Below are 144,179 nucleotides of genomic sequence, written 5' to 3' on the forward strand. Positions count from 1 at the left end.
AGGAGCTACATCTTGCTGTAGAGACATATTCGGAAGCAAGAAATGAAGCGTGATTAGTAGCATATGTCGATTTGTCTATTTAAAAAATATATTTTCAGATAAGATAAAATATACCATGTTGGACCGAAACAATACGAATAATATTACAAGTTGTCCGATTTTCACATGTAAGTCGTTGTGTGAGGTATATAATGCAACGGTAACTGCTCTTGAAGATTGAAATGATGGAAAGGTGAGTTGAATATGTGGAGATGCTATAAAAATATATTTTCATTTTCACATGAAGTGAAAATCTAGAGTGATGAATAAAGAGGTTACGAAAATGGTGCTAAAGATGTGTGATTCCTATATAAAAGGAGCCACATGCTGCTGCAAAGACTAATCCCGAAGTATGAAATGAAGGAAAGGTTGTTGTAATATGACTTATATCCTGTTTGAAAAATGTTTCAGTTTACACGGTAGGGAAATATACAGTAATGAATGAAAAGATTAAGAAAATGTGCTAAAATTATATCATTTGTACAAATAAGTTTTTGGAGGAGCTACATACTGCTGCAGAGACAACTTTGACAGCAACAAATGAAGCAGGACTGATAGCATATGTCGATTTCACCATTTAAACAACTTTTCAGTTTCACATAAGAGAAAAATATACCATGATGGTACGAAATTGTACAAAACATATTACAAGTTGTCCGATTTCCACATTTAAGTCGTTGTGTGAGGTATATAATGCATCGATAACTACTCTTGAAGATTGAAATGAAGGAAAGGCGGGTGCAATATGTCGAGGTGCTATGTAAATATGTTTTCATTTTCACATGAAGTGAAAATCTAGAGTGTTGAATCGAGAGGGTACGAAAATGGTGCTACAGATGTATGATTCCTATATAAGAGGAGCTACATACTGCTGCAGAGACTAATCCCGAAGCATGAAATAAAGGAAAGGTTGTTGTAATATGACTTCTATCCTGTTTTAAAAATGTTTCAGTTTATAGGATATGGAAATTTACAGTAATGAATAAAAAGGTTATCTAAACCTGCTAAAATTGTATCATTTGTACAAATAAAGTTTTGGAGGAGCTACATACTGCTGCAGAGACAACTTTGACATCAACAAATGAAGCAGGACTGATAGCATATGTAAATTTTGCTATTTAAGCAACTTTTCAGTTTCACACAAGAGAAAATATACCATGATGGATTGAAATGGTACAAAACATATTACGAATTGTCTGATTTCTACATGTAACTTGTTGTTTGAGGTACATCATGCAACAAAAACTATCATGTAATATAGAATTGGTCGAAAGGCTACTGTTATCTGTCGACGATGCCATATAATATAATTTTCAGGTTTAGACGAACGGAAATCTAAATTGACTGATTAAGATGATGCGAAAATGATTCTAATGATGTATAATTCCTACATAAGGCTGAGCCACATACTGCTGCACAAAGTAGTGGCAAACTATGAAATGAAGAAAATGATGTTGTAATATGGCGACTACCCTATTTGAAAAATATTCCACTTCCCCGGGAAGAGAAAATCTGTATGTAATGAAGAAAACGGTTACGAGAAAAGTGTTAAATGATATCATTTCATATATAAGTTGTTGGAGGAGCTACATCTTGCTGTAGAGACATATTTGGAAGCAGGAAATGAAGCGTGATTATTAGCATATGTCGATTTGTCTATTAAAAAATATATTTTCAGATAAGATAAAATATACCATGTTGGACCGAAACAATACGAATAATATTACAAGTTGTCCGATTTTCACATGTAAGTCGTTGTGTGAGGTATATAATGCAACGATAACTACTCTTGAAGATTGAAATGATGGAAAGGTGAGTTAAATATGTGGAGATGCTATACAAATATGTTTTCATTTTCACATGAAGTGAAAATCTAGAGTGATGAATAAAGAGGTTACGAAAATGGTGCTAAAGATGTATGATTCCTATATAAAAGGAGCCACATACTGCTGCAAAGACTAATCCCGAAGTATGAAATGAAGGAAAGGTTGTTGTAATATGACTTCTATCCTGTTTGAAAAATGTTTCAGTTTACATGGTAGGGAAATATACAGTAATGAATGAAAAGATTAAGAAAATGTGCTAAAATTATATTATTTGTACAAATAAGTTTTTGGAGGAGCTACATACTGCTGCAGAGACAACTTTGACAGCAACAAATGAAGCAGGACTGATAGCATATGTCGATTTCACCATTTAAACAACTTTTCAGTTTCACATAAGAGAAAAATATACCATGATGGTACGAAATTGTACAAAACATATTACAAGTTGTCCGATTTCCACATTTAAGTCGTTGTGTGAGGTATATAATGCATCGATAACTACTCTTGAAGATTGAAATGAAGGAAAGGCGGGTGGAATATGTCGAGATGCTATGTAAATATGTTTTCATTTTCACATGAAGTGAAAATCTAGAGTGTTGAATCGAGAGGGTACGAAAATGGTGCTACAGATGTATGATTCCTATATAAGAGGAGCTACATACTGCTGCAGAGACTAATCCCGAAGCATGAAATAAAGGAAAGGTTGTTGTAATATGACTTCTATCCTGTTTTAAAAATGTTTCAGTTTATAGGATATGGAAATTTACAGTAATGAATAAAAAGATTATCTAAACGTGCTAAAATTGATCATTTGTACAAATAAAGTTTTGGAGGAGCTACATACTGCTGCAGAGACAACTTTGACATCAACAAATGAAGCAGGACTGATAGCATATGTAAATTTTGCTATTTAAGCAACTTTTCAGTTTCACACAAGAGAAAATATACCATGATGTATTGAAATGGTACAAAACATATTACGAATTGTCTGATTTCTACATGTAAGTTGTTGTTTGAGGTACATCATGCAACAAAAACTATCATGTAGTATAGAATTGGTCGAAAGGCTACTGTTATCTGTCGACGATGCCGTATAATATAATTTTCAGTTTTAGACGAACGGAAATCTAAATTAACTGATTAAGATGATGCGAAAATGATTCTAATGATGTATAATTCCTACATAAGGCTGAGCCACATACTGCTGCACAAAGTAGTGGCAAACTATGAAATGAAGAAAATGATGTTGTAATATGGCGACTACCCTATTTGAAAAATATTCCACTTCCCCGGGAAGAGAAAATCTATATGTAATGAAGAAAACGGTTACCAGAAAAGTGTTAAATGATATCATTTCATATATAAGTTGTTGGAGGAGCTACATCTTGCTGTAGAGACATATTCGGAAGCAAGAAATGAAGCGTGATTAGTAGCATATGTCGATTTGTCTATTTAAAAAATATATTTTCAGATAAGATAAAATATACCATGTTGGACCGAAACAATACGAATAATATTACAAGTTGTCCGATTTTCACATGTAAGTCGTTGTGTGAGGTATATAATGCAACGGTAACTGCTCTTGAAGATTGAAATGATGGAAAGGTGAGTTAAATATGTGGAGATGCTATACAAATATGTTTTCATTTTCACATGAAGTGAAAATCTAGAGTGATGAATAAAGAGGTTACGAAAATGGTGCTAAAGATGTATGATTCCTATATAATAGGAGCCACATACTGCTGCAAAGACTAATCCCGAAGTATGAAATGAAGGAAAGGTTGTTGTAATATGACTTATATCCTGTTTGAAAAATATTTCAGTTTACAAGGTAGGGAAATATACAGTAATGAATGAAAAGATTAAGCAAATGTGCTAAAATTATATCATTTGTACAAATAAGTTTTTGGAGGAGCTACATACTGCTGCAGAGACAACTTTGACAGCAACAAATGAAGCAGGACTGATAGCATATGTCGATTTCACCATTTAAACAACTTTTCAGTTTCACATAAGAGAAAAATATACCATGATGGTACGAAATTGTACAAAACATATTACAAGTTGTCCGATTTTCACATTTAAGTCGTTGTGTGAGGTATATAATGCATCGATAACTACTCTTGAAGATTGAAATGAATGAAAGGCGGGTGGAATATGTCGAGATGCTATGTAAATATGTTTTCATTTTCACATGAAGTGAAAATCTAGAGTGTTGAATCGAGAGGCTACGAAAATGGTGCTACAGATGTATGATTCCTATATAAGAGGAGCTACATACTGCTGCAGAGACTAACCCCGAACATGAAATAAAGGAAATGTTGTTGTAATATGACTTCTATCCTATTTTAAAAATGTTTCAGTTTATAGGATATGGAAATTTACAGTGATGAATAAAAAGGTTATCTAAACCTGCTAAAATTGTATCATTTGTACAAATAAAGTTTTGGAGGAGCTACATACTGCTTCAGAGACAACTTTGACATCAACAAATGAAGCACGACTGATAGCATATGTAAATTTTGCTATTTAAGCAACTTTTCAGTTTCACACAAGAGAAAATATACCATGATGGATTGAAATGGTACAAAACATATTACGAATTGTCTGATTTCTACATGTAACTTGTTGTTTGAGGTACATCATGCAACAAAAACTATCATGTAATATAGAATTGGTCGAAAGGCTACTGTTATCTGTCGACGATGCCATATAATATAATTTTCAGGTTTAGACGAACGGAAATCTAAATTGACTGATTAAGATGATGCGAAAATGATTCTAATGATGTATAATTCCTACATAAGGCTGAGCCACATACTGCTGCACAAAGTAGTGGCAAACTATGAAATGAAGAAAATGATGTTGTAATATGGCGACTACCCTATTTGAAAAATATTCCACTTCCCCGGGAAGAGAAAATCTGTATGTAATGAAGAAAACGGTTACGAGAAAAGTGTTAAATGATATCATTTCATATATAAGTTGTTGGAGGAGCTACATCTTGCTGTAGAGACATATTTGGAAGCAAGAAATGAAGCGTGATTATTAGCATATGTCGATTTGTCTATTAAAAAATATATTTTCAGATAAGATAAAATATACCATGTTGGACCGAAACAATACGAATAATATTACAAGTTGTCCGATTTTCACATGTAAGTCGTTGTGTGAGGTATATAATGCAACGGTATTTGCTCTTGAAGATTGAAATGATGGAAAGGTGAGTTGAATATGTGGAGATGCTATACAAATATATTTTCATTTTCACATGAAGTGAAAATCTAGAGTGATGAATAAAGAGGTTACGAAAATGGTGCTAAAGATGTATGATTCCTATATAAAAGGAGCCACATACTGCTGCAAAGACTAATCCCGAAGTATGAAATGAAGAAAAGGTTGTTGTAATATGAGTTATATCCTGTTTGAAAAATGTTTCAGTTTACACGGTAGGGAAATATACAGTAATGAATGAAAAGATTAAGAAAATGTGCTAAAATTATATCATTTGTACAAATAAGTTTTTGGAGGAGCTACATACTGCTGCGGAGACAACTTTGACAGCAACAAATGAAGCAGGACTGATAGCATATGTCGATTTCACCATTTAAACAACTTTTCAGTTTCACATAAGAGAAAAATATACCATGATGGTACGAAATTGTACAAAACATATTACAAGTTGTCCGATTTTCACATTTAAGTCGTTGTGTGAGGTATATAATGCATCGATAACTACTCTTGAAGATTGAAATGAATGAAAGGCGGGTGGAATATGTCGAGATGCTATGTAAATATGTTTTCATTTTCACATGAAGTGAAAATCTAGAGTGTTGAATCGAGAGGGTACGAAAATGGTGCTACAGATGTATGATTCCTATATAAGAGGAGCTATATACTGCTGCAGAGACTAATCCCGAAGCATGAAATAAAGGAAAGGTTGTTGTAATATGACTTCTATCCTGTTTTAAAAATGTTTCAGTTTATAGGATATGGAAATTTACAGTAATGAATAAAAAGATTATCTAAACGTGCTAAAATTGATCATTTGTACAAATAAAGTTTTGGAGGAGCTACATACTGCTGCAGAGACAACTTTGACATCAACAAATGAAGCAGGACTGATAGCATATGTAAATTTTGCTATTTAAGCAACTTTTCAGTTTCACACAAGAGAAAATATACCATGATGTATTGAAATGGTACAAAACATATTACGAATTGTCTGATTTCTACATGTAAGCTGTTGTTTGAGGTACATCATGCAACAAAAACTATCATGTAGTATAGAATTGGTCGAAAGGCTACTGTTATCTGTCGACGATGCCGTATAATATAATTTTCAGTTTTAGACGAACGGAAATCTAAATTGACTGATTAAGATGATGCGAAAATGATTCTAATGATGTATAATTCCTACATAAGGCTGAGCCACATACTGCTGCACAAAGTAGTGGCAAACTATGAAATGAAGAAAATGATGTTGTAATATGGCGACTACCCTATTTGAAAAATATTCCACTTCCCCGGGAAGAGAAAATCTATATGTAATGAAGAAAACGGTTACCAGAAAAGTGTTAAATGATATCATTTCATATATAAGTTGTTGGAGGAGCTACATCTTGCTGTAGAGACATATTCGGAAGCAAGAAATGAAGCGTGATTAGTAGCATATGTCGATTTGTCTATTTAAAAAATATATTTTCAGATAAGATAAAATATACCATGTTGGACCGAAACAATACGAATAATATTACAAGTTGTCCGATTTTCACATGTAAGTCGTTGTGTGAGGTATATAATGCAACGGTAACTGCTCTTGAAGATTGAAATGATGGAAAGGTGAGTTGAATATGTGGAGATGCTATACAAATATATTTTCATTTTCACATGAAGTGAAAATCTAGAGTGATGAATAAAGAGGTTACGAAAATGGTGCTAAAGATGTATGATTCCTATATAAAAGTAGCCACATACTGCTGCAAAGACTAGTCCCGAAGTATGAAATGAAGGAAAGGTTGTTGTAATATGACTTATATCCTGTTTGAAAAATGTTTCAGTTTACACGGTAGGGAAATATACAGTAATGAATGAAAAGATTAAGAAAATGTGCTAAAATTATATCATTTGTATAAATAAGTTTTTGGAGGAGCTACATACGGCTGCAGAGACAACTTTGACAGCAACAAATGAAGCAGGACTGATAGCATATGTCGATTTCACCATTTAAACAACTTTTCAGTTTCACATAAGAGAAAAATATACCATGATGGTACGAAATTGTACAAAACATATTACAAGCTGTCCGATTTTCACATTTAAGTCGTTGTGTGAGGTATATAATGCATCGATAACTACTCTTGAAGATTGAAATGAAGGAAAGGCGGGTAGAATATGTCGAGATGCTATGTAAATATGTTTTCATTTTCACATGAAGTGAAAATCTAGAGTGTTGGATCGAGAGGGTACGAAAATGGTGCTACAGATGTATGATTCCTATATAAGAGGAGCTACATACTGCTGCAGAGACTAATCCCGAAGCATGAAATAAAGGAAAGGTTGTTGTAATATGACTTCTATCCTGTTTTAAAAATGTTTCAGTTTATAGGATATGGAAATTTACAGTAATGAATAAAAAGGTTATCTAAACGTGCTAAAATTGATCATTTGTACAAATAAATTTTTGGAGGAGCTACATACTGCTGCAGAGACAACTTTGACATCAACAAATGAAGCAGGACTGATAGCATATGTAAATTTTGCTATTTAAGCAACTTTTCAGTTTCACACAAGAGAAAATATACCATGATGTATTGAAATGGTACAAAACATATTACGAATTGTCTGATTTCTACATGTAAGTTGTTGTTTGAGGTACATCATGCAACAAAAACTATCATGTAGTATAGAATTGGTCGAAAGGCTACTGTTATCTGTCGACGATGCCGTATAATATAATTTTCAGTTTTAGACGAACGGAAATCTAAATTGACTGATTAAGATGATGCGAAAATGATTCTAATGATGTATAATTCCTACATAAGGCTGAGCCACATACTGCTGCACAAAGTAGTGGCAAACTATGAAATGAAGAAAATGATGTTGTAATATGGCGACTACCCTATTTGAAAAATATTCCACTTCCCCGGGAAGAGAAAATCTATATGTAATGAAGAAAACGGTTACCAGAAAAGTGTTAAATGATATCATTTCATATATAAGTTGTTGGAGGAGCTACATCTTGCTGTAGAGACATATTCGGAAGCAAGAAATGAAGCGTGATTAGTAGCATATGTCGATTTGTCTATTTAAAAAATATATTTTCAGATAAGATAAAATATACCATGTTGGACCGAAACAATACGAATAATATTACAAGTTGTCCGATTTTCACATGTAAGTCGTTGTGTGAGGTATATAATGCAACGGTAACTGCTCTTGAAGATTGAAATGATGGAAAGGTGAGTTGAATATGTGGAGATGCTATACAAATATATTTTCATTTTCACATGAAGTGAAAATCTAGAGTGATGAATAAAGAGGTTACGAAAATGGTGCTAAAGATGTATGATTCCTATATAAAAGGAGCCACATACTGCTGCAAAGACTAGTCCCGAAGTATGAAATGAAGGAAAGGTTGTTGTAATATGACTTATATCCTGTTTGAAAAATGTTTCAGTTTACACGGTAGGGAAATATACAGTAATGAATGAAAAGATTAAGAAAATGTGCTAAAATTATATCATTTGTATAAATAAGTTTTTGGAGGAGCTACATACGGCTGCAGAGACAACTTTGACAGCAACAAATGAAGCAGGACTGATAGCATATGTCGATTTCACCATTTAAACAACTTTTCAGTTTCACATAAGAGAAAAATATACCATGATGGTACGAAATTGTACAAAACATATTACAAGCTGTCCGATTTTCACATTTAAGTCGTTGTGTGAGGTATATAATGCATCGATAACTACTCTTGAAGATTGAAATGAAGGAAAGGCGGGTAGAATATGTCGAGATGCTATGTAAATATGTTTTCATTTTCACATGAAGTGAAAATCTAGAGTGTTGGATCGAGAGGGTACGAAAATGGTGCTACAGATGTATGATTCCTATATAAGAGGAGCTACATACTGCTGCAGAGACTAATCCCGAAGCATGAAATAAAGGAAAGGTTGTTGTAATATGACTTCTATCCTGTTTTAAAAATGTTTCAGTTTATAGGATATGGAAATTTACAGTAATGAATAAAAAGGTTATCTAAACGTGCTAAAATTGATCATTTGTACAAATAAATTTTTGGAGGAGCTACATACTGCTGCAGAGACAACTTTGACATCAACAAATGAAGCAGGACTGATAGCATATGTAAATTTTGCTATTTAAGCAACTTTTCAGTTTCACACAAGAGAAAATATACCATGATGTATTGAAATGGTACAAAACATATTACGAATTGTCTGATTTCTACATGTAAGTTGTTGTTTGAGGTACATCATGCAACAAAAACTATCATGTAGTATAGAATTGGTCGAAAGGCTACTGTTATCTGTCGACGATGCCGTATAATATAATTTTCAGTTTTAGACGAACGGAAATCTAAATTGACTGATTAAGATGATGCGAAAATGATTCTAATGATGTATAATTCCTACATAAGGCTGAGCCACATACTGCTGCACAAAGTAGTGGCAAACTATGAAATGAAGAAAATGATGTTGTAATATGGCGACTACCCTATTTGAAAAATATTCCACTTCCCCGGGAAGAGAAAATCTATATGTAATGAAGAAAACGGTTACCAGAAAAGTGTTAAATGATATCATTTCATATATAAGTTGTTGGAGGAGCTACATCTTGCTGTAGAGACATATTCGGAAGCAAGAAATGAAGCGTGATTAGTAGCATATGTCGATTTGTCTATTTAAAAAATATATTTTCAGATAAGATAAAATATACCATGTTGGACCGAAACAATACGAATAATATTACAAGTTGTCCGATTTTCACATGTAAGTCGTTGTGTGAGGTATATAATGCAACGGTAACTGCTCTTGAAGATTGAAATGATGGAAAGGTGAGTTGAATATGTGGAGATGCTATAAAAATATATTTTCATTTTCACATGAAGTGAAAATCTAGAGTGATGAATAAAGAGGTTACGAAAATGGTGCTAAAGATGTGTGATTCCTATATAAAAGGAGCCACATGCTGCTGCAAAGACTAATCCCGAAGTATGAAATGAAGGAAAGGTTGTTGTAATATGACTTATATCCTGTTTGAAAAATGTTTCAGTTTACACGGTAGGGAAATATACAGTAATGAATGAAAAGATTAAGAAAATGTGCTAAAATTATATCATTTGTACAAATAAGTTTTTGGAGGAGCTACATACTGCTGCCGAGACAACTTTGACAGCAACAAATGAAGCAGGACTGATAGCATATGTCGATTTCACCATTTAAACAACTTTTCAGTTTCACATAAGAGAAAAATATACCATGATGGTACGAAATTGTACAAAACATATTACAAGTTGTCCGATTTCCACATTTAAGTCGTTGTGTGAGGTATATAATGCATCGATAACTACTCTTGAAGATTGAAATGAATGAAAGGCGCGTGGAATATGTCGAGATGCTATGTAAATATGTTTTCATTTTCACATGAAGTGAAAATCTAGAGTGTTGAATCGAGAGGGTACGAAAATGGTGCTACAGATGTATGATTCCTATATAAGAGGAGCTACATACTGCTGCAGAGACTAACCCCGAAGCATGAAATAAAGGAAAGGTTGTTGTAATATGACTTCTATCCTATTTTAAAAATGTTTCAGTTTATAGGATATGGAAATTTACAGTGATGAATAAAAAGGTTATCTAAACCTGCTAAAATTGTATCATTTGTACAAATAAAGTTTTGGAGGAGCTACATACTGCTGCAGAGACAACTTTGACATCAACAAATGAAGCAGGACTGATAGCATATGTAAATTTTGCTATTTAAGCAACTTTTCAGTTTCACACAAGAGAAAATATACCATGATGGATTGAAATGGTACAAAACATATTAAGAATTGTCTGATTTCTACATGTAACTTGTTGTTTGAGGTACATCATGCAACAAAAACTATCATGTAATATAGAATTGGTCGAAAGGCTACTGTTATCTATCGACGATGCCATATAATATAATTTTCAGTTTTAGACAAACGGAAATCTAAATTGACTGATTAAGATGATGCGAAAATGATTGTAATGATGTATAATTCCTACATAAGGCTGAGCCACATACTGCTGGACAAAGTAGTGGCAAACTATGAAATGAAGAAAATGATGTTGTAATATGGCGACTACCCTATTTGAAAAATATTCCAGTTCCCCGGGAAGAGAAAATCTATATGTAATGAAGAAAACGGTTACGAGAAAAGTCTTAAATGATATCATTTCATATATAAGTTGTTGGAGGAGCTACATCTTGCTGTAGAGACATATTCGGAAGCAAGAAATGAAGCGTGATTAGTAGCATATGTCGATTTGTCTATTTAAAAAATATATTTTCAGATAAGATAAAATATACCATGTTGGACCGAAACAATACGAATAATATTACAAGTTGTCCGATTTTCACATGTAAGTCGTTGTGTGAGGTATATAATGCAACGGTAACTGCTCTTGAAGATTGAAATGATGGAAAGGTGAGTTGAATATGTGGAGATGCTATACAAATATATTTTCATTTTCACATGAAGTGAAAATCTAGAGTGATGAATAAAGAGGTTACGAAAATGGTGCTAAAGATGTATGATTCGTATATAAAAGGAGCCACATACTGCTGCAAAGACTAATCCCGAAGTATGAAATGAAGGAAAGGTTGTTGTAATATGAGTTATATCCTGTTTGAAAAATGTTTCAGTTTACACGGTAGGGAAATATACAGTAATGAATGAAAAGATTAAGAAAATGTGCTAAAATTATATCATTTGTACAAATAAGTTTTTGGAGGAGCTACATACTGCTGCGGAGACAACTTTGACAGCAACAAATGAAGCAGTACTGATAGCATATGTCGATTTCACCATTTAAACAACTTTCCAGTTTCACATAAGAGAAAAATATACCATGATGGTACGAAATTGTACAAAACATATTACAAGTTGTCCGATTTTCACATTTAAGTCGTTGTGTGAGGTATATAATGCATCGATAACTACTCTTGAAGATTGAAATGAATGAAAGGCGGGTGGAATATGTCGAGATGCTATGTAAATATGTTTTCATTTTCACATGAAGTGAAAATCTAGAGTGTTGAATCGAGAGGCTACGAAAATGGTGCTACAGATGTATGATTCCTATATAAGAGGAGCTACATACTGCTGCAGAGACTAACCCCGAACATGAAATAAAGGAAATGTTGTTGTAATATGACTTCTATCCTATTTTAAAAATGTTTCAGTTTATAGGATATGGAAATTTACAGTGATGAATAAAAAGGTTATCTAAACCTGCTAAAATTGTATCATTTGTACAAATAAATTTTTGGAGGAGCTACATACTGCTGCAGAGACAACTTTGACATCAACAAATGAAGCAGGACTGATAGCATATGTAAATTTTGCTATTTAAGCAACTTTTCAGTTTCACACAAGAGAAAATATATCATGATGGATTGAAATGGTACAAAACATATTACGAATTGTCTGATTTCTACATGTAACTTGTTGTTTGAGGTACATCATGCAACAAAAACTATCATGTAGTATAGAATTGGTCGAAAGGCTACTGTTATCTGTCGACGATGCCATATAATATAATTTTCAGTTTTAGACGAACGGAAATCTAAATTGACTGATTAAGATGATGCGAAAATGATTGTAATGATGTATAATTCCTACATAAGGCTGAGCCACATACTGCTGCACAAAGTAGTGGCAAACTATGAAATGAAGAAAATGATGTTGTAATATGGCGACTACCCTATTTGAAAAATATTCCACTTCCCCGGGAAGAGAAAATCTATATGTAATGAAGAAAACGGTTACGAGAAAAGTGTTAAATGATATCATTTCATATATAAGTTGTTGGAGGAGCTACATCTTGCTGTAGAGACATATTCGGAAGCAAGAAATGAAGCGTGATTAGTAGCATATGTCGATTTGTCTATTTAAAAAATATATTTTCAGATAAGATAAAATATACCATGTTGGACCGAAACAATACGAATAATATTACAAGTTGTCCGATTTTCACATGTAAGTCGTTGTGTGAGGTATATAATGCAACGGTAACTGCTCTTCAAGATTGAAATGATGGAAAGGTGAGTTGAATATGTGGAGATGCTATACAAATATATTTTCATTTTCACATGAAGTGAAAATCTAGAGTGATGAATAAAGAGGTTACGAAAATGGTGCTAAAGATGTGTGATTCCTATATAAAAGGAGCCACATGCTGCTGCAAAGACTAATCCCGAAGTATGAAATGAAGGAAAGGTTGTTGTAATATGACTTATATCCTGTTTGAAAAATGTTTCAGTTTACACGGTAGGGAAATATACAGTAATGAATGAAAAGATTAAGAAAATGTGCTAAAATTATATCATTTGTACAAATAAGTTTTTGGAGGAGCTACATACTGCTGCCGAGACAACTTTGACAGCAACAAATGAAGCAGGACTGATAGCATATGTCGATTTCACCATTTAAACAACTTTTCAGTTTCACATAAGAGAAAAATATACCATGATGGTACGAAATTGTACAAAACATATTACAAGTTGTCCGATTTCCACATTTAAGTCGTTGTGTGAGGTATATAATGCATCGATAACTACTCTTGAAGATTGAAATGAATGAAAGGCGCGTGGAATATGTCGAGATGCTATGTAAATATGTTTTCATTTTCACATGAAGTGAAAATCTAGAGTGTTGAATCGAGAGGGTACGAAAATGGTGCTACAGATGTATGATTCCTATATAAGAGGAGCTACATACTGCTGCAGAGACTAACCCCGAAGCATGAAATAAAGGAAAGGTTGTTGTAATATGACTTCTATCCTATTTTAAAAATGTTTCAGTTTATAGGATATGGAAATTTACAGTGATGAATAAAAAGGTTATCTAAACCTGCTAAAATTGTATCATTTGTACAAATAAAGTTTTGGAGGAGCTACATACTGCTGCAGAGACAACTTTGACATCAACAAATGAAGCAGGACTGATAGCATATGTAAATTTTGCTATTTAAGCAACTTTTCAGTTTCACACAAGAGAAAATATACCATGATGGATTGAAATGGTACAAAACATATTAAGAATTGTCTGATTTCTACATGTAACTTGTTGTTTGAGGTACATCATGCAACAAAAACTATCATGTAATATAGAATTGGTCGAAAGGCTACTGTTATCTATCGACGATGCCATATAATATAATTTTCAGTTTTAGACAAACGGAAATCTAAATTGACTGATTAAGATGATGCGAAAATGATTGTAATGATGTATAATTCCTACATAAGGCTGAGCCACATACTGCTGGACAAAGTAGTGGCAAACTATGAAATGAAGAAAATGATGTTGTAATATGGCGACTACCCTATTTGAAAAATATTCCAGTTCCCCGGGAAGAGAAAATCTATATGTAATGAAGAAAACGGTTACGAGAAAAGTCTTAAATGATATCATTTCATATATAAGTTGTTGGAGGAGCTACATCTTGCTGTAGAGACATATTCGGAAGCAAGAAATGAAGCGTGATTAGTAGCATATGTCGATTTGTCTATTTAAAAAATATATTTTCAGATAAGATAAAATATACCATGTTGGACCGAAACAATACGAATAATATTACAAGTTGTCCGATTTTCACATGTAAGTCGTTGTGTGAGGTATATAATGCAACGGTAACTGCTCTTGAAGATTGAAATGATGGAAAGGTGAGTTGAATATGTGGAGATGCTATACAAATATATTTTCATTTTCACATGAAGTGAAAATCTAGAGTGATGAATAAAGAGGTTACGAAAATGGTGCTAAAGATGTATGATTCGTATATAAAAGGAGCCACATACTGCTGCAAAGACTAATCCCGAAGTATGAAATGAAGGAAAGGTTGTTGTAATATGAGTTATATCCTGTTTGAAAAATGTTTCAGTTTACACGGTAGGGAAATATACAGTAATGAATGAAAAGATTAAGAAAATGTGCTAAAATTATATCATTTGTACAAATAAGTTTTTGGAGGAGCTACATACTGCTGCGGAGACAACTTTGACAGCAACAAATGAAGCAGTACTGATAGCATATGTCGATTTCACCATTTAAACAACTTTCCAGTTTCACATAAGAGAAAAATATACCATGATGGTACGAAATTGTACAAAACATATTACAAGTTGTCCGATTTTCACATTTAAGTCGTTGTGTGAGGTATATAATGCATCGATAACTACTCTTGAAGATTGAAATGAATGAAAGGCGGGTGGAATATGTCGAGATGCTATGTAAATATGTTTTCATTTTCACATGAAGTGAAAATCTAGAGTGTTGAATCGAGAGGCTACGAAAATGGTGCTACAGATGTATGATTCCTATATAAGAGGAGCTACATACTGCTGCAGAGACTAACCCCGAACATGAAATAAAGGAAATGTTGTTGTAATATGACTTCTATCCTATTTTAAAAATGTTTCAGTTTATAGGATATGGAAATTTACAGTGATGAATAAAAAGGTTATCTAAACCTGCTAAAATTGTATCATTTGTACAAATAAATTTTTGGAGGAGCTACATACTGCTGCAGAGACAACTTTGACATCAACAAATGAAGCAGGACTGATAGCATATGTAAATTTTGCTATTTAAGCAACTTTTCAGTTTCACACAAGAGAAAATATATCATGATGGATTGAAATGGTACAAAACATATTACGAATTGTCTGATTTCTACATGTAACTTGTTGTTTGAGGTACATCATGCAACAAAAACTATCATGTAGTATAGAATTGGTCGAAAGGCTACTGTTATCTGTCGACGATGCCATATAATATAATTTTCAGTTTTAGACGAACGGAAATCTAAATTGACTGATTAAGATGATGCGAAAATGATTGTAATGATGTATAATTCCTACATAAGGCTGAGCCACATACTGCTGCACAAAGTAGTGGCAAACTATGAAATGAAGAAAATGATGTTGTAATATGGCGACTACCCTATTTGAAAAATATTCCACTTCCCCGGGAAGAGAAAATCTATATGTAATGAAGAAAACGGTTACGAGAAAAGTGTTAAATGATATCATTTCATATATAAGTTGTTGGAGGAGCTACATCTTGCTGTAGAGACATATTCGGAAGCAAGAAATGAAGCGTGATTAGTAGCATATGTCGATTTGTCTATTTAAAAAATATATTTTCAGATAAGATAAAATATACCATGTTGGACCGAAACAATACGAATAATATTACAAGTTGTCCGATTTTCACATGTAAGTCGTTGTGTGAGGTATATAATGCAACGGTAACTGCTCTTCAAGATTGAAATGATGGAAAGGTGAGTTGAATATGTGGAGATGCTATACAAATATATTTTCATTTTCACATGAAGTGAAAATCTAGAGTGATGAATAAAGAGGTTACGAAAATGGTGCTAAAGATGTATGATTCCTATATAAAAGGAGCCACATACTGCTGCAAAGACTAATCCCGAAGTATGAAATGAAGGAAAGGTTGTTGTAATATGACTTATATCCTGTTTGAAAAATGTTTCGGTTTACACGGTAGGGAAATATACAGTAATGAATGAAAAGATTAAGAAAATGTGCTAAAATTATATCATTTGTATAAATAAGTTTTTGGAGGAGCTACATACTGCTGCAGAGACAACTTTGACAGCAACAAATGAAGCAGGACTGATAGCATATGTCGATTTCACCATTTAAACAACTTTTCAGTTTCACATAAGAGAAAAATATACCATGATGGTACGAAATTGTACAAAACATATTACAAGTTGTCCGATTTCCACATTTAAGTCGTTGTGTGAGGTATATAATGCATCGATAACTACTCTTGAAGATTGAAATGAAGGAAAGGCGGGTGGAATATGTCGAGATGCTATGTAAATATGTTTTCATTTTCACATGAAGTGAAAATCTAGAGTGTTGGATCGAGAGGGTACGAAAATGGTGCTACAGATGTATGATTCCTATATAAGAGGAGCTACATACTGCTGCAGAGACTAATCCCGAAGCATGAAATAAAGGAAAGGTTGTTGTAATATGACTTCTATCCTGTTTTAAAAATGTTTCAGTTTATAGGATATGGAAATTTACAGTAATGAATAAAAAGGTTATCTAAACGTGCTAAAATTGATCATTTGTACAAATAAATTTTTGGAGGAGCTACATACTGCTGCAGAGACAACTTTGACATCAACAAATGAAGCAGGACTGATAGCATATGTAAATTTTGCTATTTAAGCAACTTTTCAGTTTCACACAAGAGAAAATATACCATGATGTATTGAAATGGTACAAAACATATTACGAATTGTCTGATTTCTACATGTAAGTTGTTGTTTGAGGTACATCATGCAACAAAAACTATCATGTAGTATAGAATTGGTCGAAAGGCTACTGTTATCTGTCGACGATGCCGTATAATATAATTTTCAGTTTTAGACGAACGGAAATCTAAATTGACTGATTAAGATGATGCGAAAATGATTGTAATGATGTATAATTCCTACATAAGGCTGAGCCACATACTCCTGCACAAAGTAGTGGCAACTATGAAATGAAGAAAATGATGTTGTAATATGGCGACTACCCTATTTGAAAAATATTCCACTTCCCTGGGAAGAGAAAATCTATATGTAATGAAGAAAACGGTTACGAGAAAAGTGTTAAATGATATCATTTCATATATAAGTTGTTGGAGGAGCTACATCTTGCTGTAGAGACATATTCGGAAGCAAGAAATGAAGCGTGATTAGTAGCATAAGTCGATTTGTTTATTTAAAAAATATATTTTTAGATAAGATAAAATATACCATGGTGGACCGAAACAATACGAATAATATTACCAGTTGTCCGATTTTCACATGTAAGTCGTTGTGTGAGGTATATAATGCAATGATAACTGCTTTTGAAGATTGAAATGATGGAAAGGTGAGTTGAATATGTGGAGATGCTATAGAAATATATTTTCATTTTCACATGAAGTGAAAATCTAGAGTGATGAATAAAGAGGTTACGAAAATGGTGCTAAAGATGTATGATTCCTATATAAAAGGAGCCACATACTGCTGCAAAGACTAATCCCGAAGTATGAAATGAAGGAAAGGTTGTTGTAATATGACTTATATCCTGTTTGAAAAATGTTTCAGTTTACACGGTAGGGAAATATACAGTAATGAATGAAAAGATTAAGAAAATGTGCTAAAATTATATCATTTGTACAAATAAGTTTTTGGAGGAGCTACATACTGCTGCAGAGACAACTTTGACAACAACAAATGAAGCAGGACTGATAGCATATGTCGATTTCACCATTTAAACAACTTTTCAGTTTCACATAAGAGAAAAATATACCATGATGGTACGAAATTGTACAAAACATATTACAAGTTGTCCGATTTCCACATTTAAGTCGTTGTGTGAGGTATATAATGCATCGATAACTACTCTTGAAGATTGAAATGAATGAAAGGCGAGTGGAATATGTCGAGATGCTATGTAAATATGTTTTCATTTTCACATGAAGTGAAAATCTAGAGTGTTGAATCGAGAGGCTACGAAAATGGTGCTACAGATGTATGATTCCTATATAAGAGGAGCTACATACTGCTGCAGAGACTAACCCCGAAGCATGAAATAAAGGAAAGGTTGTTGTAATATGACTTCTATCCTATTTTAAAAATGTTTCAGTTTATAGGATATGGAAATTTACAGTGATGAATAAAAAGGTTATCTAAACCTGCTAAAATTGTATCATTTGTACAAATAAAGTTTTGGAGGAGCTACATACTGCTGCAGAGACAACTTTGACATCAACAAATGAAGCAGGACTGATAGCATATGTAAATTTTGCTATTTAAGCAACTTTTCAGTTTCGCACAAGAGAAAATATACCATGATGGATTGAAATGGTACAAAACATATTAAGAATTGTCTGATTTCTACATGTAACTTGTTGTTTGAGGTACATCATGCAACAAAAACTATCATGTAATATAGAATTGGTCGAAAGGCTACTGTTATCTATCGACGATGCCATATAATATAATTTTCAGTTTTAGACGAACGGAAATCTAAATTGACTGATTAAGATGATGCAAAAATGATTGTAATGATGTATAATTCCTACATAAGGCTGAGCCACATACTGCTGCACAAAGTAGTGGCAAACTATGAAATGAAGAAAATGATGTTGTAATATGGCGACTACCTTATTTGAAAAATATTCCACTTCCCCGGGAAGAGAAAATCTATATGTAATGAAGAAAACGATTACGAGAAAAGTGTTAAATGATATCATTTCATATATAAGTTGTTGGAGGAGCTACATCTTGCTGTAGAGACATATTCGGAAGCAAGAAATGAAGCGTGATTAGTAGCATATGTCGATTTGTCTATTTAAAAAATATATTTTCAGATAAGATAAAATATACCATGTTGGACCGAAACAATACGAATAATATTACAAGTTGTCCGATTTTCACATGTAAGTCGTTGTGTGAGGTATATAATGCAACGGTAACTGCTCTTCAAGATTGAAATGATGGAAAGGTGAGTTGAATATGTGGAGATGCTATACAAATATATTTTCATTTTCACATGAAGTGAAAATCTAGAGTGATGAATAAAGAGGTTACGAAAATGGTGCTAAAGATGTATGATTCCTATATAAAAGGAGCCACATACTGCTGCAAAGACTAATCCCGAAGTATGAAATGAAGGAAAGGTTGTTGTAATATGACTTATATCCTGTTTGAAAAATGTTTCAGTTTACACGGTAGGGAAATATACAGTAATGAATGAAAAGATTAAGAAAATGTGCTAAAATTATATCATTTGTATAAATAAGTTTTTGGAGGAGCTACATACTGCTGCAGAGACAACTTTGACAGCAACAAATGAAGCAGGACTGATAGCATATGTCGATTTCACCATTTAAACAACTTTTCAGTTTCACATAAGAGAAAAATATACCATGATGGTACGAAATTGTACAAAACATATTACAAGTTGTCCGATTTCCACATTTAAGTCGTTGTGTGAGGTATATAATGCATCGATAACTACTCTTGAAGATTGAAATGAAGGAAAGGCGGGTGGAATATGTCGAGATGCTATGTAAATATGTTTTCATTTTCACATGAAGTGAAAATCTAGAGTGTTGGATCGAGAGGGTACGAAAATGGTGCTACAGATGTATGATTCCTATATAAGAGGAGCTACATACTGCTGTAGAGACTAATCCCGAAGCATGAAATAAAGGAAAGGTTGTTGTAATATGACTTCTATCCTGTTTTAAAAATGTTTCAGTTTATAGGATATGGAAATTTACAGTAATGAATAAAAAGGTTATCTAAACGTGCTAAAATTGATCATTTGTACAAATAAATTTTTGGAGGAGCTACATACTGCTGCAGAGACAACTTTGACATCAACAAATGAAGCAGGACTGATAGCATATGTAAATTTTGCTATTTAAGCAACTTTTCAGTTTCACACAAGAGAAAATATACCATGATGGATTGAAATGGTACAAAACATATTACGAATTGTCTGATTTCTACATATAACTTGTTGTTTGAGGTACATCATGCAACAAAAACTATCATGTAATATAGAATTGGTCGAAAGGCTACTGTTATCTGTCGACGATGCCATATAATATAATTTTCAGGTTTAGACGAACGGAAATCTAAATTGACTGATTAAGATGATGCGAAAATGATTCTAATGATGTATAATTCCTACATAAGGCTGAGCCACATACTGCTGCACAAAGTAGTGGCAAACTATGAAATGAAGAAAATGATGTTGTAATATGGCGACTACCCTATTTGAAAAATATTCCACTTCCCCGGGAAGATAAAATCTGTATGTAATGAAGAAAACGGTTACGAGAAAAGTGTTAAATGATATCATTTCATATATAAGTTGTTGGAGGAGCTACATCTTGCTGTAGAGACATATTTGGAAGCAGGAAATGAAGCGTGATTATTAGCATATGTCGATTTGTCTATTAAAAAATATATTTTCAGATAAGATAAAATATACCATGTTGGACCGAAACAATACGAATAATATTACAAGTTGTCCGATTTTCACATGTAAGTCGTTGTGTGAGGTATATAATGCAACGATAACTACTCTTGAAGATTGAAATGATGGAAAGGTGAGTTAAATATGTGGAGATGCTATACAAATATGTTTTCATTTTCACATGAAGTGAAAATCTAGAGTGATGAATAAAGAGGTTACGAAAATGGTGCTAAAGATGTATGATTCCTATATAAAAGTAGCCACATACTGCTGCAAAGACTAATCCCGAAGTATGAAATGAAGGAAAGGTTGTTGTAATATGACTTCTATCCTGTTTGAAAAATGTTTCAGTTTACATGGTAGGGAAATATACAGTAATGAATGAAAAGATTAATAAAATGTGCTAAAATTATATTATTTGTACAAATAAGTTTTTGGAGGAGCTACATACTGCTGCAGAGACAACTTTGACAGCAACAAATGAAGCAGGACTGATAGCATATGTCGATTTCACCATTTAAACAACTTTTCAGTTTCACATAAGAGAGAAATATACCATGATGGTACGAAATTGTACAAAACATATTACAAGTTGTCCGATTTCCACATTTAAGTCGTTGTGTGAGGTATATAATGCATCGATAACTACTCTTGAAGATTGAAATGAAGGAAAGGCGGGTGGAATATGTCGAGATGCTATGTAAATATGTTTTCATTTTCACATGAAGTGAAAATCTAGAGTGTTGAATCGAGAGGGTACGAAAATGGTGCTACAGATGTATGATTCCTATATAAGAGGAGCTACATACTGCTGCAGAGACTAATCCCGAAGCATGAAATAAAGGAAAGGTTGTTGTAATATGACTTCTATCCTGTTTTAAAAATGTTTCAGTTTATAGGATATGGAAATTTACAGTAATGAATAAAAAGATTATCTAAACGTGCTAAAATTGATCATTTGTACAAATAAAGTTTTGGAGGAGCTACATACTGCTGCAGAGACAACTTTGACATCAACAAATGAAGCAGGACTGATAGCATATGTAAATTTTGCTATTTAAGCAACTTTTCAGTTTCACACAAGAGAAAATATACCATGATGTATTGAAATGGTACAAAACATATTACGAATTGTCTGATTTCTACATGTAAGTTGTTGTTTGAGGTACATCATGCAACAAAAACTATCATGTAGTATAGAATTGGTCGAAAGGCTACTGTTATCTGTCGACGATGCCGTATAATATAATTTTCAGTTTTAGACGAACGGAAATCTAAATTGACTGATTAAGATGATGCGAAAATGATTCTAATGATGTATAATTCCTACATAAGGCTGAGCCACATACTGCTGCACAAAGTAGTGGCAAACTATGAAATGAAGAAAATGATGTTGTAATATGGCGACTACCCTATTTGAAAAAATATTCCACTTCCCCGGGAAGAGAAAATCTATATGTAATGAAGAAAACGGTTACCAGAAAAGTGTTAAATGATATCATTTCATATATAAGTTGTTGGAGGAGCTACATCTTGCTGTAGAGACATATTCGGAAGCAAGAAATGAAGCGTGATTAGTAGCATATGTCGATTTGTCTATTTAAAAAATATATTTTCAGATAAGATAAAATATACCATGTTGGACCGAAACAATACGAATAATATTACAAGTTGTCCGATTTTCACATGTAAGTCGTTGTGTGAGGTATATAATGCAACGGTAACTACTCTTGAAGATTGAAATGATGGAAAGGTGAGTTAAATATGTGGAGATGCTATACAAATATGTTTTCATTTTCACATGAAGTGAAAATCTAGAGTGATGAATAAAGAGGTTACGAAAATGGTGCTAAAGATGTATGATTCCTATATAATAGGAGCCACATACTGCTGCAAAGACTAATCCCGAAGTATGAAATGAAGGAAAGGTTGTTGTAATATGACTTATATCCTGTTTGAAAAATATTTCAGTTACAAGGTAGGGAAATATACAGTAATGAATGAAAAGATTAAGCAAATGTGCTAAAATTATATCATTTGTACAAATAAGTTTTTGGAGGAGCTACATACTGCTGCAGAGACAACTTTGACAGCAACAAATGAAGCAGGACTGATAGCATATGTCGATTTCACCATTTAAACAACTTTTCAGTTTCACATAAGAGAAAAATATACCATGATGGTACGAAATTGTACAAAACATATTACAAGTTGTCCGATTTTCACATTTAAGTCGTTGTGTGAGGTATATAATGCATCGATAACTACTCTTGAAGATTGAAATGAATGAAAGGCGGGTGGAATATGTCGAGATGCTATGTAAATATGTTTTCATTTTCACATGAAGTGAAAATCTAGAGTGTTGAATCGAGAGGCTACGAAAATGGTGCTACAGATGTATGATTCCTATATAAGAGGAGCTACATACTGCTGCAGAGACTAACCCCGAACATGAAATAAAGGAAATGTTGTTGTAATATGACTTCTATCCTATTTTAAAAATGTTTCAGTTTATAGGATATGGAAATTTACAGTGATGAATAAAAAGGTTATCTAAACGTGCTAAAATTGATCATTTGTACAAATAAATTTTTGGAGGAGCTACATACTGCTGCAGAGACAACTTTGACATCAACAAATGAAGCACGACTGATAGCATATGTTAATTTTGCTATTTAAGCAACTTTTCAGTTTCACACAAGAGAAAATATACCATGATGTATTGAAATGGTACAAAACATATTACGAATTGTCTGATTTCTACATGTAAGTTGTTGTTTGAGGTACATCATGCAACAAAAACTATCATGTAGTATAGAATTGGTCGAAAGGCTACTGTTATCTGTCGACGATGCCGTATAATATAATTTTCAGTTTTAGACGAACGGAAATCTAAATTGACTGATTAAGATGATGCGAAAATGATTCTAATGATGTATAATTCCTACATAAGGCTGAGCCACATACTGCTGCACAAAGTAGTGGCAAACTATGAAATGAAGAAAATGATGTTGTAATATGGCGACTACCCTATTTGAAAAATATTCCACTTCCCCGGGAAGAGAAAATCTATATGTAATGAAGAAAACGGTTACCAGAAAAGTGTTAAATGATATCATTTCATATATAAGTTGTTGGAGGAGCTACATCTTGCTGTAGAGACATATTCGGAAGCAAGAAATGAAGCGTGATTAGTAGCATATGTCGATTTGTCTATTTAAAAAATATATTTTCAGATAAGATAAAATATACCATGTTGGACCGAAACAATACGAATAATATTACAAGTTGTCCGATTTTCACATGTAAGTCGTTGTGTGAGGTATATAATGCAACGGTAACTGCTCTTGAAGATTGAAATGATGGAAAGGTGAGTTGAATATGTGGAGATCCTATAAAAATATGTTTTCATTTTCACATGAAGTGAAAATCTAGAGTGATGAATAAAGAGGTTACGAAAATGGTGCTAAAGATGTATGATTCCTATATAAAAGGAGCCACATACTGCTGCAAAGACTAATCCCGAAGTATGAAATGAAGGAAAGGTTGTTGTAATATGACTTATATCCTGTTTGAAAAATGTTTCAGTTTACACGGTAGGGAAATATACAGTAATGAATGAAAAGATTAAGAAAATGTGCTAAAATTATATCATTTGTACAAATAAGTTTTTGGAGGAGCTACATACTGCTGCCGAGACAACTTTGACAGCAACAAATGAAGCAGGACTGATAGCATATGTCGATTTCACCATTTAAACAACTTTTCAGTTTCACATAAGAGAAAAATATACCATGATGGTACGAAATTGTACAAAACATATTACAAGTTGTCCGATTTCCACATTTAAGTCGTTGTGTGAGGTATATAATGCATCGATAACTACTCTTGAAGATTGAAATGAATGAAAGGCGCGTGGAATATGTCGAGATGCTATGTAAATATGTTTTCATTTTCACATGAAGTGAAAATCTAGAGTGTTGAATCGAGAGGGTACGAAAATGGTGCTACAGATGTATGATTCCTATATAAGAGGAGCTACATACTGCTGCAGAGACTAACCCCGAAGCATGAAATAAAGGAAAGGTTGTTGTAATATGACTTCTATCCTATTTTAAAAATGTTTCAGTTTATAGGATATGGAAATTTACAGTGATGAATAAAAAGGTTATCTAAACCTGCTAAAATTGTATCATTTGTACAAATAAAGTTTTGGAGGAGCTACATACTGCTGCAGAGACAACTTTGACATCAACAAATGAAGCAGGACTGATAGCATATGTAAATTTTGCTATTTAAGCAACTTTTCAGTTTCACACAAGAGAAAATATACCATGATGGATTGAAATGGTACAAAACATATTAAGAATTGTCTGATTTCTACATGTAACTTGTTGTTTGAGGTACATCATGCAACAAAAACTATCATGTAATATAGAATTGGTCGAAAGGCTACTGTTATCTATCGACGATGCCATATAATATAATTTTCAGTTTTAGACAAACGGAAATCTAAATTGACTGATTAAGATGATGCGAAAATGATTGTAATGATGTATAATTCCTACATAAGGCTGAGCCACATACTGCTGCACAAAGTAGTGGCAAACTATGAAATGAAGAAAATGATGTTGTAATATGGCGACTACCCTATTTGAAAAATATTCCACTTCCCCGGGAAGAGAAAATCTATATGTAATGAAGAAAACGGTTACGAGAAAAGTGTTAAATGATATCATTTCATATATAAGTTGTTGGAGGAGCTACATCTTGCTGTAGAGACATATTCGGAAGCAAGAAATGAAGCGTGATTAGTAGCATATGTCGATTTGTCTATTTAAAAAATATATTTTCAGATAAGATAAAATATACCATGTTGGACCGAAACAATACGAATAATATTACAAGTTGTCCGATTTTCACATGTAAGTCGTTGTGTGAGGTATATAATGCAACGGTAACTGCTCTTGAAGATTGAAATGATGGAAAGGTGAGTTGAATATGTGGAGATGCTATAAAATATATTTTCATTTTCACATGAAGTGAAAATCTAGAGTGATGAATAAAGAGGTTACGAAAATGGTGCTAAAGATGTATGATTCCTATATAAAAGGAGCCACATACTGCTGCAAAGACTAATCCCGAAGTATGAAATGAAGGAAAGGTTGTTGTAATATGACTTATATCCTGTTTGAAAAATGTTTCAGTTTACACGGTAGGGAAATATACAGTAATGAATGAAAAGATTAAGAAAATGTGCTAAAATTATATCATTTGTATAAATAAGTTTTTGGAGGAGCTACATACTGCTGCAGAGACAACTTTGACAGCAACAAATGAAGCAGGACTGATAGCATATGTCGATTTCACCATTTAAACAACTTTTCAGTTTCACATAAGAGAAAAATATACCATGATGGTACGAAATTGTACAAAACATATTACAAGTTGTCCGATTTCCACATTTAAGTCATTGTGTGAGGTATATAATGCATCGATAACTACTCTTGAAGATTGAAATGAAGGAAAGGCGGGTGGAATATGTCGAGATGCTATGTAAATATGTTTTCATTTTCACATGAAGTGAAAATCTAGAGTGTTGGATCGAGAGGGTACGAAAATGGTGCTACAGATGTATGATTCCTATATAAGAGGACCTACATACTGTTGCAGAGACTAATCCCGAAGCATGAAATAAAGGAAAGGTTGTTGTAATATGACTTCTATCCTGTTTTAAAAATGTTTCAGTTTATAGGATATGGAAATTTACAGTAATGAATAAAAAGGTTATCTAAACGTGCTAAAATTGATCATTTGTACAAATAAATTTTTGGAGGAGCTACATACTGCTGCAGAGACAACTTTGACATCAACAAATGAAGCAGGACTGACAGCATATGTAAATTTTGCTATTTAAGCAACTTTTCAGTTTCACACAAGAGAAAATATACCATGATGTATTGAAATGGTACAAAACATATTACGAATTGTCTGATTTCTACATGTAAGTTGTTGTTTGAGGTACATCATGCAACAAAAACTATCATGTAGTATAGAATTGGTCGAAAGGCTACTGTTATCTGTCGACGATGCCATATAATATAATTTTCAGTTTTAGACGAACGGAAATCTAAATTGACTGATTAAGATGATGCGAAAATGATTCTAATGATGTATAATTCCTACATAAGGCTGAGCCACATACTGCTGGACAAAGTAGTGGCAAACTATGAAATGAAGAAAATGATGTTGTAATATGGCGACTACCCTATTTGAAAAATATTCCACTTCCCCGGGAAGAGAAAATCTATATGTAATGAAGAAAACGGTTACCAGAAAAGTCTTAAATGATATCATTTCATATATAAGTTGTTGGAGGAGCTACATCTTGCTGTAGAGACATATTCGGAAGCAAGAAATGAAGCGTGATTAGTAGCATATGTCGATTTGTCTATTTAAAAAATATATTTTCAGATAAGATAAAATATACCATGTTGGACCGAAACAATACGAATAATATTACAAGTTGTCCGATTTTCACATGTAAGTCGTTGTGTGAGGTATATAATGCAACGGTAACTGCTCTTGAAGATTGAAATGATGGAAAGGTGAGTTGAATATGTGGAGATGCTATACAAATATATTTTCATTTTCACATGAAGTGAAAATCTAGAGTGATGAATAAAGAGGTTACGAAAATGGTGCTAAAGATGTATGATTCGTATATAAAAGGAGCCACATACTGCTGCAAAGACTAATCCCGAAGTATGAAATGAAGGAAAGGTTGTTGTAATATGAGTTATATCCTGTTTGAAAAATGTTTCAGTTTACACGGTAGGGAAATATACAGTAATGAATGAAAAGATTAAGAAAATGTGCTAAAATTATATCATTTGTACAAATAAGTTTTTGGAGGAGCTACATACTGCTGCGGAGACAACTTTGACAGCAACAAATGAAGCAGTACTGATAGCATATGTCGATTTCACCATTTAAACAACTTTCCAGTTTCACATAAGAGAAAAATATACCATGATGGTACGAAATTGTACAAAACATATTACAAGTTGTCCGATTTTCACATTTAAGTCGTTGTGTGAGGTATATAATGCATCGATAACTACTCTTGAAGATTGAAATGAATGAAAGGCGGGTGGAATATGTCGAGATGCTATGTAAATATGTTTTCATTTTCACATGAAGTGAAAATCTAGAGTGTTGAATCGAGAGGCTACGAAAATGGTGCTACAGATGTATGATTCCTATATAAGAGGAGCTACATACTGCTGCAGAGACTAACCCCGAACATGAAATAAAGGAAATGTTGTTGTAATATGACTTCTATCCTATTTTAAAAATGTTTCAGTTTATAGGATATGGAAATTTACAGTGATGAATAAAAAGGTTATCTAAACATGCTAAAATTGTATCATTTGTACAAATAAATTTTTGGAGGAGCTACATACTGCTGCAGAGACAACTTTGACATCAACAAATGAAGCAGGACTGATAGCATATGTAAATTTTGCTATTTAAGCAACTTTTCAGTTTCACACAAGAGAAAATATATCATGATGGATTGAAATGGTACAAAACATATTACGAATTGTCTGATTTCTACATGTAAGTTGTTGTTTGAGGTACATCATGCAACAAAAACTATCATGTAGTATAGAATTGGTCGAAAGGCTACTGTTATCTGTCGACGATGCCATATAATATAATTTTCAGTTTTAGACGAACGGAAATCTAAATTGACTGATTAAGATGATGCGAAAATGATTGTAATGATGTATAATTCCTACATAAGGCTGAGCCACATACTGCTGCACAAAGTAGTGGCAAACTATGAAATGAAGAAAATGATGTTGTAATATGGCGACTACCCTATTTGAAAAATATTCCACTTCCCCGGGAAGAGAAAATCTATATGTAATGAAGAAAACGGTTACGAGAAAAGTGTTAAATGATATCATTTCATATATAAGTTGTTGGAGGAGCTACATCTTGCTGTAGAGACATATTCGGAAGCAAGAAATGAAGCGTGATTAGTAGCATATGTCGATTTGTCTATTTAAAAAATATATTTTCAGATAAGATAAAATATACCATGTTGGACCGAAACAATACGAATAATATTACAAGTTGTCCGATTTTCACATGTAAGTCGTTGTGTGAGGTATATAATGCAACGGTAACTGCTCTTCAAGATTGAAATGATGGAAAGGTGAGTTGAATATGTGGAGATGCTATACAAATATATTTTCATTTTCACATGAAGTGAAAATCTAGAGTGATGAATAAAGAGGTTACGAAAATGGTGCTAAAGATGTATGATTCCTATATAAAAGGAGCCACATACTGCTGCAAAGACTAATCCCGAAGTATGAAATGAAGGAAAGGTTGTTGTAATATGACTTATATCCTGTTTGAAAAATGTTTCAGTTTACACGGTAGGGAAATATACAGTAATGAATGAAAAGATTAAGAAAATGTGCTAAAATTATATCATTTGTATAAATAAGTTTTTGGAGGAGCTACATACTGCTGCAGAGACAACTTTGACAGCAACAAATGAAGCAGGACTGATAGCATATGTCGATTTCACCATTTAAACAACTTTTCAGTTTCACATAAGAGAAAAATATACCATGATGGTACGAAATTGTACAAAACATATTACAAGTTGTCCGATTTCCACATTTAAGTCGTTGTGTGAGGTATATAATGCATCGATAACTACTCTTGAAGATTGAAATGAAGGAAAGGCGGGTGGAATATGTCGAGATGCTATGTAAATATGTTTTCATTTTCACATGAAGTGAAAATCTAGAGTGTTGGATCGAGAGGGTACGAAAATGGTGCTACAGATGTATGATTCCTATATAAGAGGAGCTACATACTGCTGCAGAGACTAATCCCGAAGCATGAAATAAAGGAAAGGTTGTTGTAATATGACTTCTATCCTGTTTTAAAAATGTTTCAGTTTATAGGATATGGAAATTTACAGTAATGAATAAAAAGGTTATCTAAACGTGCTAAAATTGATCATTTGTACAAATAAATTTTTGGAGGAGCTACATACTGCTGCAGAGACAACTTTGACATCAACAAATGAAGCAGGACTGATAGCATATGTAAATTTTGCTATTTAAGCAACTTTTCAGTTTCACACAAGAGAAAATATACCATGATGTATTGAAATGGTACAAAACATATTACGAATTATCTAATTTCTACATGTAAGTTGTTGTTTGAGGTACATCATGCAACAAAAACTATCATGTAGTATAGAATTGGTCGAAAGGCTACTGTTATCTGTCGACGATGCCGTATAATATAATTTTCAGTTTTAGACGAACGGAAATCTAAATTGACTGATTAAGATGATGCGAAAATGATTGTAATGATGTATAATTCCTACATAAGGCTGAGCCACATACTCCTGCACAAAGTAGTGGCAACTATGAAATGAAGAAAATGATGTTGTAATATGGCGACTACCCTATTTGAAAAATATTCCACTTCCCTGGGAAGAGAAAATCTATATGTAATGAAGAAAACGGTTACGAGAAAAGTGTTAAATGATATCATTTCATATATAAGTTGTTGGAGGAGCTACATCTTGCTGTAGAGACATATTCGGAAGCAAGAAATGAAGCGTGATTAGTAGCATAAGTCGATTTGTTTATTTAAAAAATATATTTTTAAATAAGATAAAATATACCATGGTGGACCGAAACAATACGAATAATATTACCAGTTGTCCGATTTTCACATGTAAGTCGTTGTGTGAGGTATATAATGCAATGATAACTGCTTTTGAAGATTGAAATGATGGAAAGGTGAGTTGAATATGTGGAGATGCTATAGAAATATATTTTCATTTTCACATGAAGTGAAAATCTAGAGTGATGAATAAAGAGGTTACGAAAATGGTGCTAAAGATGTATGATTCCTATATAAAAGGAGCCACATACTGCTGCAAAGACTAATCCCGAAGTATGAAATGAAGGAAAGGTTGTTGTAATATGACTTATATCCTGTTTGAAAAATGTTTCAGTTTACACGGTAGGGAAATATACAGTAATGAATGAAAAGATTAAGAAAATGTGCTAAAATTATATCATTTGTACAAATAAGTTTTTGGAGGAGCTACATACTGCTGCAGAGACAACTTTGACAACAACAAATGAAGCAGGACTGATAGCATATGTCGATTTCACCATTTAAACAACTTTTCAGTTTCACATAAGAGAAAAATATACCATGATGGTACGAAATTGTACAAAACATATTACAAGTTGTCCGATTTCCACATTTAAGTCGTTGTGTGAGGTATATAATGCATCGATAACTACTCTTGAAGATTGAAATGAATGAAAGGCGAGTGGAATATGTCGAGATGCTATGTAAATATGTTTTCATTTTCACATGAAGTGAAAATCTAGAGTGTTGAATCGAGAGGCTACGAAAATGGTGCTACAGATGTATGATTCCTATATAAGAGGAGCTACATACTGCTGCAGAGACTAACCCCGAAGCATGAAATAAAGGAAAGGTTGTTGTAATATGACTTCTATCCTATTTTAAAAATGTTTCAGTTTATAGGATATGGAAATTTACAGTGATGAATAAAAAGGTTATCTAAACCTGCTAAAATTGTATCATTTGTACAAATAAAGTTTTGGAGGAGCTACATACTGCTGCAGAGACAACTTTGACATCAACAAATGAAGCAGGACTGATAGCATATGTAAATTTTGCTATTTAAGCAACTTTTCAGTTTCGCACAAGAGAAAATATACCATGATGGATTGAAATGGTACAAAACATATTAAGAATTGTCTGATTTCTACATGTAACTTGTTGTTTGAGGTACATCATGCAACAAAAACTATCATGTAGTATAGAATTGGTCGAAAGGCTACTGTTATCTATCGACGATGCCATATAATATAATTTTCAGTTTTAGACAAACGGAAATCTAAATTGACTGATTAAGATGATGCGAAAATGATTGTAATGATGTATAATTCCTACATAAGGCTGAGCCACATACTGCTGCACAAAGTAGTGGCAAACTATGAAATGAAGAAAATGATGTTGTAATATGGCGACTACCCTATTTGAAAAATATTCCACTTCCCCGGGAAGAGAAAATCTGTATGTAATGAAGAAAACAGTTACGAGAAAAGTGTTAAATGATATCATTTCATATATAAGTTGTTGGAGGAGCTACATCTTGCTGTAGAGACATATTCGGAAGCAAGAGATGAAGCGTGATTATTAGCATATGTCGATTTGTCTATTAAAAAAATATATTTTCAGATAAGATAAAATATACCATGTTGGACCGAAACAATACGAATAATATTACAAGTTGTCCGATTTTCACATGTAAGTCGTTGTGTGAGGTATATAATGCAACGGTAACTGCTCTTGAAGATTGAAATGATGGAAAGGTGAGTTGAATATGTGGAGATGCTATAAAAATATGTTTTCATTTTCACATGAAGTGAAAATCTAGAGTGATGAATAAAGAGGTTACGAAAATGGTGCTAAAGATGTATGATTCCTATATAAAAGGAGCCACATACTGCTGCAAAGACTAATCCCGAAGTATGAAATGAAGGAAAGGTTGTTGTAATATGAGTTATATCCTGTTTGAAAAATGTTTCAGTTTACACGGTAGGGAAATATACAGTAATGAATGAAAAGATTAAGAAAATGTGTTAAAATTATATCATTTGTACAAATAAGTTTTTGTAGGAGCTACATACTGCTGCAGAGATAACTTTGACAGCAACAAATGAAGCAGGACTGATAGCATATGTCCATTTCACCATTTAAACAACTTTTCAGTTTCACGTAAGAGAAAAATATACCATGGTGGTACGAAATTGTACAAAACATATTACAAGTTGTCCGATTTCCACATTTAAGTCATTGTGTGAGGTATATAATGCATCGATAACTACTCTTGAAGATTGAAATGAAGGAAAGGCGGGTGCAATATGTCGAGGTGCTATGTAAATATGTTTTCATTTTCACATGAAGTGAAAATCTAGAGTGTTGAATCGAGAGGGTACGAAAATGGTGCTACAGATGTATGATTCCTATATAAGAGGAGCTACATACTGCTGCAGAGACTAATCCCGAAGGATGAAATAAAGGAAAGGTTGTTGTAATATGACTTCTATCCTGTTTTAAAAATGTTTCAGTTTATAGGATATGGAAATTTACAGTAATGAATAAAAAGGTTATCTAAACGTGCTAAAATTGATCATTTGTACAAATAAATTTTTGGAGGAGCTACATACTGCTGCAGAGACAACTTTGACATCAACAAATGAAGCAGGACTGATAGCATATGTAAATTTTGCTATTTAAGCAACTTTTCAGTTTCACACAAGAGAAAATATACCATGATGGATTGAAATGGTACAAAACATATTACGAATTGTCTGATTTCTACATGTAAGTTGTTGTTTGAGGTACATCATGCAACAAAAACTATCATGTAGTATAGAATTGGTCGAAAGGCTACTGTTATCTGTCGACGATGCCATATAATATAATTTTCAGTTTTAGACGAACGGAAATCTAAATTGACTGATTAAGATGATGCGAAAATGATTCTAATGATGTATAATTCCTACAGAAGGCTGAGCCACATACTGCTGCACAAAGTAGTGGCAAACTATGAAATGAAGAAAATGATGTTGTAATATGGCAACTACCCTATTTGAAAAATATTCCACTTCCCCGGAAAGAGAAAATCTATATGTAATGAAGAAAACGGTTACGAGAAAAGTGTTAAATGATATCATTTCATATATAAGTTGTTGGAGGAGCTACATCTTGCTGTAGAGACATATTCGGAAGCAAGAAATGAAGCGTGATTAGTAGCATATGTCGATTTGTCTATTTAAAAAATATATTTTCAGATAAGATAAAATATACCATGTAGTACCGAAACAATACGAATAATATTACAAGTTGTCCGATTTTCACATGTAAGTCGTTGTGTGAGGTATATAATGCAACGGTAACTGCTCTTGAAGATTGAAATGATGAAAAGGTGAGTTGAATATGTGGAGATGCTATAAAAATATGTTTTTATTTTTACATGAAGTGAAAATCTAGAGTGATGAATAAAGAGGTTACGAAAATGGTGCTAAAGATGTATGATTCCTATATAAAAGGAGCCACATACTGCTGCAAAGACTAATCCCGAAGTATGAAATGAAGGAAAGGTTGTTGTAATATGAGTTATATCCTGTTTGAAAAATGTTTCAGTTTACACGGTAGGGAAATATACAGTAATGAATGAAAAGATTAAGAAAATGTGCTAAAATTATATCATTTGTACAAATAAGTTTTTGGAGGAGCTACATACTGCTGCGGAGACAACTTTGACAGCAACAAATGAAGCAGTACTGATAGCATATGTCGATTTCACCATTTAAACAACTTTTCAGTTTCACATAAGAGAAAAATATACCATGATGGTACGAAATTGTACAAAACATATTACAAGTTGTCCGATTTCCACATTTAAGTCGTTGTGTGAGGTATATAATGCATCGATAACTACTCTTGAAGATTGAAATGAAGGAAAGGCGGGTGCAATATGTCGAGATGCTATGTAAATATGTTTTCATTTTCACATGAAGTGAAAATCTAGAGTGTTGAATCGAGAGGGTACGAAAATGGTGCTACAGATGTATGATTCCTATATAAGAGGAGCTACATATTGCTGCAGAGACTAATCCCGAAGGATGAAATAAAGGAAAGGTTGTTGTAATATGACTTCTATCCTGTTTTTAAAATGTTTCAGTTTATAGGATATGGAAATTTACAGTAATGAATAAAAAGGTTATCTAAACGTGCTAAAATTGATCATTTGTACAAATAAATTTTTGGAGGAGCTACATACTGCTGCAGAGACAACTTTGACATCAACAAATGAAGCAGGACTGATAGCATATGTAAATTTTGCTATTTAAGCAACTTTTCAGTTTCACACAAGAGAAAATATACCATGATTGATTGAAATGGTACAAAACATATTACGAATTGTCTGATTTCTACATGTAAGTTGTTGTTTGAGGTACATCATGCAACAAAAACTATCATGTAGTATAGAATTGGTCGAAAGGCTACTGTTATCTGTCGACGATGCCATATAATATAATTTTCAGTTTTAGACGAACGGAAATCTAAATTGACTGATTAAGATGATGCGAAAATGATTCTAATGATGTATAATTCCTACAGAAGGCTGAGCCACATACTGCTGCACAAAGTAGTGGCAAACTATGAAATGAAGAAAATGATGTTGTAATATGGCGACTACCCTATTTGAAAAATATTCCACTTCCCCGGGAAGAGAAAATCTATATGTAATGAAGAAAACGGTTACCAGAAAAGTGTTAAATGATATCATTTCATATATAAGTTGTTGGAGGAGCTACATCTTGCTGTAGAGACATATTCGGAAGCAAGAAATGAAGCGTGATTAGTAGCATATGTCGATTTGTCTATTTAAAAAATATATTTTCACATAAGATAAAATATACCATGTTGTACCGAAACAATACGAATAATATTACAAGTTGTCCGATTTTCACATGTATGTCGTTGTGTGAGGTATATAATGCAACGGTAACTGCTCTTGAAGATTGAAATGATGGAAAGGTGAGTTGAATATGTGGAGATGCTATAAAAATATGTTTTCATTTTCACATGAAGTGAAAATCTAGAGTGATGAATAAAGAGGTTACGAAAATGGTGCTAAAGATGTATGATTCCTATATAAAAGGAGCCACATACTGCTGCAAAGACTAATCCCGAAGTATGAAATGAAGGAAAGGTTGTTGTAATATGAGTTATATCCTGTTTGAAAAATGTTTCAGTTTACACGGTAGGGAAATATACAGTAATGAATGAAAAGATTAAGAAAATGTGCTAAAATTATATCATTTGTACAAATAAGTTTTTGGAGGAGCTACATACTGCTGCGGAGACAACTTTGACAGCAACAAATGAAGCAGTACTGATAGCATATGTCGATTTCACCATTTAAACAACTTTTCAGTTTCACATAAGAGAAAAATATAACATGATGGTACGGAATTGTACAAAACGTATTACAAGTTGTCCGATTTCCACATTTAAGTCGTTGTGTGAGGTATATAATGCATCGATAACTACTCTTGAAGATTGAAATGAATGAAAGGCGAGTGGAATATGTCGGGATGCTATGTAAATATGTTTTCATTTTCACATGAAGTGAAAATCTAGAGTGTTGAATCGAGAGGCTACGAAAATGGTGCTACAGATGTATGATTCCTATATAAGAGGAGCTACATACTGCTGCAGAGACTAACCCCGAAGCATGAAATAAAGGAAAGGTTGTTGTAATATGACTTTTATCTTATTTTAAAAATGTTTCAGTTTATAGGATATGGAAATTTACAGTAATGAATAAAAAGGTTATCTAAACCTGCTAAAATTGTATCATTTGTACAAATAAATTTTTGGAGGAGCTACATACTGCTGCAGAGACAACTTTGACATCAACAAATGAAGCAGGACTGATAGCATATGTAAATTTTGCTATTTAAGCAACTTTTCAGTTTCACACAAGAGAAAATATACCATGATGGATTGAAATGGTACAAAACATATTACGAATTGTCTGATTTCTACATGTAACTTGTTGTTTGAGGTACATCATGCAACAAAAACTATCATGTAATATAGAATTGGTCGAAAGGCTACTGTTATCTGTCGACGATGCCATATAATATAATTTTCAGTTTTAGACGAACGGAAATCTAAATTGACTGATTAAGATGATGCGAAAATGATTGTAATGATGTATAATTCCTACATAAGGCTGAGCCACATACTGCTGCACAAAGTAGTGGCAAACTATGAAATGAAGAAAATGATGTTGTAATATGTCGACTACCCTATTTGAAAAATATTCCACTTTCCCGGGAAGAGAAAATCTATATGTAATGAAGAAAACGGTAGTGGCAAACTATGAAATGAAGAAAATGATGTTGTAATATGTCGACTACCCTATTTGAAAAATATTCCACTTCCCCGGGAAGAGAAAACTTATATGTAATGAAGAAATTCATGGACATTGTTTTGGAATTTGAAAAAAAAATATATAAAATTCCGGCGCTTTTTTGAATCCTATTTTTAATTCGAAATAAAAATCCGTCAGCATTTTAATTCAAAATTCCTATTTTTTAGTATGCAAAAGTTTTTGTAATTCTAAATTATTTAAATTATAAATAAAAAAAATGGAACGGAAAAATTTAAATAAAAAAAGAAACAATCAAAACAGGCTTTAGCTATTTTTAAAATATTAGGACATTTTTTAAATGCATTAACATATTTTGAATTAGAAATTAAGAATTTTGTTAAATGCCTTTAATAATTTTTAATACATGGAATTGTATTTGAGATCATGGACTTTTCTTATTGTACAAATATTTTTCTAAAATTGCAAACATTTTATTGTATATGCGAGCAGTTTTTGAAGTCACAAACATTTTAATTTTTGAAATGTGTTGATTTATAATTTTTAGTTTATTAAAATTTTAAAGATTATTTGAAGTTCTAAGTTATTTAAAATAAAAAAATAAAACGGAACTGAAAAGAAATAAATAAATGGAACTAAAAGCAGGCGCCTGTGCATGGGCCGGCCCATACGGTGTGTTGGATATTCTCCCAGCATGGAGAGCGTAATATAGGTTGTTTTTACATGGGCCGGCCCAGTCAAAGGTTTTTTGCTTTATGAAACGTTTTCTATTACTTACCGATGGCATGGTGGCTAATTTATGCAAACTTTAGGGGTAATTTTCAAGACGGACGACCAAAAACCGTATTTGCTTTATTATTAGGGAGGGAGGTAAAGATAAAGAAAGATAAAGATAAAGATAACCTCTTTTTTTTCAAGGAAACGGATCATGATAACCTTTTATGCAAACATGATGGGCCCAAAATGGTATTTGCCGCCTATAGAAGTATGTAGCACGGAAACAACAAAGTGACCTACATGGACCCAAACCTGTAAGGGGTTTTCAGTTTTTGTTTGTCTTTTCTTGTGTATCATGTTAGTATTTTCATTGTTCCCTTCTTACTTTTTTTTGGGTTTTCCCTTTTCTTTTTCTCCCGCACCCCCGCCCCCTCTTTTCTCCCTTTCTCCATTTTCTGCCTCTACATATTTTTTGTGTAAAATATATATACGTATTTATTGAGAAATGCATGACTCTTTTCTTAAATATGTGATCATGATTACATGAACATTTTTTTGAGGGACATGAACACTCGTTGAAATTGAAAGAACATCCTGTTCGAACAAGTCAACATTCTAAAAGTAGATGTTTTAAAAAGGGATGAACACTTTTGCAAATTATAACAATATTTTTTAGTATACGTGAACATTGTGTCAATTGCATTAAGTTTTATATAAAATAAGAACATTTTTAAAGTAATTATTTTTATGATTTTTTTAACAAGTGAATACTTTACTCCTTTTCATTATAGATTGGATTATAATTTATATTTTAAGCACAATTCCAAGAAAGAAAAAAAGCATACCTATGTGAATGGGCGTAGTGGCCGCAATCCATTTAAGTCCCATGTGTCCGAATGTTTTCTTCCCATGTGGTAAACTCTTTTTTTAAGGGGGGAGGGTGGGGGGTGTAAACCCTTTTCAAGTCTCACTGTGTCGAATTGTTTATCAAACATGCATTGGCGTGTCGTCCTGGGCCATAAAAGAAGCTAGAGTGGCACCACCAAGGTGGAGGTAGAGTGCCCCATGGCGGCTGATAGGAGGTGAGGCGGTGGTGGACGATTGGTGGTGGTGGGGGGGATGATGCAACAAAAGGACTGAACCTGAGTCGGTGATGACCCAACAACGTAAATAAAGGCGATGACGCAAAATTGGCGGTGAATGCGGGTGCGGAATGGCTCATTAGAATATGAGAAGGCGAGGTAAGAGGGAAGGCCGGGGTGGGGGCAAACGAACGAAGGCAATGGCAAAGGGCCATTCGAGACCGAGAGGAGAAGGTGACATCAAACATCAGTCATGGGTGGAGAGAGACGACGGTCCGGCCGATGCTGGTTCGATGGATCATTTGAGGTGGATGGCGGCGGTGATCAGGGCAAACATAGATGTTGGGGTGGGAAGAAGATGTTTGTTTCCTCAAACTATTCGACACAACGAGTTAAAAAAACATTTAAAAAAAAAGAGAAGTGAGCAATGTTGGACCTCGATCGGCCCGGGAAAGGTGATGGGCTCTGGCCTTGTTGTTAGAAGTAGGCTTCACGCAGGGCCCACTATGGGCCGTGCACACGGATGCTATCCATTCCCAGCCGCCTCCACGCTTCTCCGCCCACCGCCGCCGACGATGACGCCGGCCGCCGCCCACCACTTCTGCCGCCCCGTCCGCTCCCAACGGCAGCAAGCATGCGCCGGTCACCCAAACCCAGCAGCAGAAGCAACCGCAGCCGGCAGGGAGCAGTCACCGCAGCAGCAGTCCCCCCAATCCCAACGGCAGCAAGCAGCAGCTAGCCGAGCTTCGATTCCTCTCATATTCCAATAATATCAAGAGGTACATCACTCCTCTCCCTCCCACAGTTTCTGATTTACTAGTCTGTTATCATACTCAAATGATCGAAGCTCGAATTGAAAATGCTCAAATGGAATTCCGATTCAATGGTGGCATTTTACCTGATGTGCAAGTGAAAATGTGTGAATGTGGATCACATTCACTTTGTGCTGGGAAGGAAAAGTTCCGTCACTAACTGTCGGATGTGGACGGACTGCAATGCAGCGATAATTAAGGTAATCAGCAGAGTATCGAATTTTACACGAGCTATTCGCAACTTATGTAGAGATAAATATGGGAGTAGCTGTTAAAATACAAGTCCAACTACAAATCCTGTATTACAGTGGTAGTGACCGCTGACCAGTGATTATTCATACACCTCCAGATGCAGTGTTGGCAGAGTATATATACCAGTCCCTGAATGCTGACAGAGTATGGTAGTTCCTCCTCTGATTTATTACAGCACAGGTTCATTCTCATATGAGACGAAAGGCTTTGGTGGCATCTGCAGACTCTGCAGCCTCCCTGTTAGCATGTTAACCACCTTCGTCATCGACGGCCGGTTTCTCGGGTTCCACTGAATACACCACAGTGCCACCATCGCCAGCTGCCTCACCTTCTCTTTCTCTTCTTGAGTCGCTTCCAGAGTAAGCGCCAACTCCTCCCCATTGATCACTTTCTCGTAGATCCACTCCGGGAGGTAAACATCGTTCTGGCTCTCAACACTTGGGTCTGAGTTCCTCCTTCCGCTCACCATCTCTAACACCAGCATGCCGAAACTGAACACGTCCGACTTGTACGATACTCCCCCAAAGTTCCGGGAATATAGCTCTGGTGCAATGTAGCCCATTGTGCCTCTTGCTGCGGTTAAGGTGACGATGCTTTGGTCCCTCGCGCACAACTTGGCAAGGCCAAAGTCTGAGATCTTTGGGTTGAAGTTGTAGTCGAGCAGGATGTTGTGAGGCTTGATGTCAAAGTGGAGGATGCGCTGGTTGCACCCTTGATGCAGGTACTCCATTCCTCTGGCGATGCCTAAAGAAATATCTAGCAGCTTGTCTGGTACCAGAAGGTTCTGAAAAATGTTAGGGTCATTAGAGAATATGTATTTCTCCAGTGACTCGTTAGGCATGAATTCGTAAATAAGAGCCCGTCTCATTCCTTCGGAACAAAATCCCAGGAGGCGGACAATATTGGCATGGTGGATTAGTCCGATGGTTGCAACTTCGTTGATGAATACTTCTCCCTCTCCTGTAGAGTTCTCTAGCATCTTGACTGCCACAGGCACTCCATTTGGTAGCTTGCCTTTGTAGACACTTCCAAATCCTCTCTGCCCTACTTTTTCCTTAAACCGTCTTGCCATCTTCTTAACTTGAGAGAAAGTGTACCTCGTGGGTTTCGATGTTCCATATGTCTTGAGAAACATTTCAACCTTCAAATGTATCTCCGCGTTATATCTTGTCTTGAGTGAAAGATAAAGCACAGTGGCCACCGTTAACAAAAGAACAACAAATGCGGCCACCGATGACGTAGCTGAATAAACAAACAATATGACATCAGCATATTCCACTGGGAATTAAAAGCCCATACTTAGTTTTATGTGGATATTCAGATAAGAGCACGTCATGGTTCAGAGCAGCCAACAATAGGGATTTGCATAATACAAATTTTGAAATTAAAATGGTACAGGAACAATACAAATATAAATACGATAGAGTATAAATCAAGTAGTACCTGCGATGACTTTGATACGGGAACCTGCAGATACCAGAAAAGAGAATTAGACTCCAATGATGGTTTAGGAAATATAAATGACTTAATACTTCTTGATTTTTTTTGTAGAACTGTCAAATTGCTTTCGTTGTTGTCTACCGTTGGTGCCATACATTTCCCTAGCGGTGATACAATAGAGCTTTTAATGTTTGATGATAAACAAAGAAACAGTAATCTTTCGGCCTTTTTGAAAGAGAAAATCTTTGTCACAACTGACCAACCATATTTCATTTTTGGAGAGCATATAGGAGAACCACATGTCTTCATATCTAGAAGAGAATGTCATGAACATACTGTGGTACTGGCCAAGCTTTACACTGAACTTAGACAATGACGTTACTCAAGATCCCATTACAAAAGGAAACACAGCCTACCAACTGTTCTATTTTTATGCGTGCTTTGGTTGTTGTGTTATGTTACAGAGGATGTGGTACCGGTTGAAGATTGTGCTGTCGATGGTTTTTTGCTGGTTTCCTTGCTTTCGGCTTGGCTCTGTAATGCGCTTCCTGGAAAACTTGGCAAGGGTTGGTTCTTGGATGGGTCGCTGACCTGAATGGCAGGCTTCATAGATAGAGCACTGGGGCTTGCTAGACATTATCCGGTTGGTAAAATGTTGACCTGAATGGAAGGTTTATTATATTTTTTATAAAAATGATAATTTGCACACTCATTTCTGTTTTCTTTTGTTGTTCAGAAGTATTATGCTTTAGGATTCTGTTTGTATTGAAATTGTGTTTGTGAATTTGTACCAAAGTATTGGACTGATATCTCCAAAGGATTAGTTGAGTGTTGTATAGATGAATAAATTTTATAAGGCGAGTGTTTAATAGATGAACAAAACATTATTTCTTTCCCCAATAATTTTTCAGACTTTTTATGAGTTCAGGTGCTTAGGTCACTGTGCTTGCTCAAGAAGGCTACTTAAATAATTTGTGGTGCTATTTTGAAAGGACAATAGTTGACAGAAATTCTCGTGGAGATTCAAACACCTGAAATTATAGAGTGAAATTTTAAGTCTATGATTAGTCAACTCTCTCCATTTAATACTTTCCTCTCTCTCCTTTTTTCCACTCACTCAATTCTAGTTTTAGACTTCAAAACTTCATTACAAATAAAACAGGATGATGCAATTAAACATGGTTCTAGAGAGTTAGAATTGATCATACCGCCAGGCATACAGAATTGTTCATTCCGTTCTGAGCTGAAAGCGCAGCGTCGCCCACTGCGCTCACATTGTCTGCAATCGTAATCTTCCCAACACACCTCGGTCTCAGCAGAACCGAGGAATGTTTCTGCTTGTTTCTTGAAGTACCCTGGGTCGAATAATGGACTGCAAGTCCAATACATGGGTATCAGATCGCCACGGACATTATCTGAGACTGTGATGACCTTGCAGTCCAACGGAAGAAGAGACATGTCTTCATAACCAGCCACCAAATAAAAGAAGTGGGTTGTGTTGCTAAGGCAGGAGACTGGGCCAACAATCCCATCGGCAGCACCAGGTGCGAACTCTCTTGAACAGTGCACCAGGGCTGTTGGAGAACTCCGGATGAAAAATCGGTCACTACTTGGCATCTCATCATTGAAAACATCAACTTGTGGAGATGATGAGTTTCTGGAGATGACGAGCTTCTGCTTGAGCACCAAACATGGGTCTACAAGCGGGATAATCTTCATTGAAGAACGCCTGTAATCTATGGCGCTAACATTGTATGGGCCAAGAACGGGGTGAAAAAGGATGGTGTCTTGACCAGAGCATGCTAACTTCCTGGTTGTTCTGTCACCACAACCACATGATGATGTATTGCTGGATTCAAGGCATAAAGGATACCTGATCTCTGGGCCGTGTTCGCTGCACTGGGATGGTGGGCAGTATTTGAAGAAATCTTTATCGTCCCATGCCGTTGCCAAGTAGATTCCGTGGTTGATCAGAGGCAGCAGCAGCAGCAGGGCTATGGCAAGTAATTTACGCATCTTTCCGTACAATTGTAACTGAGATGGAGAGGAAGAAGAAGAAGAAGTGGAGTGGACAATGCAAAAAGAAACAACACTTATTCCCCACCATCTATAGGTAAGCAGTCACAGTCATGCTCTACTGATGATGAGGATAGTGTTTAAATTGATAGTCCATGCCATGCTCTTGTGGATTTAATGTGATTGCAGACTTGGTTCAGCCTACTGTCCAGTCTATTGGCAGCTGTCACAGTGTGGAAAATCTCTGGAAACATTGATGGTACAGAAGACTCCAAGTCTTGGGTCGTCTTCTAGTCCTAGCTACACAATCGAGAGAATATCTTCCTCTTTTGAGCGTCATGTATATACCAATGAAGTCATAATCCATATCCCAATCACACCATTAATTGGTATATACAGCTGGATATGATCAACTAGTCGATGTCGATCCCTTGCCCCCCTTAGCACTCTTAACAGAACTAAACTAGGATATCAAATCCCTAGTGCATCTGTGAGAAAGCTTTCATGGGGAACCCCGGTGCATTTCATCGTTCTATTACCCTGCAATCCTTAACTGTCTTCTCCCTCGTTGCAGTTCTTGCAGCAGATCATGTCCAAGGACTAGACGATGGGTGCACACCTTTCTCCTGTGGGCATCTGCAAGACATACGACCTCCTTTTCGTCGGCGAGGTGATCCTGGTGAGTGTGGTGTTGAAGCATACGAGCTGGGTTGCACCAGTAGCAAGGCTACAATTCACATCAACACAGGAACATACTATGTGACTGCCATCAACTACACCGGTTCCTACTTCTGGGTCGTGGATCCCAACTTCAATACCAGTAGCAACTGCCCTCTTCCACAGAGGAATCACCTGGCCTATGGATACTTTGGCGAAATTGATTCAGTTTCACCACCTGGCCTTCGTTATTTGGTCACTCAAAGCTACTACAGAGCATGTTTTGCTAATTGTTCACGAGCAGTAGCGAAGAATAGTGCATACAAGCCCGTTGCTTGCCTGAGTGCCAAAAATTCACATGTTTATGTCTGGGTGTCTTATTACGGGTGTATGGTTGAAGATCTTGAGCCTTATTGTGGATGCCTGGCCAATATTCCATTTGGTAACGAGTATTCTCCTGATTGGCTACAGCTACAGAATGCAAGTTATGCAGATATCATACAAGTCATAAGTAAGGGGTTTACTGTCCAATTTCCTGTGGACACCACGGGGCCTTCTGCTTCTATGAAGTTAAGAAAAAACATCAATTTATGCCTCAACAATTCAATCAGGTGATCACCCTGTGGTTCAGTTTCCTCCCTAATTTAGTTTCTCTACTCTCTACTTTTATCAAGAATTAATGTCGGGCTATTAAGCCCATCTTTAGTAGAGCACCTACACACTCGTCATTAATTCATCTTGTACTTACACACTTAATGCTAATTGGTAGCAAAGGTCTGTTAATCAATTGCACTACTCCATCCATGTCGGGCACAGGTTAGATTATGTCAAATTTTAAAACAACCGTCCAGAATAGAACACATAGTCGAATTACATGGTGGCAAAGTCGAACACTGTTGTTGTTTGCAAATGGGATTGAATTAGTATGCAAATGGAATCCAAGAACCGTGCTCCGTTCTAAATCAATTTCTTTAAAATGATATGATCTGCAGCTACTTCAAGGAGCAATCATCTGGTGCAAGCATCGTGAACTGGACTCATGCTTTTTTCTGGAGTGAAGTGCACTTCTTAGAATGCGTGACTCAGTACTCCAACGATCACTACTACACAACACCGTTTGTTTTGGTTGTTGTGACCATATTATCGGTGATTGCTGTCCCCAAGTTCTTTTTCGGTACGTGAGAATTATATTCCTTTTAGTTTCAAAATTGAATTTACATGCTTTTAATCATCATGGACAAAATCTTGGACATAAGTATCTAGCTTACATCTGTATGTGTCGCCTTGTTGGGCAGTACTATGTAGGTTCTTGTTGGCACCCCTGGCTGTATGGATATTCCTAGCCTACAAGTACTGGAAAACAAGGATCATAATTGATGCAGTTGAGAAGTTCCTCAGGATTCAACAAATGATTGGCCCTACGAGGTATGCCTACACAGACATCGTTGCAATCTCAAGCCATTTCAGAGACAAATTGGGCCAAGGGGGCTACGGCACTGTGTACAAGGGCATGCTACTCCCAGGCGGTGTCCATGTCGCCGTCAAGATGCTAGAGGGCAACTCAAATTGCAATGGAGAAGATTTCATCAGCGAGGTCTCCACCATCGGCAGGATCCACCACGTCAACGTTGTGCGTTTGATGGGGTTCTGCTCGGAGGAAATGCAAAGGGCCTTAGTCTACGAGTACATGCCCAATGGTTCTCTGGACAAGTACATCTTCTCTACTGAGAAGAGCTTCTCATGGGACAAGCTCAACGAGATCGCTCTGGGCATTGCCAGGGGGATCAACTACTTACACCAGGGGTGCGACATGCAGATTCTACACTTTGACATTAAGCCGCACAACATCCTTCTCGACAACAATTTCGTCCCAAAGGTCGCAGATTTCGGGCTTGCCAAGCTGTACCCGAGGGGCGACAGTTTCGTTCCTTTGAGCGCCATGCGGGGAACCGTCGGCTACATAGCCCCCGAGATGATATCCCGGAGCTTCGGCGTCATATCCAGCAAGTCCGACGTGTACAGCTTCGGGATGCTGTTGCTGGAGATGGCCGGCGGGAGAAGGAACGCTGATCCAAACATGGGGTCCTCAAGCCAGGCGTACTATCCGTCATGGGTGTACGACCAGCTGACCCAGGAAGAAGCGGGCGAGATATCTCCAGTTGCTGCCGACATGCACGAGCTGGAGAAGAAGCTGTGTGTTGTCGGATTATGGTGTATTCAGATGAGGTCTCGTGATCGGCCAACGATGAGCGAGGTCATTGAGATCCTGGAGGCTGGGGTTGATGGCCTGCAGATGCCTTCGAGGCCGTTTTTCTGTGACGAAGGACACATCCATGTGGAGGACTCTTACCATTTCACTTCCGAGCTGACGGCGGTCTCGGAGGAGGAATTGAGTGTGGTGTCAGAGGAAAACGATGTGTGAGGTATAGATACAATATGTGGTATTAACTTATATCTGTAAAAGTTATTGTTGTAACAATACGAACCAAGTATAGATGCTTTGTACAAACTGCCTTGCTTGCTGTGCGGAGCAACTTCATCAAATAAGTATGAAATCTTACATCCATCTATTTGTTTGCTCATTACTCTTGATAAATTATGATGAAAAATATTACTTGAGTAGTAAATTCTTGATACAAATAAGTCTGTGAGAGGTGACAAAAGGCTGCCTTTTTCTTGTTGAGAAACATTTTCAGAGAACATACAGTTAGTGGATGAAGATTATCACTGAGAAGCTAGCTTGCATGCATTTTCTTTTCTTTTGCATATGAAAGACCCATAAAACCATTGGTCTCCAATTTCATCACAAATTTATTGAGATGTGGTTTTAGTTTACAGCAACATCATTCTAGGTTGAGTTTCCAGCTGCATAATTGGCATTGTTGCAGTTTCTCATAATCTACCCTTCAGGATTGTGCAAAGACATAGATAGATAGCCTTTTCCCCTCTTTGCCGCTAAGAAATCGTCGCGGTCATGGAATTAAAGAACACATTTAAGAACAGAGCCACATGCCACAGCTGATCTTCTTACATGTTGTCTTCGATCGTAGGCAGGGAAAATAATAATTCCAACTCTGATTTAATGGAACTCCCTGCCGTGTTGTAGTGGATGCATAGACTTGGTGAGATCCAGTCCTGTCAAATGGTACTTGTGTGTGTGTGCGACAAGGGGTGCCATCACAGTGTGGAAATTCTAGTAACAGTGACAGTTGCAATTTCTGAAGAATGGGTGGATACTGTGAGTTACCCAGTAGATGGGGCAGAAAAATCTTGTGGTCCTGTGATATGTTACCCTAAGACTGAAGCTACTAGCAAGTGGCAGCCCCTGTCACAAACTGCCTTCCTGGTCCTGCACTTGTTATTGCAGAAACAACAAAGTAATTTCAGTTAAGTTCAACATATATGACTTTTTTTGTTTACTCTTGTAAACAAATTTCGGTCGATATACATGTCAGAACCACTCGTCCGGTTCCTCGGAAGGATGGATTCACCCCCTGTCATAGGACAGATGAGAAAAAGAGCACCTCTATTCCTTATTGTAGAAACAAATATTTGTTTAGATAACTTTGTGTTCCTTTTCTCAGAAAAACAGATGAACTTTGCATTATTGGATAAACAATCAATCAACATTACTTGGAAGCTAACTTACATACATTCCATTTCCAGTGCAACAAATAAGACCCCCCAAGAAATAACATTCAATCGCAAATTCATTGAAGGAGGTCTTTAATTTACAACAACGTAAACCAAGATTGGGTTTCCAGAAGCATATGACCATGCTCTCATGATCATAATTCAACATATTTCCAAGTCTTATTTGATGGAACCCCATGCCGTGTTCTAGTGACTGCATAGACTCTTGTCCCGTCAAATGTCACTCGTGTGAAAATTTCAATAACACTGACATTGCCATGTCTGGAACTGGAAGATATGTGGACACTGTCAGTTACCCAATAGATGGGGCAGAAGAGTCTTGCGTTCCAACACCAGGAATATAATGCTGATACGGTCCTGAAGCTGCTATCCTTGCCGTCCACTGCTTTGTACCGCAACACGCAAGTGGTAGCCCCTATCACAATCTGCCTTCCTAGCAGTGCACATCTTATATCTTATATCTTATATTTACTAATTGGATGTACCATACGAGCCTCCATGTTAATCCACAACATCAAGACTAATTAAGCTGTCGGATCTGGAATTTGCGGTTAGGATTAAATAAGGAAAGAACTTTGATAGGATCTTACACAAAATTGTACGTACAAAAAAAACGTTAACGTGCAGAGTCCCCAAGAAAAAAGAAGGCAAAAGGATGTTACAACAAATACGTGGGGCTAAAAGAAACCACGGACATGAAAAGTTCTGAATAATTAAAAAAGAAATAGGAAACGGTTGTGACGTGGACTTGCTGTTCAAATACTGTACATCTGGATATCAGCCGGAATTAAATATAGTTTTCTATAGGCTGTACCTAGCCATAGTGACCAATTAAGTTTTCATCTTTGTGTGCACATGAAAATCCCAAAGGTCAGGCGATGATGCGCATGCATGTACAAGTTCTTTGGCCAGGTGAACTATGATGCTGGCGTTCTATGCACCTATCTGCACGAACACTGATAGAGACATGGCAGACAGGGCTGTTGTTTGAGGTAAGTTATACTCCCTCCGTCTCAATTTTTTTGTCTTAGATTTGTGTAGATATGAATATATCTAGTCACATTTTAGTATTTAGATACATCCATTTTTAGACAAACCTAAGATAAGAATTTTGAGACGGTGGGAGTAAGTAGTAGCAGTAGTAGGCAATAGCTTCTAGCCATACACGAGTAACATCACGCCGAGGAATTAGCCACCAAAACACATTCTTTCTTTTTTCAGTACCTAGGACCATATTACAAGTTTGATAGGCAGCTCATTAAATTAAGTCATAAAAATGAATCTAGCATTTACGGTGACAAATTAATCTCTATTTTTCTGACCTAAACATGATTATAGCTGCGTCTTCTAATCGTTTCGTATTTATAGGATGATCAGTCGTGGAGACTACGAGTAACATTTTGTACTGCTTTTCAGGATGATATACTACAATCCATATAAATAACCATTAGATCTTAATCATACGTCTAGAATTCAACGTGATATGGAAACTTTATTCCGTGCGTTTACATGGGAGATGCGATGGACTCAAGTGTCCATGAATATTACGCTTTGAAGGAAATACCCAGGAGTCCATTGTACATGCAAAGTCCCCAAGAAAAAAAAGAAAATGAGACTTATCCGACTAGGACTTTTCAGTTCAAATACTATACGTCTACAAACATCACATAATTAAAAACAATATTCTGTAGGCTCTTGTGGGCACACCAATCACTTTAAGGTTTCTTCTTTGCTTGCGCAAGCAAATGTGTAATAAGTTAAAGATTATCTTTCTGGAAACATGTTGATGAAGTTATACATGCATGTGTAACACAGCTTAACGGACATCATTCCTCCAAAAAAATATATGTGCATCGGATGAGCAATGTTGTCATCCTTAAATCTAAAACCGCTAAACCGCACGAGTGCATCGGAAACCTTAAAAAGCAATCTAGAATTGTAAAACCGAGCGAGTGCATCTCTAGCAGACTGATTTCAGAAGTTCAGACAAAGGATGCAAGTTACATATAGTATATACTAACGCGATTTATAAATAATTCTTACTAACTAAGTATATATTGACATGCACATAGTGTTTTCTGAAAAATAAAAATAAAACAGTATAGAAAAAATTCTAAATCTATCTCATCAATAGATTTAATAAAAAATCATATATTATATTTTAGAAACCCAAAATTTTAAACCATGCGAGTGCATCAGAAACTGACTTATTTCAAACTTAGGACACTGGATGTAGCTTTCGTATTCATAAGATATTCAAGGAATAAGCACACAATGCGGGGCACTTATACTAAATGAAAATGCCATTTAATAGTAGTAGAAATAAGAGATTGACACTAGATAAATTGATGCCATAGATGTCAAATGGATAAGCTATATATCATGGACAAGGATAGGGGCTTCTCGCTAAAAACTTGATATGATAAGGTCTAGGGAAAATGGTCTGAAGAAAATCATCCTTATTACTTTTCCAGATGGCCCAATTGGGATGTCAAAAGGGTAATTTTCATAAATGTAAAACAACTTTACGACAGACATCCAATAATTAGGGGAATTCTTAGACATAACAAAAGGGTAAGCCTATAGAAATATAAGTGCCAATTTAAAAATATTCAAATAGAATTCAAATTGTTAGTCTTGAAATATTAAAAATATAACGATGGATTCTAGAATATTACAGTCCAAGTAAAAAATTATCTGCTCAGAAAACCAGAAATATAGTGATATAAGTTTTCCACAAATTTAAATGTGAACTTCAAAAAGTTCAATGATCTTACAAACATTAAAAGACAAGGATACAGTTAAACTGGCCCACGGACCATACCGAAGTGTGCAACTCATTAGCATATTGAACTAATGAACACTTGACTGGTGGGCGCGGGATGCGTTACGAAGGGATATGTGTGTGTCTTAGCATGCGCATGTGTATCAAGAATACATACGGATGGACCGGAGAATGATGTAAAGAATGGTCATTGGTTACACATGCTTTCGAAAAAATATTTAATCACACGTATGCTTACGGAAATATGGAATAACCGGTCAATAGTGAGAGTTAGAGAGCAAAATCATAAATGATAAGTGTATAATAATAATAGTGTTAAATAGATAGGACATATAGATATGCAGTTAGCCATTTGTAAACTAATGAACAATTAAATATGTATAATGGTGTCACCCATATTTTATGGTGGCACACGGATTAATACGAAAAGATATATGATGATACACTATGTGTTAAGTATAGGGCTTAAAGAAATATTATATTTGTACGCTATAAAAATAAGTCATAAAAATAATTATTAATATTTCGTACTTACGATTTGTATGAGATATTAAGTTAATAACTGTTGGAACTTTTTATGTACAATATTTTAAATTTTCAAAAATTCCTAGCCCGTGCATTAGCACGGGTTGACGACTAGTGTCATTAATTAGAGGAAAATAATAGAGAAAATTTATTTTAAGTTTGAAAAATACAATCGGAAATTGCTTTTGGCTCCCCAGCTCCATGGAGGCCTTTAAATTCAAACTTCAAATTTCATGAAAATTCGTATTTTAATATTTTAGAAAATTCTGAAAAACAATACATAGATAGATGAAGGTATAATACACAAGTGTGTAAATTTTTAGAACAAAATATGTTGAAATAAGCGTTGTGCAAAAAAGACAAATCTGGTACTTTTAAACACATGTTACTATTCATCATTTCAGACCATGAATTTGTCTTTTTTGTACAGATCACGTTTCAAAGTATTTCGACCTGAAATTTTACACACGCACGGATCACATCCTTGTTTAGTTGTATATTTGTTTTCAGATTTTTTGGAACTAAATGTTTCGAATTTTGATTTTTTCAAAAATTTCGCCCTTCATGGAGGCCGAGCTTGAAAACGCCATTCTCATACACAATTGCTTATCTATTTTTTGTTATTACTCCTAGATACAAATTCCAATCCAAGTAAATGTCTGAACCAGTCCTTGGAAGGACTGTCGTTTTTTCTGTAATGGGAGAGGTGAGAAAGGAAACACATTTATTTTCTTATGTAGAAGCAAATACGTTTGTAGACAAGAAAGGAACTTTGCGTTATTGGACCAACATTCAATCAACGTCAGTGAGAAGCTAACTTGCACTCTGATTCTGACGTGACTAATAAAAAAACTTGTATATAATATCGATTCATCAAAAATTCATCGAATGCACTCCTTAGTTCACAGCAGCATAATTTGATATTGAGTTTGCAGTAGCATATGGCCTGCTGAATAGTGAGGAATAGATACTTGTAGATTGTGAAGTGCCGAGTACAGTTTACATACATTACAAGTGCCAGCAGTAGTGTTGGCTTTTCGTCCTCAGGATCGAACACACGATCACCCTGCAGCTCGACTAGTCGTGTACGTGCAAGTCGGCTCAACGTATACGAACTAGTTGTAGCACTCGATATCTCACCGGCGCTTACGCAAACACCGGGACCAGAACACACGCACGCGAACGCAGCAACACGAAGATGGCCAGAGGCACGTGTCGTGCCTCGTAATAATCTCTTTGTTGCTTTTCTCGTTTTTCTGGTGCTTACAAACGCTTTTCTCGTTTTTCTGGTGCTTACAAACAACGCAGGCTGATGCATATATAGGTGCAGCAGCCGACTCCAAACAATCAACCACGACTCGTATTTCCTAATTGCTTTTAGTCTTTGACTCGTACACGGCATACAAGCCGCCGGATGCAAAGTACTGCTAGCTTCTATTTGACTAGGACACGGACTATTACACGGAAAACAAACCAGCTTATACTAAGCTTTCCTATTTCTACTCTTCACACGTTTGGATTACTAACATTCACCCCCTAATCCAAACTTTCGACTTGTTGACTTAAAACCAACATATCACCTGGATTACCAGCCCACGCCGTCACATCTTAGCGTGCTACATGCAGACTAAACACATAGTCTTTCATGCAGGAACTCAACTTAACTGGTGCGCATCCATCTTCACGTTGGCCTTCGTCTTTCCGCCGAGACACACTAACGACTCAGACACAAACAAAAAACTAAAGACACGACTCTTTTTTTTTCGCCGCAGCTTCTTCATCAAAGCAACCCTGGGCCGTCATCCACGTCAACTTTAGCTAGTTGCAGAATCTCGTGCTCCTTCTTTGCCTCCTTCCGCGGATCAGGACACTCTCGAGAATAGTGTCCATAGTCCTGACAATTGTAGCACCGGACTTTAGATTTGTCGAACTTCCGGTACTTCTGCTTATCTTTCTCCTTATTGAGCGAGAACATCAACTGCTCCTCTTCTTGGTCGCGTTCCCGTCCTTTCAATGTCAACTCATAGGTCTTTAGCCGCCCGATCACCTCCATCACCGACATCTTCGTCACATCGCCCCACTGCTCGATGGTGCCAACGATCGGTAAAAACTTGTCAGGAACGGCTCGTAGTAATTTATCCACAACCGCGATGTCTTCCATCTTTGATCCGAGAGCTCGCATCTCATTAACTAGGGAGGTTAGTTTTAACGCAAATTCACCAACCCCTTCTGACGCCTTCATGCTCATCTTCTCGAACTCCCTCCTTAGGGCTTGAACACGTGCCTTCTTGACACGATCATCTCCAGCATGCATCTCCTTGAGCGCTTGCCAAGCTTCCTTTGCCGTCTCTTTCTCCGATATAGACATGAAAACGGCATCAGACACACCTTGGGCTATGATGGCGAAAGCCTCTTGGTCCTTTATCTCTTCGACCGCGCCTTCACCTTCCACCGCTGCCCAAACTCCACGCGCACGCATGAAGATCTTCATCTTCGCAGCCCACACCCCATAATTGTCACCATCAAGCATGGGGTACTGGATGGTCACACTACCACCACTCGCCTTCGAAGTCGACATGATACTCTTCTTTGATTTTCCGTCGTCCGTGACACAACTTGACGGCGACGACAACTCCACCGTGACGCAACTTGACGGCGAAGCCTCCACACCTTGCTCTAGATACCAATTGTTGGCTTTTCGTCCTCAGGATCGAACACACGATCACCCTGCAGCTCGACTAGTCGTGTACGTGCAACTCGGCTCAACGTATACGAACTAGTTGTAGCACTCGATATCTCACCGGCGCTTACGCAAACACCGGGACCAGAACACACGCACGCGAACGCAGCAACACGAAGATGGCCAGAGGCACGTGTCGTGCCTCGTAATAATCTTTTTATTGCTTTTCTCGTTTTTCTGGTGCTTACAAACAACGCAGGCTGATGCATATATAGGTGCAGCAGGCGACTCCAAACAATCAACCACGACTCGTATTTCCTAATTGCTTTTAGTCTTTGACTCGTACACGGCATGCAAGCCGCCGGATGCAAAGTACTGCTAGCTTCTATTTGACTAGGACACGGACTGTTACACGGAAAACAAACCGGCTTATACTAAGCTTTCCTATTTCTACTCTTCACACGTTTGGATTACTAACATTCACCCCCTAATCCAAACTTTCGACTTGTTGACTTAAAACCAACATATCACCTGGATTACCAGCCCACGCCGTCACATCTTATTTCCATTTGATATATTTCAAACTAAAACTATATTTTTATTCATATTTGAATGGAATTCTCATATGTTATATTGATCTAATCTATGGTCAAGGTGAAACTCAAAGTATGTATTAGACCTTTTATATTCGGACGAGGGAGCAACAAACTGACACTCCATAGGTAGTCCAAAAATAAATGCATAGCGTGTATTGTTCAACGAAACAGCGCGTGGCACTTGTCGTGCAACCACGTCGCAATTGTTGGGCGCAAGCGAATAAGCAAATAACGTGCGAGGTGCACTGAACGATCTAAAATCGTGTCATATATATGATATATGTATACTGCTTCGTACCAGACGTCCCTATGGGCCTGCAAGGTCTTCCATACAGTGTAAGCCGTGTTGCAAAATTTACATACAAGATGCAAATGCAAGTACCACTAACCCCTCTTCCGTCTATATGTAAGATCGCTCCTTGGATGCGCACAGCTTAATTCGAGTTTAATCCTCCATAACCTGTTTGCATTGACTCGAAACATGCATGGAGTGTGGCCTACTCCTCCTCCTTGGAGCGCTCTTTCCTCTCTCTTACCATAGTAGCTAGAAGGGCGTAAACAACTCAAAGAGCGCTAACTGATGAACATGCCGTAAGCTAAACCTCCACATGCAGCTCGGTGGCCTATGAGGTGATGCCGGCGCCAATGAACAGAACAGCAGACATGTCCTAGTGGGAGCTCAAGTGCTAGCCGGGTTTAGATCTCACCTCGGCCAGGGCGACGGGCTGCAAACAACTAGCAGTAGTCGATTAGTTTTACGATGCAGCCAACGCGCGCATCTTTTGAGTTTAATCCTCCTTGGATGCGCTCTTTCCTCTGTCTTGCCCAGTGAACAACAACTGGCTTCAACTAAACGTCCAGATGCAGCCACCAATGAACTAGCAGGGAGCTCAACTGCTAGCTGGTTTAGATCTGACCTCGATCGGGGCTTGCTGACTGGCCACACGCGCTGCAGACAGCTGCCTAGTAGATTAGTTTATGATGCATCCAACGCTGCACGCATCTTTTGGACAACGCCCCATGAATGCGCATCATGTCCCTCATGGATCGATGCACCTGGTCGCCACCTTCACAATCTACAAACTTATTGGTATTATATTTCTTCAGTCGAGCAGAAAAATAACAAAAGAATGCCATGCCGGTGAATTTCTATCCATGTTTTCTTATATATGTTACAAAGCACATTAGTATGTCTCAACTAATTATTGACAAAATATAAACTTGGTGATACATGGAAAAGTACAACATTAAAACAATACCAACATACTGTAACACATTGAAAAATGACAATACTAATAAAAAGGAACTAAACAAAATCTTTGATCTGAGTTCTGAATGTATATACACCAGTTGTGTATTCAGTTTTTGCAATTTGGTATCCCGGCCACGTGGGTTACTCTGTCTCTCTTAACCTTTGCACCGGACTATCTCTCATCTTGCCTCTAACAAAATCCATGCATTTTATTTCCACATGATAATTTGTAGGATTCATAGATATTCAAACTAAAATTCCATTTTTTGTTTTTTGTATATTGAGTTCCTTGCAACATGGCATTTACAAAAAAGATCAATATTGTATGCATTTTAAACTTGTTTAAACTTCAGTATTTCAACTCTATTTCAAGCGATCAAAATATGTGTTAAATAGTGTTTGGGATGTATGTCACAACATGGCCTTTAGCTATAGGTAGGCAGTCCATCGATCCATGTATTATTTCCCAATACATCGATGTTGATGTATAATGTTGAACCTTCTCCCATTTATAGTTAAACATTTGGAATAACTAGCTATCATCGCTAGGAAGACTTGAGTTAAAGACCCTGCTAACACATTACTAAAAAGAAAGATTTAATTTGGGGCCTACTTCGATACCATGTCTGAGGGTTTAAAAAGCCTAGACGTGAGGTGGAATGCTGAAATATATTAACCGGTTACTTTTGAAGCAACATGCTAGAGCATGAATTCAATAACCGTGTGCACTTGCCATGCTACCATGCATGCTTGTAGATTGTGGAGTATACAGTATGGCGGTGCCGACCAATAATTGCTTTTTAGGCACAAGCAAATAAACAACTAACATGTGGGGTGCACCGAACGATCTCAAGCTCCTAAAAGATCATTTCATGTGGTACTAGGTATAGATAAGCCATGTTCGGAAATTTGCACGCCGCCCCTTTGTCGTTTATGTACATAAGATTCCTCCATAACTGGCGCATGGACTTGTAATCTCCCTCTGTTCCTAAATACTCCATCCGTTTCTGAATATAAATCTTAATAAATGTTTAACTAAGGGTCTACATATGTATGTATATTGACATATTTTAGAGTGTAGATTCATTTATTTTGCTTTATATGTAGTCTCCTAGTAATTTTTTAAAAAAAATACTTATATTTAGGAACGGAGCGAGTATAAGACATTTTGGTAGTTCAATTTGAGTGCACATTGCACTATGCACTCGACGCAGCTTAGTTCGAGTCCCCCTTTCTTGATAACATGTTTTCATCCACTCCATCGAAACATGCATGCAATGTCGCCTAGCTAGTACTACTCCTTGAGTATGGTGCATAAGAGCAAGTACAATAGTATAGCCAGCTGCTAGTTATAAGCCATTGCCATGTCATCTATAGCCCATCTTATAGTTAACATGTACAATAGTTCATTGCAAATGTGTACTACTTTTTTATTATATGACCCACCTTTCATACTCACAAAATGCCTAGGAGCACGTGCTAGAGCTGGATCTTAGCTAAGAGCCCGCTTACCTTCTCTCTCCTCTTCTCTTTCCTCTAACTAAACAAAAAAATATTAGTTTATTCCTTATAGCCAGCTGATTCAGCTCTACTATACTTGCTCTAAACAACTCATTAAGCGCTCAGAGCCGTGTGACAACAACTGTAAATAATCTCCACTCTAACTAAACACCGTGATTTGGGTTTAGATCTGATCTCAATCGGGGCTTAGTGACTAGCGACGCGCTGCAAACAGCTAGTTGTATAGTGTATTAGTTTACGATGCATCCAACACGCGCGCATCTTTTGAACAACGCCCCATATATGCACACCATGTCCCTCATGGATGTACGTGGTCGCCTCCTTCATCAACAAACAACATTGAGAGTCAAAATCAAAAGAAGATGCCGTGACAGTAAATTTCAATCCATGTTTTCTTACATCCATTACTAAGCACATTACCAGCCTGGACTACATACGGTAAAAAGATTATATTCGTTGATGTATGGAAAAGTAGAGCATTGATTTTTTTTTTTGCGAGAAAACCTCCTGTCTATTCATCTTCAATCATGGTACTACAACGAAAACTAGAAATAATAAAAATTACATCTAGATTCGAAGACCACCAAGCGACGACTACAAACACTGAAGCGAGCCGAAGGCGCGCCGCTCTCATGGTTCCTCCCTCCTTGGAGTCGGGCAAACGTTGTTGTAGTAAATAGTCGGGAAGTAGTCGTGCTAAGGCCCCATAAGACCAATACACCAGAACAACAACTGTCGCAGATGAAGAGTGTAAATCGAAGTTATCCAACCTAAAAACACACGAACAATGATGAACGACGAACAGATCCGAGCAAATCCATAAAAATAGATCCGTCAAAGACACACCTTCACACGTCCATCAACGGTGCTAGACGCATCTCTGAAAAGGGCCGAGATCAACTCCACCTCCATGGCCCTAAGGCCACCGGAGACGAGCCGGACTAGCGCCGGCGCCGGCGGGAGGCGGTGGAGCTCTAGCTTTTTTGGTGCGGCGGCTAGGGTTAGCTAGTTATTCAGACCTATTCCCGTGGTATTAATTCAAATTTTCGAAGTAGAGCATTGATATAGTACCGACAGACTAAAAACAACGAAAATGGACAATATTAATGGAAAAGAGACTAAACACTACTACTAGTATATGAGGTTTTCGTATCACCAAGCCAGCGTTCGTGTACCTTCCATGTGTCACATTACGTGTGTGAAGCATTTTTGCATAATGCAGAAACTACGATCAAATTATAATTCATACTTCCTCCGTTCCAAAATATAAGACCTTTTAGGTATTTCACTAGGAGACTATATACGAAGCAAAATGAATGAATCTATACTCTAAAATATGTCTATGTATATCCGTATGTAGTTTATAATACAATCTCTAAAAGGTCTTATATTTAGAAACGAAGGGAGTATATGTTTACCTTGGGCACTGCATGAGGGATCAACTACTCACCCCAGGGGTGCAACATGCAGATTCTACAATTTGACATCAAGCCGCACCACATGCTTGTCGACAACAATTTCATCCCAAAGGTCTTTGATATTGGATTTGCAAAACTGTACCCGAGGGGCGAAAATTTCGTGCCACCGAGCACCATGCGGGAAACGGTCGGCTACATAGCTCTTGAGATGGAGTAAAATGCATAGAACCACCTCTTTCGCCTCATAGCTGTAGGAAAACCACCACTTTAGAAAATGTGACAATTCACACCGAACCGGAGAATTGACAGTGGCAAAAAAACACTGATCCAAAATGCTAAGTATTTTGCTGACGTCACTAATTGGTCATGCCCGTCCGTCACTAATTGATGACGTCACTTGGACTTGTCTTATTCTTCTCCCATCTCTTTTCCCTATTTGGCATTATGAGAAAGACATCGCATGCGAAGACGTCATGTTCCTGCTCGCCGGGTGCTCCGGCGTCTCCATCAAGATGCCCGCCCACCAGCTCTTCTCCGATTGCTCGGCCTCGGATCCGTTCGTCATCGTCACCTGAGTCGCCGCCCTGAAGCTCCATCCATGCAAGGACTTCCTCGTCGGAGACCTTCGCTGCAGCCGCCGGTGCCTAGTTTTGTTCAAGTTGTCGCGCGCTGAGACATCTGTGTGTTGACCAGGTGGCCTACACCTACTATCGCCATGTTGGGCCATGGGGACAAACAACACGCGCAGACACAAGCGGGAACGACCGTGGCTAGGAACATCGCTTTATATGTGGGACGAATGGGGAGCATAGCACGATTCTGATGACCAAGACCTGCAGCCCAGGCTCAGCATGGACACGGTCCGAGCCGGTCAGGTCCTGGTCTGAGCCGTTGTTTGGGACGGCCGCCGGCGGACCGAGCAGTGCGCCGGTCCTCTTTTCAGGGACTGGACCGCTGGGTGTAAAGCCCGGTGCGATCCGACGGTCTCGGTGGTCCTGCAGTGGCTAGTCACTATCATGTGGGCCCAGCACATCGGAGAGGTGGTGGGAGAAGGAGCACGGTGGCCGGAGTCGGAGAATATGCATCTGATGCTTGCAGTGGACGGGCAACGGTGTGGAGGAGATGGACCTCATGCTTGTGGTGGTCGAACGACGCTCGTAGACGTGCCTCAAAGTTGATGGCGAGCACAAGAAGGTGTCCAACGGCGGCCGACATGGAGGCGACACTCTTCTAGCCAGGTGATCTCATGGAAGGCGGAGCTCCCTCCGTGGATCTTCCTTCCCCCATGTCGATGGCGTGTTGGCGACGAGATGGAAGCTCCCCCGTGTCAATGGCGAGCACAAGGAGGTGGTCAACAGAGGCCGCGCTCCCTCCTGCACACAATGCAATCAACTGCATCGTCGGGATAGAGGAGATGGGGAATGGATGACACCCTCAGGCCTTGTTCGGTTTCTTCAAAATTGGAGGGGTTTGGAAGGGATTGGGAGGGATTAAATCCCCTACAAGTCAAATTCCACCTCAATCCCCTCCATTCCTCTCGAATCCCCTCCTCGGTGGGATTAACCGAACAAGGCCTCATGTGTCCTTTTCTTTGCGGACGTGGCCTAGCTAGCCTGATGTGCAGGGCTGGGCCACAATATGCGGTCCGTCGAGCCGGCTCGGTCAAAACGAGGACTGAAGCGAATGTGAAAGGCCCCATATTTACAGACCGGACCGTCCATTATATTTAGCGAGCCTGGACCGGGCGGGCCAAGACCGAGCGGGTCACGAGCAGGCTAAAAAGCCCGCTCACAGCGTCCAGCCTAAGCCCAGACGACGATAGTGCTGCAATGGTGCTCCCGTCCGCCCAGACGACCGCATCATGTCGTACAGGCAGCGCCGACCTTCCTGAGCAGCTCCTGCGGGGCACTGCCCACGGTGGTGAAACCATGGGGAAAGGCCCATCGGCCTCGCGCACGAGGCAACTCTCTGAGGGCCCCTCTTGGTCCTTTCTTTCTCTGTGTTGGAGTCGCTCCCATCGCCGCGGTGGGGCAGGGGCAGTTCCTATCGGTCGGTAGTGCATTAGGGTTGGGGGAGAGAGGACGAGGGGTCGGCAGGCACGCGAGGCAGGGGCGGGGTCGACGGGGGAGTTGGCATCGATGGCCATGAGTGAAGATCTGCATAGGGGATAAAGAGGGAAGGAGGAAGAAGATGACACGACTGTTTTTTTACAACTGAGCATGACGGGCAGTCCTGGTCGATTAGTGATGTCACCAAACGCTTAGCATTTTGGATCAGTGTGTTTTGCCACTGTCAATTCTTTGGTTTGGTGCAGAGTGTAACGTTTTGTAAAACGGTAGTTTTTTTAAGAGTTATGACGTGAAAGTGGTGATTTTATGGAATTTACTCCCCAAGATGATATCCCAAAGCTTTGGTGTCATATCCCAGCTTGTCGTCCGGCTGGCTCGGGGGGGGGGGAGTAGAGGAGGAGATAACACCTGCTTCTACTGAGATGCATGAGGTGGAGAAGAAACTATGTGTTATCGGATTATGGTGTATTCAAATGAGGTCTCGTGATCGGCCAACAATGGCCCGATCTGGGTCCAGCGGGCTGGCCACGCGCGCCCAATATGGATCCCGTGAGTCTGCCGTGGTTGCTGCTAGGCAGGGCCTTTGATGTGCGTTCGTTGGCGTCTAAAGGAGTGTGATAGCCTGGCATATTGGAAATGACAGACTATTCATATTAATAATGATTTTTTTCGATAGTCCATTCGAACAGTACTCCTAAGTTAAGTGTGTTTGGCTTCGAGTAGTTTTGAAATGGATGACCGATCGGAAAGTTGGTCCCGGGTATTGATCTGTGGGGCTAATCTAGATCCCACGAGGGGTAACTGCCAGTGGCGGTTGTGCCCGGGGCGTTACAAGGATCTAGTGGCATCCTGAAGCATCTTCTTCCGTTGCAGCATGCTAGTAACGTGGGGGATACTGCCTTGTCTGAATAATGGTGGTTTGGCCATGCTAGTCTTCTTGTGCTCAGTCACCGAACGCTTGATGTTTGCCTGCTCGATTAAGAGCCGGCGAGTTCCGGTCTTCCTTTTGGATGTCTTTGGCGACAGGCGCATGAGCCATTGCATATCTAGATTCAAATCGGGTCGTGCACGCCCTTATCTTCGACCGACGAGGCTTTATGAGGGCGAGGCGCGAAGCTTCGCTTGCTTGTCGGTGGTATGGGACATGTCTAAGTATAGATTTCAATAGTACGGACAGAGGAGAGGAAAGTCATGGTGGCTCTGATCGGAGGCTTGCAGTGGCGGCGATGTATGAGACTTGCGGCGGAGGTTTCTCCTGTTTGTCCGTGTTGAAGACTTACATCAGCGACCTTGGCAAGAGGGGGCAGCAAAACAGGTGGTCTGCATTTTTTATGGTGCTCCTTTGAGTACCAAACCGCGATTTTCAGGTTGAAAGCCCAAGGTCTGGCCTTCATTTGTTGTAGCTGACAATGGACTTGTCGAAGTCATTGTTTTAGAAACTTGTTTTTTCATAGTGAGAAAACTCAAGATCTTCGATAGGGCGACCACAATACTTGTGCATTGGTTCTTTCCTAGACGTCACTTTTGAAGAACCTTTTTTGCGGTCCGGGTGTTCTCCGATGGTTAGAGCATTGCTCTTGGGAGGGTTTCAACACCTTGAGGGGGCCTTTGTATTTCTTTTTTCTCTTTTTCATTTTATTCTTGGTTGTGTGCATCCTTGATATGCTTCGGTATCTAGTTGGTGCACAAGTCGGGTGTAATTGGTATATTCCTGATATTAATATATTTCCCTTTTAAAAAAATGTGTATATGCGTGTATCATGGAGTTATGGTTGAAACAGTACCAATCCAGTATAAATGTTTTGTGCACTTGTTGGTGGAGAAACAGAGTAAATCTAGTAAGGTTGAAATCTTACATCCATCTATCCATTTTGTTTGTTCAGTAGTCTTGATACAAATTGTGATCGAAAATATTGTTTCAACCACTTGTGAGAGGTGACAAAGAACACCTTTTTCTTGTTGAGGAACATTTTTCAGAGAAATTTGTGTTCATTTTCCTTGGAAAAAAAGAGCTTTGTTTTCACTCTATTAAGTAGCTTTTTCTTACAGCTGAGAATTTTTATGGATGAAGATTGTCACTGAGAACCATTTTTCGCTCTGCTTGCATTTTTTTTGCACATGATATATCTGTAAAACCACATTAAACATTGCTCAACCCGATTTCATCATGAATTTGCTGAAAAGCAGTTTTAGTTTACAACAACATCATTCCAGTTCCAGGTTGAATTTCCAGCTGAATAATTGGCATCATTGACATATTCTCCCCTTCAGGATTGCGCACTCCCTGGGACGTGAAGACATAGTTAGATAGTACTTTTTCCTCTTTGCTGCTAAGAAATAGCCGTGGTCATGGAGCTACATAATTGCATTTGATGACCAGAGCCACAGGCCACAGCTGATCTTCTTATGCATGTCGTCTTCGATGGTAGAAAGGAAAAAATAAATTCAACTCTGATATTGGCAAAGTCTGAAGAATGTGTGGACACTGTCAGTTGCCCAGCAGATGGGGCAGAAAGTCTTGTGTTCAAGCTCCTGCAATGCTAAATAGAGAATATGGTGGTCCTGTTATATGGTAGCCTGAAGCTACTAGCGAGTGGCAGCCTCTGTCACAAACTGCCTTCCTGGTCATGCAGAAATAATAGAGTAGTTTCAGTTAAATTCAACATATATGACTGTTTATTTATTTATTACTCTTATATAGAAATTTTGGTCGAAACATATGTCTGAACCAGTTGGCCAATTAATTTGGAAGGAAGGATTTCCCCCTTGCGGTGGGACAGATGAGAAGAAAAAGCACCTCCATTCCTTATTGTAGAAACAAATATTTGTCTAGACAACTTTGTGTTCGTTTTCTCAGAAAAACAGAGGAACTTTGCACTATTTGGTGAACATTCCATCAAAATCACTGGGAAGCTAACTTACATACATTCCATTTCGAATAAAACAAATAAAAGCCCCCAAAAAAATAACATTTAATTGCAAATTCATTGAAGGAGGTCTTTAATTTACAACAACATAATGCAAGATTCGGTTTCCAGAAACATGTGACCATGCTCTCATGATCAGGGTTCACCACGACTGCTGAATAATGAGGAATAGATACTTGTATTGCTTACTAATGGTTACAGCTTATTATATAAGTAGATTACAAGTGCCAACGGCAGTACACAAACTGAAAAGCTCGAAAGAGGGATTGGCGAAGAACCGGCATTATTCCTCAACAATCAGCCACAACTGACTGATGAGCAGAATACTCATTTCATACATGATAATGTGGAAAGAAAACGATATGCGTAGGGTTAGTTGCGGAGCCTCTCATGTTTTCCCCTTCAGGATGGCGCACCACCAAGTACGCCGACTCATAGCTCTTTTTTTCTTTCTTTGCAGCTAAGAAATCATCCCATTCAAGAAGATATAAACTTAAGAGTGATAACAAGGAGACATTGGAGCTTGCGTTGCAGCGCAGAATCTGGTAATAATTCAAACTTAGTCAGTCAGTCAAGGGAGTGAATGAATCTCTTTCCGGTAAGAAAAATAAGTGGATGAATCTCTTTATCTTTACAAAAGCTACTTAATAGAGTAGTCAACTCAGCCACTTAATTTAGGGTAACTAGTCAAGTATCAAAGACTGAGATCACACATCCTTTTCCTTGGACAAACTTTAAACTAAGGAACATCCACATGGTGGAAACTGCATGATCGGTAACCTGTTTTTATGATCGACCCTACCAGTTCTGTCATATGAACATGCAGAAAGATCATGCTAGGTTAAGTTGACAAGCTCGCAATAAATTTACACTACTAGGAGCTAGTACTAGTTGTTCTAGTCTCCTAATATAGGACAAGGTTTGTACAAAAAATACTGTGTGTATATGCACAAAAGAGTGGAGACAAAACACCAAACTCTGACCTTGGAGCAATGACGATGTATCACCTAATCCTTCCTGCAAGCCCTTTATAGCTCAGTGCAACTGTAACAATCCTTATGTGGCTAATCTTTATTTCATCTTGGCTGCATTCATTTGAATCTCTGTTCTGCCGGAGCTTCTCTATTAGCTCTTCTGATGTGTCATACAACAATAATTTCTCAAGGGCTGCAAGGTGTTCGATGCCATCTGGAAGAAACTTTAGCTTAGGACAGTCTGCCAACAGTAGCTCAACGAGTTCTTGCATCGCACCCTCCTCTATTCCAACTTGGCTGAGCTGTGGTGTGCCACATATGTGTAGACGGCTAAGTTTTGGAAATGAACCTGCATGAAAATCCAACCTCTTCCCTTTGAAAGCGTTCCATAGCTGAAGAAAGCGTAGACCACTTAGCACGTGCAAACAGGAAAAGGTTTCCTCATCAATATTGGAGAATGCCAGGGTCAACCGAGTAAGGCTATTAAGATGTGACCAAGAAGAGAAAAGCTGAGGCATTGATGTTTTCTCTAGCTGCCCTTCTAAACTAAGCCAAGAAAGGGTTGGAGGTAAGTATAGCCTTTCCAGGCGCAGCACCTCATTCTCAGCTGCAGCGCCAATTTCAAGATGAACAAGATGCCTCATTCTAGTGATAGCATTGCTCAAGTCAGCAGAGTGTCCACTTTGCACACTGCAGACATCGAATGTTCTTAGCTCTGTCAGAGCTCCAACCTCACGAAGAAATTCTGGAGTGGCTTTGACAGATTGAAGAGCCCGCAGTCCTGCCAAGTGCTGCATGCCACCAGGCACCTTGACCCCAATTATACTTCCTATTGTGCCCGCCAAAGTACATGCATACAGGTGTCTCAACTTCTGAAGCTTCACAACACTCTTTGGCAAGTACGTCAGCTTAGAATGCCCAGCATCCAAGACTTCTAAATTTTGTAACCTCCCGAGTGCTTCAGGCATGCTTTCAATCAAGGTATCTCTAAGACCCAAATAACGCAGATTAAACAAGTCGAATACTTCATTAGGCAGCATTTTGATATTAGTACCTTGCAGGTCCAATGTCGACAACAGATTCGAGGATGTTAGGATATGCTTCAGCAAATCAACATTGATATCATTCTCAAATACATGCAGGGCACGGAGCTTTGTTGCACCAGATGGGCTCAGTTGTTCAAGGCTTCCCGCCTGGACTGATATGCGACGTGCACCCTCTACAGAGAATGCCCTAGTACCACCAGTACCATTATAAACTTTACCAAAGCATTCCTCCTTGGCTTTGTTGAGGGCAAGAAGGCGTATGACATCATGCATCCTGCAGTATTTCAGTCGTCCGGCATAATTCCTTTCCACTACCTGCAGTAGGCTTCGGTTTACAAGCTCAACCAAGTATCCCTCTGCCACTTCCTCCAATGTTTTGCTCTCATCTCTTTCCGTGATAAACCCCACCGTGATCCACTGCCTCATTGTCTTCCTCCTCTTTAATACATAATCTTCTGGGGACAATGCACAATGTAGAAAACAATTCTTCAAATCAAACGGAAGGTCCTCCAAGCTGACCTTTAGGATCATATGAGCATCAGGGATCACATCTTTGGCCAACTGCGAATCCAAACACCTGTACACATCCTCCCATTCAGCGGAATTTTGGGGTTTGCAGGAGAGTAGGCGGCCAATGCATGCAATAGCAATAGGCAAGCCTTGACTCTTTGCTATGAACTTCCAAGCCAATTCATGCAGCTCCAATGGGCATTTTTGTTCATCAACATTCCAAAATGCCCCTTTGCAGAACAACACCCAGGAGTGATGTGCTTGTAGTGGTTCCAAGTGAATTCTATATGCAAACTCCCTAGTTGCCAACACTGTCTGCTTTCTTGATGTCATAACAACTCGGCTGGTACAGTTAGATGTTGAGAAGACATCCCTTATCTCTGACCACAAGCGCTCATCCCAAACATCATCCAAGACCAAGATGTAATTTTTACTTTCAAGGTAGTTGTGGATGGACTTTGCTAGTCCTCTTATCTGAATGTTAGTGACTTCGATTATGACGCTGAACTGGGCGGCGATCTTCTTCAGTAGATCCTCAATACGGTAATTCTCCGACACGGTTACCCACGCCGCAACATCGAAATCCTCTTTCACAATGTTGTACACATGATCGACCAGAGTGGTTTTACCGACACCAGGCATGCCCCAAACCATGATGACTTTGTTGTTTCTCTGCTCCATACCATCACCACTACCAGTCAGCCACCGTATCAACCTCTCCTTGTTCTCTTTGATTCCCACAAGGTCCTCATCCTTAGTGAATTGCAAAGTTTGACCTCTATTTGTCGATCTGACAGTAGTAGCAGATCTGCCAGTGACAGCGTAATCCCTCTTCCTCCGGTTGGCATCCTGCAGTTGGGCTTCGATTTCTTGGAGCTCGGCTGCCAGACGCCGCCAGGTCTTGATATGCTTGAGCCTCTTCTTCATCTCGCCAGCGAACCCTCCATGCTTGCAGTCCTCTAGCTTGTAGGTGAACTCATTGACGACGTCCTCGATCTGGAAGGCGAGACCCCTGACCTCGTGGACGAAGATGGCGGTGGTCTTGTCGGTGTCCTTGAACCGCTCCGCTTCGTGCAGGTAGGCCTGCATGTTCTCCAGCTCCGCCTTGGACCGACGGATTTTTTTGAAGAGGCCCCTGAGGGCGGTGGCTTCCTTGCCGAGTAGCGCCCCACCCAGGATAACCGCCTCTTTCACAAGCGCCGCACCAAGCATGACCACCAGCTTCCCGACAACAGCTTCTGCCATTGTTGTTGAGGCTTTGAGCTCAGATGTAGAGGATTCTTGCTATCGGAGGCGAGCAGAATTATTCTTGCTGCTGTATCAGAGGAAGAAGACGTACGAATGGTTTGGTAGCGGTGGCTACAATGGGTGACCTAATTTAAAACAAAATCCTTGCAAGAACTTTAGATCGCAAATGGACAAATTATCGGACGAGAACTTCAATGTTCTCAGCTAAATTATACTCCCTCGGTTCCTAAATATAAGTCTTTTTAGAGATTTTACTAAAGGGCTACATACAGAACAAAACGAATGAATCTATATTCTAAAGTATGTCTATATACATTCGTATGTAGTCCCTCTAGTAAAATCTTTTAAAAGACTTATATTTAGGAACGGAGGGAGTATAAGTATATGCGGCTTATGAGAAAAACAAAAACAAAAAGAGAGGATATGTACAAAACAGACGGCGTACGTGATACTTATTTTATTTTCTCAGTTCATAGGATGGCTCACACCCGACCGTTTTCTTATCCCTGCTTCCAAAATTTATAGATGCTGTCTACCTCAAACTTTGTAGAATGTATCTTGGTATAAATCCAAGACTCATAGGAGTATTACGTATACGACAGTCATACTAGCAAGAGGGGCACAAGCAAAAATATATTGGTTTGAACTTTGAACTTCAAAAGAGGATTCTAAACCAGAGTCATTAAAGAACACTCTCAAATTCTTCTGCCTTCCAAATCCCTTCTAGATCGACCCTCATCCTCCCGTGTCGCCCCCACCTGGCGACGTGAGGAACCCTAGCCGCCGACCCCCAACCCCTCCCCTCCGGCCCCTTCCTCCCTCGCCGCCGCCCCAAGTCGCTGCCCGGCTTCGGCATGGGCGGTGGCGGGATCACTCCTTCTCCTCCTCGAGGACCCCCGGTGGTGCGTGACGGCTGGTCACTGGAGGCGCCGGGCTATGGCAGGGCTCGACGACTTAGCTCCGGGCGCTTCTGGTGGTGGCGACTCGTCGTGATGCTGCTAGCGGACGGTGCGTGTCTTTATCCTCGTCAAGCTGCGTCACGAGCGATGGAGAACGGTATGCTGCCCGGTAAGTTGCGTCACTGGCGGCAAGGAGGTGATGGCCATGGAGCGGAGGCCATTGCCTTAAGGAGTCCCATGTCCGAGTCGGCGACAAGGTGCGTCATCATCGACAACATGAAGGCGAGTCACCGGCAAGTTGCGGCACCGGTGACGAGTCATTGGCAAGTTGCGGCACCGATAGCAAACATGAGACAACAGTGTGTCATGTTGGCATGCTCGTGGTGAAGGCATAGGAAGAGTGGCTCTTGTTGAAGCTAACGGCCACGACTGCAGTCAGCGTGACAAGATGGCATTGGAGCCGTCTCCGTGTTGCACCGACGACATCGACGACCATGGGTGAGAGGAAGAAGTAATAACAAGGTTAAGAGGGTGATTGTTAGAGTTAACCTTGTTATTTATTTTTTATCATATTTTGTGGTGCATGTAGTTAAGTCATGCAACTAGGAGTTGCGGCTGTGTATGACGTAGAGACGTGATTCCCTTACACATGCAAAGCTACTAGAGTTAGTTAGTTGCATGCATTTATTAGTTAGTGGGCTAGCTAAAAGGTTGGTTACCAAGCAGCTAGCTTGGTAAGCTACCAACAAACACTTGCAATCAATCAAAAAAAGCTAAAAGGTTGGTTAGTTGGTGTGTGGGTTGAGTTGAGTGATTCTGCCAGCGAAAGGTAACAAGTCTCCATGTTAGCTGAGTCGGTTAGAGTAGTTGGTTATTTAAGTTGAACAAGTGAATGGAGAAGGAGCCGTGAGGTCTGGTGAAACAAGGTAGTGTGCGTATGTGGTAGTAAAAACGAAGCTAGTTTCTCCACGGTGAGGTGTGTGTATGTGTGAGTTTCTTCTCAGGCGTGTGTGTGTTCTTGAGAGAAAGTACAAGAGGGATGATAGAGATTGAGAGAAGAGTGAGCTGTGAGAGGCAGCCAAGAGGAAGAAGAAGAGGCGCCAGCAGTGCATAACATAAACAGATGCCTATCGCAGCGGACGCCCGCCCGACTCCCTGCCCGTCGCGCTGCGCCGGCCGTCGCCGCCAAAGGCGCGACCCCGGCCATTGTTGCGACCTTATGGCCTCGCGCAACGCGGCCCGTCCCGGCTGTAGTTCCCGCGTCTGCCCGCCCGTCGCTCCGTGCCGTTCGTCGTCACCCGGGATCCTGCATCACACACCATCTTCGCCTTCACTCGCCGGCGCCTCGACATCGTCGAATGCCATAGGGCTACCGGTTGCCGTCCCCTCGCCGACTACCGGGCCTCCCGACTGCCTTGGTCTCGCCATGGCTCACCGCTGCGCTGGGCCTGCCGTCTCCCTCGGCTTGCCGGTTGCGCCAGGCCTTCCGGGTGTCTCGGGCTCCCCGGCCCATCGCTGGCCTACTCTGGCATGTCGTTCTCCATTGGTCGCCGTCGCCTTGGTCTGCTAGGCCCTGACCTCGCCTGCGATCGGATTGATCACCCGCCCACCGCAATCACCTCCATCCGCGCCGTGCGACTGACCTGATCAGTCAGTTGCATGCGTCTCCACAGGTCTTGTGAAGATTGTCTCGAGTACAACCCGCCCCTCCACCGATCGAGCAACGGGCTACCGCTGCGTTGCCTCGATGGGCCGCAGCGCCGTCGCCCAATGGTTCTCCCCGCGATTGCCCCGACCCCGCGAGCCGCTGCTAAACCGCCCCTTCGGGCTGTAGTGCAGCGGCACGCGGTCCTCGCCGCCGCACGAGGCCGTCCCCATGCCTGCATTGACCGGCGCACTGCCGCTGCATCGCCCCTTTGGACCGTAGCGTTGCGGCACATGGTTTACGCCGCCACCCCGAGGTCTTCCCACCATCGCCACGACCCGTGCGTTGCCGCTTCGTCGCCCCTTCGGATCGTAGCAACGCGGCGCGCGGTCCACTCTGCCATCCCCGCGCGTTGACTTCCTGTAGTATGCACCGTGCCGTCTCCTTCGACGCGGGAATACCATCATCCGCGCCGGTCTTCATCATGCTGTCGGGCTCTTCCTCGCCTACTTCGAGCATCGCCGCCGCGCTCCTATCCAGCCGCCGCCGCCGCTCTCATTTGGTGGTGCTGCAGCTCGCTCACCCGAGCCACACTGCCCGTCCACCTCCTTCATCTTCGTCCAGCACCAGCGTCGTCGTCGTCTTCCCCGACCACTTCGTCTACTACGACCACCGCAGGCTACATCGGCCCCCGCCAATTTGCGCCACAACCGTCGTCGAGTCCTTCTTTGCTAGCCTCCTCCACATGGCGTACATGTTGTGTGCAGGTCCCCGTCTACGCAAGCCCGGTGCTGGCAACACCGACGCGTGCCTTCATCCCCGGTGTGTTCCAAGGCCCGGCAAACTTGGAGCGACGCATCGTCAACATCGACTTCCTTCGTCTACGCATGCGCGGTGCTGGCAACACCGATGCGTGCCTTCGTCCATGATGTGTCCCCGGGCTTGGCAAACTCGGCGTGACACGTCTCAACTACGTCTTCTTCCCGGCGCACCACTACTTTGACACCACTGCGCGCCATGACTAACTCGGCGCCTCCTTGCGCCCGCGGCTCCACGGCGACTTCCTCGACACTGGCTAATCGATCGCGGCATTCTTCGCACGGCTAGCTCGACCACGGCTATACCACCCTACGCTCTCGGCTACCTCGACATCGACACAAAGGGCTATCACCTCGCTTGAACAACTCATTGGCTTCCTCTACAGTCCACGCGTCCGTGATGCGACGCCGTCCCCGACGCTCCCGCTTCAACTGCGGGGGGATGTCAGCCCGTCGACTGTTATTCTCTCCAGTCTGACCGTCCGCGACGCTTTTGTTGTTCGCAACGCTACCGCTACGACTGCGGGGGGATGTTAGAGATATATTTGGTGTACATGTATTTGATATTGTAGGATTTGTAATCCGTCTCCTACCTTATCTGTAGGAGAGGCTTCATGCCCTCCAAGTCTTGTACGAAATATATACTCGCCCGTGAGGCTCAATAATACGTCCATCATAAACAACTATTCCACCAATCCCTCTCTTCCTTCTAACAGTTTCCCTCACAAGAAGAAAATACGTACGTCATCGAAAACTTTGGTACTAAGTGGTTGTTTAATTAGGGCATGTTTGTTAATTAATGCTCGAGTACCGACATATCATACATCTACTTGCTTGCGAATAATTCATGCTAATTGCTTGATGCAGCTTGTCGTGCTTCAGATAAAAATTTCCCTAGAATTAGGATTGATATGGAAGGAATTTTACAATGCGAATAATAAGGCATACAAGTAGAACAAGCATGCAAGTACAATCCGGTCCGGTAAACCATAGCATGTCTTGAGACCTTCGGAGGATGATAAGATGCTGACAACTGCAACTTTGACCGAGATCACGGCCATGATTTTATTCCTGTTCTGTTCATCTTAATGAACCAACCACAAACGGGCATTTGTGGCTGAGGTGTGGGTGGATGGAGGAAGCCTGAGCCTTGCATGAGAGTGGAGCAAGCGTCAAACCAAGCAAGTAATGACAATTGAAATTATAACTAAAAATACGCGGTCCATTATACCATAGCTAACTCCTGGCCGCCACAGAAGCCAAACAGGCTGGCTGGTCGTTCAGATGTTGAAGTTTCTTCACGGTTGGTCTTCACATGTTCAACTATAGTAAACCTTAAAATAAACCACAATACGGCAGCATCTTTGGACAACCTCATTTGATGTTATATAATATGGTTACCTGATTGAACAAGCATCTGACGGCCAGCTATCGATCGTTCGGTTGGTGTGACTTTTCTGGAAACCAGCCAAATTTGAGGCTCTAGATGAGCCGAGGTTCCATATAGTATGGTTGTTGGATCCATGAGATGTATATATAGTATGGTTGGCTACCATATGATATATTGTATGGTTATACTTGCAAGAGTGGGCTGTTCTTCTGTCACTCACCGCCAGTAATCATGCAGTGGGTTCCGGTTATAATCCAGTAATCTTGATAAGTGCATTTTTATAAGTTCATTTACATTGTCGGCTTTCTTCCTTGACATGTCAATGTATTTCCATAAGTTCAAAGTTGTAGCTTTTGTTATGTTTTATCTCAAGATACAGATCTTCGTTAATCCATATCATAAGAGGATGCTAATTGCTTGATGCAGCTTGTTGTGATTCAGATACAAATTTCACTTGAAATAGGGAATTTTACAATGCAAACAGTAATAGTTGTAAGATAGTGCAAGGCATGCTAGTACAATCAGGTCTGGTACGTCTTTGCGTGGCTTCGGAGCTCGGAGCGACAACAAGATACCGATAACTGCACCAATGACTGTGACCACTGCTATGATTTTAGTCCAGTGCTTGATAATGTAGAGGTACGACCTCCTCATACATCTATAGGTAGCTACCTCTCAGTCACAAGTCACGACACGAGTTAACATAACACAGACCATATTATAACCTATTAAATCGTTAGATTATACTACTATGTGTATCAATTGGTTGTTTAAATAGGGCCTGGCGGCTAATTAATGCTTGAGCACCGACGATATCATACTACGGCTAATTGCTTGCAAATAATTCATGCTAATTGCTTGATGCAGCTAGCTTGTCGTGAACTCGTGATACAGATACAATGAATTTCACTTGAAATAGGGGATTGAGATACAAGGAACTTTACAATGCGAATAGTAAGAGGCATACAAGTAGAACATGCAAATAATGCTAGTACAATCAGGTCTGGTACGTCTTAGCGTGGCTTGAGAGCTTGGAGCGACGACAAGATGCCGATAATTACACCAATGGCCGAGATCACTGCCGCGATTGTACGGCCGTGCTTCTTACCGAAGAGCCACATCTTGATGCTAATTCGCCTCTTCTGCTTGAATCTCTCGATTTCCTTTATTAGCCTGAGGTAGCTCCTTCCGATGCGCATGTTCTTCCCAATGAGAGTGAAGAACTCGAGCGTGTCTTTGCTGGTGAGTCCTCCTCCTTGGATGACATCTTTTTCTCGCAGATCATGCACGTGCTTCTTCTGGTCCAGCAGCATGCCGAAGAGTTGGAGGTAGGAGCAGACATCGGAATTTTCATCATAACTATTTTCGAAATCTGGGGTGCTGCATAACTCGAAGGCCGCCATGTTGATGAGCCAGGTCGCATTTGTGTTGGTCAGGCACAAAGGCTGCACAGAGATAGCGCGGAAGATGGGGGGTTTCTTCTCAAGGCCCATGCCCACTAGTCCTACTTCTGTTTCCTTCTTGGGTTTGAACGTGATTCCAATGTCGGCAAGTTCGGCGACGGTCATAGAATATGACATGGGCCAGTCTCCAGAGGGGAGATCTTCCTTCTTGTGTTTTGCCACGATGTAAAACCAGACGAGGCCGAGGAGATGCGGCGGTTCATATTGACGGGCTACGACGGTGTCGTCCATCTTGCTTTTTGCGTCATCCGCTTGGTTTTTCAGGCTTCTCCTCATCGCAATGGCGAAAGCCTCCCAGGGCCTGGGCGAGGGCGCAGGCGGCATGCACCCGAGGATGGCTTCAACCACCACCCAAGGGATCTGGTTCTCAAGCATCATGATGTCGGTGCAGATGTGCTCATAGTTGGCGTTAAAATAGATGACCAGCGCTGCATCCATGTCGTCTTCGCTGACATCATACCAACGCATGAACTGCACCAAGAAGCAAGCATCAACGAACATCATCGGCAGGAAGTTGTCGTCGCCGAATTTCGCCGACTCCTCCTCGTCCTGGTAGTAGAGGTTGCGGGCGTCGGGTGACACGAAGAAGACCGCATTGTACATCTCCTGGGGTGAGCGGGTCGACTCCCTCATGCATTGGGTGGCAGCCACATGCTTCATCTTCTCAGCCTCCAACACGTCGGAATTACCGTGGTGGTAAGGGCCGATGGCCACAATCACCGGCGCGGTGTACCGTGTGCCGTCCATATCTATCAGGCTTGGAGGGAACTTGTGCATCTTCCGTTCCATACTGTCCAAATAGTCAGCACGGAACGGTTGCACTGCCTCCTCGAACACCTGGATGGGATAACTACAGTCGTTATCGTGTGTGGCTGTGGCTGTGGCTGTGGGTGGGGCTGCATACTCAACAACCTGCAGCTGCATTCCGCTATCACTATGGCTAGGCAAGGATGTTTGGAAGCTAATCCTATGATCACTACTCCACGCAGCTGCTGCTTCTTCCATGGACCAACCCGAGTCGCAAGGTACGACCCATGACGATGGTTCCATGCTCATCGCCCCGCTGCTCAAGGGTACACAAGGAGTGGAGTGGCTATGTACCTAAATGCAAACACAGAGTGTGGCTGAGATGAATGAACTACTGATGGGACAAAGAAGCACGCAGCCTTGACGCTCCTTTTATAGGCCAACCAACCAGCTTGACGACAGTGTGTGGCTGAGATGAATGAACTACTGATGGAACTACAAAGAAGAACACAGCCTTAATTATAGACCAACCAGCCAACCACGACCCCCATGCCGGACAATTTCCCGGCTGCAGGATGCATGTGCGTCTCGGAATCTATCTACTATGCAGTCCACATGGCTCAATCCGGGTCCAGAAATTATCGATGCCCAAATTGGTAATTTTATCTGCAAATGGTGTTGCTTGATGGCATTATTTGTTGGTGAATGTACCTCTGTCCTACGTACATTGCCACGGCCGGTCTTCACATGCTCTAACTCTAGTAAGCTTAGTTCATGATGTATATATAATACAGTTAGCTTGTTGATCTGGCATGCATGTGATAACCAGCTATATCCGAATTGTGTTGCATTTTCAAGAGATGAAGTTTGGACATACTAGGAAGAAACCACTAAATATTGCGTCCGGTTGGTGTGACTTTTCTCGAAACCAGCCAAATTTGATGCTCTAGATCAGCTTTGTTCCATATAATATGGTTGTTCCATTCCATGGATGCTATGTATATAGTATGAAGGGCTGTCATATGATATATCGTATGGTTATACTGCTTGCTAGAGCGAGCTGTGCCTTTATCAGTAGTGGACAATAAGAGCAATCATGTTTCAAGCCGTCGACAATTGGGTGCCGGCCGTTTTCCTTATCAAGGCATCCTGCTGTTGTTTAATTATGTCCTGGCGGCTAATTAACGCTTGAGCACCGACATATCATACTACTACGTCTAATAGCTTGGAAATAATTCATGCTAATTGCTTGATGCAGCTAGCTTGTCGTGATGCAGATAGAATGGATTTCACTTGAAATAGGATTGAGATGCAAGGAATTTTACATTGCGAATAGTAAGAGGCATACAAGTAGAACATGCATGCTAACTAATAGTGCCACAGTCAGGTCCGGCACGTCTTAGTGTGGCTTGAGAGCTTGGAGCGACGACAAGATGCCGACCACTGCAGCAATGATCGAGATTAGGGCCATGACTTTAGCCCTCTTCCTTTTAAGGAAGAGGATAAACGTGAGCAAACGTGACCTTTCGTTCCTGAACTTCTCGATCCGCTTTATTTTGTGCAGATAGAATGTTCCGGGGCGCATGCTCTTGCCAATGGAAGCGAAGAATTCGAGCGTCATCTTGCTGGTGAGTCCCCCTCCTTTGATGACATGTTCTTTTTGCAGCTCATGGACGTCCTGCTTCTGGTCCAGCAGCATGGCGAAGAGGTGGAGGTAGGAGCAGACAGCAGAATCTCTATCATGAACATGATCAGATTGGAAATCTTGGGTCTTGCATAACTCGAAGGCCGCCATGTTGACGAGCCAGGCCGCATTTCCGTCGGACAGGTACAGGGGCTGCACTTCGAGATCGCCCAACACGAAGATGCACCAGGATGTCCTTTTGAGGCGCATGCTCATTAGCCCTGCATTCCATTCATTCCGTGTCGATACCAGCGTGATACCGATGGCGGCAAGCTTGGCAACGCTGATAGATAATGGCTTTTGCTTGTTTTCTTGGTCGTTGTTGTTGTTGTCATCCTTATCGTCGTCATCCTTATCGTCGTCGTCGTCGTGGTGGTTGTTGTTTTGCACGGTGTAGTGCCAGATGAGGCCGAGGACATGCGGCGGGTTATACTCAGGATCTACGTCGATGTTGCCGCCAGGATCCACTTGGTTTCCCAGGCCCCTTCTCATCGCAATGACGAACCTCTCCCAGTGACAGCACGAGGACGAGGGCGCTGGCGGCATGAATCTGAAGATTGTTTTAACGACCAGCCAAGGGATCTGGTTCTGCAGCATCATGATGTCGGTGCAAATGCGCTCGTAGTTGGCGGAGAAATAGCTTTCCAGCGCCTCATGCATGGCGCCGTCGGGGAGACCATACCAACGCATGAACTGCACCAAGAAGCAAGCATCAATGAACATCATCGGCAAAAGGTCATCGTGGCAGAACTTGGCCAACTCGTCCTGGTAGTAGAGGTTGAGGGCGTCGGGCAACACATCGAAGACCGCATTGTACATCTCCTGGAGTGAGGCGACCGGCGAGTCCCTGATGCATTGGTTGGCAGCCGAATGCTTCACCTGCTCCGCCTCCAGCAGGCCGGGTGTACCGTGGTAGTAAGGGCCGATGGCCACGGTCGCCGACACCTTCCACCAGTCGGGGACATCTCCCAGGCTTGGAGGGAACTTGTGCATCTTATCTTTCATAATGACAAGATAGTTATCATTGAACACTTGTGTTACTTCCTCGAACACTTGGACCGTCTCACTACAGATATCGTGTGCGGCTGTGTCTGGGGCTGCATACTCAACCACCTGCAGCTGGATGCTATCACTTTGGCTCGGCAAGGATGTTTGGAAGCTAATCCTATCATCACTACGCCACGCAGCGGCTTCTTCTTCCATGGACCAACCCGGGTCGCAAGTTACGACCCAAGATGGTTCCATGCTCATCGCCCAGCTATACCTAAATACAAACACACTGTGTGGATGAGATGGATGAACTACTGATGGAAACTGCAAAGAAGAACACAGTCTTCACTCTCCTTTTATAGACCAACCAACCACCAATGCCAGACAATTTCTTGGCTGCAGGGTGTTAAGTGTCTTGATGTAGCTACTGGTCATGTCTACATATCACGTGATGTTGTCTTTGATGAAACACAATTTCCCTTCAGAAAACTTCATCCAAATCTCGGTGCCCTTCTTCGCAAAGAAATTCTTCTTCCTCCTCCTCATCTTACTCGAATAAATTGTGTGGGTAATGATGGTTGTGATGATTCAGTATTGACTAACTCTCCTACTATCACACCTGAGACTAATGTCGCAGGAAGAAATAATGTTGAACACGGTAGTGCCATCAATATTTTATGTGCAAAAAATGGCGAATCAGCGCTGCCAATCAGTGCCTTAGGAGATCCCCCCAATCTTCCTTGGGATCGCCATAGCAAACCTCACGAGACCTGACTGGATCCACCCTGGGATATGCCTCGCGTCAGGTGGCCCGTGTCAGCCAGCCGGACTCTTCCTCGAGACAGTTGGTTTCTACCACGCGGGTTGCTCGAGCAGCTCGGGCGCACTAATCACTGGCCAGAGACCAGCCGACCAAGCACAACGCTCCTACTACTCATGTCGACGTCAGGCGGGCCCCGTGTCTCAACAGGCCTGCACTAGGCGGGACAGACACATCCCTTTCGCCTGGATCTTTTGCGCCTCCTTCACCAGCTCCTGAGGCCACACCGTCCGTAGTTGAGCCCTCCAGACCGGCCTCGCTCGTTTCCTCAGGATCAGCCAGATTTGGCGCAGGTTCAACAGATTCATCTGATTAGGTGGCTGCTGGCTCGCCTCGATCTTCTACACCCACTGTTGTGCCACCTCAAACGTGTCCTCAATCAGGCAAAATAAAACATATAAATTTTAAAACTTAGTATGGATTAGTTCTTTCTGGTGCCTCTCTAGGGGAGCCACTTTTTGTTCATGAAGCTCTTGCTGATCCCAAGTGGAAAAACTCCATGGATTAAGAATTTGCCGCTCTTCAGACAAATCACACTTGGCATCTTGTTCCATCTCCTCCAGGTATCAATGTTATTGATTGCATATGGGTGTTTCTCATCAAGAGGAGGTCTGATGGTACCATAGATCGTTACAAGACTCGTCTTGTTGCGAAAGGGTTCAAGCAAAGGTATGGACTGGATTATGAGGATACTGTTAGTCCCGTTGTTAAAGCAGCCACTATTCATCTTGTTCTATCCACTGTTGTGTCTAGAGGGTGGAGCCTTCGCGAGCTAGATGTGGAGAATGCGTTCCTTCATGGTGTTCTGGAAGAGGAAGTTTATATGAAGCAACTTCCTGGGTTTGAGGATAAAAATAGGCCCTTTCACATATGCTGGCTTGATAAATCCCTTTATGGACTCAAACAAGCACCCAGAGTATGGTATTCTCATTTGAATATGAAGTTGCAAGCCCTTGGTTTTGTTCCCTCTAAATCTGATACATCCTTGTTCATCTACAATCAACACAACACTATCATTTTTGTGCTCAGTAATGTTGATGACATCATTGTTACCAGTTCATCCAATAATGTAGTTAAGGCTCTCTTACAATATTTGAATTCAGATTTTGCACTCTAGGATTTAGTGGACTTGCACTTCTTTCTTGGCATTGAGGTAAAGAGAAACACAGAAGGTGGGCTTCATCTATCTCACGGCAAATATGCAACTGATCTTTTGAGAAAGGCAGGGTTGCTTGGATGTAAACCGTCTCCAACACCAATCACCAACTCTAAAAAACTATCTCTTATAGAGGGTGAGCCCTTGAACTAAGAGAATGGCACAAGGTACATGAGTTTGGTAGGAGCACTGCAATAATTAACGCTCACCAGGCCTGATATCTCTTTTGTAGTAAAGAAAGTATGCCAGTTTCTTCATGCACCTACTACAGCCCATTTGACTGCTGCTAACGCGTATTAAGTATGTTTACCATACTTTGAGTGTTGGACTCACTTTCAGCAAATCAGAATCCACTCTTGTTAGTGCCTTCTCTGACTCTGACTGGGGAGGATGCTTGGATGATATAGAAGGTCAATAGGTGGATTTGCAATCTTCTTTGGACCAAATTTAATCTCATGGTGTGCAAATAAACATGCAACGGTGCGACGATCAAGCAGTGAGACAGAATACAAAGCATTGGCCAATGCAACGTCATAAATTATATGGGTAAAGTCAATGCTCAAAGAACATGGAATTGGTTGCACACCAACTCCATGTCTTTGGTGTGATAATCTTGGTGCAACCTTTCTTTCTGCCAATCCTGTGTTTCATACAAGAACTAAACACATTGAGATTGACTGTCATTTTGCAAGAGAAAGAGTGGCTAGCAAGGAGATGGAGATTCGTTTGTTTCCTCCAAATATCAAGTTGCAGGTGGCTTCACAAAAGCTTTGCCCACGAGACCGTTTGAAGAGTTTAAGAGTAATCTAAACTTATGCAGTTCAGATTAATGGAGGATGTCAAAGCACATAGGTTCGGTCGGCGTAGACCAACCGTTGCCTCGTGAACTATCCTTGTGTCTCATGTAAGGAATAGGGTAGTTGAGTTATTTCTGTATAAATCTCTCGCAATCTCTTATCTCTTCTCCCTGTAATCATCTCAGTTTGTTCTACCTAACTGAAACCCTGTAAACCTACGAGATCAGTATATATACTCATGTGGGCTCCTTGTTAGGAGCTGAGACGCTTTACCATTGTCTTACAATAATAACAGGCCGCCACAGACACTAAACATGTTGGCTGGTTGTTGGTCTTCACATGTTCAAATCTAGTAGCCATATAATGAATCACTATATGTCAGCATCTTTGGACCAACCTCGTTTGATGCTATGTAACATGGTTACCTGATTAAACAGGCATGTGACGGCCAGCTATCGATAGTCTCCGGCTGGTGTGACTTTTCTAGGAATCAGCCAAATTTGAGGCTCTAAATCAGTCGAGGTTCCATATTGTATGGTTGTTGGATCGATGAGATATATGATATATTATATGGTTATACTTGCAAGAGCGAGCTGTTATTTTTTCACTCGTTGCCAGTAATCATGTTTCAAGCCATCGAAAAATGAAAATTAGATGCTGGCCATTTTCCATTTCAAAGGAATCCTGCCGTCTAGCGACATGAGTTGAAGTGTTGAACAGTCTCATGTTTCTACCTAGATACTCCTGCAAATACACTCGGCATTTTCAAAATTAGATGTGACATATCCAAATTGTCCTTTTGAGAACCAACATAAGTAGAAGTGCATAACATAAACAGAAGTTTCCTTCACAAGAAGAAAATACAGCATCCAAAACATAGGTCATGATGGTTAATTCGTCCTCGAGCATGGGCATAGGTAGAAGTAGTGCATAACATAACCAGATGTTTCCCTCAGAAGATAATTAAGTTCTAAGTGGTACTAAGTGGATTTTTAATTAGGACATGTCAGTTAATTAGTGCTCGAGTACCGACATATCATACATCTAATTGCTTGCAAATAATTCATGCTATTGTTTGATGCATCTTGTTGTGCTTCAAATAAAAAATTTCCCTAGAATAAGGATTGATATGCAAGGAATTTTACAATGTGAATAATAAGGCCTGCAAGTAGAGCATGCATGCAAGTACAATCCGGTCCGGTAAAGCATAGCATGTCTTGAGACCTTCGGTCGATGATAAGATGCTGACAACTGCAACAATGACCGAGATCACGGCCATGATTGTATTCCTGTTCTGTTCATCTTAATGAACCAACCAAAGATGCGCAATTTATGGCTGGGATGTGGGTGGATGGAGGAAGCCTGAGCCTTGCATGAGAGTGGAGCAAGCGTCAAACCAAGCAAGTAATGACAATTGAAATTATAACTAAAAATACGCGGTCCATTATACCATAGCTAACTCCTGGCCGCCACAGAAGCCAAACAGGCTGGCTGGTCGTTCAGATGTTGAAGTTTCTTCACGGTTGGTCTTCACATGTTCAACTATAGTAAACCTTAAAATAAACCACAATACGGCAGCATCTTTGGACAACCTCATTTGATGTTATATAATATGGTTACCTGATTGAACAAGCATCTGACGGCCAGCTATCGATCGTTCGGTTGGTGTGACTTTTCTGGAAACCAGCCAAATTTGAGGCTCTAGATGAGCCGAGGTTCCATATAGTATGGTTGTTGGATCCATGAGATGTATATATAGTATGGTTGGCTACCATATGATATATTGTATGGTTATACTTGCAAGAGTGGGCTGTTCTTCTGTCACTCACCGCCAGTAATCATGCAGTGGGTTCCGGTTATAATCCAGTAATCTTGATAAGTGCATTTTTATAAGTTCATTTACATTGTCGGCTTTCTTCCTTGACATGTCAATGTATTTCCATAAGTTCAAAGTTGTAGCTTTTGTTATGTTTTATCTCAAGATACAGATCTTCGTTAATCCATATCATAAGAGGATGCTAATTGCTTGATGCAGCTTGTTGTGATTCAGATACAAATTTCACTTGAAATAGGGAATTTTACAATGCAAACAGTAATAGTTGTAAGATAGTGCAAGGCATGCTAGTACAATCAGGTCTGGTACGTCTTTGCGTGGCTTCGGAGCTCGGAGCGACAACAAGATACCGATAACTGCACCAATGACTGTGACCACTGCTATGATTTTAGTCCAGTGCTTGATAATGTAGAGGTACGACCTCCTCATACATCTATAGGTAGCTACCTCTCAGTCACAAGTCACGACACGAGTTAACATAACACAGACCATATTATAACCTATTAAATCGTTAGATTATACTACTATGTGTATCAATTGGTTGTTTAAATAGGGCCTGGCGGCTAATTAATGCTTGAGCACCGACGATATCATACTACGGCTAATTGCTTGCAAATAATTCATGCTAATTGCTTGATGCAGCTAGCTTGTCGTGAACTCGTGATACAGATACAATGAATTTCACTTGAAATAGGGGATTGAGATACAAGGAACTTTACAATGCGAATAGTAAGAGGCATACAAGTAGAACATGCAAATAATGCTAGTACAATCAGGTCTGGTACGTCTTAGCGTGGCTTGAGAGCTTGGAGCGACGACAAGATGCCGATAATTACACCAATGGCCGAGATCACTGCCGCGATTGTACGGCCGTGCTTCTTACCGAAGAGCCACATCTTGATGCTAATTCGCCTCTTCTGCTTGAATCTCTCGATTTCCTTTATTAGCCTGAGGTAGCTCCTTCCGATGCGCATGTTCTTCCCAATGAGAGTGAAGAACTCGAGCGTGTCTTTGCTGGTGAGTCCTCCTCCTTGGATGACATCTTTTTCTCGCAGATCATGCACGTGCTTCTTCTGGTCCAGCAGCATGCCGAAGAGTTGGAGGTAGGAGCAGACATCGGAATTTTCATCATAACTATTTTCGAAATCTGGGGTGCTGCATAACTCGAAGGCCGCCATGTTGATGAGCCAGGTCGCATTTGTGTTGGTCAGGCACAAAGGCTGCACAGAGATAGCGCGGAAGATGGGGGGTTTCTTCTCAAGGCCCATGCCCACTAGTCCTACTTCTGTTTCCTTCTTGGGTTTGAACGTGATTCCAATGTCGGCAAGTTCGGCGACGGTCATAGAATATGACATGGGCCAGTCTCCAGAGGGGAGATCTTCCTTCTTGTGTTTTGCCACGATGTAAAACCAGACGAGGCCGAGGAGATGCGGCGGTTCATATTGACGGGCTACGACGGTGTCGTCCATCTTGCTTTTTGCGTCATCCGCTTGGTTTTTCAGGCTTCTCCTCATCGCAATGGCGAAAGCCTCCCAGGGCCTGGGCGAGGGCGCAGGCGGCATGCACCCGAGGATGGCTTCAACCACCACCCAAGGGATCTGGTTCTCAAGCATCATGATGTCGGTGCAGATGTGCTCATAGTTGGCGTTAAAATAGATGACCAGCGCTGCATCCATGTCGTCTTCGCTGACATCATACCAACGCATGAACTGCACCAAGAAGCAAGCATCAACGAACATCATCGGCAGGAAGTTGTCGTCGCCGAATTTCGCCGACTCCTCCTCGTCCTGGTAGTAGAGGTTGCGGGCGTCGGGTGACACGAAGAAGACCGCATTGTACATCTCCTGGGGTGAGCGGGTCGACTCCCTCATGCATTGGGTGGCAGCCACATGCTTCATCTTCTCAGCCTCCAACACGTCGGAATTACCGTGGTGGTAAGGGCCGATGGCCACAATCACCGGCGCGGTGTACCGTGTGCCGTCCATATCTATCAGGCTTGGAGGGAACTTGTGCATCTTCCGTTCCATACTGTCCAAATAGTCAGCACGGAACGGTTGCACTGCCTCCTCGAACACCTGGATGGGATAACTACAGTCGTTATCGTGTGTGGCTGTGGCTGTGGCTGTGGGTGGGGCTGCATACTCAACAACCTGCAGCTGCATTCCGCTATCACTATGGCTAGGCAAGGATGTTTGGAAGCTAATCCTATGATCACTACTCCACGCAGCTGCTGCTTCTTCCATGGACCAACCCGAGTCGCAAGGTACGACCCATGACGATGGTTCCATGCTCATCGCCCCGCTGCTCAAGGGTACACAAGGAGTGGAGTGGCTATGTACCTAAATGCAAACACAGAGTGTGGCTGAGATGAATGAACTACTGATGGGACAAAGAAGCACGCAGCCTTGACGCTCCTTTTATAGGCCAACCAACCAGCTTGACGACAGTGTGTGGCTGAGATGAATGAACTACTGATGGAACTACAAAGAAGAACACAGCCTTAATTATAGACCAACCAGCCAACCACGACCCCCATGCCGGACAATTTCCCGGCTGCAGGATGCATGTGCGTCTCGGAATCTATCTACTATGCAGTCCACATGGCTCAATCCGGGTCCAGAAATTATCGATGCCCAAATTGGTAATTTTATCTGCAAATGGTGTTGCTTGATGGCATTATTTGTTGGTGAATGTACCTCTGTCCTACGTACATTGCCACGGCCGGTCTTCACATGCTCTAACTCTAGTAAGCTTAGTTCATGATGTATATATAATACAGTTAGCTTGTTGATCTGGCATGCATGTGATAACCAGCTATATCCGAATTGTGTTGCATTTTCAAGAGATGAAGTTTGGACATACTAGGAAGAAACCACTAAATATTGCGTCCGGTTGGTGTGACTTTTCTCGAAACCAGCCAAATTTGATGCTCTAGATCAGCTTTGTTCCATATAATATGGTTGTTCCATTCCATGGATGCTATGTATATAGTATGAAGGGCTGTCATATGATATATCGTATGGTTATACTGCTTGCTAGAGCGAGCTGTGCCTTTATCAGTAGTGGACAATAAGAGCAATCATGTTTCAAGCCGTCGACAATTGGGTGCCGGCCGTTTTCCTTATCAAGGCATCCTGCTGTTGTTTAATTATGTCCTGGCGGCTAATTAACGCTTGAGCACCGACATATCATACTACTACGTCTAATAGCTTGGAAATAATTCATGCTAATTGCTTGATGCAGCTAGCTTGTCGTGATGCAGATAGAATGGATTTCACTTGAAATAGGATTGAGATGCAAGGAATTTTACATTGCGAATAGTAAGAGGCATACAAGTAGAACATGCATGCTAACTAATAGTGCCACAGTCAGGTCCGGCACGTCTTAGTGTGGCTTGAGAGCTTGGAGCGACGACAAGATGCCGACCACTGCAGCAATGATCGAGATTAGGGCCATGACTTTAGCCCTCTTCCTTTTAAGGAAGAGGATAAACGTGAGCAAACGTGACCTTTCGTTCCTGAACTTCTCGATCCGCTTTATTTTGTGCAGATAGAATGTTCCGGGGCGCATGCTCTTGCCAATGGAAGCGAAGAATTCGAGCGTCATCTTGCTGGTGAGTCCCCCTCCTTTGATGACATGTTCTTTTTGCAGCTCATGGACGTCCTGCTTCTGGTCCAGCAGCATGGCGAAGAGGTGGAGGTAGGAGCAGACAGCAGAATCTCTATCATGAACATGATCAGATTGGAAATCTTGGGTCTTGCATAACTCGAAGGCCGCCATGTTGACGAGCCAGGCCGCATTTCCGTCGGACAGGTACAGGGGCTGCACTTCGAGATCGCCCAACACGAAGATGCACCAGGATGTCCTTTTGAGGCGCATGCTCATTAGCCCTGCATTCCATTCATTCCGTGTCGATACCAGCGTGATACCGATGGCGGCAAGCTTGGCAACGCTGATAGATAATGGCTTTTGCTTGTTTTCTTGGTCGTTGTTGTTGTTGTCATCCTTATCGTCGTCATCCTTATCGTCGTCGTCGTCGTGGTGGTTGTTGTTTTGCACGGTGTAGTGCCAGATGAGGCCGAGGACATGCGGCGGGTTATACTCAGGATCTACGTCGATGTTGCCGCCAGGATCCACTTGGTTTCCCAGGCCCCTTCTCATCGCAATGACGAACCTCTCCCAGTGACAGCACGAGGACGAGGGCGCTGGCGGCATGAATCTGAAGATTGTTTTAACGACCAGCCAAGGGATCTGGTTCTGCAGCATCATGATGTCGGTGCAAATGCGCTCGTAGTTGGCGGAGAAATAGCTTTCCAGCGCCTCATGCATGGCGCCGTCGGGGAGACCATACCAACGCATGAACTGCACCAAGAAGCAAGCATCAATGAACATCATCGGCAAAAGGTCATCGTGGCAGAACTTGGCCAACTCGTCCTGGTAGTAGAGGTTGAGGGCGTCGGGCAACACATCGAAGACCGCATTGTACATCTCCTGGAGTGAGGCGACCGGCGAGTCCCTGATGCATTGGTTGGCAGCCGAATGCTTCACCTGCTCCGCCTCCAGCAGGCCGGGTGTACCGTGGTAGTAAGGGCCGATGGCCACGGTCGCCGACACCTTCCACCAGTCGGGGACATCTCCCAGGCTTGGAGGGAACTTGTGCATCTTATCTTTCATAATGACAAGATAGTTATCATTGAACACTTGTGTTACTTCCTCGAACACTTGGACCGTCTCACTACAGATATCGTGTGCGGCTGTGTCTGGGGCTGCATACTCAACCACCTGCAGCTGGATGCTATCACTTTGGCTCGGCAAGGATGTTTGGAAGCTAATCCTATCATCACTACGCCACGCAGCGGCTTCTTCTTCCATGGACCAACCCGGGTCGCAAGTTACGACCCAAGATGGTTCCATGCTCATCGCCCAGCTATACCTAAATACAAACACACTGTGTGGATGAGATGGATGAACTACTGATGGAAACTGCAAAGAAGAACACAGTCTTCACTCTCCTTTTATAGACCAACCAACCACCAATGCCAGACAATTTCTTGGCTGCAGGGTGTTAAGTGTCTTGATGTAGCTACTGGTCATGTCTACATATCACGTGATGTTGTCTTTGATGAAACACAATTTCCCTTCAGAAAACTTCATCCAAATCTCGGTGCCCTTCTTCGCAAAGAAATTCTTCTTCCTCCTCCTCATCTTACTCGAATAAATTGTGTGGGTAATGATGGTTGTGATGATTCAGTATTGACTAACTCTCCTACTATCACACCTGAGACTAATGTCGCAGGAAGAAATAATGTTGAACACGGTAGTGCCATCAATATTTTATGTGCAAAAAATGGCGAATCAGCGCTGCCAATCAGTGCCTTAGGAGATCCCCCCAATCTTCCTTGGGATCGCCATAGCAAACCTCACGAGACCTGACTGGATCCACCCTGGGATATGCCTCGCGTCAGGTGGCCCGTGTCAGCCAGCCGGACTCTTCCTCGAGACAGTTGGTTTCTACCACGCGGGTTGCTCGAGCAGCTCGGGCGCACTAATCACTGGCCAGAGACCAGCCGACCAAGCACAACGCTCCTACTACTCATGTCGACGTCAGGCGGGCCCCGTGTCTCAACAGGCCTGCACTAGGCGGGACAGACACATCCCTTTCGCCTGGATCTTTTGCGCCTCCTTCACCAGCTCCTGAGGCCACACCGTCCGTAGTTGAGCCCTCCAGACCGGCCTCGCTCGTTTCCTCAGGATCAGCCAGATTTGGCGCAGGTTCAACAGATTCATCTGATTAGGTGGCTGCTGGCTCGCCTCGATCTTCTACACCCACTGTTGTGCCACCTCAAACGTGTCCTCAATCAGGCAAAATAAAACATATAAATTTTAAAACTTAGTATGGATTAGTTCTTTCTGGTGCCTCTCTAGGGGAGCCACTTTTTGTTCATGAAGCTCTTGCTGATCCCAAGTGGAAAAACTCCATGGATTAAGAATTTGCCGCTCTTCAGACAAATCACACTTGGCATCTTGTTCCATCTCCTCCAGGTATCAATGTTATTGATTGCATATGGGTGTTTCTCATCAAGAGGAGGTCTGATGGTACCATAGATCGTTACAAGACTCGTCTTGTTGCGAAAGGGTTCAAGCAAAGGTATGGACTGGATTATGAGGATACTGTTAGTCCCGTTGTTAAAGCAGCCACTATTCATCTTGTTCTATCCACTGTTGTGTCTAGAGGGTGGAGCCTTCGCGAGCTAGATGTGGAGAATGCGTTCCTTCATGGTGTTCTGGAAGAGGAAGTTTATATGAAGCAACTTCCTGGGTTTGAGGATAAAAATAGGCCCTTTCACATATGCTGGCTTGATAAATCCCTTTATGGACTCAAACAAGCACCCAGAGTATGGTATTCTCATTTGAATATGAAGTTGCAAGCCCTTGGTTTTGTTCCCTCTAAATCTGATACATCCTTGTTCATCTACAATCAACACAACACTATCATTTTTGTGCTCAGTAATGTTGATGACATCATTGTTACCAGTTCATCCAATAATGTAGTTAAGGCTCTCTTACAATATTTGAATTCAGATTTTGCACTCTAGGATTTAGTGGACTTGCACTTCTTTCTTGGCATTGAGGTAAAGAGAAACACAGAAGGTGGGCTTCATCTATCTCACGGCAAATATGCAACTGATCTTTTGAGAAAGGCAGGGTTGCTTGGATGTAAACCGTCTCCAACACCAATCACCAACTCTAAAAAACTATCTCTTATAGAGGGTGAGCCCTTGAACTAAGAGAATGGCACAAGGTACATGAGTTTGGTAGGAGCACTGCAATAATTAACGCTCACCAGGCCTGATATCTCTTTTGTAGTAAAGAAAGTATGCCAGTTTCTTCATGCACCTACTACAGCCCATTTGACTGCTGCTAACGCGTATTAAGTATGTTTACCATACTTTGAGTGTTGGACTCACTTTCAGCAAATCAGAATCCACTCTTGTTAGTGCCTTCTCTGACTCTGACTGGGGAGGATGCTTGGATGATATAGAAGGTCAATAGGTGGATTTGCAATCTTCTTTGGACCAAATTTAATCTCATGGTGTGCAAATAAACATGCAACGGTGCGACGATCAAGCAGTGAGACAGAATACAAAGCATTGGCCAATGCAACGTCATAAATTATATGGGTAAAGTCAATGCTCAAAGAACATGGAATTGGTTGCACACCAACTCCATGTCTTTGGTGTGATAATCTTGGTGCAACCTTTCTTTCTGCCAATCCTGTGTTTCATACAAGAACTAAACACATTGAGATTGACTGTCATTTTGCAAGAGAAAGAGTGGCTAGCAAGGAGATGGAGATTCGTTTGTTTCCTCCAAATATCAAGTTGCAGGTGGCTTCACAAAAGCTTTGCCCACGAGACCGTTTGAAGAGTTTAAGAGTAATCTAAACTTATGCAGTTCAGATTAATGGAGGATGTCAAAGCACATAGGTTCGGTCGGCGTAGACCAACCGTTGCCTCGTGAACTATCCTTGTGTCTCATGTAAGGAATAGGGTAGTTGAGTTATTTCTGTATAAATCTCTCGCAATCTCTTATCTCTTCTCCCTGTAATCATCTCAGTTTGTTCTACCTAACTGAAACCCTGTAAACCTACGAGATCAGTATATATACTCATGTGGGCTCCTTGTTAGGAGCTGAGACGCTTTACCATTGTCTTACAATAATAACAGGCCGCCACAGACACTAAACATGTTGGCTGGTTGTTGGTCTTCACATGTTCAAATCTAGTAGCCATATAATGAATCACTATATGTCAGCATCTTTGGACCAACCTCGTTTGATGCTATGTAACATGGTTACCTGATTAAACAGGCATGTGACGGCCAGCTATCGATAGTCTCCGGCTGGTGTGACTTTTCTAGGAATCAGCCAAATTTGAGGCTCTAAATCAGTCGAGGTTCCATATTGTATGGTTGTTGGATCGATGAGATATATGATATATTATATGGTTATACTTGCAAGAGCGAGCTGTTATTTTTTCACTCGTTGCCAGTAATCATGTTTCAAGCCATCGAAAAATGAAAATTAGATGCTGGCCATTTTCCATTTCAAAGGAATCCTGCCGTCTAGCGACATGAGTTGAAGTGTTGAACAGTCTCATGTTTCTACCTAGATACTCCTGCAAATACACTCGGCATTTTCAAAATTAGATGTGACATATCCAAATTGTCCTTTTGAGAACCAACATAAGTAGAAGTGCATAACATAAACAGAAGTTTCCTTCACAAGAAGAAAATACAGCATCCAAAACATAGGTCATGATGGTTAATTCGTCCTCGAGCATGGGCATAGGTAGAAGTAGTGCATAACATAACCAGATGTTTCCCTCAGAAGATAATTAAGTTCTAAGTGGTACTAAGTGGATTTTTAATTAGGACATGTCAGTTAATTAGTGCTCGAGTACCGACATATCATACATCTAATTGCTTGCAAATAATTCATGCTATTGTTTGATGCATCTTGTTGTGCTTCAAATAAAAAATTTCCCTAGAATAAGGATTGATATGCAAGGAATTTTACAATGTGAATAATAAGGCCTGCAAGTAGAGCATGCATGCAAGTACAATCCGGTCCGGTAAAGCATAGCATGTCTTGAGACCTTCGGTCGATGATAAGATGCTGACAACTGCAACAATGACCGAGATCACGGCCATGATTGTATTCCTGTTCTGTTCATCTTAATGAACCAACCAAAGATGCGCAATTTATGGCTGGGATGTGGGTGGATGGAGGAAGCCTGAGCCTTGCATGAGAGTGGAGCAAGCGTCAAACCAAGCAAGTAATGACAATTGAAATTATAACTAAAAATACGCGGTCCATTATACCATAGCTAACTCCTGGCCGCCACAGAAGCCAAACAGGCTGGCTGGTCGTTCAGATGTTGAAGTTTCTTCACGGTTGGTCTTCACATGTTCAACTATAGTAAACCTTAAAATAAACCACAATACGGCAGCATCTTTGGACAACCTCATTTGATGTTATATAATATGGTTACCTGATTGAACAAGCATCTGACGGCCAGCTATCGATCCTTTCCGGTTGGTGTGACTTTTCTGGAAACCAGCCAAATTTGAGGCTCTAGATGAGCTGAGGTTCCATATAGTATGGTTGTTGGATCTATGAGATGTATATATAGTATGGTTGGCTGCCATATGATATATTGTATGGTTATACTTGCAAGAGTGGGCTGTTCTTCTGTCACTCATCGCCAGTAATCATGCAGTGGGTTCCGGTTATAATCCAGTAACCTTGATAAGTGTGCATTTTTATAAGTCCATTTACATTGTCGGCTTCTTCTTCCTTGACATTTCCATAAGTTTAAAGTTGTATGCATCACTCGCTGCAGAGGCCGGGGCAACGCCTCCTTTTCGAAGAATTTTTTTTTCTCAAGATACAGTTCTTCGTTAATCCATGTCGTAAGAGGATGCTAATTGCTTGAAGCATCTTGTCGTGATTCAGATACAGATTTCACTTGAAATAGGGAATTTTACAATGCAAACAGCAATACTCGTAAAATAGTACAAGCATGCTAGTACAATCAGGTCCGGTACGTCTTTGGTGGCTTGAGAGCTCGGAGCAACGACATGACCGTGACCACTGCCATGATTTTAGTCCAATGCTTGATAATGTAGAGGTGCGACCTGAGCCCAAATGACCTCCTCATACATCTAGGTAGCTGCCTCTAACACACAAGTCACAACACGAGTTAACATAACACAAACCATATTATAACCTATTAAATCGTTAGATTATATATACTACTATGTGAATCAAGTGGTTGTTTAAATATGGCCTAGCGACGAATTAATGCTTGAGCACCGACATATCATACTACTACTGTTAGAATAAATCCAAGACACACCGTCAATCATCCGAGGACCAAGCAGCAATCACACGAGCACGACACCGAGATTTGTTAACGAGGTTCACCGATATGGCTACATCCCCGGGGCATGACTACGGGCGCTCCTTTCCGTGACACCGTCACAACACCACACCCTGGCCGCCCTGGGCGCTGGCACACCCGTCGGCTCCCCTTGCACGCATGTGCTATTATGTTGGCATAGGTTACATCGTGTGTCTAGCCCCTCTATATATAAGAGGCCTAGGATATAAGTGTCCTACTTGAACACGACGACTCCATATTCTGTCTAAACACAATACAACTACAAGTCCAATTGTAACCTATCTTGTACACTAATATTCGACACAACTCTAACAACTACGTCTAATTGCTTGCAAATAATTCATGATAATTGCTTGATGCAGCTTGTCGTGATACAGATACAATGAATTTCACTTGAAATAGGATTGAGATACAAGGAATTTTACAACCAAACAGTGAGGCGTACAAGTAGAACATGCATGCTAATTAATGGTTGCCACAATCAGGTCAGGCACGTCTTAGCGTGGCTTGAGAGCTTGGAGCGAGGACAAGATGCCGACGACTGCAGCAATGATCGAGATTAGAGCCATGACTTTAGCCTTCTTCTTTTTAAGGAATAGGATAAACTTGATCAAAGGTGACCTTTCCTGCTTGAAGATATTGATCATTATTATTATGTCGATGTAGGATGTTCCGAGGCGCATGTTCTTGCCAATTGAAGTGAAGAATTTGAGAGCCTCCTTGCTGGTGAGTCCTCCTCCTTCGATGACATTTATTTTTTGCAGCTCATGGACGTGCTGCTCCCGGTCCAGCAGCATGGCGAAGAGGTGGAGGTAGGAGCAGACAGCAGAATCTCTAGCAGGAACACCATGAGCTTGGAAATCTGGGGTCTTGCATAACTCGAAGGCCGCCATGTTGACGAGCCAGGTCGCGTTTGCTTCGGTTAGGAACAGGGGCCGCACGATGAGTTCGCCGATATCGAAGAAGCACGGGCGTTTCTTAACGAGGCGCATCCTCACTAGCCCTGCTTCTCGTTCCTTCCGTGCCGGTACGAGCGTGATACCTATGTCCTCAAGCTCAGCAACGCTGATAGATAATGACATGTGATCTTCTTTTTCGTTGCTCGGGGGCTGGGGCATTTTGTTGTCGTCGTTTTCATCGTCGTCGTTGTTCGGGGGCCGGGGATCTTCGTTGTCTTCGTCGTCGTCGTTGCTCTGGGAGTGGGGGTCTTTGTCGTCGTCGTTGTCGTCGTCGTCGTCGTCGTCGTCGTCGTCGTTTCGCACGATGTAGTACCGGATGAGGCCGAGGACATGCGGCGGGACATAGTCAGTATGTACGTTGATGTCGTCGTCAGGGCCCACTTGGTTTTTCAGGCCCCATCTCATCGTCATGACAAAGCTCTCCCAGGGACAGCGCTAGGGCCCTGGCGGCATGAAGTCGAAGATGGTTTGAACCACCACCCAAGGGATCTGGTTCTCGAGCATCATGATATCGGTGGAGATGCGCTCAAAGTTGGCGTAGAAATAGCTGCCCAGCGCCTGGTCCATTTTGTCGTCCTCGACATGACACCAACGCATGAACTGCACCAAGAAGCAAGCATCAAAGAACATCATGGGCACAAAGTCGTCCTTGTGGCCGAATATCGCCACATCAGCACGGTGGTAGAGCCTGCGTGCAGCATCTGACACGGCGAAGACCGCGCTGTACATCTCCTGGAGTGAGGCGCCGGCCGAGTCCCTGATGCATTGGTTGACAGCCGAATGCTTCACCTGCTCTGCCTCCAGCAGGCCGGGTTTACCGTGGTAGTAAGGTCCGATGGCCACAGCCACCGGCTCCGTGTACCGTTGGGGGACATCTATCAGGCTTGGAGGGAACTTGTGCATCTTCTTTTCCATGATGACCAAATAGTCATCATTGAACACTTGGGCTGCTTCCTCGAACACCTGGACCGTCTCACTACAGGTATCTTTTGTGGGTGTGGCTGGGGCTGCATACTCAACCACCTGCAGCTGCACGCTATCACTATGGCTAGGCAAGGATGTTTGGAAGCTAATCCTATCATCACTACTCCACCCAGCTGCTGCTTCTTCCATGGACCAACCCGGGTCGCAAGTTATGACCCAAGATGGTTCCATGCTCATCCCCAGTTATACCTAAATACAAACACACTGTGTGGATGAGATGGATGAACTACTGATGGAAACTGCAAAGAAGAACACAGCCTTGACTCTCCTTTTATAGACCAACCAACCACCAATGCCAGACAATTTCCTGGCTGCAGGGTGCATGTGCGTCTCGGAATCTATCTATGCACTCCACACATGGCTCAGCCCGGGTCCAGAAATTATCGATGCCGGAATTGGTAATTTTATCTGCAAATGGTGTTGCTTGATGGCATTATTTGTTGGTGAATGTACCTCTGTCCTACGTACATTGCCACGGCCGGTCTTCACATGCTCTAACTCTACTAAGCTTAGTTCATGATGTATATAATACAGTTAGCTGGTTGATCTGGCATGCATGTGATAACCAGCTATATCCGAATTGTGTGCGTTTTCAAGAGATGAAGTTTGGACGTACTAGGAAGAAACCACTAAATATTGAGTCCGGTTGGCGTGACTTTTCTCGAAACCAGCCAAATTTGATGCCCTAGATCAGCTTTGTTCCATATAATATGGTTGTTCCATTCCATGGATGTGATATATATAGTATGAAGGGCTGTCATATGATATATTGTATGGTTATATACTTGCTAGAGTGAACTGTGCCTTTATCAGTAGTGGACAATAAGCATGTTTCAAGCCGTCGACAATTAGGTGCCGGCCGTTTTCCTTATCAAGGCATCCCGCTTTTTGTGGCATGAGTTGAACAGCCGCATGCCCGCATCTTCTTATATAGCCAGACATTTCTCAAATTATACGTGACATTTTCAAATTGTCCTTTCAAGAACCAAGGAAGAATTACATCATTGGAAAATTAGGTAGTATATATCCTACCACTGACATGATTACAGGGACAGTGTTCCTTTGTTCAAATCTACTGAACTATGTTTTTCTGTAAAGGACATTTCATTTAGTCGATATATCATGCTGATACAACTGCATTGATCGAATTCCCGGCCTCTTTTCATAACACATTGCACACAGCCAACACGTCCAACAGAACAAAAAAATATATAATTTTTCAGCAGAAAAGGAAAGATCAGCCTTAGGTCGGGAACATCATATCCGAAGGTTACTCTGAAATTCTTGGTGTGAGAAAACCTCCATGTCCATATGGTCAGACAAGTATACGCCATCATAAAATGTCGGTTGTCGTCCGATTTCTATAGGATAGACGAAGTATATATGGAGCCATCACGTAAATGCATGTATAACTTACACAAGAGAAGAAACATTTTTTTATTAAATACCACATCATTCCTAGAAAGCCCAGAGCCCAACATAATGTTGCCCTCCCCCAAAATATGTCAAGAACATTATTTATGAATACCCAGTAACGGATTGTTGAACATATTACACTAGGCATGGGCATTCGATTAACCCGAACCAATCGGTTCGGTTGTCCGGTTTAATAAGAATTTCGGTTTTATGAAATTGATGACCGATCGGTCTTCTAAAATTATGCTGACCAAGAGTTGGGTGGTCCGATATTTCGGTTCGGTCGTCGGTTTTAGACCGAAGAGACCAAACAAAAAGTCAAATACCATATGGAAGAACACAATCTGTGGTCGCCAATGGAATAACCACTTGCCAGAAAATATATCAAGAAAAAAAATGACTGAAAGGAATGGGAGAGGAGATGCACTTGTAGCCTGTAGGAGCAGCTCGACAGACAAGGTCAGCTAGCGGCTTGTGTTCGAGAAATAGGTGTTCGGTAACCAAGAAGAAGACATGGAGTGCTTGTGGAAATTTGAGTTGGCCGTGTTGTCGCTGTTGGCGAGAAGTATGAGGAGGAGGAAAGAGATCCTGCATCGCCGGCGGCCCGACGCTAGGCAGCGGGATCAAACAGGAACGAAGGAGCATCGGCTAGCTGACGGCTTCTTTAGATCTAGGGGCAACTTAGATGTTACTAGTTAAATGCCCGTACGTTATCACGGGACAACATAATAATGCGACGTTGATGTCCTTATGTGGGTTCAATCTCGATCCACTCCTTTTGCTCAAGATCTGCTCCTATCGCTCTACTTCACACCATATAGTTTCACTTTAACATGATAAGCTCCCGCCTATGATGCTACGACAAAAGTAAACCCACATTGTCGCTAGGGACAAGTGTATAGGTCTGTTGTCAACAACTTAGTTTTTTCGCTCACTGTTGTCATTACTGAAGCACTTTAGCTATCCCTATTTATGGAATCCTCAATTACTACCACCAGAAAGGGAATGTGACCACTGTTCTAATAATTTTTTTTCTGAATCTTATTTCAATTTTTATTTTCGAAATAGAATGGTAGAATTTTGACACTACATAAGCAGCTTAATTCCACCACACTTCGCTTTCATGGACTTCACCCAAGCCCACACATCATTCTTCAGTAGAAGGTCGGTTTATATTCAAGTTTGTTCATGCAAATTTTAGAGAAAGTAATTTGAATATTAAATTGAAGGAGTGGCACTATCAAGGTTATTTAGGGTTTAGGGTATAGGAGGGGAGAAGGAGAGGCATGTGTACGTTTCAACCTACAGCAGATACCTGGATAACAAACCTGTATGAAGACAAACATGATATTGCATCTTAGTTTCGTGAACAACTATACCGGGTAATACAGAATACAACAGAAGAAAATCCAACTGAATGTAGAGAAAAAATAGAACCCACCTGCTGCTCTGACCGTCACATGCAAGCAGCAAAAACTATGCATAAACCGAGATGTGGTGGGCAACACAAGTAAGCAAATAAAAATCTATATTTTGCATAACCATGCATCGAAATCCAATTGCTAGAAAGACAAATGTCATAGATCTTACACCTTGATCGAATAAGCCTTCTCGCAAGAACAACCCTAATAAGGACCAAAAAAGAATCAACTAAAAGTATTATATATTAACAATTAAGCAACCACCAAACTTTAAAGGTTACAACTCTTGTCCAGTGGATCACCCTTTGCCGGACATAGCAGAACACTCGAACAATTTTGTTTAAGAAAAATAAAATCATATACAATTATTATATACAAAATCTAATCAAGACGAGTTGTAACTCCATGATCCAGAACAACTATGTTATGATAATGTAGGGGGAGGCATTTTGGCTCCCAGACGCATTTGCACCCTAATGAACAGTAACCCAAAAACAATAGTAATTGTTTTAAAAATAATCTGATTTTTTTGTAGATGTTCTTGTTAGTGTCACAAGCATGCTTGATAATTTTCATGCAAAACAGAGTAATGGTGTTTCATCGGTGAAAATAATAATTTTGTGTGACATTTTGAGGTAACAATTGATGTTCAATTTTTTTTGCACATGCCAGGATGTTTAATCTTTTTGCCTAAAATTTTTGAGGTAGTATTTGAATGTGACAAAGAACACATAATTTTTTTGCTAGGATATTTTTGACACTTCAAAATTCATTTTCCATGAGCAGAAGCACATGCTCCCGGGAGCCGGATTGCATATAAAGTACTTAATTATCTGATGTAACTAAACCAAGATATTTTTAGTTGCTATGAGAATAACAAAAACTTGTCCGACTGTCATTTTGGATTAACTTTGCATATCACTGCTCTTATGCTTATGTTTCTTCACATCATTGTGTCACATCGGTTATATTCAACAGTCAGGTCTGCTAGCTAGCTAGTGGTTTTTATGATTTAAGGTGTGTGATTTACGTGCAAAACAGGGGCGAATTATTCTCACAATACAAAACACTATTATTTTACAGTGAATTCTATTTTTTAGCCTTTACAATGAAATTATCCATACTTACAATGCCTTCTGCCTACATGATTTAATGGAATAAACATAGTGTGACACATATTCCCTGTAAATGGTAAAAAAGTTGAACCGGACAAAAGTGTTTAAAATAGTGGTCGACAAACCACACCTACTATTGGAGAAGCAACAAAATTGTGGCTCATATTGCAAAAGATTACCTTAGAGTACAAAAGCTCTTTGTTATTGACTTTTACCCACTCGGTTATGCCCTTGTAACATGATTTATAACTACAGGAAATCTCCGTTCCAAAGTAAATTGAGTCGTACACTATGTTTTCCTTTGTACTCTTGATGCGACGCTTAGTACGCATGCTTTCATCAAGAGGGCAAATTGTCGTGGGTGCGTAGGTAGAGGTTGAATATAATTATAATTCAGTACAATTACTTTATGAGATATACATCAACCGATGTGTATTCACATCAACACACGATTTCAATTCCTTCATCTATAAAGTAGGACAACTTAGGCTTTTGTCCAATTTGCATAATCCGGGTGATTTTTATGAAGCATTGTCTTGGCAAACTTAGGATCAACACCACCTATACATGAAAGTGAGTGCTATAAGTATTCAGTGCTATAGGTAAAAAGACAAACATCAAACCATAATCCCTATACGCCGCCACAACTTGCCAGATTTCCACCGGCGACCTCCTCTACCTTCTTCGTGCACGCCCCCCCCCCCCGCGCCTCTTCCCGTCCATTGCCACCGGCGGATCTCCTGTTGTCCGTTGCGTCACCATCCATTGTCCCACCATCCGTTGCCACCCGTTGGCCCCTGCCATGGGAGAGAAGAACCTGGGGGTGCACGGTGCAGCAGTAAGGGCAATGCAAAGGCACAAACAATGTGATGTAGTTTCGATAAAAACATGCCGCATGCTGCAGAAGTCACAATTAATAGACATGACGTAGTGTTGGGAGGACTATTTTGTGTGCGAAAAGAACGTGTCTGCACTCTGCACTAATGAACATGATAGTTCATAACTTAGTATCAGCAGCGAATCAGATAGTAGATGTGTGTGTGTGTTTGTTCCAGTTCTGACAGTAAAATATGTTTTACTCGGCAAAGTGCACGTCCAATTTGCAGAAAGATTGGAAAACGTACCTGAGAGCAGAGGATGACCGCTAGCTCCATGGTTCAGGAAGAGCGTGAAGTGGTTGGTCAGGCACTGCCAGTTTGGCGCTTCCACTGCCACTCCTCTGCTCGAGTGTAGCCCCACCGCGCCGGAAGACCGCTGTATTGGAAGTGACCCATCGGCTGTCACCCTTGTTAAATCCTGATTTTTTGTGTTTGCAAGATTCTTGTATTCTTGTAAAAGTAAATAGAAAGATTGTGTGATAACTTATAGTGAAAAGGCAAACCTAGAATCTCTAAGAACATGCAGATACTACTGGATTACTATGGTTGTTGAAGTCACAATGCAAATTAACTCACCTCTTTATTCGGTTGTTGTAGTTTTGAATCACATACTTCTCCATGCACCATGTGATCTGGGTAGTTCAGAAGGAGGAAAATGTGAGCATATGTTCCAATGGGAGGACCACCATGAAATTTTATTTTGAGTATGCTTACTGGTAGATGCCGATGGCGGCTTTAATGCGAGCATATGCTTACCTATAGATGTCAATAGCAGCAATTTAGATGAAAAATGGATGGTGGAAATTAGGATTTACTTATGCAACTTGATTCAATCACACAACTTACATACTTGATGATGTCAATTGTTGCCCAGACAAATCAAAACTGAAAAACTACTAAAAAAATCATTGGAAAAGAATGAAAGTGGACATGAGTATTTGCTGCTAATATATGAAAACACATAAATAAAACTTAGATTACACCCCGAGAGTAATTGCAAACTGCAGATAAATATTTAACAGCTAGAATTTCAGCCGCGACATCTTAACAATGAAAAATTAACAGACAAATTAGCAGCACACATGGAACAACGGAACTTGGTAATAAACTTATATACTCTTACCTCTCATGAAAAAAGAGGGGGTAAGAGGGAGCATGTTAAAACTGTTTTTTAACTGCTCAGAAAAGCTTAAACAACATGCCTACTAATGATTGCACTTATGATATTCACGTACCTTTACATTAATCTCTCTTGCTGCAGCAGGAATTATTTGAGAGCCAAAATCATTTGCAGTGGGAAAACGCCATCTGACCTAACAACAATGCATTGCTTATTAAGATGTACTTGTGATCAAGTTGTTCTATGAAAATGCACGTCACTACAACATAAGGTAGTATCCCAAAAAAATCTACAACATCAAATATTTGAAGATGAAATAGCTTGTTTTTTAGTACTTTCCATGTTTACAGAAACTTTGGTAGTTTGCCTTATATTTGGAGAACTGGATACACTTTTTTCAAGGAAGAATCAAATATAATATTTAACTGACATCATTTTGATATCCAATAAGTTGAATTGGCATACCTCAAAAGATTTAGAAGTATCTCTTTCTTGAATATGTATGCCCCCATTGAAGCTATGTATGGTTTCTTTTCTGCTTCCTCCTTCGTTAAGCCGAGGAGAGTGGTTTCAACTTGCTGCCAAAAAAATGGCCATGAACTTCTGTTTTATTTTATTTGAATGACATTCTCAGTGTTGTACTAACTGATAAGATGTGCACTTGGCCATCTAGAATGTTACTCTCAAGTGTGGACTGGAGAGGTGAGTGGCACGAAGAAATCAATTCAACTTACCATTGCTTTCAAGTCAGCTCCTCTCGGTTTTTCACTAAATGAAATAACTCTTCCTGTGTCGTCTATCTTCATTAGACCAAAATCAGACGCCCAACTAACATTGAAAACAAAATTATTCATTTCTAATCCACAAGACATAAACTAACAGAATGTTAAATAGAAGAGTTCATTATATGCTAAAAATCAAACATTTTCCTTCACAAAGCAATGGCAATTCATTTTTTTTTCAAAAACTTCAAAATTTGAAGAAGAATTATAGTATTTCCTCTGCATGTAGATGATGCACAGTGGAAGGCCACTTGTGACTTTATGTACATTAGCCACTGAAATAGAGAGGAAATCACCTGTCATCAATTGGCAAGCAACATATGCTGATGCCTGCGTCTCTCTGCCGATGACTCTACATATGGAGTGGCGAGAGCAATTTAACCATGTACTTGAACAGACAAGTGTGGAAAACAGTCTTTATGCGGTAAATTACCTAAACAAAGTCCATGTAGTCCATACAATAGAGGTGATCTCCTGAAAGAATCAGCACATCTTCTATGTCTTTAGATTTGGCATTCTGGAAAGCAAAAAATAAATAAATAACATGCAGCGTTACAAGCATGAGGTTTCCAGTAGCGGAACCCAAAGCACAGCTGAACCCAATTTCTTAATTCTGTAATTATATCAGTGAACATTTTTATACATACCACGTGCACACTCCCTGCACCATGATTCATCGTCTGTAGCGAAGAAAGAAAAATGTATATCATGCACACACACGGAGAGCAAATATACATCGAAAAGCCAAGCAAATTGCCGAACCGCGTCGGCGGTACCCTGAAACCACCTCTTTCCCTCCGATCCAGGCCTCTGAGTTGCTGCTAGAACCTGAAAAAACAAAACAATCAATTCCCACTCTGTTATCCCTGTTTCAGATAATCAAAGCAAGACCCAAGATTCCTTGAAGCAGTGCGTCTGCCATCGATAATGAATTATCCCCTAATAAGTAGTATAACCAGTCTAAATTGAACTGCAGGATTTGGCACCTCGCCGAAACCGTCTCCAAAGCCGACGCCATTGCTGAAGTTGTAGGCCCTGGAGAGGTGGCGGTTGAGGGAGGCGGAGTTGAACTGCGTGAGGACGTACACCTTGTTGATCCCGATGTTGATGCAGTTGCTCATGGGCACGTCGATGAGCCTGTATGCGCAGCCTATTGGCACCTGCGGCGGGTGGCACCGTCGACGAGTCAGTCCAATGCATGTCAAACAATCTAATCTACTCGCATTTCCCGAATCATGGAAAGAGGAGTGGTGGTAAGTGGTAACTCACCGTCGGCTTGGCCCTACGCTTGGTGAGAGGGAAGAGCCTGATCCCGGCACCGCCGCCGAGGATGACCGCCACCACCGTCCTTGGGTTCGTCGTCTCCGTGTCCTCATCCGCCGACTACACGACAAAGAGTCATGAACTGCATGACCAGAGCTAGCCAGTGACTGGGAGACCGAGAGGGACGGGGCACGTGTGTCACTGACGGCGGCTACGGGAACGGCGGCGGCGGACTCCATGGTCGCGACGGACACGCATGCCGAGGGGCAGCACTGGCGGCGGCCTTGGAGCGGCCGGACGCGTGCGCATCCGAGCAGTAGGGACGACGGCGGAGGAGGAGATGGGGCAGGGGAGGTGGAGCAGGAGATGGGGGCGGGGGCGGATGGAACCCTAGCCCAGGGTTAGGACTCAAAGGAAGAGATGGAGGGGAGGGGGCACAGGTGGGTGGGATGCGAGGGGATCGCTCCAGCCGGCCTCGACCTCATCGTCCTCGTCCTGCTACAGCGGGAGTGAGCGGGCACGCAGGTTGGGATAGATTGGCGTAGATGGATTCACGCTTGAGGAAGATGGAGGAGTCGGCCGGTCACTGGAGAGTCGAACCATCACGACGTTCGATCCTGCTTTGTCGCTGTACGTGGGGCTGTATGATATGCATGTCGTTAGAATGTAATTACTACCAGCTCTTTGTTGCTATGTCCAGTTTACAAGATATGTTATCTCTCTAATAAACTTTGGTTTCAGGTTCGTGACGGAGGTTTTGACTCAAGATTTTACTGTTTGGTCATCAAGTTAAGTCCATCAGTCACATTATTCACACAAAATTATAGATAATGATCATCAAGATATGATAAACTATGCTATCTCCATTAGTTCCTGTGTTTAGGCTTTTTATTCTACTTAGATGTAAAAAAGATATATCAAACAATGGCTAGCGTGCACACTTTACCCAGTGATATTGGTCAGATGATTCATGCCTTCTCAACTGGAATTTCATGCTCCATCTCGTTCTCACTTACCTTCTCAACTGGAAGCAAACCTAAGAAAATGAATATACAGATCAACAAGAGAAATATTTGTACTTCGTTTCAACTAAAAAGAAGAAAATAAATTCATTCTACAAAATAAATTAGACCTAAACCTTATATTGAGCGTCCACAACGGGCTTACGCAAAGTATGAACGGCCTCCGCCACGGGACAACATAACAATGTTTCCTTCATTGAACCAACATGACAAACTTTGCTATTCCTTTGCCCTCTTTATTACATACCAGTCCTTGTTTTAATGAGCAAACACCGATAGTAATAGAAAGAGGAATGATAGTTGTCTCATAAATCGTCATTCCTCAACATATATAGATAACTCTCACATTGATGGCGATGACTAGAAACCCCATCCACCCAAGAAAAACTCAGGCCTCTTCGGATCTGCAGCAAAACAAAATTTCATCAAGTCCAGAAGCTAGAACTTGGTGCAGGTGATCGAGCACACAGTGAATGGCATGAAATTCTGAACCTCAGCGGCCCCAGAGGATGAGCAGAAAGTTCACATGCTTCGCACTGGGACATAGCATTCAGTGGCAAATAAGGATTGTTTTCTCTTAAATATGTGCCCATCATGTATCTGAAGGTTTCGACATTATTACATGAATCACTGTGTATATATACATAATAGTTGTCCACGCGGTAGCTTAGTGCCACTATAAACTTAGATAATAATATAAAAAAGATGGGATAGCAGTAATACAGATCGTTCCCATACTTTATTTTAAACCAGTTCTTGTTTAAAAAGCAGAGATGATAATAGAAACAAGAACGGAAGTTGTGTCATAAAAATCGCCATTCCTCAAAGAGATATATAGCTCCCATATTGATGGCGATGACTGCAAACCCCATCCACGCAAGAAAAGACTCATGCCGATTCGGATCTACAACAGAACGGAATTTCATCAAAGCCCAGAAACAAGATAATGGTTGGGTGCTTGCTGCAAACACAACATCGACATCTCCAACAGATCGAAATTTCATCAAAGCCAAGAAACGAGATAATGGTTGGGTGCCTGCTGCAAACACAACATCGACATCTCCAACTAAATCAAACGAGAATACAATAAAAGTAGTGACCAATACCTAGTTGTTGGGTGCCCGATGGATGCAAAACTGGGTGGATGGATTGGGCGGTGATGGTAGCTACTGGCTCGATGCAGCGCCGACGGGCTACAACGTGTACCTGGCGAAGGGCACTGGAAACGGCAGCGGCGCGGAAAGGAAGGTGGGGGCCGACGTATACCTGGCGAGGGCACTGGGAAACGGCGTCGCCGCCATGGCGCGCGAGGTAAGGAAGGTGGGGGCCGCTCCGGTTGGGGCTCGAGGGGATTCGACGCAGGGAGAAGGAAGTGGGGAAGAAAACAGCATCCAGAAGGACGTTGCGGCGGTCTCCAGTGGGATGCGCGGGCGGTGCCCCCGGTGAGATCGGGTCTAGATGGGGAGGCGAGGGAAGAAGACGCGGCTTGTTGCAGGAGGTGGATCGGGAGTTGGGAGCGAGGGGAGAAGGAGTGTGTTCGTGCGATATGGTTGGGAGGCGGGGTTAGCGCATTGGATTTTTTTTTACGAAGCGGATGTGGTTTTATTAAACTAATCGGCTGGTTTATCACCTGGTTTATGGAGGGATGAATAAAAATCGGTGGAAGGGCTACCGATAGGAGGGGGGATCATACGAGGTCGAACCATCACGACGACGACATATCCCCCTTTAATAGTAGAGATAAGGTGCGGTGGAGGAAGACACTTTTTACCGTGAGGGCCAGCCTGAAGGGCGTTACATACGTGAGGGCTTAAACGGACGCATGTACGTGAGTGGGTTACGGGCCTAATGCATGAGTTGGCTTGTTATTATTTTTTCTCGGTTACTTCGGTACTTCAGGTACTTGAGGGTCAAAACCGAAGTGACCGATGTAATTTCGGTTCTACAGAGTTGCTGACCGAATTTAATATCATTTTTTCGGTTTCGGTTTATTCGGCTTCGGTCCTGGTTTTTTCGGGTCGGTAATTCGGTCATCGGTTAATATGCCCACCCCTATATTACACAACAGTACATGTGGGTAAAGATTTGAAATTATTTGGACTATGGCCCAGACTCAATGAGTAAATTTACAATAAAAATATGTTTAATAGACTCGTCATGTTAGCATGAGACACATGTCTTCCTTTGTTCCAAAACTAGCAAAAGCGTCCGTGCGTTGCAACGGGAGGAAAAAAATTGTACACTCTTAATTTATAAAAAAATGGTCTATAATCTGAGACTTCGTAGTTACGACACAAACATATATGTTCTTACCATACAAAAGTTTAGTTCAAGATTCCACAGGTCTTCTATTTTGACATGGCTTGCATGTAGATTTAATACATATAAAGAAACGGGCAAGTGACCTTCAATTTCATCTCCAATCCTAATTTTGTTGACGTGTTCATCCCCAATTCAAATTAGTACTGGTATGAAAGAAAGACGAATAATGAATTATTTATTAAAATTGCACCCTAGATATTTTTTATTAAATGTGTAACATGTAAAATAACATCATATTCAAATTCTACATATTTTTCTAATAAAATTCCACATATAACACGTTAAATTTGAAGTTACGGTTTAGAAGATATGAGTATTTAAAAAAAAATATAATATGTACTATGGGTTTAATGTTAAAAACATCAGGGGATTTTCTATAAAATAGCAAGACGGACTAAAAATACCTATTTTTTTATTAGTAGGTATAGATTATAGGTGATATTTCCAAATTATCCTTTTTTGAGAACTAACATACGTAGAAGTGCCTACATGCCACTAAAAGATGATGCCTTATCAAGAAAAAAAATCATCATTAAAAAATATGTTAGTATACAGTATACTACCTGCTACTGATATGATTACACGAACAATCTTCATTTGATCAAATTTAGTGAAGTCTGTCTTTTTTCGATAAAGTGGATTTCATTCAACCAATATATGAAGGTGATTTTCGGTAACTAGGAGGAAGATGAATTCCATGCGGTGATTGCATGTTCAAAATGAAGAGCCCTAAGACATGCGTTGAGAGTTGATTGGAGGCTTCGACGTGAAAGGGGATTCCGGTACACGGGCTGTGATTGGCTGCAGGTGTTGTTGGATTCGGTGTCTCAGGATTTGCATGCAAGTAAAACTTTGCTTCTTCTCTGGCGATGCTGGCATGGAGCCGGCAAAGAATCGATCTTGGGTTTGGTGCTATTTCTGCAATGGTACGAAGAGGACTGGAGCAATGCTGCTCTGAATGTGCTGTCAGGGTCCGGCAAGAGAGAAATACTGGCCAGTCTGCAGCCTCGTACAGTATGCAGGCAGCTGCTCGTTTCTCATCGGCTAGATAGCTCATAGACCTAGCCTTCAACGTCCAAAGAAGGTAAACAGTTTGTGAAATAACTCAATACGGTATGACTGTGCGGCTCGAATGTTGTTGTTAGAGCATCTCCAACAGCCGCGCTATACTAGCGCTGCGTCGAAAAAAAGGCAATTATAACACACGCGCAACGCGGCGGACAGCTTCAACGGACACGCAAAAACCGCGCGCGCGCTAAAACGAGTTGGGCGCGCTGGCCATAGCCTCATCCCGCGCTGTGTATTTCGGGCGTCCACTTCCGCGCGCGGCAGACTCGAGCGCGCGCGCGAACTCGTCCTTTTCTTCCTCCTTTGCACCCGCGCGCGCCGGCGCCAGCGCCCCTGCCACCATGGACGCGCACACCGGCACCCCGCTGACCCCGCTGTACAGCCGCGACCCCCCCGCCGCCGCAGCCGCCGCCGCCGTCGCCGAAAACCCTAGCGCGGCGAGCTTTGGCGCTGGCGCCGCCGCCGCCGGAGCTCCGCCGATCGTCGGCCTCGCGCGCAGCCTCTTCTTGCCGCCGCGGATGACCACGCCGACGGGTGGCGTCGCGCCGGCGCCGTCCCGTGCCGCCGCCGCACCGTCAAAGCTCCCCAATGCGTCGGAGCCGAAGAAAGGAAAAACATCCGCGAAGAAGAAGGCGACGAACGGCTCCGGCAGCTCGAAGGCGAAGAAGAAGCTTGCAGGGCGGCGGACGGGCGCGGCGTCTACCGAAGCGCCGGTGAGATCACTCGTTGAGCCAGCGGCCGACGCGCACCACGTGTTTGACGAAATGCCCCCAAGGTGAAAAAAATTCCAACTTTTATTTTCTTGTTATTTTTTCAATGCATCATCATATAGATAGCTTATATTTGCATTGTTCAATGCCGCTTCAGTTCACCGAACACAACTACGATATGAGATGCCCGAGCCACACTTAAACCTCTTCCTCTTTATTTCTACTTATTCTAAAAGGTTAGCAACTATATTTCCTCGTTTAGACCGTGCGGTACTAATTTTTAGGATCGTGATTGTATTTGATATACTATCGTATAACGCAGAGATGAGCCATCCATGGATGTACGATGATCGACGCACAGCCGCTTACAGAGAAGGTGTGCATTCTTTTCGAGATGCAGCCGATGCGAACAAGCATGGTGGTGGCTATATGTTTTGTCCATGTGTTGAATGTCGGAATGAGAAGGATTACACTTCCTCAAGAGTCATTCAGAGCCACCTGCTTCGGTCCGGTTTTATGTCGGGCTATAATGTTTGGACCAAGCACGGAGAAAGAGGGGTTATGATGGAAGACGATGATGAAGAAGAAGAGAATGATGATGACAACTACCGATCTATGTTCCCTGAGTATGCTGATACCGCAATGGAAGACAATGAAGAAGAAGATCAGGATGAAGAACGGGAACCAGATGAGCCCGCTGATGATCTTGGCCGGGTCATTTCTGATGCACGGCGAGGTTTCGACACAGAAAAGGAGAGGTTGCAGTTCGAGCAGATGTTACAGGACCACAACAAATTGTTGTACCCAACTTGTGAAGATGGCCAGAAGAAGCTGGGTAGCACACTGGAATTGCTGAAGTGGAAGGCAGAGACCGGTGTGACTGACTCGTCATTCGAAAAGTTGCTGGTACTGATGAAGAAGATGCTTCCAAGAAAGAATGAATTGCCCGCCAGCACGTACGAAGCAAAGAAGCTTGTCTGCCCTCTAGGATTAGACGTGCAGAAGATACATGCATGCCCTAATGATTGCATCCTCTACCGCGGTGAGAAGTACGAGAATATGGATAAATGCCCGGTATGCACTGCATTGCGGTATAAGATCAGAAAAGATGACCCTGGTGATATTGAGGGCGAGCCACCAAGGAAGAGGGTTCCTGCCAAGGTGATGTGGTATGCTCCTATAATACCGCGGTTGAAACGTCTGTTCAGAAATAAAGATCATGCGAAGTTGTTGCGATGGCACATGGAAGATCGTATGAAAGACGATAAGTTGAGGCACACCGTTGATGGTCGGCAGTGGAGAAAAATCGAGAGAGAGTTCCCGAGATTTGCAGCTGACGCAAGGAACTTATGGTTAGGTCTGAGTACAGATGGCATGAATCCTTTTGGGGAGCAGAGTTGCAGTCACAGCACCTGGCCCGTTACTCTATGTATCTACAACCTTCCTCCTTGGTTGTGCATGAAGCGGAACTTCATTATGATGCCAGTGCTTATACAAGGTCCAAAGCAACCCGGCAACGATATTGATGTGTACCTAAGGCCATTAGTTGATGAACTTTTACAGCTGTGGGCCAAACCAGGTGTACGTGTGTGGGACGAGCACAAACAAGAGGAATTTGACCTTCGAGCGTTGCTTTTCGTAACCATCAATGATTGGCTTGCTCTTAGTAACATTTCAGGACAGCCAACAAGGGATACAATGCATGCACGCACTGTTTGGATCAGACAGAAAGTATATATCTCGACAACTGTAGGAAGAATGTGTATCCGTACAATCGTCATTTACTTCCGCCCAAGCATCCCTTAAAGAAAAAAGGCAAGCATTTCAATGGCAAGGCAGAACCCCGGGGGAAGCCTGTCATCCGTACTGGTGCTGAAGTATTTGATATGGTCAAAGATTTAAAAGTAATCTTTGGAAATGGTCCTGGCAGCCAACCTGTTCCTAACGGCCGTGATAAGCGTGTATCCATGTGGAAGAAGAAATCTATATTTTGGGAGCTACCCTACTGGGAAGTCCATGAGGTCCGCTCGGCAATCAACGTGATGCACCTGACGAAGAATCTTTGCGTGAATATTCTAGGCTTCATGGGCTTGTATGGGAAGTCAAAAGATACACCGGAAGCACGGGAGGACCAGGAACGTCATAAAGGAAGAGATGGCATGCATCCAGGGCAGTTTTAAGGGCGTGCCAGCTACGCTCTTACTAAGGAAGAGAAGGAAATCTTCTTTGAAGTCATGTTCAGTATCAAGGTCCCGACTGGCTTCTCGTCGAATATAAAGGGAATCCTAAATATGAAAGACAAAAAATTCCAAAACCTAAAGTCTCATGACTGCCACGTGCTTATGACGCAATTGCTTCCGGTTGCATTGAGGGGAATTCTACCGGAAAATGTTCGCATGGCAATTGTGAAGGTATGTGCATTCCTCAATGCAATTTCTCAGAAGGTAATCGATCGAGAAAGTCTATCAGGGTTACAAATTGATGTGGTCCAATGTCTGGTCAGCTTTGAGTTGTTGTTCCCGCCATCCTTCTTCAATATAATGACACACCTCCTAGTTCACCTAGTCGAAGAGATTAGATTCTCGGTCCTGTGTTTCTACACAATATGTTCCCCTTCGAGAGGTTCATGGGAGTCTTAAAGAAATATGTTCGTAACCGTGCTAGGCCAGAAGGAAGCATCTCCAAGGGCTATGGAACAGAGGAGGTCATTGAGTTTTGTGTGGACTTTCTTCCTGACCTTAAGCCGATTGGTGTTCCTGAATCTTGGTATGAGGGTAGGCCGACAGGAAAAGGCACACTAGGAAGGAAAGCAAAAGTATGTATGGACGGGCATTCTTTCTCTCAAGCACACTACACTGTTCTACACAATTCCACCGTGGTGGCTCCGTATATCGTGAGACACAAGAATATTCTACGCTCCGAAAACCCGGGGAAGGCTGACTCTTGGATTAAAGGGGAACACGAGAAGACTTTCGGCAGTTGGTTGCAGACACATCTCATGAATGACGACACCGTTGAAGATGAGCTGTACTGTTTGGCCAGGCCACCATCTTTGACAATATGTACTGTATAAGGGTATGAGATAAATGGGAATACATTTTACACGGTTGCCCAAGATAAAAAGAGCACCAACCAAAATAGTGGTGTCCGCTTTGATGCAACAGACGAGAATGGGCACTGTTTGGAAACATATTACGGGTACATAGAGGAGATATGGGAACTTGACTATGGACCTACTTTTAAGATCCCTTTATTTTGGTGCAAATGGGTGAAGCTGACAGGAGGCGGGGTAGTTGTAGACCAAAAGTACGGCATGACAACAGTGGATCTCAACAATCTTGCGTACTTGGACGAACCATTTGTCCTAGCCAATGATGTCGCTCAGGTTTTCTATGTGAAGGACATGTCTACATTAACGAGAAAAAGAAATCAGCAAAAGAAGATATCGTCCGATGAGCCAAAACGCCACATAGTTCTTTCAGGAAAAAGAAACATCGTGGGAGTAGATGACAAGACAGACATGTCAAAAGATTATAATAAGTTTCATGACATTCCGCCCTTCAAAGTGAAAACTGACCCAAGCATCCTACTGAATGATGAAGATTCTCCATGGCTACGACCCAGAAGAAAACAGAAATAATAGATAGGAATGTTGGGGTTGAAACGTCTGTTCAGAAATAAAGATCATGCGAAGTTGTTGCGATGGCACATGGAAGATCGTATGAAAGACGATAAGTTGAGGCACACCGTTGATGGTCGGCAGTGGAGAAAAATCGAGAGAGAGTTCCCGAGATTTGCAGCTGACGCAAGGAACTTATGGTTAGGTCTGAGTACAGATGGCATGAATCCTTTTGGAGAGCAGAGTTGCAGTCACAGCACCTGGCCCGTTACTCTATGTATCTACAACGTTCCTCCTTGGTTGTGCATGAAGCAGAAGTTCATTATGATGCCAGTGCTTATACAAGGTCCAAAGCAACCCGGCAACGATATTGATGTGTACCTAAGGCCATTGGTTGATGAACTTTTACAGCTGTGGGCCGAACCAGGTGTACGTGTGTGGGACGAGCACAAACAAGAGGAATTTGACCTTCGAGCGTTGCTTTTCGTAACCATCAATGATTGGCCTGCTCTTAGTAACATTTCAGGACAGTCAAACAAGGGATACAATGCATGCACGCACTGTTTGGATCAGACAGAAAGTATATATCTCGACAACTATAGGAAGAATGTGTATCCGTACAATCGTCGTTTTCTTCCGCCCAAGCATCCCTTAAAGAAAAAAGGCAAGCATTTCAATGGCAAGGCAGAACCCTGGGGGAAGCCTGTCATCCGTACTGGTGCTGAAAGTATTTGATATGGTCAAAGATTTAAAAGTAATCTTTGGAAATGGTCCTGGCAGCCAACCTGTTCCTAACAGCCGTGATAAGCGCGTATCCATGTGGAAGAAGAAATCTATATTTTGGGAGCTACCCTACTGGGAAGTCCATGAGGTCCGCTTGGCAATCGACGTGATGCACCTGACGATGAATCTCTGCGTGAATATTCTAGGCTTCCTGGGCTTGTATGGGAAGTCAAAAGATACACCGGAAGCACGGGAGGACCAGGAACGTCATAAAGGAAGAGATGGCATGCATCCAGGGCAGTTTTAAGGGCGTGCCAGCTACGCTCTTACTAAGGAAGAGAAGGAAATCTTCTTTGAAGTCCTGTTCAGTATCAAGGTCCCGACTGGCTTCTCGTCGAATATAAAGGGAATCCTAAATATGAAAGACAAAAAATTCCAAAACCTAAAGTCTCATGACTGCCACGTGCTTATGACGCAATTGCTTCCGGTTGCATTGAGGGGAATTCTACCGGAAAATGTTCGCATGGCAATTGTGAAGGTATGTGCATTCCTCAATGCAATTTCTCAGAAGGTAATTGATCGAGAAAGTCTATCAGGGTTACAGATTGATGTGGTCCAATGTCTGGTCAGCTTTGAGTTGTTGTTTCCGCCATCCTTCTTCAATATAATGACACACCTCCTAGTTCGCCTAGTCGAAGAGATTAGAATTCTCGGTCCTGTGTTTCTACACAATATGTTCCCCTTCGAGAGGTTCATGGGAGTCTTAAAGAAATATGTTCGTAACCGTGCTAGGCCAGAAGGAAGCATCTCCAAGGGCTATGGAACAGAGGAGGTCATTGAGTTTTGTGTGGACTTTCTTCCTGACCTTAAGCCGATTGATGTTCCTGAATCTCGGTATGAGGGTAGGCTGACAGGAAAAGGCACACTAGGAAGGAAAGCAAAAGTATGTATGGACGGGCATTCTTTCTCTCAAGCACACTACACAGTTCTACACAATTCCACCGTGGCGGCTCCGTATATCGTGAGACACAAGAATATTCTACGCTCCGAAAACCCGGGAAAGGCTGACTCTTGGATTAAAGGGGAACACGAGAAGACTTTCGGCAGTTGGTTGCAGACACATCTCATGAATGACGACACCGTTGAAGATGAGCTGTACTATTTGGCCAGGCCACCATCTTCGACTATATGTACTTTCCAAAGGTATGAGATAAATGGGAATACATTTTACACGGTTGCCCAAGATAAAAAGAGTACCAACCAAAATAGTGATGTCCGCTTTGATGCAACAGACGAGAATGGGCACTGTTTGGAAACATATCACGTGTACATAGAGGAGATATGGGAACTTGACTATGGACCTACTTTTAAGATCCCTTTATTTCGGTGCAAATGGGTGAAGCTGACAGGAGGCGGGGTAGTTGTAGACCAAAAGTACGGCATGACAACAGTAGATCTCAAAAATCTTGCATACATTGACGAACCATTTGTCCTAGCCAATAATGTCGCTCAGGTTTTCTATGTGAAGGACATGTCTACATTAACGAGAAAAAGAAATCAGCAAAAGAAGATATCGTCCGATGAGCCAAAACGCCACATAGTTCTTTCAGGGAAAAGAAACATTGTGGGAGTAGATGACAAGACAGACATGTCAGAAGATTATAATAAGTTTCATGAAATTCCGCCCTTCAAAGTGAAAACTGACCCAAGCATCCTACTGAATGATGAAGATTCTCCATGGCTACGACCCAGAAGAAAACTGAAATAATAGATAGGAATGGCTACGGCATGACTCAGAAGATTCTCCATGAATATTCAGGATCTTGCCGTCGACACTCTCCTGATGGCAACTATCATGTTGTGGCGGGTTATGATGGGTAGCACCGAGTAGCCCGCTACCCAATCATACCTAGCATATCCAGCCATCCCCACCACCATCATCAAAGGAAGCCACCATATTGCCTCAACTCATACTCCCGAGGACCAGCATGGATTTGCCTGCACATGTACAAAGTGTAAGACTTGTTAAAAAAATTAGAAGTATGAATTTAAGCATGGGTTTTCATCCATATATAAAACTGTACATAAAGTAAAGTGAACCATGCATGTCAGCTTCAAATAACCCCCAAAAAGCTTCAAATAATTGTATTTTTACTATGACGCCGATGCAACACCAATGCAGCACAAGCTTGCAACCAACAACATTCAGGATAACATAACATCATGTATGAAATATCAAATGGGAAAAGAAACGAAAACACGATAATGGATGATAAAGATCCTGGTCCATATATTCTTTCCCTTTCTTAATTTTCATAATACACACATTCAGTCGCAATAAAGATCAAATTAGTTCCATGGTTTGGTTCTATAGCAGGTTGGTAAAAAAGGCCAGCTAATGAAAAGGGAACAATCAGTTAACTAGTCATTCATAAAGTACAGTTATGTAAGAGAAAATAAGATAATCACAACAACATGAATATATATTAGCTCCTGCCAATATTGCATGTAGTATTATGAGAAATAAGATGTTCATTAAAGCAACACAAAATGATAAGATTGGACTTGAATAAGAACACAATGAAGGTATGGACAGGCTTTATTTGAACGACGAAATGCTGCTATACGCCTGCATTGACCAAAAAACTTGTTTGTTCATTACTTGAAGTATGTCAAATGGATTGATCATGATTTGATTTTCAATAACAGAAATGCTTATGTCAAACATTTTAAATTGCCAACTATGGCCACTGTCTTCCAAGACAAATAGAATGCATACATGAATTTGTTTATTTATTCATATAGAAAATTAGGTACTCATAGAAACGACTACATGCTACTAACTATTTTTATTTGTATATTGTTCTACATGTCAAAAATGATTTTGTTATATAAACTGAATGATAAATATGTTTATTTATCATATAGGTATATGTTTCCAAGATAAACATAACCTAAATGACTGACGAGCAGGGACATCATGAAATCTACGTCCCATAACTTGTAACAAACATTTTTTCTGTTGTATATTACTTCACCCAAAATCTAATAATAGACAATATTGTGATCAAGATTTAGTTTCTCATGTTACAGTGGGACATACACACATTGTTATGAAAATGATTCATTTGAAGCGTTAAAATGACGAGCATGTCCTTTTAGAACAGTAGTTATTAAATGAAAAAAAAATATAGGCATAAACTCAAACACATGGTGGTCAGAAAACGCTATAAATCCACGACTTGATTTCTCTTACTGAAACACGAACTCTAGGTTCAAACTTATAGCAGTAATATATACAAATTAGCAAAGAAGCCATGATTCAGGAAATGGAAATCTTACCTCTCCAATATCTAAGTTGTACATGTGTTAGTGTGTGAGATTAAATGTTTGAGTGATGTTCTCAGCCAGTGGTCGGGGAGCAGTGGTTTGGCATCCAGCTGCTAGCACTTGCAGCAGCAATATCGTTCAGGATGGGACAACCAGAGGTGCTAGGAAACGGTAGCGATGAACACGCACAGCAGCAGCAAGAATGTGGAGTGGTGTTTTGAGGGAGAAGCTCTTGTGGCCACCCAAGTTTAAGTCACTATGATAGAAATATAAGTCACTATGATAGAAATATATATCCAACAACTTTATAGAATTAGGTACTCAAACACACATCTAACACGACCTGTATAAACATACAAGCCTGTATCATTTCCTGCAGACCACCTTATACAAATAGTGAAATAGGTACCCAAACACACATCTAACGTGTATATTTTATTGCACACTCAACCAACCACCAGTAGATCAATTAACAATGCATATTACTGAGACGGAAAAACGTTTTGCGTTAGGCTAGTAGTAATCATGCATGCAAGAACCCAATGAGTACAGAACCATCATGATCTAATTTCAGATCCACCGTTTGGACATACACATCGTCCATACGAAATTCACAATGAAAAACTTGGAAGGGAAACAAACTCACCCTTCACATCTGCCGCCGCGCACAGTCAGGGTAGTTGCTCTCGTCCTTCCATGCTGTTCTGCCTCCAGTCCAACACGTCCCACGTTTTCTTCTGAAGTCGGTACAGATGCATCGCCGCCGTGAGAGGAGGGGTGGCCTCCTGCCGGCCCCGTACTCACCACATGGGGCGCCTAACTAGTGACCGCGCACAGCAGATCTGGAAGTGAGGTCACCGGATCTGGCAAAAAGTTCGCCGGATCTGATAGTCAAGTCGTCGAATCCGGCTATGGACCGGGCGACATGGTGCAGGTGAAGGGAGACGCTGGTAGGGGTGAAACCGTGGCGGGGGTGGGTTTTGGCGATGGTGTAGCGGCATGGCGTGGGGCAGATGGGGAGGGGTCCGGCGAGGGATAAATGGGGAGGGCCCTGGCGCGGGGTGGTTCACCACCGGCGCCGGCGCCGTCGGTGTGGAGCGGAGCATGGAGGAGTGGCGGCGGCTGATGGTTGGGAACGGAAGGAGATATTTAGGGTTAGACTGGTGTAAACTCTGTTGTTAAATGGGTTGGCTCTAGAAAATGTCCCTCACACTAGAAACTTAAAATTTTCCTTCTCGCGCCATCGCCCGTGCTCTAAGTTTCGGTCTTTTCTTTTTTATGTACTCTTAATTGCATCTGACCGACATGTGGGCCAAATAAATGGCATACACGACACGTCAATAAGAGCTTTCCATGACAGTCCAAATGGTGTACAAAGAATAAAAAGATAAGCCCGACTAGGCCCATTTGGTCGATCGATGACAGTTTTTGTGACGGTCCCTCGAAGTCCGTCGTAAAGAGGCTACTGTTGTAGGGCTCATTTGTATCTTGCAAATCAATGACGGTTTTCATGACAGTTTACAAGAACGTCATCAAAAATCCGTCATGGATTAACAGATTTCTTGTAGTGATGACGGCATCATCAGGGTGAAGCTCCCACTTCCTTTCGCTACCTTCAGGGGAAACCCTTGATCAGTTGATTGGATGATGGCGGCACTCATGCGTCGCTCCTTTCTTGGGGGCATCGTTCTTGTAGCTGGAGCGGCGTTACTTGTGACGCATCGACGACAAGGAGTCTTGACGGTGTGATGCAGCAGGGCCTTGGCGATGGTTGTGGGATGATCAACACGCACCTAGGGAGGTTGCGTCGTCTGGCATAGTGGCGACATGCTTAGCAAGTTCAATACGTTGATACCAGGTCTGAAGAGGAATCAACGGAAGTTGATGGCGTCGACCTCTTGAGCATGTGCGTGCGGAGCCCGCTGAAAGTATGCTGGACTAATTTGTGCCCTTGACCCGTCGTTAGACGTCTTAGGTTGGGCCTCCGTTTTTGATGTTCTTCGGTGTTGGTGTGAGGTTAGGGCACACATCGTCGATCATGTGCATCTCCTTCATCATTACATAGGTGTAGCGACTGATGTTGCCAGGGTGGCTTCCGACTTCTTGATGTATCTTTTCGTAAGTTCATGATGAATAATTAATGAAATGGTTATATACATCGCCCTAGTTCAGAGCTCGTGGGCCATCCTCCTTTTAAAAAATGAGATATATATATGTGGTACGACTGTCTGTCATATCAAATATTGTATTATTATATTAGCTAGAGTATAACCATACAATATGGAGGCGTTTGGTTGCCTGCATACACGCAAACCAGACCCGCGGGGAAATTTTGGTCCTCTTGATTGGCTGGGTCGAATACAAACATTGTCCTGCATGAAACTTAACGCATTTTCGAACGAGGCCCGTTAGGAACGACGACCGAACTGGCAGTTTTCAGCGAGGCAGGCTGGGGCGAGCCAAGTCAAGCGCACATGGTTGGGTCTGGTTGCACGAGGGAATGTGAGTAGTATACACCTTGTATGTTGCTTCTTCTTTCACCAACCTCCTTCTCTAACCCCTTTTCTTACATCCCTTCTAATCTACAGAACGGTGCTTCGATTGAAGATAAGCTTTACACGAAAAAGATGCACATTGATGTTATGGTTTCATTTTTGTGATTAGGTCATAGTTTTGTTGACTGTAAATTTTGAATTCATGTTCATGTTCGTAGCTATTTTGGACAAAGTTTCTCAAATCCGTCACCGCACTGAGCACGATAAGCCGGGCGGTGGAAAGAACAGCGTCGTCACCGTCGAGGCACACAATCTATCGCGTGTGCAAACCAAGAAAACAAGAATTGGTTTCAATGAGAGTTGGCGACCTAATCACAAATGTTTTTGAAACTAATTCTTGTTTTCTAGTTTATTAAGTGTTCGACGAGCTCGCGACCTTTTCTGGTGACGCCAACCACAGGTTGGCCGCGTACGGCATGGCTGGAGCTGTTGTGGCGGTTCTTGGAGTCCACGCACGTGGAGTTCAAAGGGGGGGGGGGATGGGTAGGACAGAAGGCTTCTTGAGGTCAAGGCAGGGACTGTCATCATGGTGCCCGTGGCCAAAGAGGCCATGGGGTGAAAGGGATGTCTGTCCCAGCTTCCGCGGGGTTGTTATTGTCGTGTTTGAGACCAGCTGCTTCAACATCTTCCACCGAGCCCAAGCTCGAGCCCCCAACTTCGGTCTTCCTCTATGCCTGTCCTGGCCGGCAAGAACAAAGCTTGGTGGCCGGCCTATTTCCTGGATGAGCTTGATCCGATCATGATCTCAAGCTTAGGTCAAGGAGAATGAGATTTGTGTTTACGACGTGGTTGTGGTTGCCGTCGGCGCCTCCATGCTAGAGCAAGGCGACTAGGAGGCCACCGCGACCGCCACGACCTTGGGGTCGTTGCAGCCGCAACCGAGCACGAACCCGATGCCATCGAATGGTTTCGGCGCCACCATCGTCCAGCGCAATCGCCATGGCACTGTGTAGCGCCGTTTGTTATAGCCTATATGTAGTTGTTAAGTCTTAATCATATCTCGTGCAGACAATAAAACAATGTGTACTAGTATGACCACAACCAATGCGAGCAACCAAACATAATGCATAGAAGCATTGCCCCATGCCCGAAGAGAGGATCCAGGCTACCAATCAACATGCGGATATTGATTTTTGGCCTGCATATGCTCAGCCAGGCCCAACTGAAACAAGCATGCAGATGGGCAAAAAATGATGCAAGTAACCAAACGCACCCTATATGCATGCTGATGCAGTTGGTTTGTAGTAGCTAGTTGCCTCTGTTATTTTGGTCATGCAGATGCAGATGTAGTTGGTTTGTACTAGCTAGTTGCCTCTGTTATTTTGGTCATGCAGATGCAGATGTAGTTGGTTTGTACTAGCAAGTTGCCTCTGTTATTTTGGTCATGCAGATGCAGATGTAGTTGGTTTTTACTAGCTAGCTGCCTTTGTTATTTTGGTCATGCAGATGCAGATGCAGATGCAGTTGGTTTGTACTAGCTAGTTGCCTCTATTATTTTGGTCATGCAGACGCAGATGCAGATGAAGTTGAATCAGGACAAGAGTTGATATAACAGCAACCATATTATCCTATTATGACATGTTAGATTATACTGTAGCTAAGTGGTTTTAATAATAAGAAATGTGTGGTAGCAAGTGGTTGTAATTAGGGCCTGGCAGCTAATTACTAATGTACATGCAGTAGCAACATATCATACATCCACTTGCTTGCAAATAATTCATGCTAGTTGCTTGATGCAGCTTGTCCTTAGACGACCTGAGCCCAAATGACCTCCTCGTACATCTAGATAGCTCCCTCTCACTCACAAGTGACGACTCACGAGTCACGACACGAGTTAACATAACACAAACCATATTATAACCTATTAAATCGTTAGATTATACTACTATACTATGTATCAAGCTGTTGTTTAAATATGGCCTGGCGGCTAATTAACCTTGAGCACCGACATATCATACTACTACGTCTAATTGCTTGCAAATAATTCATGCTAATTGCTTGATGCAGCTAGCTTGCCGTGATACAGATAGAATGGATTTCACTTGAAATAAGATTGAGATACAAGGAATTTTACACTGCGAATAGTAAGAGGCATACAAGTAGAACATGCATGCTAACTAATAGTGCCACAGTCAGGTCCGGCACGTCTTAGTGTGGCTTGAGAGCTTGGAGCGACGACAAGATGCCGACGACTGCAGCAATGATCGAGATTAGGGCCATGACTTTAGCCCTCTTCCTTTTAAGGAAGAGGATACACCTGAGCAAACGTGACCTGTCGTTCCTGAACTTCTCGATCCGCATAATTATGCGCAGGTAGAATGTTCCGGGGCGCATGTTCTTGCCAATGGAAGCGAAGAAATGGAGCGTCATCTTGCTGGTGAGTCCTCCTCCTTCGATGAGATGCTCTTTTTGCAGCTCATGGACGTCCTGCTGCTGGTCCAGCAGCATGGCGAAGAGGTGGAGGTAGGAGCAGACAGCAGAATCTCTATCATGAACATGATCAGATTGGAAATCTGGGGTCTTGCATAACTCGAAGGCCGCCATGTTGACGAGCCAGGCCGCATTTCCCTCGGACAGGTACAGGGGGCGCACTTCGAGATCGCCGAACACGAAGAAGCACCGGGGTTTCTTTTTTAGGCGCATGCTCATTAGCCCTGCTTTCCATTCCTTCCGTGTCGGTACCAGCGTGATACCGATGGCGGCAAGCTCGGCGACGCTGATAGATAATGGCTTTTGCTTGTCGTCGTCGTCCTTATCGTTGTCGTTGTCGTCATCCTCGTTGTTGTGGTCGTCCTCCTCATCATCATCATCGCCGTGGTGGTTGTTGTTTCGCACAATGTAGTGCCAGATGAGGCCGAGGACATGCGGCGGGTGATACTCAGGATCTACGTCGATGTTGTCTTCCGGACCCACTTGGTTTCCCAGGCCCCTTCTCATCACAATGACGAACCTCTCCCAGGGGGAGAGCCAGGGCGAGGGCGCTGGCGGCATGAGGTTGAAGATAGTTTTAACCACAACCCAAGGGATCTGGTTCTCCAACATCATGATGTCGGTGCAGATGCGCTCGTAGTTGGCGGAGAAATAGCTTTCCAGCGCCTGATGCATGTCGCCTTCGGGGAGATAATACCAACGCATGAACTGCACCAAGAAGCAAGCATCAATGAACATCATCGGCAAAAGGTCATCGTGGCGGAACTTAGCCAACTCGTCCTGGTAGTAGAGGTTGAGGGCATCGGGCAACACGGCGAAGACCGCATTGTACATCTCCTGGAGTGAGGCGACCGGCGAGTCCCTGATGCATTGGTTGGCAGCCGAATGCTTCACCTGCTCCGCCTCCAGCAGGCCGGGTTCACCGTGGTAGTAAGGACCGATGGCCACGGTCGCCGGCACCTTCCACCAGTCGGGGACATCTCCCAGGCTTGGAGGGAACTTGTGCATCTTATCTTTCATAATGACAAGATAGTTATCATTGAACACTTGTGTTACTTCCTCGAACACTTGGACCGTCTCACTACAGATATCGTGCGTGGCTGTGGCTGTGGCTGTGGCTGCATACTCAACCACCTGCAGCTGCATTCCGCTATCACTATGGCTAGGCAAGGATGTTTGGAAGCTAATCCTATTATCACTACTGCACGCAGCTGCTGTTTCTTCCATGGACCAACAACCCGGGTCGCAAGTTACCACCCATGACCATGGTTCCATGCTCATCGCCCAGCAGCTGCCCAACCAAGAGTACTCAAGACTGAGTGGACTAGCTACCTACCTACCTACCTAGATACAAACACAGAGTGGCAAAGATGAATGAACTACTGATGGAACTACAAAGGAAGAACACAGCCTTGTAGCTCCTCTTATAGACCAACCATGCCGGACAATTTCCCTGCTGCAGGATGCATGTGCGTCTCCGAATCTATCCATGGAATCCACACATGGCTAACTCAGCCATTTGTCTGCAAATGGTGTTGCTTGATGGTATTATTTATTGGTTAATGTACCTCCGTCCGACGTTGCCACCGTCGGACTTCACATGTTCAACTCTAGTAAGCTTAAGCATCCATCTTTCGTCAAGACAACATCACAGACCAACCTCGTTTGATGCTATATACTATTTAATATGGTTAGCTGGTTGATCTGGCATGCATGTGACAACCAGCTATATCCAAATTGTGTTGCATTTTCAAGAGATAAGATTCAGATCTACTAGGAAGAACCCACTAAATATTGTGTCCGGTTGGTGTGATGTTTCTGCAAACCAGACAAATTTGATGCTCTAGATCAAACAACCGTATTATATATATAACCCTATTCATTATACAGGATGCAGAATAAATTATTCTTTACCCGAGGTAATTTTACAATTGTTTCATACATAAATTACATATGATATACAAATAGTTACATTCATATTGATTCACAACGTAAAATTTGACATAAAAACCAAATTTTGGGCCACAAGACCTGAAATTTTGTTTTTTATGTACATTTTATACTATAATTTCACGTTCATAAGTATACGTAACATAAAATAATTTTACGGTGATTATGTATTTTCTTACGTTTTCTTTTTATGTGTAAAATAAGATAAAATTTACGGGACGTAAAAATACGGTGCATTGATATTGAAATAGGAGGGGGTAATAACTATTCCTCACCCAGGATGACGAATACTGGTTAGTACTACTTTGTAAGTACTTGAAAGTACAAATTATGGTGGGATAGGTACTTAAATTTGTACAGGCCCTTTTCTTAATTGAAGGGTAAATTAGTCCATAATTTTTTCCCAAACCTCCCCTCATTTCCTCTCCCAGTGCGCCACCCGTCTTATTCCTCTCCAACGCGTCGCCCAATCCAGAACCGCCGCCACCGCCCTCTCCGCGCTCTCTTCTTCCAGTGCCCCTCTTATCCTCTTCCATTGTCACACCGCCGGCGATCCCGATCCCCTCCTCTTCCATTGTCACACCGCCGGCGAACCCTTCTCCTCTTCCATTGTCACACCGCCGGCGATCCCCTTCTCCTCTTGCATTGTAACACCGCCGGCAATCCCCGGAACCAGAATGGAAGACGAGTACGTCAACATATCCGTCGGCGACGAGGTAAAGTTAGCCAGGCTGGGGGAGATCGGTTCTTGGTTTAACAAGAAGCGGCAGATGGCATGGACAGTGCACGCGATGTGCACAAATTTGAATACGAGCGAGAGAAAGTCTATCCACCACCCAAGGGGAGTCGCGCAACACCCCATTGAGGCCCTCCTCTGGGCCATGGAGCAGTCGGATTCACCGATTGCCATCGTGAGGCGGAGGTGGTATCGCTATTGTTCCAATATCGAGCATCCGGAGGATGATGAACCAGAGAGAAGCTTCATGGTGTCGTTTGAGAAGGCGGCATTCATCCAAGAGCCGGTGGAGTCTTTTCCCACCAACCACAAGAGGAGAAAAGAATTTCTCGTGACGCCTCTTCCCCGCCGTTCTCCACGGTTCCCGGGCCGTTCTTCTCGTCTCGCGGGGTAGCGGTCTGAGGTCAGGGAATAGTAAGCTTCACACTCGATCTAATTATTCTTCTTCTCTTCATGTTTACAATCATGGTGTTAGTGTTAAGATACATGTTTTAAGGTAGTTGGATGTCAACTGTTTTTCATTTAACAACAAATTTTGGCATGTTGCAGTCAAGTTGTACTCACTTGCCTAAAGTTGCAGCCACTGTCTTCACTTTTTAATTACTGTCAAGCTGTGACTTGCTTCAGTAAGTCTGCATCTAAAAACAAAAACACAAGTCATGTCTTCTCCAAATATTAGCAGGACTAGTTTTGGTAGGGATGTTGTCTTAGTTATGTTGCAGTGCTATATAGCCTTTTGCAACAAGATGGCTTATTTTTTCGATAGCACTGCTCAAGTCAGCATAGTGTTGCAGACATCAAATGTTCTTAGCTCTGTCAAAGCTCCATCTTCACGCAGAAACTCTGGAGTGGCTTTGATGAACTGAAGAGCAAGCAGTCCAACCAAGTGTTGCATGCCACTCGGGACCTTGGACGCAACTATACTTCCTAATGTGCCTGAAGTACATGCATACATGTATCTCAAAATCTGAAGCTTTACAACACTCTTAAGGGTTAGCCTCGTTGTAAAAAAAATTATGTTAGTCTAGAATCACAACCATCCATGATTTTCAAGTTTTCTAACCTTCACACAGCTTCAGATAGGCTTTCGATCTCAATATCTCTAATGCCCAAATAACGCAGTTTAAGCAAGCTGAATACCTCATTTGGAAACATTTTAATACGTGTACTTTACAAATCCAACGTCAACAACAGATTCAAATATGTTAGGATAAGCTTCAGCAAGTCAATATTGATATAGTCTAAAAAAACATGGATCTCACCGAGTTGTGTCACACCAGAGCGTTGTGCACCCTCTAACACATGACGCCCCAATAGCAGGTCTGTTATAAACTTTACCAAACCATTCATTCCTGGATTTGTTCAGGGCAAGAAGGTGTATGACATCATGTTGAAATTAGTGGTGGGCTTTAGGCCCATAAGAGAACTTTCAGAAATCTTCAAGGGCCCATGTAGGTGTTGGCATGACAAGGTGGTGGTGGGAAGTTTAGTCCCACCCCGTTAGTGGAGAAGAAGTTGGATCCCTTTATAAAGGTCTCTCTTTTACATGCTATTGGAGAGTGAGAAGAGAAGAGGCCCACACAGTCATAGTCCTTATTGAAGTCCAACATGAGGAAAATGCCCTTATGTTCGCGCGCCATAACCTCATCGATAATCTCGTGAAGGGCCGGGATCCTGTCATGGATCCGTCGCTCCTTCAAAAATGTCATTTGGAGGGGTGATCCAGCCGCTCAACTACTTTGAAGAAGATGCGTTCAAGTACGGTGACCACCGTGATAGGTCTGAAGTGTGTAATTTCCGTAGGCCGAACTACTTTGGGGATCAGTGTAATAAGCAATGTTTATTCGAGACATGTAGTCCCAATATAGAATTCATGGAACATGATAGCCCTATCCACCTCTCCAGGCAAGAACGGGGGAGTTAATTCCGCATTCTCAATGTGAGAGACCAAGTCTGCAACCGACGAGAAGTTCTCCTTCAAACACACCCCTCCACGGGGTTCCTCCGTAAAGTGTCCCTTAAAGAAGGAATAAATTTGGGACCTAATCTCATCCGGGTGTTTCACAAGGGTGTCTTCCTCCTAGAGACACGAGATAGAGGCACTTCCGACGTCGCCCATTGGCAATCGCCTGGAGTTTAGTTGTGTTAGCATGGCCGACCATATCAGCCTCCACGTCCAGCGCCTTAATCTGGTCCAACAGGACCCCTTTGCGGGCCTTGAGGTCAGAACCCAGGTTGACACACTACCCTGCATAAACTGGTGGGTGATCTTAGCGCAATGGTGTAGATGCAGTTGGTTTGTACAAGCCAGCTGCCTCTATTATTTTGGTCATACAGATGCAGATGCAGATGCAGTTTGGATCACGACAAGTGTTGATATAACAGCAACCGTATTATATCATATTTTGACATGTTAGATTATACTCCTATGTAGGAAGTGTTTTTCATTATTCTTTTGCGTGGTAGCAAGTGGTTTTAATTAGGGCCTGGCAGTTAACTAATGCTCAAGTACCGACATATCATACATCCACTTGCTTGCAAATAATCCATGCCAATTGCTTGATGCAGCTTATTGTGATTCAGATAAAAAGAATTTTAATTGAAATTAATAGGATTGAGATACAATAAATTTTACACTCCGAAGGCATACAATTAGAACATGCATGTGCTAATACCACTACCAGAGCGACGACAAGATGCCCGCTACGTCCTAGGCTGCTTGGTTTTGAGATTTTGGAGCGACGACAGGATGCCCGCAACTGCACCAATGACCGTGGTCACGGCTATGATTTTAGTCCAGTGCTTCATAATGAAGAGGTAGGCCTTGAGCAAAAATAACCTCTTTCGCTTGAATTCGTCGATCTCTATTATTATGTGGAGGTAGGATGTTCCATGGCGCATGTTCTTGCCAATGGAAGTGAAGAATTGGAGCGTCTCCTTGCTGGTGAGTCCTCCTCCTTCGATCACCTTGTTTTTCCGCAGGTCCTGCACGTGCCTCTCCTGGTCCAGGAGCATGGCGAACAGGTGGAGGTAGGAGCAGACAGCGGAATTTTCAGCACCAACATCATTGAAATCCGGAGCGATGCATAACTCCAAGGCCGCCATGTTGACGAGCGAGGTCGCATTTGCCTCGGTCAAGCACAGGGGTGGCACGAAGAGGTCGCTGAAGCAGCCCCATTTGCTGCTGTGCAGGCGCATGTCCGCTAGCACTGCTTCGGTTCCCGTCTTGGGTACGAGCCTGATGCCGATGTCTTCAAGCTCGGCGACGCTGATAGATAATGACATGGGCTTCTCTTCAGGGGGGTGCTCTTCAGGGGGGTGCTCTTCAGGGGGGAGCTCGTCGCTTTTGTCGTCCTTGTATTTTCCCACGATGTAGAACCGGACGAGGCCGAGGAGATGCGGCGGTTCATACATAGGATCTATGTCGAGGTCTTGGACGTCGTCGCCAACCATTTGATTTTTCAGGCCCCTTCTCATGGCAACGACGAACTTCTCCCAGGGACAGGACCAGGGCGAGGAGAGCACTGGCCGCATGAAGCTGAAGATGATTTTAACCATAATCCAAGGGATCTGGTTCTCAAGCATCATGATGTCGGTGGAGATGCGCTCAAAGTTGGCGTAGAAATAGGTGGACAGCGCCGGGTCCATGTCCTCCTCCTCGGCCTGATACCAACGGATGAACTGCACCAAGAAGCAAGCATCAAGGAACATCATCGGCAAAATGCCGTTGGGGAATTTCGCCAACCCGTCCGGGTAGTAGAGCTTGTGGGCGCAAGGCGACACCAAGGAGACCGCATTGTACATGTCCTGGAGTGTGCCACTCGAGTACCGGACGCATTGGTCGGCAGCCACATTCTTCATCTGCTCCGCCTCCATCATGCCGGGATGACCGTGGTGGTAAGGACCAATGGCCACAGTCAACGGCACCTTGTACCGTTGGTCGACATCTACCAGGCTTGGAGGGAACTTGTGCATCTTCACTTGCATAATTTGCAAATAGTAAGCATGGACCTCTGCCACTGCTTCCTTGAACACCTGGTTTGAATCACTACTCCACCCAGCTGCTTCTTCCATGGACCAAACCGAGTCGCAAGGCACGATCCATGATTGTTCCATGCTCGTCCTCCAGCTGCTCAAGAGTACTCAAGGACTAGTGGACTAGCTACCTACCTAAAGACAAGCACAGAGTGGCAGAGATGAATGAACTACTGATGGGACAAAGAAGAACACAGGCTTGTAGCTCCTCTTATAGACCAACCAACCAGCCACGTCGCCCATGCCGGACAATTTGTCAATTTCCCCGCTGGATGCTTGTCTGTCTTGGAATCTATCCATGCAGTCCACACATGGCTCAGCCCGGGTCCAGAATATATCACATGGTGCTGCTTCATGGTACTATTATTTATTGGTCAATGTACTTATGTCATGCATGTGACAACCAGCTTAGAAGCATCTTTGGTCAAGACAATATGAGAGACCATCCTCATTTGATGCTATATAATACGGTTAGCTGGTCGATCTGGCATGCATGTGACAACCATCTATACAAATTATGTTGCATTTTCAAGAGATAAAGTTTAGACGTAGTAGGAAGAAACCACTGAACAGTGTGTTTGGTTGGTGTGACATTTCTGCAAACCAGACAACAGTTTGATGCTCTATATCATACGTTTGTATGGTAATACTTGCTAGAACAAGCTGTGCTTTTATCACTAGTCAGCAATTTTAACATGCTCCCTTTTATCCCCTCTTTTCACATGGGAGGTAAGAACGTAAGAGTTAAACAGACCACTACTTAATCAAATTATTGGTTTGGATCTATTACCTACTCTTATCTCTCATGTGAAAAGGGGGGGGGGGGGGGCATGCTAAAATTTGCCATCACTAGTAGCCAATAACCATGTTTCAAGCCGTCGACAATTAGATATTGACCATTTTCCTTATCAAGGCAGCCTGCCGACTGGTGGCATGAGTTGCACAGTTGCATCTTCCTACTTAGCAAGATATTCAAGTACACTAGACATTTCCCGAGTGGCGTAGCCAGGGTTTTGTGTCTGGGTGGTCCAATTGACCGAAAACAGTTTACACCATGAATTGAACAAACTAGCATATGTATACAGAAGATATCAAAAGCACATATCAGTAGGATCTTTCAAATAATATTTAAATTCATGATTAACTCTTAAATTCGTGTAAAAGAAGCCAGCACACCTTCAATTACTGTCTTGCACTGGTTCCGAGGTTTGCTCTTCTGCCGCAGCAGGTGTCGAAGGAGATGAAGAAGGAGCGGCAACCTTCTTCCTTTCTCTGTATCTCTGAAAAAGAGATGCAATATCTCCGGTCCTCTTCATTGGTCATTGGCCAATGTATTTCTGTCCTACGTTGCCACGGTCGGCCTTCACATGTTCAAGTCTAGTAAACTTAGAAGCATCTTTGGTGAAGACAATATGAGAGACCACCCTCATTTGATGCTATATAATACGGTTAGCTGGTTGATCTGGCATGCATGTGACAACCAGCTATACAAATTATGTTGCATTTTCATGAGATAAAGTTAGACGTACTAGAAAGAAACCACTGAACAGTGTGTGTGGTTGGTGTGACATTTCTGCAAACCAGACGACAGTTTGATGCTCTATATCAGCTGAGTTCCATATAATATGGTTGCTTGGTCGATGCGATGTATATCATACGTTTGTATGGTTATACTTGCTAGAACAAGCTGTGCTTTTATCACTAGTCAGCAATTTTAACATGTTGCCTTTTATCCCCTCTTTTCACATGGAAGGTAAAAAGGTAAGAGTTAAACAGACCACTACTTAATCAAAGGAGACTGATCTGCGCCGGCGCGCCGGCCCAAACTTTCGGCCGGCCGCGTGCGTGCCGCAGAATCCACCAACCCCGCGTCGTCCGCATCGTTGGATCCTCATGTAACATTTTTCCCTCTATGCAGCAAAATTTCGATGCTATGCAGCAATTTTTTCAATGGTTGCAATAAAAAACAAAATTTGTAGCAAAAAAATATCTACGTGATCGTAGCAAAAAAACGAAGCTGATGGTACGTGGTAGCAAAAGTCAAACGCCGGTTGTAACAAATATTTACGTGACGTTTATGCAACTTTTTTAGTGAACGGTTGCAGCAAAACATGATGCCGGTTGTAGCAAAAATTAACACGGTTGTAGCAAAAGTAAAAAACATCGATTGTAAACGAAAAATCTGACGAACTGAACTTGCAACCAAACGTATATGCAGCTTTTTTATTGGGACAAAATGTAGTAAAACAATGCTTGCAGCAAAAATAACGCTGGTTGCAACAAATTTAAACGATAAATGTTGCATCCACTAACTAAAGAAGCGCGCGGGTGGGAAAAATGTCGCATGGGCCCACGCGCGCGAGGGGCCTACCGGCGCGGCGGTACGGCCGGCGCGCGGGTGGGAAACGATTCCCTTAATCAAATCATTGCTTTAGATCTATTACGTACTCTTATCTCCCATGTGAAAAGGAGACCATGCTAAAAGTTGCCATCACTAGTAGCCAATAACCATGTTTCACGCGGTCGACAATTAGATGCCGACCATTTTCGAGTGTGGTTTTTTGAAGCTCGACCTTCATGGTACCCCTTATCTAAGTCATTTTCAGCATCAAGATCTGTGCACACACATTTGTCTTTTTTGTTTCTGTCAGACGAAACAACGTATAAACTTCAATTTTTGCAGGACAACTAAACTTTCTAACATGAATGTGAGAAAAAACTTTTGGATTTTTTTTCATGCATTTTAAATGCTTAAAGTTAGTTTTTAAACAAAAAAAATCTCCTTTTTGTATATTTATGTCAAACCAAAAAATCTCAAAGTTTTTTCACATGGTCCTGTTAGAAAGTTTGTTTGATTTACAAAGTTTGAAGTTCGTATGTTATTTCGTTTGACAGAAACTAAAAAGAGAAATTTTCTTGTACTAAGTTAGCTGGAGAGCACAGATCTCAAGGCAAATGTTGGAGGGTAAGGATAAGGGGCTCTGTGTAGGACGGGATACAAAGGAACCTTATCTTTTCCTTATCAAGGCATCTCGTGGCATGAGTTGCTAAGTTGCATCTTCCTACTTAGCAAGATATTCAAATACGCTAGACATTTCCCAGTGGCGTAGCCAGGGTTTTGTGTCAGGGTGGTCCAATTGACCGAAAACAGTTTACACCACAAATCGAACAAACTAACATATGCATACAGAATATATCAAAAGCATATATCAGTAGGATCTTTCAAATAATATTCAAATTCATGGTTAAGTCTCAAATTCGAGTAAAAGAAGCTAGCACACCTCCAATTACTGCATTGCACTGGCTCCGAGGTCTGCTCTTCTGCCGCAGCCGGTGTCGAAGGAGATGAAGAAGGAGCAGCAACCTTCTTCCTTTCTCTGTATCTCTGAAAAAGAGATGCAATATCTCCGGTCCTCTTCATTTTGCGATAATTATACACAAACATTAATTTATTAGCTACCAGTTGATAAAAAAACCTAATTATCAGTTAGTTCAATTTACCAGTTATCAATTGAAAAAAAAAAACTTGCACTCCCAGCTTAAATTGTTCAAATCTTTGTAGCAAAAGAAATTTATATTTGAATTTATGAATTAAAGGAGAACAAAAAACTTGCTTTAGATTAGAGTTCTAGGATGGAAAACTGAACAAGCTTAGTGGTGCTTCACCTAACAGGGTTGCGCGTGCATGCAGGATTCGCCGGCCGTCTGTTAGCCGCCGCCGGCACAAGTGTCCTTCGCCAGCCGCCGGTCCGTCGCCGTGTGCCCTATCGGCCGTGCGCTGGTGCCGCTGGCTCCTGACTGCAAGATGGCGCTCGCCGCTCGCTGCTAGCTAGGGTTCCAGAGCTGCAAGGAGGCGACCGAGATGAGATCAGGAACGTCTTGTGGACTGCTCGTCGATCAACCAGCGACCACACACACACGTAAGATCCAATCTTTCACGTGTACATGGGCTGACTTGGGCTGGCTGTGTTTTCAATAAAATGAACAGAGTAATATTATATTAATGGGCCGAATTCCATTGACCATCCTGGGCTGAGTTCGCAGAACTGATTGACAGCTCGTTTGCTTCTTGGCGCGAGGATAAGGTCCGTGCAATTTTTTTTCATGTTGATGTTAACTGTATACTCAAGATACCTCTGTGCACAAGAAGAGTTTCAGATTTTTGGCGTGGGAAGAAGACGAAAGAGGAAGGTTTTCGTAAGATCAGTTTACATACTACTGCTGGGCACGAAGATAAAAAAACGAAGTCTTGTTACAACCAGCAGTGAGTCACTCGAACATCTCCAGGGAAGAAGAGGCGTGGACATCACTCTGGCATAGGAACCCTCGAAGATCAAGGTGTTCCTATGGATATGCCATGAAACTACCCCACATCAGACATTCTTCACCACCGCCACATGTCTACTACTAAGGTGTGTGCCTTTTGTGGGGCTGAAGATAGTTGGAAACATGCACTTGTTGACTGCATCACAGCAAGAAGTGTTTGGCCTCTCTGCTCGGTGGAGACTATGGTTGAGAACCTGTCAATGAATGCAAGGAATTGGCTCTTTACACTTCACGAGTTGCTGCCCCATGGTGAGTTTATCTGTGTTGCAATGACGTTATGGGCGGTATGGCGAGCACGAAGACGCGATTCATGAAGACATTTATGAGAGTCGCTTCTGAAACAATGCTTTCATCTCTTCATATCTTCAAGATCTCCAAACTGCGGAGAATATTTCTGCAGCCGGCCATAGGAGCGCCCTGCGCCGGCCGGTAGCTTGGCAGCCTCCACCAGAGGGCTATGCAAAGCTTAATACTGATGCTGCAATTACAGGAGATGGATCCTTTGGCATTTCTGCAGCTATATGTAGAGATGGGTAACTTCTGTTGGGACAAACCCACCCACGACCCAAACGCCGGATGAAGGTAGACGAAGTGACACCATGATTTTTACGGCGACGAACGCCCCGGCAGAAGAACGGCCCGTATGTTGGCTTTACTTCTTACTGTTAAATATCTATGTATATAGGTTGGTAGTTAGGAGATTCTCTCTGTTTGTGTTTATCTTTCTATCTCCTAAAACCCTCCTGTAATATCTCTTGGTAGTTAGCCTCGACGCTGCTATCTCTATGTAACCGATTCCCTCTAATCAATATATATACCGCGGGTCTCCATGTATGGAGATTGAGACGCTTCCACAATTTCTACATGGTATACAGAGCAGGCCTCTTCCACGACATCTAGCTCATCTTCCTCCATCTGTTTTCCTCCCAAACCCACCACGCCGCAACTATGTCCTCCTCCTCCGCACTCCCCTCCTCCGGCCTCAACTACAACACCTCAGAACCCCTTAGCCGGACGAACTATGTTCTCTGGCGAGCCCAAGCGCGATCCCAGATATTGGGCGCCGGCTTGTTTGGCTACATCGATCGAACTATAGAGGAGCCTCCAAAAACAGTCATCAGCAAAGATAAAGATGGCAAAGAACAGGTAGTTCCCAAGCCTGCTCATAATCCCTGGCTAATCCAAGATCAGCAAATCGTAGCATATCTTCTCCGAAACCTGTCCAAGGAAGTCCTTGTTCAAGTAGCCTCGCTTGAATCATCATATGCAATTTGGACCGCGCTAGCAAATATGTTTTCTGCGGTCTCTTTGTCTCGTGTCAACAACATCAGATCGGCCCTCACGAACGCCTAGAAGGGGTCACAGTCGGCCTCTACCTTCTTCGGGCAGATGCGTGCCCTCTCCGATGAGCTTGCGGCGGCAGGCAAACCAATCGGGGAGGATGAACTCATCTCCTTCATCGTAGCCGGGCTTGATATGGAGTATCAGCCCATCATCTCTGCACTCGACGTCCGCAACCAGAAGAAAGGTGGTCGCGGCGGCGGCTACTCTGGCGATGGCGGCCAAAACCCTACCAGCGGCTACCCTGGCTCGGGTAGCGGCAGCTATAACCATGGGGTGGCGGCTACAACAACCACAGCACCGGCGGCGGCGGCTACTCTGGCGGTGGCCAAGGCAGTGGTCACCGTGGCGGTGGCGGAGGGGGCTACTACAACAACAATGGCCCTCCGCACCACTACTACAACAACAACCAAGGGGGCCGTTTCGCCGGGTATGAGGAGTATGAAAACAAATGCCAGATCTGCAAGAAAACTAACCATGTTTCAAAAGAATGTAAGTGGCGCTATGCAGAGGATAACTCGAGAAAAAGGCGTGTTGCAGCCGCAGCAGATGCCTCATACGGAGTTGATTCCAATTGGTATCTTGACTCCGGCTCGAATGAGAACATCACCTCTGAACTCGAGAAGATGACCATGCATGAGAAGTATCACGGCCAAGATCAAGTTCAAACTGCTGCAAGCGGTCCAGGTATGACGATTAGTCATGTTGGAGAGTCTATTATTCAAACCCCACATCGTGATATTCTTGTAGATGATGTCCTTCACATTCCCAATGCATCCAAAAACCTTCTGTCAGTACATCGCATTACTCTTGATAATGGTGTCTTCATAGAGTTTCACCCCTTTTTCTTTTTGATCAAGGATCAGGTCACGAGGACGGTGCTTTATCACGGTAGATGTGTGCAAGGCCTCTACCCATTGATTCCCAAAATTTCCAAGTTCAATAAGCAAGCTTATGGAGTCTTCAAAGTGTCTTCAGAACGATGGCATAATCGTTTAGGCCACCCATCTTTTTCTATTGTCTATCAGATTCTTAGCAAAAATAAGCTCGCATTTGTTGATGAGCATGATCATGAAACTATTTGTGACTCTTGCCAAAGAGCAAAAAGCCACCAGTTACCATACCCTGTATCCACCAGTGTGTCTACAAAACCTTTCCAACTCGTGTTTTCAGATGTTTGGGGACCGGCCCCCTCCTCTGTTGGCCGCCACACCTATTATGTAAGCTTCATTGATGATTTTAGCAAATATACCTGGATATACCTTCTTAAAAAACGCTCCAATGTTTTCCAAGTCTTCCTTAATTTCCAGGCTCTTGTAGAACGCCAATTCGACTGCAAGATACCTGCTATGCAATCCGACTGGGGAGGTGAGTACGAGAAACTCAACTCTTTTTCCAACAAATAGGAATCTCCCATCATGTTTCCTGTCCTCACGCTCATCAACAAAACGGGTCAGCAGAGCGCAAGCACAGGCACATTGTTGAGGTTGGCCTCTCCCTCCTTGTTGTTGCATCTATGCCACTAAAGTTTTGGGATGAGGCCTTTCTCACTGCCGTACACCTCATAAATATTCTACCCAGCCGTGTTATCAATCACGAAACACCAACAGAACGTCTTCTTCATACCAAACCCGACTACTCCCACCTTCGTGTGTTTGGTTGTGCATGTTGGCCAAACCTCCGTCCCTATAACACCAAGAAACTTATGTTTCGTTCGACACAATGCATTTTTCTAGGCTACAGTGCACAACACAATGGCGTCAAGTGCCTTGACGTCGCTACAGGATGTGTGTATATCTCTCGCGATGTCGTCTTTGATGAAACGGTCTTTCCCTTTGCCAAACTACACCCAAATGCCGGCGCCTTGCTCCGCAAGGAAATACTACTTCTGCCATCTTCCTTATCCGGCGTTGATCATGGGGGAGAGATTAATAGTACTAACCAACTTGCATCTAATCCTCCTATTATTCCTGAGATTACTGCTGCAGAAAATGGTGAAAATCCGAGGCAAAACGGCCAAGATTTTATGTGCCCCCCAGCTGGGGACATGGACGCACACCGAGGAGGATCTGCCTCGGAATACTTGCGCCAGGCGACGACATCTCCTCTGAGATTTGGGTGGACAGCACCTGGTCGCACCTCGGGCCCCGAGCGCCTCGAGCGCACGCACGGTCGCGAAAGCAACGTTGCCGCTCCTCATCAACCACCTGACGACGCGTGCCGGGCGGTTACTCGCGCGGCTGGGCCGCACTCGCCGGATTGGCCCGCGCCAGATCCCGCGAGGCCCTCCACCGCCGACTGGCTGCATGCGCCAGCCTCGCCTGGACCCGCCGCCTCGCCTCGATCGCTGTCGCCAGCAGGACCGGCAGAATCATCCTCAGGATCCGATTCACCAGCACCTGATGCAGATCGTGGATCCCCTGTGGCTCAACCTCCTGAGGTCACCCCTGTGGCGCCGCGCACAAGGCTACAGAAGGGAGTCACTACTCGCTTAAACTACAAAAATTTCTCTAAAATTGGCATGTCTTGCACAACTGGTGAGCCTAACAGTTTATTGACAACACTTGATGATCCGAGGTGGAAGGCAGCCATGGAAGATGAAATCATGGCATTGCGCAAGAACAAAACATGGCACCTAGTGCCCCCACGACCAGGCAGAAATCTGATTGACTGTAAGTGGGTCTATAGAATCAAGAAAAAAATCTGATGGTACCATAGACAGATACAAGGCAAGACTTGTAGCAAAGGTATGGTATAGATTATGAAGATACATTTAGTCCTGTTGTTAAAGCTGCAACAATCCGTATTGTGTTATCAATAGCCGTGTCCAGGGGATGGAGTCTGAGACAGCTAGATGTCCAGAACGCGTTTCTCCATGGTGTTCTGGAAGAGGAAGTTTACATGAAACAACCTCCTGGTTTTGAGGATAAGAGTGCACCATCATATGTCTGCAAACTTGATAAAGCATTTTATGGTTTGAAACAGGCGCCCAGAGCATGGAACTCACGGTTAAGTATGAAACTCCAGTCTCTTGGTTTTGTTCCATCAAAATCTGACACCTCCATGTTCATCTATAACAAGCATAAAACTTCCATATTTGTTCTGATATATCACTACAAGAAATATGCTCATACATGACGTTTTTTAAGACATCGTTGATGAATTCGTCATAAATCTATGACGATTTCATCCGAGATTGTCGTAAACCGTTTGAGGGGATCAAATCTACATATAAATTACGACGATTTGAGTCAAGAACGTCGTAACCGCATAAGATGAGATCGTCATAACTTTTACGACGATTATAAAAATATCATAACATGTTCTAACTATGTTGACATGTCACTCGTGGGTCCATTCTATCCCACCAATCATGGCTGTTCCCACGGATCACCCCACTATAACCCATCTAAACCGTCCACACCCGAAAGATCCAACGTTTCTCATTCACCTCTCAGGTCTCAGCAATCCAACCCAAACCCTAGCAGCCCCCTCTCCTCGCTCGATCCAAATCCGGATCACTCTCCCCTGCCGCCGCAACCCAACCAAAGACCCCGATCCCACCGTCGGCCACCTCCTCGCCGACGACCCCCACCCTCTACCATCGCCGCCTCCTCTCCTCCCTCCCTCCAACCACTCTTCTTCCTCCTCCCCCAGATCTGATCCACCAACCTTCTCCATGGCGCTCTCCATGGAGAAGACCTCGTCGGGCCGGGAGTACAAGGTCAAGGACCTCTCCCAGGGCGACTTCGGCCACCTCGAGCTCGAGCTGGCCGAGGTGGAGATGCCCGGCCTCATGGCCTGCCACACCGAGTTCGGCCCCTCGCAGTCATTCAAGGGCGCCCGGATCTCCGGCTCGCTCCACATGACCATCCAGACCGTCGTGCTCATCGAGACCGGTGACGCGCTGGTGCTCCTGCAACATCTTCTCCACTCATGTGATTCGAGTCGCCTCTCTCTGTCAGGTACGAGCTCGATACGCCTCCCCACAGGGGGATTCTCCACTGATTTCTTTTCCCGTCACGTCGATCTGGGTGGATCTGGGCCGGAACCGGCCGCGCTTGATGCTCGGTCGTTTCGTCGATTCGATCATGTTCGTTCCGACTATGCAATTTGGGTGCTGTTTGTTTGATGATCCGGTAGATTGGGGATAAGCAAAGGGGGAAGATGTAACTTATTAGCAAAAATAAAAAATAAAAAATCTGTGTTCTCTCGGTAGCTGGAATTTGTAGTAGCGACTGTGTGTGTGATTGAGTACCACACATATGTTATCACGGCCATCACAGAAGAGCCAAAAAGGAAGTAAACTAAAGCTGCATTAACGAAAATGCATTACTACTCTGTTTCCCTGCTCTTGGTAAATTCTTTCAAGGCCTCCTGTTCTTTGTGTGCTCGCTGCTACTCAGAACTTCCAACTTGTGTAGGGAGGTCACTCTCTCGTTCATTTAGCTCAATTCCTGTTATATTGTTTCTAAAGCATGACCCAGTTTCTTATGCTCTTGCTGGCTGGGATTTGTATCAGTGAATGTGTCTGTCTCTGTGATTCAAATACTTGTTACATCACCTAAGAACAGAAAGGAAGTAAACTAAAGCTGCAGGAAACGAAATTGCATTACTACTCTCCTGTGCTTTACTACTCCGTTACCTCTGCTCTTGGTTACTTCTTTCAGTTCTGTGGGTGTGTATATGCTGAAAATTGTTCACCCACGTTATTATTTGTTAGTATCATCTACGAATTACCTATATTTTTTAGAATACATCTTGTTTCACATATATCTGGGATCATATAAATGCAAATTCCGTCGTATCTTGTTGCTGGATCTTAGTTGATCTGATCTGGATTTGCAGTTTGGGGAAGGGGGTCCATAATGTGTGGGCATCTAGCTCGCGTATAAGCTTGTGTAGAACTGCCTGGGTAGATCCAACTATTTTCGAACAGAGGAAATACAACCTAACAACCAATGAAATTACCACAACTGAATACTCTGCTTCTTCTCATCATATGCTCCAAAGAACTGTAATTCATAGAATATGCACTTCCCAGAGACATCATTAACAATAGGCAGAAATGGATGTTCCTCTGTGATGTATAATTATTTGCACTCCAGTTCGACAAATTCTAGTTCACAGCATAAACAAAGCAATATTCCAACACTTCGAGACCAAGGGACTACTACCTAGATATAATTCACAGGATATATAATCAAAGGTTTGCACCCTATAACATCTAAGAAAACGAGAACAGAGCTGCTAAGTTCAGTCTCCGCGAAAGGCGAGAACCCTTTTTATCTACTTCAGTTTCTTATATATATATTATACGCTGAATAAACATCCTTCCTTTGGTGACCACTGTTACATGGTCCAAACATTCTGAACAAATTGTTTTTTTTTGTTGATGATTAGTTACCGCGGCGTCTGGAACAACCGTTGTTAGCCGCCGCCGCCGCCTTCACTCGCCCTTCTGCATACATATGTGCAAACTGGCTTGGTCAATGTTCAGTTCAGTACGATGATGAGCACTGCAGACATAATGGAGTATAGTAGCACTACTTGGATATATTTTGGGTGGTGGTCTGGTCTCTACTCACTGTGCAAAATCAATGTGAAGGTAACATAACCACCTGGTCCATGTTTTACATTCAGTTTCCATGGAATTTGTTGATTCTATGTCTACTTCGTTTTCTGTTAAATGTGATAATTCTGTGTCTTAACTAGGCCGGAGGACGCAACACGGTCCTGGAGAGAGCTTTTGTGCGAAATGGCATACCGTTTGTGTTTGAAGTACCAACAATCATCTTTGGTGCTGATGTTACACACCCCCACCTCGAGAGGACTCTGCATCATCTATTGCTGCGGTTAGTTTTTCCTACAGTTAACAATTTGTCATCAATTCGGTATTTGTTTCTGTCTGATTTGATCTTTCAAATACTAGAACGGTCATCATGCATGCACATACCTGTTGAGTACAAATATACTTAGTTGTTTCTTTTATTGGATTGATGTAGGTGGTGGCATCAATGGACTGGCCAGAGATCACCAAGTACAGAGGTCTTGTCTCTGCTCAACCACACAGGCAGGAGATAATCGAAGATCTCTTCAGTGTCACCAAAGATCCACAGAAGGGTGATGTCAATGGTGGCATGATCAGGTGAGTTTTGCGATTAGGCAGATGCGATCACTATCAATTGCCATATGGATCAACTGCTAACCTGACATCGTTTTCTCTACAGGGAGTTAGTGATTGCGTTCCGCAGGAAGACCGGACGGAGGTCTGAGAGGATATTGTTCTACAGGTATATATATGTGCCCAAATTCAGGAAACTCTTTTCATCCTGTCCAGTCAATGGAGCTGACTAACTGACTGATCATTCTCATATACAGGGATGGTGTGAGTGAAGGCCAATTCAGCCATGTCCTGCTTCATGAAATGGACGCAATCAGGAAGGTGAGTGACATGCAACTTTCTGTTTTGGCCTTACCTCCCCTGATGTTATATCCTTCTTACTGCCATTATATGGTCTGATAGTCTCTTATCTAGACAAAAGTCTGGCTGGTCAAGTAAAATGAAAACCAAGTCAAATCGAGAGAGCAGGGCAGCATTCATCTTTAAATTCTCATTCATTGTTTTAAGATTTGTCACCTACATCTCACTGACAAGTGAGAAGAAGAAACAACACCAGAACACACAAGGAAATGGTATTTGCTTGAAGTTCTGCCTGTTCCAGGCACAGTGACTTGTGTTGTGTGAGTGCAAACAGAACATTGCATTGACAAAAACAACCACACTGTAGTGGAAATGGTATTTGCTTGAAGTTCTACCTGTTCCAGGCACAGTGACTTGTGTTGTGTGAGTGCAAACAGAACATTGCATTGACAAAAACAACCACACTATAGTAAGTGCACATCACGCGCATAGGCACAGAGACAGCAGTAAAGGTAATGAGTATCAATTGAAAAAAGGAAAGATGAATGAAGACAAGATATTCAGAATGTCAAACATCATACTGTAAGCAGGGATATAATTTTTTATCAAAGGATGGAAAAGATTAACCCACTCGTAATGACCACCAACATGATTAGCAGCTGCCAGCACAGAGGTGCGGGTAGATAAACTCGCCACAAGGCCAGCATTTGCCGCAGATACACACTGCTGCTCCATGGCTTCCAGTAAGGATTGAGAACACAAATTCAATCATTTTATCAATTGTTTTATCAATCGTTTTAATGCTAGTTTTTTTGTCGGAGTAGGACGCTAGTTTTATCAATCGTTTTAATGCACAGCTAACCTGCATTTACATCCTTTTGAGATCCATTTACTGTGATATCTTACTAGTCAATTTGAATAAGTTTTTATGCTCGTCAATTGGCAATTGATAGTCATCTTGTTTATTACCTTTCTGGTGTTTTTCTTTCTCTAGCTTTGACACATCGATGCTTGTTTAGTTCTTGTTATGTACTGTAGGCAGCATAAAAGAAACACCAGCATGGTTCTAAAATCTGTCTATTTGTTGCAGGCCCTGACAACATAGAGCACCTCAAGAGGATCGCCGAGGAGATGCAGAAGCAGGTGGCTGCTGCAGGCGCCATCCAGCCCAAGGACGAGAACGACTTGGAGTTTGGATGTATTATGTGAACCACCAAGTCTGGATGTATTATGTGAACCTGGGAGATGTATTGTGTTATGTGAACCTGGGAGATGTATTATGTGAACCTGGGAGATGTATTGTGTTATGTAAACTTGGAAGATGAATTATGTGATGTTATATGATGGATGATTTTAATTCGACTTGGAGTTTTCTTGATTTGAATATAAAATAGTGTTGGATTTTATATTGGATAAATATTTGGGTTGAAAAGGCCCAACAAGTAGAAATGAAACCAAGTTCTGGAACAAAAAGTTGCTGAATTTAAAAATGAAAAAAGCCAAAACTGAAACTGGACCAAATGTATTTGGGCACTAAAAGGCGAGGGCCCAAATTATAAAGATACAAAAAAATCGAAAAAATACTAAAGTGGTTGTAAATAGGCCAAGGCTCAAAAAGAAGCCCAATAAGGAAAAGCCAAAAAAAAATAAAACCAGCCCATGTGATCAATTGAAATGGGTTGGGCTGATTTCAACTATGATGTTTTGATTTTGTCGTAACTTTGCCACGTAGGACTGCCACGTAGGACTGGGTTATATTGTCAACGACGATTTAGGATCGTCGTAAAGGTTACGACGATCCAGGGAATCGTCGTAGAAGTTACGACGATTTCGATCAAAACGTCGGTGCTGTTCATTTCTGACGCTCTGTTTTCGACGCTTGGTTTTTCGTCATGAGATCGTCGTAAATTAAAAACCGTGACGATGTAGCGACGAAAATATAGCGTCGTGTATTAGAATATTCCTTGTAGTGTATGTTGATGATATCATTGTCACTAGCTCTTCTGATAAAACTGTGACAGCATTGCTTAAGGATTTAGGCTCTGAGTTTGCTCTCAAAGATTTGGGAGATCTGCATTTTTTCTTGGGTATTGAAGTCAAGAAACATAGTAATGGTATTCATCTATCCCAAGCAAAGTATGCTTCTGAACTGCTAAGTAGAATTGGTATGCAGAATTGTAAATCCTCACCAACACCTCTGTCTAGTTCAGAACCTTTGTCCTTAATAGAAGGAGAACCCCTGCACCAAGAGGACATCAGTGGTTACAGAAGTCTAGTTGGTGGGCTCCAGTACTTCACTCTTACTCGACCTGATATCTCTTTTGCAGTTAATAAGGTGTGTGAGTATCTTCATGCACCTACAACAGCCCACTGGACAGCTGCAAAACGAATCCTCAGGTATATAAGCAACACTATGCACTTGGGTCTTACACTCAGCAAGTCATCTTCCACACTTGTTAGTGCATTCTCAGATGTAGACTGAGCTGGTTGTGTGGATGATAGAAGGTCAATAGGTGGTTTTGCCATTTTTTATGGATCTAACTTAATATCATGGTGTGCACGCAAACAAGCTACTGTTTCCAGGTCAAGTACTGAATCAAAGTATAAAGCACTAGCAAATGCAACAACAGAAGTCATTTGGGTTCAATCCATGCTTAGAGAACTTGGGGTCGTTCAACATCAGCCACCATGCTTATGGTGTGATAATCTTGGTGCCACATACTTGTCTGCAAATCCAGTCTTTCATGCCAGGACAAAACATATTGAGATAGATTTTCATTTTGTGAGGGAACGTGTTGCCAACAAACAGCTTGAGATCAGATTTATACCATCCAAAAATCAGATTGCCGATGGATTCACCAAAGCTTTGCCAGCCCGAAGTTTTGAAGAGTTTAAACGTAATCTCAACTTGTCATAGTTGTGATTATGGGGGAGTGTTAAATATCTATGTATATAGGTTGGTAGTTAGGAAATTCTCTCTGTTTGTGTTTATCTTTCTATCTCCTAAAACCCTTCTGTAATATCTCTTGGTAGTTAACCTCGACGCTGCTATCTCTATGTAACCGATTCCCTCTAATCAATATATATACCGCGGGTCTTCATGTATGGAGATTGAGACGCTTCCACAATTTCTACACTTACAACGACTCAAACACACACATGAGGTACACACGCACGCATGCGGCACAACCCGAAAGAGATCTCACGTCGATCGGGCACACACCACGGTCCCGACGAAGGCTACATCTTCTAGGCCCCTCATACTTGGCTCGGCACACCCGTTGCTCGACAACACACCGGAGCACGGCTACACACACCGACAGCCCCAAGCAATACATGAGGGAGGCTTTTATAGCCAGATGCACACACTACACGCACTAATCGGCCACAGCGCATGAGGCCACTAACCCATGCATGCACCTCTTACTTGGCCGGTACACACACACACAACTAGCTTATCCATCTGATGCATGCATGCACTACTCGGGCTGCCTACTAACTGACTCACCACTCCAGCCGTCTTTGTACCCCAGGCCATGCAACACCTCAACACATAACGCACACCCTAGTGACTCGATCCGCCCGTCAAGCGTTAGCCTAATCGTCCACACGATCCGGCCAACTATCTCCTGCATGTCACGGTATACTCGGCACAGCCATTGACGCGGCCACGCACCGGCGCCTGGCTCGACGCGCGTACACACACACGTGGCTTATGTCTAACAACTTCCTGGGGGCTTCGGCGATCAAGTTCAAGCATATATCCAAGGTGGCAACACTGAAAGCTCTTGCTATTCGCGAAGGACAAGCTCTGTCAGAGGACGTGTAGGTCAATATGATCCACATTGCCTTTGATTGCAAAATGGTGGTTCCCGACCTGGAGATGAACTCAGCGACGGAGTACGGAGCCATCTTACACATGAAATAATATATCGTTCTCGTTTGTTCTTTTCTTGTGACATAGTTCATGAGTTTAGGAGCTCGAACTTTGAGGCTCACAATCTTGTTGAGCATGTTTTAACACTCGGGTTTGGATGCCATGTTTGGTTGGGCCAACCGGAGGACTTAATCTTTTTGCCTATAAACATTCTTGATCATTAATAAAGCTTGGCAAGGTTGACTAAAAAAAAAGTTACGCCACTGCATCCCACCCAACGAAAAAATAGCACGCTATAACGACGCTATAGTGCCATTATAGCATATTAGGAAAGCAAACACTAGAAAATTTAGCCGCTACGGTGCTATTCCCGTAATTAGCGCGCTACATGACGGTATAGCGTTGTGGAGTGTAGCGTTATAGCGTACACATGATGAAAATATTCAGAAAAATACCCCAGCAGGTAGATGTAGAGTCGGTGCTCAATGTTTGAAGTTGATATGTTAAATGAATTGATTACAGTTTAGATTTGACCTTTATGCATGTATTGCACTTGGCAAAAATTTAGTTGTTGAATACTATTTTTCTGGGCTTATTTATCTTTTTTTTGCAAACGCTATTTTGAAATATAGCATGCTATTAGCATGTTATAACTTGTGTAGCATTTGAAGAAGGGTCTCGCTATATTTTGTAGCACGCTATTTTTTTCATTGATCCCACCCCATGTGGGCTATCATCAATAAAGCTTAGCTTTTTCCTAAAAAAAAAGCTACGCCACTGCACTTCCCAAACTAATTTTTTTAGGACTATTGTGGGCTGTGTGGAGAGCAAGGAGGAAGGTTATTTATGAAGACATTTTTCAGAGTCCCCGGTCTACTAGCCAGTTCATCCAAACGTATATCTCAGAACTACATGCACAGGATGAACAGCGACGCAGCCCCATGATACATGCAGTGCCCCGGCCTTCTGGGTGGATCCGGCCACCTGAAAATTGCTTCAAGATCAATGTGGATGCGACGATGACACACAAGCGGGCCCGAGCAGTGGCTGCTGCGATTCACAGGTGGGTGGATGACTCCTTTCAGGGAGCTTCAACACTGGTGTTCAAAGGGATTACTGATCCATCTACCCTAGAAGTACTAGCTTTTCGGGAGGCTCTAGCCCTCGTCGAAGATCTGAACTGTCAGAGGATACATATTGCATGAGACAACAAGGTGGTAGTTGACGATATCAAGAACAAGAACCCCATAAGATATGGTGCAGGTGTGCGTGAAATCATAGAACTTAGCTCTTCTTTTCCGTTCTTTAGTTTTGCACATGACTATAGGAGCTTGAACTTCGAGGCTCGCAATTTAGCGAAATATGTCTTAAGGCTGGGAATTAGTCGCCATGTTTGCTTGGGCAACCCCGGTGATCTCTCTTTTATTCCTGTAAACATTATGATGCGGTAATAAAGCTTCGTGAGTTTGTCTAAAAAAATCCCCAAACTAAATGTGACATTTCCAAATTGTCCTTTTGACAACCAACATAGATACACGGAAAAAATACATCATTGAAAAAATAGGTTTTATACTACTACTGATATGATTACAAGGACATTCTTGCAAGCATTTGTCTTGCTGCCTGTGCATTCACGTTATTTTTGACATGGATAAATATTAGTAGTATTTTTTACTTCGTGCATGCATTTTCGAAAATACTCATATGTCTCGTTGACCAGGTCCTAAAGAGGGAAGCATCTGATTACATTAACAATTAATCATGGGTTTTGATGTGGCGCCATATTATATCTTATCTTTTTTTCTAGGTACTAAGAAGGAAGTATGCCTTGAGAAACATTTTGACCTTCAAATGTCTATCCTCATTATATCCTCTATTTTCTTGCAGGGTCTCATTATATCTTTTCTAGGGTGAAATATAAAGGTGCAGTGGCCACCGTCAACAAAAGAACAATAAATGCAGTCATTGGTGATGTAGCCGAATAAACAAACAATATGCCATCATCATATTGCATAGGGATTTAAAAGCTGTTACTAAGGTTCTTCCTCCCCTTCCGAATTATAAGATGTTTCGGATATTTCAATATGTACTAGACATAGAATGAAATGAGTAAATAAATACACTAAAATGCATCTATGTACATTGGAGTCCTTCAAATACACTGGACATAGCA

The 144,179-nt window shown here is 41.6% G+C and overlaps 8 protein-coding genes and 2 pseudogenes across 8 annotated transcripts; 1 reads left to right on the top strand and 9 right to left on the bottom strand.

Annotated features, from left to right (window-relative positions):
* Nucleotides 1–39,993: 39,993 nt before the first annotated feature.
* Nucleotides 39,994–43,636, bottom strand: LOC123425231 (rust resistance kinase Lr10-like). The gene is made up of 3 exons (XM_045108938.1): nt 42,724–43,636; nt 41,519–41,542; nt 39,994–41,317 (listed from the first exon to the last, which is right to left on the bottom strand). Exons 1-3 carry the CDS (start codon nt 43,529–43,531, stop codon nt 40,245–40,247), a joined length of 1,905 nt encoding a protein of 634 aa, XP_044964873.1. The 5' UTR covers nt 43,532–43,636; the 3' UTR covers nt 39,994–40,244.
* Nucleotides 43,637–43,996: 360 nt separating this feature from the next.
* Nucleotides 43,997–46,635, top strand: LOC123425325 (rust resistance kinase Lr10-like). Its single transcript, XM_045109041.1, has 4 exons — nt 43,997–44,692; nt 44,958–45,004; nt 45,181–45,362; nt 45,484–46,635. The coding sequence occupies exons 1-4, from the start codon at nt 44,036–44,038 to the stop codon at nt 46,608–46,610; spliced, it is 2,013 nt and encodes a 670-aa protein (XP_044964976.1). The 5' UTR covers nt 43,997–44,035; the 3' UTR covers nt 46,611–46,635.
* A 17,983-nt stretch (nt 46,636–64,618) lies between these two features.
* LOC123403676 (disease resistance protein RPM1-like) lies at nt 64,619–67,390 on the bottom strand. Its single transcript, XM_045097594.1, has one exon. The coding sequence runs from the start codon at nt 67,388–67,390 to the stop codon at nt 64,619–64,621; it is 2,772 nt and encodes a 923-aa protein (XP_044953529.1).
* A 5,644-nt stretch (nt 67,391–73,034) lies between these two features.
* LOC123403687 (UPF0481 protein At3g47200-like) lies at nt 73,035–74,828 on the bottom strand. The gene has a single exon (XM_045097604.1). The coding sequence runs from the start codon at nt 74,662–74,664 to the stop codon at nt 73,159–73,161; it is 1,506 nt and encodes a 501-aa protein (XP_044953539.1). The 5' UTR covers nt 74,665–74,828; the 3' UTR covers nt 73,035–73,158.
* An 810-nt stretch (nt 74,829–75,638) lies between these two features.
* On the bottom strand, nt 75,639–77,290 carry LOC123403697. The gene has a single exon (XM_045097614.1). It carries the CDS (start codon nt 77,288–77,290, stop codon nt 75,755–75,757), a length of 1,536 nt encoding a protein of 511 aa, XP_044953549.1. The 3' UTR covers nt 75,639–75,754.
* Nucleotides 77,291–82,300: 5,010 nt separating this feature from the next.
* LOC123403709 (UPF0481 protein At3g47200-like) lies at nt 82,301–84,094 on the bottom strand. Its single transcript, XM_045097625.1, has one exon. The coding sequence runs from the start codon at nt 83,928–83,930 to the stop codon at nt 82,425–82,427; it is 1,506 nt and encodes a 501-aa protein (XP_044953560.1). The 5' UTR covers nt 83,931–84,094; the 3' UTR covers nt 82,301–82,424.
* Nucleotides 84,095–84,904: 810 nt separating this feature from the next.
* On the bottom strand, nt 84,905–86,556 carry LOC123403719. The gene has a single exon (XM_045097636.1). The coding sequence runs from the start codon at nt 86,554–86,556 to the stop codon at nt 85,021–85,023; it is 1,536 nt and encodes a 511-aa protein (XP_044953571.1). The 3' UTR covers nt 84,905–85,020.
* A 5,541-nt stretch (nt 86,557–92,097) lies between these two features.
* LOC123394966 lies at nt 92,098–93,720 on the bottom strand (annotated as a pseudogene).
* A 5,858-nt stretch (nt 93,721–99,578) lies between these two features.
* LOC123394974 lies at nt 99,579–115,141 on the bottom strand (annotated as a pseudogene).
* A 3,764-nt stretch (nt 115,142–118,905) lies between these two features.
* LOC123403730 (UPF0481 protein At3g47200-like) lies at nt 118,906–120,706 on the bottom strand. Its single transcript, XM_045097647.1, has one exon. The coding sequence runs from the start codon at nt 120,596–120,598 to the stop codon at nt 119,036–119,038; it is 1,563 nt and encodes a 520-aa protein (XP_044953582.1). The 5' UTR covers nt 120,599–120,706; the 3' UTR covers nt 118,906–119,035.
* Nucleotides 120,707–144,179: the final 23,473 nt, after the last annotated feature.

This window comes from Hordeum vulgare, chromosome 1H, assembly GCF_904849725.1.
Source record: "Hordeum vulgare subsp. vulgare chromosome 1H, MorexV3_pseudomolecules_assembly, whole genome shotgun sequence".
In the NCBI taxonomy this organism is placed as follows: Eukaryota; Viridiplantae; Streptophyta; class Magnoliopsida; order Poales; family Poaceae; genus Hordeum; species Hordeum vulgare.

Coding starts and splice junctions, on each gene's coding strand:
- LOC123425231 (XM_045108938.1), bottom strand. CDS start 43,531: ATGCGTAAATTACTTGCCATAGCCCTGCTGCTGCTGCTGCCTCTGATC. Junction 41,543..42,723: donor ACAATTCTGTATGCCTGGCG/GTATGATCAATT, acceptor TGGTATCTGCAG/GTTCCCGTATCAAAGTCATC. Junction 41,318..41,518: donor CCGTATCAAAGTCATCGCAG/GTACTACTTGAT, acceptor TTGTTTATTCAG/CTACGTCATCGGTGGCCGCA.
- LOC123425325 (XM_045109041.1), top strand. CDS start 44,036: ATGGGGAACCCCGGTGCATTTCATCGTTCTATTACCCTGCAATCCTTA. Junction 45,005..45,180: donor TCCATCCATGTCGGGCACAG/GTTAGATTATGT, acceptor TATGATCTGCAG/CTACTTCAAGGAGCAATCAT. Junction 45,363..45,483: donor TGTCCCCAAGTTCTTTTTCG/GTACGTGAGAAT, acceptor CTTGTTGGGCAG/TACTATGTAGGTTCTTGTTG.
- LOC123403676 (XM_045097594.1), bottom strand. CDS start 67,390: ATGGCAGAAGCTGTTGTCGGGAAGCTGGTGGTCATGCTTGGTGCGGCG.
- LOC123403687 (XM_045097604.1), bottom strand. CDS start 74,664: ATGAGCATGGAACCATCGTCATGGGTCGTACCTTGCGACTCGGGTTGG.
- LOC123403697 (XM_045097614.1), bottom strand. CDS start 77,290: ATGAGCATGGAACCATCTTGGGTCGTAACTTGCGACCCGGGTTGGTCC.
- LOC123403709 (XM_045097625.1), bottom strand. CDS start 83,930: ATGAGCATGGAACCATCGTCATGGGTCGTACCTTGCGACTCGGGTTGG.
- LOC123403719 (XM_045097636.1), bottom strand. CDS start 86,556: ATGAGCATGGAACCATCTTGGGTCGTAACTTGCGACCCGGGTTGGTCC.
- LOC123403730 (XM_045097647.1), bottom strand. CDS start 120,598: ATGAGCATGGAACCATGGTCATGGGTGGTAACTTGCGACCCGGGTTGT.